Here is a 144,179-nt window from a genome sequence, read left to right on the forward strand (position 1 = left end):
CAGAGCAGTTTCAAGCCTCTCGCCTTCCCCCTGGGGATCGAGCAGGAAGCCGCTGCTCCTGTCCCCACCAGGTGGGGCTGGTGAGCGAGGAGCAGTTTCACCAGGCGTCTCCTGGGACCAGTGCATCCTGCCTGGGGTCAGCTGGACAGCAGGAAACCGGGTCCCTTTGTGTCCCATCGCCCAAAATATAAACTCGCAGGCAAATGTCTCAGAAGTTTTAAGCCTTTTGCCCCTCCCCTAGGGATCCAGCTGAGCTGGAAGCACAAAGGCGCGGCCGCCGATTGTCCCCTCCAGGTCAAGCTGGCGAGCAGGAAGCAGTTTCTCCGGGGTCGACTGGGATGAGTGCGTCCCACCTAGGGTCAGCTGGAGAGCAGGAAACTGGATCCGTCTGTGTCCCGAGCAGGTTTTCCTCTTCTCCAGCGACAGGGACAGTGTCTTGAGCAGTTTTGGCCACTCTTTTTGCCCCCTAGACTCACTGCGGTTCCCCACAGAGGGGGATCCCCCCCTCCCTCTGGGTCTCCTGTCCCAGCCGGTTTTTATCTTCCCCAGTTTGCACTCACGCTATAAAGTTTTCTCAGCGGACTCTGTCTCCTTTTCTTCTCAAACTCCTGGATTCTGTAAGGGTTCCTATGGCTTCAGGCCTTCTCTGTGTGAGATATGGGGGCAAGTGAAATTTATGGAGCTCCCTACTTCTCCGCCATCTTGCCCTCAAAAGTGCAGATTTAAATCTAAGATGGGTGACTTCACCTATATTTTGGAAACAAAGCTAGTACTATTTTTGTGCCAAGTGTTTCAAAGTAGATCTCATTTAATCCTTACAACATACCTCAGGGGAAGGCATTATACTTAGAACCAAGAAAATAGTGGCTCACAGAGATGAAGAAGCTTTCTCAAGCTGTATATTTCATAAGAAGTGTGTTGTGACTCCAATATGGAGCCACCAGACTCCAGAAACCATCCTCTGTTGTATGGAGTTCAGCCTTACATAGCTCCCTACAAGCCCTTGTCTCCTTATCTGCACATCGATGACCTAGATTTCACTGTTTGGGTGAAATTATATGAAATATCACAGGCGAAATTATATAAATAATTTTAAGTCCACTTTTTCCTTTAAAAAATTTTTAATGTTTATTTATTTTGAAAGACAGAGCATGAGCAGGGTAGGGGTAGAGAGAGGGAGACACTGAATCTGAAGCAAGCTCCAGGTTCTGAGCTGTCAGCAGAGAGCTAGATGTGGGGATTGAACCCACAAGCCATGAGATCATGATCTGGATTGAAGTTGGACACTTAACCGACTGAGCCACACAGGTGCCCCATTTTTTTTTTTCATTTTTACAATAAATAACCTGTGGCTTCATACTTTAAGTTTAATAGTAAGTCCCAAGCAAGCCCTACTTGGGGGCCTGGACTTCCCATGCCTTCCTTTGTTGGCCACTGTGCCTATTCTGTTGAGTTATCCTACCTGATGTGCCATCTAACTTGTTGTCCTCTTATCTCCAACCTGACCCCAATGGGGCTGTCTTTGGACGCCTAAGGGGACAGATTCTTCTGTTTCTGCAGAGGATGACTCAGTCAGGTCCAGGTTAAGGGCTCCTACTCTAGAGTGTGTTGGATATAAAGCCCAACAGCGTCCAGACTCTTCAGTGGTATTTACAGTCTTCAGTGAGAAACACTGAGTTCTGTCTTCTAAGATCATGTTCATATCCTAGGATCTCAAAGTAAATGTTACAAAGATCTTCCCTTACCCCTTCACCTCCTTCAGAGCAGCAGCATCTGAAAGCCTGGGGCGAAGAGACTTTGAGCCCCAACCCTCAGTCATGGGCAGGGTGTGCATGCAGTCTGCTCTGCGAGGTTTCTACCACGTCTGCTTCAACCCATGTGGCTGGTGCAGAAGAAGCCCAGGGATGTGGCCAAAGGGCTCCTGTCTATCACTGGGTTTGTTCACTGATGTCATTGTTATAAAAAAGGAAGGGTGCCCATGGAAGACCAGTTCTTTCACACGGTAGGGCAGTGAGTACCAGGGGATTTTTTTTTTCTACCACCTACAGAGACCAGTGGGAATAGCACATGTGAGGTGATGCCCAGCGTGGAAGAATGGCTGGCCAAGGATCTCAAGCACTATTGTCCCAGATCCCAGACAAACTGCTTGGGCACCCACGGCACCAGCCCAGGGACAGATGTCTTCCCAGAGCAGCCCTGGTTGAGGCTGTCTCTCATTTATCCCTTTCTTTTTGTGGCCTACCCTCTCTCTTGAAAAGCCTGTGGATGTTGTCTCTACCCACCTTTGCCCTTCTCATTAACAGGAGCTTGAGGGCCACCTGGTGGAAGGTTTTATTTACAAGGAAAAAGACAGTGACAACATGTTGTGGGGTGCCTTGGCTGGCTCAGTCAGTTAAGCGTCTGTCTCTTGACTTGGGCTCAGGTCATGATCTCATGGTTTATAAGATCGATCCCCATGTTGGGTTCTGTGCTGACAGCATAAGCCTGCTTGGGACTGACTCTCTCTCTCTCTCTCTCTCAGTCTCTGCCCTTCCACATGCTGGCATGCTCGCTCTCTCAGAAGTAAATGAATAAACATTTTTTAAAAAATAAAGGAACTGATTGTGTGTGGGGAAGCAGCCAGACGGCAACTCTACCCCCTCCCCCTCCCCCTCCCCGGGTCTAGGGAAGTCTAGGCTTCACTGGGATGTAAGACAGGTATACTTAGCAACTGCTTAACATTCTCTGCTGCAGCCTGCATGAAACAGGCTGAGATACTTACTTGCTCACAGGCACTGGGGCTGAATGGTGGCTGTTTACAGGGACTCAGGGACATTAGCTGGTAAGTCTCTGGAGATATATGGCTATCACTGGAGCGGTAGGGGTAAAGAGCCAAGAAAACTGCCAGAGTAAACAGGCTGCTTGCAGTGTACAGGTTTGGAGCCAAGTCTTGAGGGAAAGGTGTGGGGTTTCCTCTTCAGATTTCAAGTGGGAAAGCTTCAGCCACTTTGAATGGATCCAGTGTTCTGCCAGGCCTCTGCGGCTATCACAAGGGGCCTGAGTCCTTTACCAAAAGCTGCCCAGATGGGACCAAGTATGACTTAGTCACACTGGGAAAGTCCCTTCTCCTAGGTGGACTTAAGTTTTCTCATTTAAAAAATGACCCATCCATGCAGTGCCTGGGTGGCTCAGTTGGTTGATTGGCCAACTTTAGCTCAAGTTATGATCTCACAGTTCTTGAATTCAAGCCCCACATTGAGTTTACTGCTGTCAGCTTAGAGCCCTCTTCGGATCCTCTGTCTCCCTTTCTCTCTACACCTCCTTCACTCATGCTCTCTATCTCAAAAATAAATAAACATTTAAAAAATAAATACAAATGAAAATTGACCCATCCAGGGATCCCCAGTAATGGCCTGTTGTTGTTTTTTAACCACTTGGTTAGAAAGTAAAGCTCCATAAAATCATTTTATTGATGGGACTGGTGGAAGATCGAAGACAAAGCGTCGCCTTCCCCAAGGTCAGCAGGCAGTGGGTGGAACCAGCTCCCCAGAGAGTTGGTGGGAATCCCCAGACCTCCTCAGGGATTTGGTTTCCCCCTTCTACAATTCCAGAATGTATGGGGGTTTCCAGTAGAAAATTAAACCTTGTTGCACAACGTATTCCTAAGTAGTTGTGCGTTGAGTAAAATGTAAGAAAAATATCCATGTTATACTATTTAAAATATATATTTTAAATATATATTTAAAGGAGTACCTCCACAATTAGGTAGACATCAAGGGTTCCATCTTAGTAACTTGAACCAGATTTCACTTCCCTTTCAAGACATTTCACATGGAAAAGGAGGAACTAACCTTCTTCACGGACATGCCAGTGCCAAATGCTATCCTGTAGCCCTTGGTCTGGGTCACCCAAGCAGAAAGACTCTCCCCAGTTTCCTGGTGTGAGCCAGAGCTCTAATAAGACTGGAAGCTAGGAAACTCTAGTTAATATCTGAAATTATAACCTCACACATAATATGTATAAAGTTAACCATTCAGAAATCTTAACATGACTGTAAAGCTTCCAGATTAGCAGAAAGGAAACAAATACCCACATGCACTGCAAAATAATCCCTAAAGAAAAGATAAAAAGAGGAAAGAATTAAAATCTGAAAATAAGAGAGAATTTCGAACAAATATAAGTGTTATACCGATAAATACGAATGGAATAAACTTACTTATTATAAAAGAAGCCTTCTAGACAAGATGGAGTAAATGCTCTTCTTCCTATTCTGCCCACTAAGTATAGTTAAAAGCCCTGGATATTAAACACCAAGCAAGCATTAGAAGACACTGAAAGGTGGAGAAAAGAAGGCAAACTGGCTAGAGACTTCAGGGAAAACACAGTGGTGACTTCCTTGGGTTTTCCTTCTATCTCATAAATCCAGGACTGAGTGCTGGAGAAGCTAGCAAATCATAAATAATCATAAATGTCGATGGGGGACAGACAGCCCTCCCCAAACCCCATTCCCTCCGGCCAAGAGACTAGGAAAGGGGGCTTAGCAACATTGAACAGTGACAATAACTTCTCTACCCTAACACTATGGGGAAAACTATGCTTTACCCCTACTTCTGTCAGAAAAGATCAGTGGAGAAGTCTAGACTTTCAGTAGCTATAACAAGGCATACTACCCCCCCCCACACACACACACACTACACACACACACTGGGCTGGTGTCAGAGAAGCCAGAGTGAGCTGGGACTTTCACTACCCTCCATCAATAAGGAGAACCCACCTTGTTCTGCAGTGTCAGTGAAAGCCAGGTGGGGAAGCAATGATGCATCCCTACCTGCCAGGGTGGTATCAGTGTATCAGCCTATGTCTGGTAGGGAGCCTGAGAAAAAAGAGCAAACAAACAAACAAAAACATGGGGCACCTGAGTGGCTCAGTCGGTTGAGCGGCCGACTTTGGCTCGAGTCATCATCTCATGGTTCATGAGTTTGAGCCCTGTGTCAGGCTCTGTGCTAACAGCTAGCTCAGAGCTTGGAGCTTGTCTTCAGATTCTGTGACTCCCTCTCTCTCTGACCCTCCCCTCCCCTATCTCTCTCTCAAAAAAAAAAAAACCCATCAAAAACAAAATAAACAGTAAAAACAAACAAACAAAAACATGAAAGTAGCCTCAGGGACCTGTGGAAGTGTAATGAAAGAGCTAATATGTGTGTCATTGGACTCCCAGATGAGAAAGGGGGGGAAAAAGAGAGGGGCTGGAAAACTCTTCAAATAATGACTGAAAATTTTTTTCATTCAGTTAAAGACATAAGCCTATAGATTTAAGAAGCTGAGCAAACACAATATAGGATAGACCCAAACAAATTCATATCAACATGTGTCATAATCAAACTTTTAAAAACTAAAGACAAAACTTAAGGCAATAAGAGACACATGGCATCTATCAATAAGGAATAAACATTTCAATTTTCAGCGATTTCTCATCAGAGACCATAAAAGCCAGAAGGAAGTGACAACATTTTTCAAATGCTGACAGAAAATAACTATAATTATGTAGTTATTTATTCTATAATTCTATACCCAGCAAAAATATCCTTCAGGAATGAAGGGAAAATCAGAACATCCTTAGCTAAAGGAAGCAAGAAATTATCAGCACCTATTCTAAAAAAATGTCTAAAGAGAATTTTCAAGACAGAAAGACATGATAAAAGAAGGAAACTTAGAATACCAGAAAGGAAGAGAACACAATAGAATGAGTAACAGTATGAGGGAATATAACAGATCCCTTCTCTGTTCAACTTTTTTTAAACTAATTTTTTAAAGTTTATTTATTTATTTTGAGAGAGACAAAAAGCAGAGGAGGAACAGAGAGAAGGAGAGAAAGAGTCCAAGGCATGTACAAGAACATTATGTGCATCATGTACATTTATTATTTTACCTCATTATTATTTTTTAAATTTTATTTATTTGATAGAGACAGAGATAGCATGAGTGGATAAGGGGAAGAGAGAGAGGGAGAGAGAATCCCAAGCAGGCTCCACGCTGCCAGCACAGAGCCCTTTGCTGGGGTGGGACTCAGGAAACCATGAGATCATGGCTGGAGTCAAAACTGAGTCAGAAGCTTAATCGACTGAGCCACCCAGGACCCCCTCATTTTAACAACTATTAAAAATATTAAAATATACCTACAGAAAAGTGTACTAATCATAAGTATACAGTTTGATGATTTATCACAAACTGAACACACTCCTGTAAGCCCTATCCAGGTCAAGAAGCAGAAAGTCCTTGGCACCTAAAGCCCACTCTGACTCAATCCAGGCACAGATTTGCTCTTCTCCCCAAAGGTAACCACCATCCTGACATTTTCTTTTTTTAAGCATAAGGGAGGGAGGGGCAGAGCTAGAGGGAAAGAGAGAATCCCAAGCAGACTCTGCGCTGCCAGCACAGAACCCAATGCGGGGCTGAACTCACCAAACCACGAGATCATGACCTGAGCTGAAACCAAGAGTTGGACGTTTAACCAACTGAGCCATCCAGGTGCCCCCTGACTTTTCCATTAAAGATTGGTTTTGTCTGTTTTTGAACTTTATGAAAAAATGGAAACATAAATTATATATTCATTTTCCATTAGATTCTTTTGAAAAAGAGATAGGAAGATGAAGCTACATTGTTGTAAATCCCAGTTGATTTCCATTGCTATATCACATCCCATAATATAAATACAGGAAAACCTTGGATTGCCAATAACATGTTCTGTGAGTGTTCCACAGGACTACTAAACATTTCTAATAAAATTTAACTTGATAAATGAGTGATGTCTTGCAATACAAGTAGTATTGATGCTGAATACCACATGATCACAACTGAGCCAATGGTTCCTCTCTCTCTTCTTTCTCTCTCTCTCTCTGAGATTGTGAGTGATCATGTCCCATGCTCTGATGCTTGGTATCAGGCTGAGGTGTTTGGCAGAAGTCAGTGACTTTTCAGAACTTTGGAAAGTGCCCACAACTGGCACTAGTGTATTTTTTGACACTGAAGCACCTGTAGACAGTCCTTTGCTTTTCCATACAAGAGTAAGCTTAGGAATGCTTTGCTTCATTCTAGGTCAGCCTGCCTGCAGATATGGACCATTTCCTCTGCTGCTTTATTGCCAGTTACATTAAATACAGCATATGACAAGAGTTTATTAATACGGCACTGTAGTCAACATCCATGCGAGCATATACAATGGCCCCCAGGCAGGAAAAGTTTGAAAAGAAAGGCAGTAAGAAGAAGGAGATGATTACAGTGGAAGTTAAGAAGAAATCATCAAGGAGTATGAACGAGGTATGCAACTGGCCAAAATCGCAAGATTTTATAGGAAGTCTACATCTGTATCTTGTCTGCAGAGGAGGAGGAGAAAAAGGCAGAAGAATTCCTCACTTCAAATGAGAATTGGGAGATGTGTAGTGTGGACAACAGTGCAAAATTTTGTAGAAAAGCATCACCAAATAAGGCTGTAGCAGTGTGAGCAATGAATCTGTTTGGTGACAATGCAGTGTCACATTTTTGTGAAATCCTCAAAAGGAGGCAAAAGCAAGTATCATTGGCTAGGTTCCTTGTTAAAGTTGCACAAAAAGGAAAAGATTTCAATGAGCCAATAGATATCAGTGATTCCATTAGTAATAGTGAAAGTCATAATAACCCTCCTCTCTCTTGTCTCCCTCACACCAGTGAAGGTTTTCAAAAGGAAGCGCAGGTTAATTTATTTTTCTTTATAGCCAGAAAGCTAACTAAAATGACGAAACGAAAGACCTCTCCTCCAAAGAAACTCCAAGAAGAAATGACAGCTAATGAACTGCTCAAAACAGATATCAGCAGCATCACTGAACAAGATTTTAGAATAATAATGGTAAAATTAATAGCTGGGCTTGAAAAAAACATAGGGGACATCAAAGAANTATTTTTCTTTATATTTTGTATTTTCTTTAGTATTTTGTATTATGTTACGGTATTGTAATAATTTGTATATGAATATTTTTGGGTTGTGGAATGAAACATCTGAGTTTTCATTATTTGTTATGAGGACATTCGTTTTGATATACAATTGCTTTTGATTGCAAGCATGTTTTTGAAACAAATTATGCTCATAAGCCAAGGTTTTACTGTATACCACTGTTTACTTATCTATTCTACTCTTGACAGGTACTTGCAAATGACTTGCTTAGGCTATCATGAACATTGCTGATAAGAACATGCATGTGCATTCTTTTGAGGTTCACGTGCCTTTTAGATACACACCTAGGAGTAAAGCTGCTGGATTGTAATATGTGTATATATCCAATTTTAGGAAATGATGACAAACGTTTTCAATGTGGCTGTAATGATACTCTTCAGGAGTGTGTGAGTTCTGATTGTCCTGCGAGATCGCTGCTTAGTACTAGCAGCCTTCCTAATGATTAATGAAGTTGAGCACCTTTTCATACGCTTATTGAACTGCTATGGTATTCTGTAAAGCATCTGGTTAAGTGCCTTGCTAATTTTTTTTAAATTGGGTTGTCAGATTTTATTTGCAGGCGTTCTTTATATGTGTTGGATATTAGCCCGTTGTCAGTTTCAGGTATTGCAGATATATTTTCTCCTGCTCTATGGCTTGCCTTTTTTGCTCTCTTCATGGTGTTTATTGAGAAATAGAACTTCTTTATTATTATTTACTCTGATAATTTAATGTTTTCCTTTAGGCATAATGCTTTATTTTTTTTAAGTTTTATTTATTTTGAGATAGAGAGAGAGTGCAAGTGGGGGAAGTGTGGAGAGAGAGGGAGAGACTGATACCAAGTAGTGTCTGCAGTGTCAGCACAGAGCCTGATGTGGGGCTTGAACTCACAAACCATGAGATCATGACCTGAGTCAAAGTCAGATGCCTTAACCAACTGTGCCACCCAGGAGCCCCATAATGCTTTATGTTTTAAGAACCCTTTGCTTATCTTAAGGTCATAAAGATGAATGTTCTCTTATGTGTCTCTATGGAAGTTTTTTCACATTAAGACCTACAAAAACACCTAGTATTTATTTTGTATATGGTGTTAGGTAAGGATTAAGTTTAAATTTTTATCCTTAAAGACAGCCAACTGTGCATATATGCATGAGTTTGTTCCTGACCTTTAGAATTTTATTATTCTATTTCTCTATCTTCATACCAATTTCACGCTCTCTTACTACCTTTTTGTAATAAGACCTGGTATTTAGTAAAATGAGTTCTCTTGCTTTGTTCTTTTAACTGTTGTCTTGGCCAATCTCATTCTTTCAAATGTATTGACATAAAGTTGCTCATAACAGTCTCCTGTCTGTTGAATGTCTAACTTGCTCTACAGTCACAGCAAAAATGTAGTCAAGAAAGTTCCTTTAGGATCAGTCCCCTTTCTTAACACTTCAACATTGCCTTGTGCCACAGGACCCAGATGCCACGACTCAGGTTTGACTCCAGCCCACAGCCGTCTGTCTGTCCACACTGTGTACAGCCAAGAGGCTCACCCCCATCAGGCCTGACCCGTTTTCTCTTGTCTGGCATCTGATACCCCAAAACCAGCAGCCCTAATGTCGTAACTTGGCTCTACCCTTCTCCAAGTTCCTTCTGATTCCCGGAAGAGCATTTCCCTCCTGTAAGTCATCATTGTTACGATAACATTGGTGGCACAGTGGACTGCATTTTTATAAAGTCATCTGGCAGTGTGTGAGCCTTTGTTTCTGGTAGGAAGAGAGGTGACCTTTAAAATTGACCACAAAAGCCATAGAGGATATTACAGAAATGCGTATCTCCCTTTTCGAAGGTAGCTTAGGGCTTCCAGCGGTATCAGAGATCACTGAAGTTGGGATATCAAGTTTACCTTCCATATTTAAATAAGAAAAAAAAAGAACTGGAGGCTAGAGCAGCCAATAAACATGTTTTTACCTTAAGCAAGAAGATAATGTGGTACAGAGACAAGACTAAAATAATTCAAGGGAAAAAAACAAGTCTGTTAACCAGAAACGTAAAACATGATGTCTCAATATCTCAATAGGATTTTTCTTCCACCAATAATAATAACAATAACAATAATATATTAATAATAATTAACAGTTACATCCTAAAATGAGTGGAGGCATTTGAGATTTATAATATAACATTGTACATGCGACGCCTATGTCATTGTACTCATAAAAGCAAATAACAGGCAGAGAAAACTTGACATAGGTTTTTCCGTTGTCCTACTGATTTCTCAAGAAGACATCTTGACGAGGAAAGAATTCTGATGGGTTTTGGGGTTTTGTTTTTGTTTAACCTGAAGGTTTTTAAAACATCTTTTTATTAAAAAACAAACAACGTGGACCCCCTGCTGGGCCGTGCCCCTTCTGCTCCAGCAGCAGCAGCCCACATGAGAGGGGCCCCGTGTGGATGCTTTACCAGCCCCCACAGCCTTAGCTCCCACTTGGCTTTGTAATACAGGCCCTAAGCAAACAGGATAAAAGTGCAAAATGTGGCCCCCAAAATATGAGAGATTGGTGCGTGTGTGTGTGTGTGTGTGTGTGGAGGGGTGTTTGCGTGTTCTGCTCAGTCTCTTCCTCTACAAGGCTCTGTGCTCAGGGCTCAGATGTGCCCCTGAGGGGGCCGCCAGCAGGCTCCTGACCTGCCAGCCCCTTATTGGTATCTGTATTCCCCGAGTGGTCTGTAGCCCCAGGAGCTGCCATTGACTCTAACATTTGTCCTTGGACATTTCTCAGGGGGTATTTTCCAGCCTTTTGTTTCGTTCTGTCTTTTGTGCAGTCTGATTGGGTTGGGTAGCAGAGATGAGACTGTGACATCCTTTTTCTGTTTCTAAGCTTTCAGTTAGGTCAACCCCTCACAGGCATGTCGTGCCCCAAAGGCTCAGGTTTTCTGAGAAATAATGGCTCCATGAGCAGCCTGCCCTGGGGGCTGGGGCTTACTCCCTAGGACAAGCCCTCAGAGGGATCTTACTGCTGGCTGGGCAGCTCCGACAGCCTGAAGGAGGGGCTCATAGCAGAGTGAGAGGTCGGTGAAAGACGAGAAGGAATTTTGGGCCCCGGCTCCCTCCCCTTAGCCAGAGGATCTAGGGGTAGAGAATTTGGGGGAATTTGAGAATCACCCCTGGGTAGCTAACAGTTACCCAATATCATGGAAACAGCCTTCTGGATTTTTGCATTTCTGGGTATCTCCAGACACTTTTAAACTAAATTTTTTAAGATTGTGCCTTTTGTTCAGGTCCACTCAGTGCGAAGTTTAGCCAGGTTTCTGTCTCCCAAACAGAGTTGGAATCATACTGGAAAACAGGGTCAGGGAATAGTCACATTGCAGTTGACAGACATTTTCACTTCTGTTGTTATCTCATTTGATCCTTACTCCCAACTCTGTGAGGCAGGCGAGGCAAATATTTTAATTCCCATTGGACACCAAGGCTTGGAAGGTTTAAAAAACTGCCCACAGCAGAAAGTGGCCAGTGAGCCCTGGAAGCCTGGTTGCCTTGTTTGGCCCTTCTGCCACTACTGCATTGTGTCCTCTAGATCATTTGGGGGTGGGGGTAGGGGATGAGTTGCTGTCTGTGGCTGCACACACTTGAAAAAGTGGGCTTCCCTAGCACCTCTCAGGTCATCCTGAGAGTGAGCAAGGTGGCAAGGTGGAAAGTGCTATGGGAAGTAAGTGAGCTCCTGGGAAAACCACATGTCTCACATATATGAATGAACACAACTTAACTGAAACGGTTCTCTGGAGAAATGCTTGAAATCTTTGACCAGTCTGAGTCCTAACTGCAGTAAAATCCATAGGGATTCTATATTTAGCATTTCAACAGAAGTTAACATTTTGTTAAATACATCTTGGGGGAGAGGAAGGTAGTGTTTGAAAGGAGGGAAATTGAAAGGGCAGAATTTGGGGTCCTTGTGGCTCCTTCCTGTAGGTCAGAGCTGTGGAGGAGAAAGCAACTTTGGCTTCCAACAGCCCTCATAGGACATCATGCCCCAGGAGCTGTGTGGGCCTCAGGCTAACGGCCATGTTGACCGTTGGGAATGAGGTGCCTGTTGGCCCCAAGGCCATTCTTCAAACAGTCTCTCTCTTTGTCTTTGGTGGCTTCTTCCTCCTCCTCCTCCTCTTCCTCGTCCTCTTCATACCCATCCTCATTATCACTCCGCACATCCTTGGAGTCCTAGAGAAAGAAAGGAATGGGATGTGGGTGACAACCTTCAAGAAAGAGACTTGAGTGAATAAGAAAACCCAAATCCCAAATCCAGAAAAAAAATGCAAAGTTCAAAAACCAAAAGTTCAAGGTAGAACATATCATGGGTCACAAAATAAATCTCAAAAAACTTGAAGAATTGAAATTATGTAAGTATATTTCAGTCTATAATGGAATTAATCTAGAAATCAATACAAAAAATAGGAAAATCTCAAAACAGTTGAAATTTAAACAATACTCACTTGACAATGGATCAAAGAGTAAGTTACAATGGATATTAGAAAATATTTAGTATTAAAATGAAACTATGGCATTTCAAAATTTGTCAACTGTAGCTAAAATAGTACTTATCAGGAAACTTATAGAATTAAATGTTTATATTAGAAGACAAGCCTCAAATAATTTGCACTTCTACTTTAAGAAATTAGAAAAAAGAAGCACAAAATAAGCCAATGCAAGCAAGAGAAAGGAAATAATAAAGAAATCAATGAAACTGAAAACAGAAAAAACAATAGATAACAGCAATAAACCAAAAGCTTGTTCTTTGACAAGATCCATAAAATTGATAAATCACTAGCAAAATTGACAAAGAAAAAGAGAGGGAAGGCACAATTTGTCAGAAAATAAAAAGAGGATTCAACTATGGATACTACAGATATCATGAAAATAACAGAATACAATAAGTAATATTATGTATATATATTTGACAACTTAGATGAAATGGATGAATTCCTCAAAAGCCACAAACTACCAAAATTCACCCAAGATTGCAGAGGTAAACTAAAAGTCATATAACTATAAAACAAATTAAGTCAGTTACAGATCTTCTGGAAAAGAATATCATCAGGCCCAGAAGTTTTCACTGGCAAATTCTATGAAATATATCAAGAAGAAATAACAGCAAAGTTCAACAATCTCTTCCATTAAATAGGACAGGGAATACTTCCTAATTTATTTTATGAGGCTGTAAGTACCCATGGCCAGAAAAAGACAGTATAAAAAAAAAAAAACAACTTCAGACCAATATCTCTAATGAGTATACACATAAAATACCTCAACACAATAGTCCAAATCAAAACCAGCAATGTGTGAAAATAATAATACATCACAATGAAGTGGGATTAGTCCTAGTAATGCAAGGCTCTTTCAATATTTAAAAATCAATGAATGTAAAGGAAAAAAAAAAGAAATCAATGAATGTAATCCAACCTAGCAATAATCTAAAGAAAGAAGAAATATATAATCATATCGGTTGATGGAGAAAAGTCATATGACAAAATTCTCATGATCACACACACACACAAAATCAGCAAATAAGAAATAGAAGCTAACATCATACTTAATGAAGAATGACTGAATGCTTTCCTCCTAAGATTAGGAACAAGGCAGGAATATCTACTTTCACCACTCCTATACAACATTGTATTGGAAGTCCTAGTCAATGTAATAAGGTAAGAAAAAGAAACAAAAATCAAACAGATTGGAAAGAAAGAAGTAAAAGTGTCCCTATTTGAAGATGACATGATTATCTATGTCATCTTTAGAAAATCCCAAAGAATCTATGTCATCATTAGAAAATCCCAAAGAATCTACTGAAAGCTCCTAAAATTCATTGCAGGATACAGGTTAACACACAAAATCACTCACTCACACACACACACACAGACACACACACACTGATTTCTATATACTTTTTAATGTTTATTTTATTGTTTGAAAGAGAGACAAAGTATGAGCAGGGGAGGGGCAGTGCTGAGCTGTCAGCACAGAGCCCAATGTGGGGCTCAAACTCACAACTGCGAGACCATGACCTGAGCTGAAGTCGGACGCTTAACTGACTGAGCCACCCAGGTGCCCCTCATTTCTAAACACTAATGTAGTAGGCTGAAAAATGTCCTCAAATATATTAGGTCCTAAACCTAAAAACCTGTGACTGTTACCTAATAAGGTAAAATTTTTGCAGATTTGATTAAGTTTAGGATTTTGAGAAGGTTATCCTGAATAATCCAGGTATGCCCTAAGGCCATCCCAAGTGTATAAGAGAGGCAAAGGGGATTCAACACAGAGAAGAGGCAATGTGAAGATGGAGGTAGAGACTGGAGTGATGTGGTTACAAGAAAGGAATACTGGCAGCCACCAGAAGTTGGAAGAGACAAAAAGCAGATTCTCCTACAGCTTCTGGAGGGAACACAGCCCTGCCACACCTTGATTTCAGCTCAAAACTGATTATAGATTTCTGGCCTCCGAAACTGTGAGAGAATAAATTTGTTGTTTTCAGCCATCAAGTTGTGGTATTTTGTTACAGCAGTGACATGAAACTTACATGACTAGCAATGTCTGACTAAAAACTGAAATTTAAAAATCTGTAACATTTATAAAAGTTTACAAAAAATAAAATACTTAGGTATAAATCTAACAAAACATATATAGGATCTGTATGTAAAATCTACAAAACTCAGATGAGAGAAATCTAAATAATTGGAGCGATATACTATACTCATGGATTAGAAGATTAAACATAGTAAAAATGTTAATTATCCCTAAATTGATCTACAGATCCCACACAATACCAATTAAAATCTCAGCAAGATTTCTTGTACATATGGACAAGCTGATTCTAAAATTTATATGGAAAGGCAAAGAAACTAGAATAGCTAAAGTAATTCTGAAAAAGAATAATAAAACTGGAGGACTCAAACCACCCAAATTTAAAACTTACTATAAAGTTATAGTAATCAAAGCTGGGTGGTATTAGCAAACGGATAAGCACAGAGATCAATGGAACAGAATAAAGAATCTAGAAATAGATGCACACAAATCCCAATTGAGTTCTGACACAGGTGCAAAAGCAATTCAATGGAGAAGGTATAGCAGTTCCAACAAACAGTGTTGGAACAGTTAGAAATCCATAGGCAAAATTAACTAAACTTTGACCTAACATGTCTTACACAAAAGCCAACCCAAAACGGATCATAGATCTAAATGTAGAATACAAGACTATAAAACTTTTAGAGAAAACCCATGACCTTGGGTTGGATGAGGGGTTCCAAGATGTGGAACAACAACAACAACAACAAAATCCATTGAAAAAACCTGATAATCTGGACTTCATCAAAATGTAACTTTTGCACTACAAGACACTATTTAGAGAATAAAAAGACAAGTTGCAAACTGGGAGATACTATTTGCCAACCTCACAGCTGACTTGTATGCATAATAAAGAATTCTCAAAACTCAACAATAAGAAAAAAGCAAACCACCTAAAAAATGGGCAAAATATGCAAAAAGAATCATTTCTTTAAAAAGGATGTCAAACAAGTATATGAAAGGATGTTCAACATCATTAACCATTAGAAAAATGCAAATTGAAACCACTATGAGATACAACTATAAAACCCATTAAAATAGCTAAAATTAAAAATACTGACAATACCAAGTGCTGACAAGGACGCAGAGTGACTGAAAGGAACTCTTACACATTACTGATGGAAATACAAAACGGTACAGGCACTTTGGAAAATAGCTTGACAGTTACTTATAAAGTAACTTTATACATTTACTTTATGTATTTACATAACTTTATAAATACATTTACTATTCATGGCAGCAATCCTATTTCTGAGTATTCACCCCGGAGAAATGAGCATTATGTTCACATAAAAACAAACGTTTATAATGCCTCTATTCATACCCGCTAAAACTGGAAGCAACCCAAATTTTTCTTCAATCAGTAAATGGATAAATGGTGGTGCGTCTGTACAATGAGATACTACTTACCAATGAAAAGGAACCAAGTGTTGACATTTATAAGAAGCTGGGGGAATCTCAGAGGCATTATGCTGAGTGAAAATAAATTAGTTTCAAAAGAATACCTACCATATGACATACTAATGTTATTTACATTCTCTTTAAAAAAATGATGCATTTCTCTTAAAGTTTATTTATTTATTTTGAGAGAGAAAGAGCAAGGGAAGGGGAGAGAGAGAAAGAATCCCAAGCAGGGTCTGCAATGACAGTGCGAGTGCACACTGACACTGACATAGGGCTCGAACTCACGAACAGTGAGATCATATTTACATACTCTTCTTGAAATGACCACCTATCCAGATGCAGAATGGATGCCAGGAACGAGTGGTCTGGGGTGATGGAATGATCCCATATCCTGATTATGGTGATGGCTACACAAATCTATACCTGGGTTAAACTTCATAGAATTTTATATAGATGGGAAAAAGTCAATTTTCCCGATGATGTTTAAAAATTAAACGTATTTCTTTTCAGATAGCAAATACTATGGTTTTCCCAATATGCATTTGCTAAGTAAAGTATTACTTATGTAGGCCTTTTGGTTGTTGAGATGCTCTTACTGTCAGGAATTAGGGTGTGTTCTATTTTCTTTATGCAGGGTCTCTTTCAAGGGCAGTTCTTAACGACAGGGTATAGCCCCCGCCCCTCCCCAGGCATTCTCAGAGAAATTCTGGGAGGAAGACACTCAGAAGAATGACATTGCTACAGATCAGGCTTCATTGCAAAGAGCAAAGTTGGTATGGATTATTAGAACAGTACTGGGAACTCAGTCTCTGGGCAAGGCCCGTGTTGGACATGACCCCACATCCCTCTAAACCAGTTCACAAACATCTCTATTAAACTTAGACCAGAAAAGAAAAAAAAACATGGGGGCATCTGGGTGGCTTAGTGGTTGAGCATCCGACTTCGGTTCAGGTCATAATCTCCTGGCTTTTGAGTTCGAACCCCTGATCAGGCTCTCTGCTGTCAGCACAGAGCCTACTTCAGATCCTCCGTCTCCCTATTTCTCTGCCACTCCCCCCCCCATCAAAAATGAACAGACATTTAAAAAAAGAAAAAAAACCATGGAAGATGAAACCTGGTTCCTGACACCCCATTTTTCGAGATGCCATCCATACCCATATGAGCTACTTTTTCCTTTTGTGACCTCCAGACTAAACCTGACCACCTCTGGGTCTACGTAACCAAATACCTCCCCCTGTGTTCAATCTTCTACAAGCACGGCTTTTGAAAAACCCAACATACCCACATTCTACTGCCTTAATCACAGAAATGTCACATCATGGGCTCTTCTCGGTACGATCCGTTCTTTTCCACAACACAGAAAGGGTCTCAAAATAAACAAGGCTCACTGTAAACATGGAGGCATAAACTTGGTGTTTTGTCTGTTAGATACAATGAAGAAAGGCAACCTTTCTATGATATGCTGGGAGCAGGGATCAGAAGTGCTGTTCCCCCCTTCGCCCCCCCCGCAGATGGGGTCCTTCAAGGAAGGGTCGTGCTTGGCTGACGATTGCTTTCATGGACCATGCCCCTTGGGTCTCCTTCTTCAAGAGTTTTGTAAGGAACAAGAGGAAATTTGAATCAGAATAAAGAAACAAATTTCTCTCCAGAAAAGCAGACTTGCATCTACTGTCCCATTTCTCCAGGACTTAAGGGGCTGCTTTAGCTGAGATATGAACTGGTTCTAGAAGATGCATCCCATTGCCCCAAGCCACATCTCCAGCACTCTCACCCTTAGGAAGGGTTCTGGACCAGGTGGAGCCTTCTGGAAATTAATGGCATCTAATGGCCACAAAAGTTGGGGTGCATTACTGACTTTCAGTAAGCAGTAGCTAGGGATGCCTGATACCCTACAATGAGCATGACATCCTAGTGTCCTGCCAGACCTCTGTGTAAGTGAAAGCATGTTTGTGATCAGCCAAGCCTAGAACCTAATTCCATTTTACATTCAAGCACAGTAATTCTTGCATGGTTTTAATAAACTCTCCATTCTCCAGGAACACAACTATGTACCTGATTCAAAGGAAGGCTATATTTTGTTTGGTTCAGGGCTTCATAATTTCAGGGAACCATGTCACAGATGACACAACACTACCAGTGGCAGTTGAGTCCCCAGCAAAACATGCCTGTGTCAGTCTGTGCTTACAGCTGCCCCATTCATGGTGAGCAAGCACAGCATCTGTCAACCCCAGGATGCTCTTGACTGTGGTCTTGCATGTATGTTACCCATGAAATGTATATTTTATCAGAAATTCCTTTTGTTATTATTTTTTTTCTATTACAGTTGTGGCATTATATTACTTTTTGAAATTATGATTATAGGTGAGTTATATTACCTGGGTTTGTATTTTAATTTTGGGAGAGAGAGGGAGAGAGAGAGAGAGAGAGAGAGAGGGAGAGAGGGAGAGAGGGAGAGAGGGGGAAAGAGAGAGAATCTTTAGCAGGATTCATGCTCATCATGGAGCCTGATGCGGGGCTCAATTACATGATGTAAGGGACAGTGACCTGAGCTGAAATCAAGAGTTGGATGCTCAACCAACTGAGCCACCCAGGCACCTCATTAACCTGGGAATTTAATTTCAGGCTACTGGAGGGGATATGGGTCCAGTAGGATTGAGAACCATGGCCCTAGATGATGCATCAAGGTCAGAAAGGATTTTCGGATAGCAAGAGTTTGTTAGATAGATGTCCAGGTGGTTGCACATTATGCAAGCTTAAGTAATATAAATTGGAAATGATGGGTATTAAAGTATTGCTAAAAGCTAATGTTATATTCAATTTTGTCTTGTACATGCCATCCATAACAAAAACCACAAAACCATAACAGAAGTGATAACCTCAGAGGGATTGTTTTCCTCTGCTCTAAAAGTCCTCTGTGCTCCACCTATTCATCCTTCCCTCTTTCCCAATCCCTGGTGACCACTGACCTTTCTACTGTCTCATAGTTTTGTCTTTTCCAGAAGGTCACATTGTTGGGATCATAGAGTATGTTGTCTTTTAAGATTGGCTTCTTTCACTTAGTTATGTGCATTAAGGTTCTTTCATGTCTTTTCATGGCTTAATAGTTCCTTTCTTTTTGTTGCTAAAGAATATCCCATTGTCTGGAGGTACCACAGTTTATGTATATATTCACCTACTGGAGAACATCTTGGTTCCTTCTGAGTTTTGCCAATTGTAGATGAGGCTGCTATAGACACTCCTCCTCTAAATGTCCATGTGCTGAGTGCTGGACTAAGCAGCTAGTACGAACAATAACATTCACTCCTCACAGTAATCCTAGGACATAGGGGCCAGTCTCTTTACTTTAGAAGAGAAGAAACCAAGGCTCAGAGGGATTAAGTAACATTTATAAGGCCACACAGCTAAGAAAGGCAGATGGGATGAAAACCCTACTCTAAGCTTAGAAACTGTGAACCACAGCATAACACCCTCAAGGTCCATCCATGTTGCTACACATGGCCAGATTTCATTCTTTCTCATTGCCATGTGGTATTCCATGGTATAGATAAACCACANGTGAACCACAGTGCTCTACAGACCCCTGCTGGAGTCATCTGCACACACACTTGATACAGGGCACCTAGGAGGCAGACACTCAGTTCTGTTTGAAGTCAGGTCTCTGTGTAAGAAAGCTCCTTCTCATCTCCTATCGAGCAGAGCACCAGCTGTCTTGTCATGCCTCCTCATCTTGTTCTGACTCTGCCCTTGGTACCAGCAGAACTGACTGCGCAGCATAAATTGGAAATAATGAAAATCACCCCTAAGTAATTATTTTTACTCTGTGAGACGAACACTGACATGTTTTATTCTGTTCTGTTTCATTGCAAAAATGATGGTTGAGGCCTAGGAAACTGGTGACCCTTTACTGATCTGCCACCCACAGTTTGAAAAAAGCTGACTTTGGGTATGCCAGAGAAAAGAGGCTTTTCTAAGTAGCCACAATCAGAGAATATTAAAATACAAACCATAATGGATGTTCTGCAAAGCACCTTTTCACAACTGCAAATCGTTCCCAGCAATTACAACACTTAACAGAAATCAAAAACAAATCAAGCTTGCTCTAGTGAAACAAGGAATTAAATACTTGCTAAAGGTCAAGCCACAGTGTTTTCTGGAACGCTACCTGTCTGCTTTGACATACTGCCAACACTCTGCTTACACAGCAGCAGTGAGTCTGTCTCTTGGAACCAGCCCATTTCTTTTCCTGCATTGCATTTCCCTACACTGTTGTCTGCACACTTTTAGTTGTCACTGGGCTAGCAGAACTTGACTGGTGCAAATGTTGGCCCGGTACACTCCCATAAATCATTAAAAGCCCAAGAAGATGCATGCATAAAGAAGGACCCAGAACCTTTTTGAAGAATGAACTGAACCTTGGCTTCAGCAGCCAAAGGGTGGTAGTTACTTGGTTCAGTTCTGCCCCAGCATATGGCAGCTCACATACGCCCTGTGATCTGCCCACCTGAACTGTCCCTTAGGGAAGATCTCAGCAGCTGCCATTCCAGAGAGCACATTGCTATCTGATCACTTTAGATAACATTCTTTTGAATTAGCAAAGATATCTATATGCAACTGGACTTTTTCCAGAAATGACCTGGGCCCTCTAGAACACATCATTAACAATATTATTCATTCCATGATTGAAGTGAATGGGCATAATTTTTACAAAGTCTTTTAAGAATCCCCTTCTCATCTGGCAACAATCTTTGGTTGCACAAAACGGTGGTGGAAAGAATGATGGACAAGTTACTTATGTAGGGGAGACCATGTCACTAGCTGTAACAGGGGCTCTGGAGCCCTCATCTCACTAAAAGGCATCAATATTGGCAAATGTCATCTGCCTGGCACTCCAAGAGGGCAGATAAGATATGTGTTCAGAGGATGGGTTGAAATCACATTCACTGTGAAGGGAGATTGGCAGTCAGTGGAAGCATCCCATACACTAAAAGAAATAGAAACCTCTGAAATTGGGGGGCACCTGGGTGGCTCAGTCAGTTAAGCATCCAATTTCAGCTCAGGTCATGATCTCATGATTTGTGGGTTCAAGCTCCGCTCCACATCAGGCTCTGTGCTGACAGCTCAGAGCCTGGAGCCTGATTTGGATTCTGTGTCTCCCTCTCTCTGTCCTTCCCTGCCCCAAAGATCAATAAATGTTAAAAAAAAAAAAAAAAAAAAAAAAAAAAAAAAAAANAAAAAAAAAGAAAGAAAGAAAGCTCTGAAATTGGGATAAAAATGTCCTTCCTCAATTAAAGTCATGCTGAAGTCAAAATACCCCTTTGAAGAGTGGGTTTTAGGAATGGGGCAGAGAGATGAATTGACTCATGTCCAAAGACTCAAGCATCTGATCCCAAAAGCAATAAACACACTTTCAGCTTCTGCTAGTCTTCTCTCCTTTGGAGAGCTCATGAAAAAATGGCTGACCTTGTAATAGTACATGGTAATTACCTTTGATTGGTGTCAAATCTCTTGGACACAGAATACTGGGATCAAGATTACAGCCCCAGCTCTCTATAATCCTGAGTGCAAGTCAAAATAGTACCTAGCCTTTTACGTCTTGTGGAAGTTTGGATCCAAGTCCCTGAAAACATGCCCTGAGATTGGCTTGTCTGTGTACACAGAATGTTTCCTCTTGTGTTTCAGAGCCAGACTCAAAAGTTGCTTTTTAAACTGCCCCAATTTACCGGTGTAAACTAGAGTAAAACCCTTGAACAACACGGGGTTTAGGGGCATTGACCCCTGCACAGTTGAAAATACACATAAAACTTTTGACTCACCAAAAACTCAACTACTAATAGTCTATGGTCAACTGGAAATCTATCAATAACATGAATAGTTGACTAACACATATTTTGTGTGCTACATGTATTATATACTGTATACTTACAATAAAGTGAGCTAAAGGAAAGAAAATATTAAGAAAATCGTAAGGAAGAGAAAATACATTCACAGTACTGCACTGTTCAAACCCATGTTGTACAAAGGTCAAGCGTATATTTATATTTTCCACTGACGGCTTTTTTTATTTCACTTGCTGCTATCAATATCTCTAATTTCCTTAAGGAATGAATTCATTTTGCTAAGGCTTATGGGCTTTAAAAATGAGTTTCTAAGAGAAGAAGTCAGTGTTAGGGGCTAGGTGGATTCTATTCTATTGTCAAACACGCTCATTTTCCAAGTGAAATAAGAGCTACGAGACTCCATCGCACCCAGCTGAGTGACACAGCTTTGTCGCAGCAGAGCCCAGGTCACCCTGTATGACTCTTGATAAAAACCATATTTTTCATTTTTCATATTCTCTGTATTACCTAAAAATTAATTTAAAATGTACCAGCCAATGTGGTAATCATCCACATTGTGACAGATGTGGAAAATGATGTGGTTTCATAAATGTAACTTGTCTGGGGATAAGAACCATTAAAATTAGTGCATTCTCTAAACTGCCACATTTTACATCCTTTTGAAACAGCTTTAGATTCTATGGCCTGGAAATTCAACAACTCTAATAAGTCAGAGATGCAAAAACAATTTTGAAAAAAAAATCACTAGGATTTAGGTAAGCAACGCTTAAGAAATAACCATAGCAAGGCAGAGGATTAAGTACAGAGCCCAGACAATGTGTATCAAAACTGAAATGTTCAAGTTTGTTTCAAACATTAGCATCCAACACAGAACTTCTACACTTCATTAAGAAGGGGAAAAAAAAAAAACCAATGTGACAAGAGAAGCAGGCAGAGGATCTGACAGGTAATTCACAGAAGAGGCAACATTACTAACAAACTATACAAAGTCCTCTATCTTAGTAATCGGGAAGATGTAAATTAAAATGAGATTAAAAAAATCTCATGTTCGGGGCGCCTGGGTGGCTTAGTCGGTTAAGCATCCGACTTTCGCTTAGGTCATGATCTCGCGGTTCGTGGGTTCAGGCCCCGCGTCGGGCTCTGTGCTGACTGCCAGCTCAGAGCCTGGAGCCTGTTTCAGTCTGTGACTCCCTCTCTCTCTGACCCTCCCCTGCTCATGCTGTCTCTGTCTCTCTCCTAGAAAAAAAAAAAAAAAAAATCTCATGTTCATCAAACTGGTAAATACAGAAGTCTGCTAAAAATGAGTGTTGGTGAGGATGTGGGGAAAGATAGACTCTCACACACACACTTGGTTTGAAAGATAGTTTGACAACATGCAGTAAATTTGATGTGGGAATCTTCCTACAGAGAAACTCCCATACATTCCCAAGGAGACAGATACAAGGATGTTTATGGTAGACTTGACTGTAAACAGGAAGCTAAACAGTGTGTGGAGTATCTGATTGGTGGAATACTACACAGGAGTTAAATGAATTGATCTACAGAGTAACATGTATCAATGCAAATGTTGTGGATGAAGAAAACAAGTTGTACACTTATATATACTAGATGTGAAGTTAAAAAATAAGAAAGCAATACTCCATATATGTGACAATATCCAAGTCTAACAAACATATGCAAGCATAGGCAGAAAGACACAACTTCAGTGGTTCTCTTTGTAGAGGTAGAGAGGAGATTGGAGTGAGGTGGGGTATACTAAGATATGTACCATCTTTCTTCCTAGTTTCTCTTAGGTGATTTCATCTAGCATACAGTAGACACTTGGTATCTGTTTGATGAGTGAGTGAGTGAATAAATGAATCTAACACCACAACATAAAACCCCACCTTGACTCCCAAATTTATAACCTAGTGTGGACCTCTCTCCCTGGCTTCAGACTCAAATGATCACAGCTAGACAATGTCTTCTCAGCTGCCTAATGGGCTTATCAAATGCTAGTCAACTCATATACCACCTTTTCTCTGGTCTTTCAGCAAATGGCACTTCCATTCATTCAGTTGTTCCAGGCAAAACCCTCCAGATCATCCTCAGTCCTGCCTTGTATGGGAGACCTTGTTTCCTGACCCATTTCACTCAGTGGGGCTCTTTGATACAGACCTCTGCTTTTGTCTTCAACAATTTCCAAGCCTCATCAAATCTCTGTGGCCAGGATCTAGATTCCGCATCGATGTGGCCCATGGGCTCAGTGAACTGGAACACAGAAGTCAGTGGAGTTGTGCCACACAGGTTTGGGTCCCCAGAGCCCTCTCCTGATCTAGAGTGCTCTTCAGCAGACTCATGACAGCTACTTCAGAGAGTTCTTGTGGGACAGGGCTGTTTCCTTGGCTCAGAAGAGCCCTCATTGTTGGTGAGATTTCTGAATAAGGAAAATTCACGAAGTATCTTACCACTGTCCTTCTCCAATGGTAGACAAAATATGATTTGTTCTTAGACAACCCCAATCCACCAGCCCACATTCAAAATGGAATACATAACGTTATCATGGCCCATAGCTGGGCAACTAGAGCATAGTGGGGCTATAGAGTTTCCTAAAAGGTGTGCCCGGGAAAGGTTAATATGCTGAGACATTGATTCCTTTAGCTCTTGGAGCAGCTACCAGAGCCCCACTCTTCTTATTCTTTGGACAGTAGCATCAATTTTCCCTAGCATGCTGTGCAAGTGTCAGTCTCTCAGTGTCCTGAGGGAAGGAAGGTTGGGAAGCACTATATGGAGCTGAAAGAAAGGTTTTAACAAGTAGCAACCTTGGAAGACTTCCTCCTAAGTGTGGCTGCTTGAACTAGAGATGGGGAGTTGTGTAGCTTATACTTGGATTCTGTGATTCCAGGGGAGGGGAAGGTATATGCAAAGGGCAGGAAGTAAGAATTTGCTGCTTCCAGGACATGAACGGTTCTGCTGCTTAGACCTAACACTCGACAAGCTTAAGAGGTAAAGAAATGACAAGAGAGAAATGGTCACTAAGTGAATGAAAGGGAACCAAGAATGACTGTTTGGTATGGCCAACCCTACCTTGCCCACTATGCCCTTCCCAACTGAAGGAATGGAAAGTTGGTAGTGTTATACATGCATTCATTTTCTACCAGTTCCAACTGAACAATAAGTTACACTCTCATTCTCTCCATTCATCAGAACTTCTCAAATGCAGTTACCTGATTTCAAAAGGAAATGGCTGGCAACCATTTGGAATGATCATCTATGTAATTTTAAACTGCCAATATTGGGGCGCCTGGATGGCTTAGTCGGTTAAGCGTCCGACTTTCGCTTAGGTCATGATCTCGCGGTTCGTGGGTTCGAGCCCCGCATCGGGCTCTGTGCTGACTGCCAGCTCAGAGCCTGGAGCCTGTTTCAGAGTCTGTGACTCCCTCTCTCTCTGACCCTCCCCTGCTCACGCTCTCTCTCTCTCTCCTAGAAATAAATAAAAATAAAAAAATAAACTGCCAATATTTACATCTGAAGAAATGTTACCCAGCTAATTACATGGAGCTTGGCTTCTCAGGAACTAGCGAGTTTTGCTGTTCTGGCATAACTTGCCTTGCCTCTATATAGAATAACACCGGCAGGTGGGAAAGCAAGGAATACTTTAGGAACACCACCAACCACAAAGTGGAATCGACAAAAAGAGATAGAAGTTCATCCATTCATTCCAGGAACCTCAATCTGTGCGCCCTTGACATTGTGAGCCAGGCAATTCTTGGTGTGGGGACTGTTCTACTCATTTAGGATGGTTAGCAGTAAATACTTTTGGTCTCTGTCCACTAGATACAGCTGTGACAATCAGAAATGTCTTCAGAGATTGCCAAATGTCCCTGGGCAAAATCCCCACTGAGAACAACTGGTTCAAAAAATATTTCTTGTTCCCCTGCACATCGTGCAAGGCATCAGGACATAATAGTATCTGTTTTCATTAACTTACAGTCTACTGGAAAAGCCAAACCCTAAGAGCTCAAACACATAACAAATATATAACCACACATTTGTCAGTGTTATGAAGTAGAGAATACCACCATGTATAAATTAGGGATCTCACTTAAAGGGGGTGACATCAGGAAGCAATGCTAAGGAAATGGAACTCAAAGATTGTAACCTGAAGTTTAAGTAGGAGTGGTCGGGAAAGAGTGGGGTAAAGGACATTTCAAGAAGAAACAGTATGTGCAAAGGGCCTGAATTGGGGTAAAATCTTGGCATGCTGAGGGATCAGAAAGGCCAATGCAGCTGAAGCATACTGAGAAAGAAGCGGCATATCCTAAGATAAAGTCAGGGAGTGAGTGTGGACCAGATTAAGTCATGGTCAGAAGGTCTATTTTACTTCTAAGTCCAACCAGAAGCCACTGTGCAGCACCATTTGAGATAGCAGTGACCAAAGCAGACAAGGAGTCTGTACTCAGAAAACCCCTGCTCTAATGGGGGAGCTGGTTGCTATATAACAGCATTACATAAGAAAGAGCAGTGCCCAAGGCCTCCAGTTTTGGAAGGGACATTTAGGCTCATCTAATGCAGTTTCTACTGATGCTGATATGCCCTTTTTAATAACCCAAGTGAAAGACATACACATTCCTGCCTGTACATCTCCAGTAATTACGGTAATTGTCCAGGAGGAGTCTGGTTACTTTATTCAAACATTGGTCAGTTTTTCAAACACTTAAAGACAGTTAATCCTCTTAAAGCTAAATACTCCCATTTCCTCCCACTGGTCCTCATATGACATAACATCAGAACTCCTCCCCACTCTGTGTATCCTAGAGAATATACTCCTATCCGTAGTCATCAATCTGCATTGTGTGTGACACAACCAGCACCACTCAAGTCATACACGACTTACCACTTTCATCTCCACCAAAAAAAAGTGGGGTGTGGGGCATACAATAAATTTAAATCAAACCTCAATAACTACACTTCTGGCTTTACTGTTTCGTATAACTTTTTCTTATATTTTAAGATTCTAGAATATAAGATCTTTATCAATTAATCACAGTTTGCCTGTTAATGAAGGTAACATCTGGCCCTGGTCTGTCTTCCTAAAAACTGATTGCAAGGATTACCAAGCAAAATAAACACGGACAGTGAGGAAAAAATATACTAATGCTAATAAGATAAAATGCTCATTTCAAGTAAATGAATGATCTTTGCCATAGCACTTCCGTACACCTCTGGGAAAGACATCTGCAGCTATGGTTTCAATAAAATTGTAGAGCTGTGTTTTTGAAATGCCTTAAGGAAACTCTGTGCTTGGGAATCTGTGGTTCTACATTAATGTCAAAAGCCCAGGAGGTCATGAATGACTCATAATGTCCCACTGCTTTTTGAATGGCTCCACATCTAAATCCACAGTTGGCAATGAAACAAAGGACAATATAATAAGCATTTTATGCTGTTTTGAAAGCAAACTTTTTGGTTTAACTGTATGAAAAGAAAAGAGGTGCATTCAAAGATTTCAATTTTCTGAACTACTACCCAAATCCATTCCGTTTTGTTATAATAGTTCTTATGATCCAAAACGACAAGGTCACAGAAAAAAACAATTGGGTTTTTCCTTTTTTTTTCCCTCAAAGAAGCTGCATTAAATTTAAATTGGATTCTATCAAATCTAGCTACACAGGGACATTTACTGTTAGTTATCTGGATCTGAAATTTTTAGACCAGTACTTCACAAACTTTAATAGGCATATAAATCACCTAGAGCTCTTGATGAAATACAGGCTCTCATTCATAAGTAGGACCTGAGATACTGCATTTCTGAGGGTTTATTTTTTTAAGTTTTTACTTTTTAATTTTGAGGGAGGAAGGGAAGGGGAGGGGGTAAGAGAGAATCCCAAGCAGACTCCATGATGTCAGCACAGAGCCCAACGTGGGGCTTGATCCCACAAACTGTGGGATGATGACCTGAGCCAAAATCCAGGGTCATATACTTAACCAGCTGAGCCACCCAGGTGCCCCTTGAAATGCTGTGTTTCTAACCAGCTCTAGGTGACACCCAGCCAGAGAGACACCACTGCAGTTAGGCTGTTTCTTAGGCCACAGAACAATCTCTAGATTGCTGCTCTTTGTAAAAAGAAGTTGGTGTGGAGACTCACCTAAGGATCTTTCCAGTTTGAAATGTGATTTCAAATAATCTTTCTTCTTTAGTATCTATATATCATGAGTCTTTTTTTTAAAGTTTAGTTATTTTGAGAGAGACAGAGAAACCATGAGTAGGGAAGGGGCAGAGATAGAGGAAGCAAGAGAGAATCCCAAGCAGGCTCTGCACTGTCAGCACAGAGCCTGACATGGGGCTTGAACTCATAAAACCATAAGATCACAAACTGAACCAAAACCGAGAGTTGGACACTTAACCGACTGAGCCATCCAGGCACCCCATCATGAGTCTTTCTAATCCAGAAAGGCAATATAAAATTACCAGTATGTCTCACTTCTATAATGGATGGCTGTTTAAAAATAATTAGCCACATGGAGGAGGGCATTCATGGGGATGAGCACTGGGTGTTATATGGAAACCAACTTGACAATAAACTATTAAAAAATAAATAAATAAAATGTGACTTTGTAGACAAAAAAATAATTAGCCAATCATATTATAAAATGAGTCACGCCTTTAATTCTGTAGAGAAATGTACTACTTAAAGAATTCTGGGTTTCCACAAAGGAAATAATCTCCAAGTGTTTGTTTCAACAGTCTGACTTTTGTAAGGATTTTTTTAGCATTGAACACCTATGTGACATGAAAGTCTGCTGCTCTTGTTAAAATTTGCAAGATGGGAGTACTGGTTGAGGTCCATAAACTCCACCCATGTGGGGAGAGATGCAGCTATCTTTGCTTTATAGAAAGCAGACACAATACATGGAGAGTCATCCATAGATGCTTGTCCAGAAGTGAAGAAGACACACAGGTTCACACTCATGTGGTCTTCTCTATTTTCTAGTGGCTCTCAGCCTAAGAGGCAGATCAAAATCACTTACATTAGGGGAAGAAGTTTGTCAAAAATTCCAGTGTCCAGGGTCGCCTGGGTAGCTCAGTTGGTTAAGTGTCTGACTCTTGGTTTCAGCTCAGGTCATGATATCACAGTTGGTGAGCTCAAGCCCCACATTGGGCTCTGTGCCAACAGCGCGAAACCTGCTTGGGATTCTCCATCTCCTTCTCTCTCTGCCCCTCACCCACTTGTTCTCTCTCTCTTTCTAAAATAAGTAAATAAACATTAAAAAAAGTATTTAAAAACTCCAATGTCTGGGCCCTGTCTCCATACAATCTGATTTAAATGGTCTGAGTTAGGACCTGGCCATGAGTGTCTTTCTTTAAAGGCTCCACAGGCCAGTCTTGTCAGGTGTAGTCAACATGGCTAATGTGTAACAACTTGATCTAAAATAAAAAGTGGGACTGCTAGGAGACCTTGTCGACGTGAGCAGTATACCTCATTCTATATTTGCCCTAAAGGTGATTGCATTCCTCACCTGATGAAAATATATATCAGGCAAAATAATAATGACTTTTTTCCTGAGCTGGCTTAAGTAGAATACTCCTGAATTCCTATAACAGGCATCTTAGACAAAAGGTCCTCAGGAACAATTAAGTACCCATCAGCAAATGTCATGTTTTCCCATTCTTAATGAAAACGCTCAAATGATAAGGTGATTAAACAAAGTGAAGTTTAATAAGAAGGAATATAACTTCCATCACAAATCATCACCACCACAGGACAGTCCCCAAATGGAGGAAATGTGTCTTGTCCCATGCGAAAAAGACTTAGAGGTTTTAATCAATTTCAAGCTCAGTATGAATTAGCAAAGTAATGTGATTACCAGCAACTCAAAATTAGGCTGCATCAATGGAAGTAGAGTTTTCACAAAACTAGACATCAGACCTGCTTTTGTATTAGTCATATCACTTCTAGAAACTTATGTTCATTTAAAGGAGAATCTGGATAAAATGAAATGAGAGAGGTAGGTGAAAAGGCTCAATAGCATACCTTAGGATAAGGTGTGGTTGAAAGGATTTGAGATGTTTAAAAATTTTTTTAAGTTTATTTATTTATTTTGAGAGAGTGAGAGTGAAAGAGGGAGAGAGAGTGGAGAAGGGGCAGAGAGAGAAGAGAGAGAGAATCCCAAGCTGGCTCCATGCTGTCAGCACAGAGCCTGACACAGGGCTTGATCTCAAGAACTGCAAGATCATGACCTAAGCCAAAATCAAGAGTTGGACACTTAACTGACCAAGCCACCCAGGCACCCTAAAAGAATTGGAGATGTTTAATCCACAGAAGCAGAGCCATACGGGTTGTGGTAGGGCACATGGTTGGTATCTAAGGGTTACCATGCAGTCCTGTTCTGCCAAATGCAGCTTCCATACTGAGACATCATCAAGATTACTTGTGAGAAGTCTATTATTAAAACCATTTTAAGCATCTAAGTGTGCAAATGGTTTATTTGAGGACTTCTGGGCTTAAAGAACACTGGTAGTCTGATTCCACATTTCTCCCTCACTTTCTGAAAGCAAATACAGAATCAAATGCCTTGAATTTTCCTGGGGAAGAGAGAACACTGTTCAGATTATCTATAAGAAGAAGAAAAAATATATGCAAATTCGAAAGAGCTCCCATAGCCCTCTAGCTTGTGGCTGAGGAAGTGGAGCAGGGAAGGGTGGAAGAATGAACAGGGTGGGTGTATTGACCTAGAAGAAGTGCAGACAAAATAACCTCCAGAAAGAGAAAGGGAAAGCATAAATGCACAGGCACTTGGTAATTCATAGCCCTTATGAAAGAGAAGCAGCCCCAGAGTATACCAGACAGGAAGTGTCATTCTCAGAGAAGCAAAGTTTTTTGGGGAGAATCAGGTATGTAAAGAATATGTGATACTTGGAGACAAGCAATGAGGGGAAAAACAAAAACTAAAGATCTTGCAGAAGAGAAAGAGAAGTAAGACAATAGGTTGGGGGGCACCTGGGTAACTCAGTCAATTAAGTGTCCTACTTTGGCTCAGGTTATGATCTCATGGTGTGTGAATTTGAGCCCTGCATCACTTCATATCCCTGGTCCTTCTCTCTATATACCCCTCCCCAGCTCATTCTCTCTCCCTCCCTCTCTCTCTCTCTCAAAAATAAATAAATATTTAAAAAATTATTTTAAAAAAGACAATAGGTTGGCTTTTATCCTCCATTGCTCACAAACTGAAAACTTTTCTTGAGTGGAAAAGGAAGGATAGTGGGTACAGCCAGCATGTCATAATTGAGCGTAACACCAGGGGCCCCATGAGAACGATCACACATTAGAACATATCCCACCATCTGTCTCAGATGCAGGGGAAGAGAAGTACAACTTCTATTCTAGAGCTGGGAGCTACAACATCCAATGTGGTAGCCATTCACCATATGTGGCTTTTGAGCAATTGACTTGTGGTCAGTCCAAATTGAGACATGCTGTAAGTATAAAATCCACACTGGATTTCAAAGACTTAACATGAAAAATAGAATGAAAAAGATCTCATTAATAATTTTTTGTATTGGCTGCTGAATCACACTATTAGCCATAAATATGATTATAATCGTCCCCTGATTAAAATACATACCAGGCAAAATATACCACAGGAAAAATTGAAATAATATTTTGTTTATGTTGTGTTAAATATATTGCTAAAATTAATTTCACCTGTTTCTTATGAGTTTTTAAATGACACTATTACCTGATAACTTAAAAATTATATATGTGGCTCACATTACATTTTTACTGAACAGCATTGGCCTACAGGGAAAGATCAGGAAAAAAAGAAGGAATTACCTGACAGTTATGCTCATTTGAAAATGAAACAGGCTATCTCAGGAAGTGTATAAACTATTGTTATTTAGAAAATAAAATACTGTGACAATACTTCTGGCCAGGATGGTAAAACAGGGATTAGATTATCCTACCATGTTAAACAGTTAGAAAGCTGGATAAAATATTAAAAACAATAGCTTTTAGACACTGTTCAAGAAGTATCTCAGGACCGTGATTCCTGAGAAAAAGGAAAATGGAGGAGGGGAGCTGTTCACCTGTCCCAGCATACCATCTTACCATTTCTAACCTGAAGCACAGTGAAGAAACCAAAGACCTGTGGTGCCAATGAGTTGAGGAAACAGAAACTGGAGTTCACCAAAGCCAGGTTGGTATTTGTGAGATAGAATGCTGGAGAGAAGGGAGATACACAGAGAGAAAACTCCAGAGATCTTCAGTGGAATCCCCTTCAGTCTTTGACTGAGTACTGACTGAATCATGTGTGTCAAGTAACTACCAAAGGCCAGGCAGAGAATCACCAGAAAAAAGTTGGCAAAATAACCTATGGATCTCACACCATTTATTATCTTCTTACCAGCCAGAGTGAAAAGAACTCTTTTAAAAAATTTTTTTAACATTTATTTTTGAGAGACAGAGATGGAACATGAGTGAGGGAGGAACAGAAAGAGAGGGAGACACAAAATCTGAAGGAGGCTCCAGGCTCTGAGTTGTTAGCTCAGAGCCTGACTCGAGGCTCAAACTCACGAACTATGAGGTCATGATCTGAGCCAATGTCAGACACTTAACCAACTGAGCCACCCAGGCATCCCAAGAACTCTTTTAAAAAAATTTTTTTTAATCTCTTTTTTGAGTATTTATTTTTCAGAGAGAAACAGAGACAGAGACAGAGCACAAGCAGGGGAAGGGCAGAGAGAGAAGGAGACACAGAATCCAGAGCAGGTTCCAGGCCCTATGTGGGGCCCACAGAGCCCAATGTGGGGCTCAAACCCACAAACATCAAGATCCTGACCTAAGCCTAAGCTGGATGCTCAACTGGCTGAGCCTCTAGGTGCCCCTTAATTTTTTAAAATTTTTAATTAATTTTTTTTAGAAAGAAAGACAGAGAGGGAGTGTGAGTAGGGAAGAGCAGCAGAGGGGGAGGGAGAGAACAAGAGACAATCCCAAGCTGGTTCCATGCTCAGTGTAGAACCTGATGAGGGGATTGATTCCATGACCCTGGGATCATGACCTGAGCCAAAATCAAGAGTTGGATGCTTAATTGACTGAGCCACCCAGTCAGTTGAGATTAAAAGACTGAAAAGAACTCTTAGTATATGGACATTAAGGAGAATACTGAGAAGGACTAATTAATAGCCATCAACCAATGGTTATTCTGGTCTCACACTAACAAAGCTTTAAAACAAGCCTTGAAAGAAGGAAACTTATTACAAGCACCTTGACTGCATACAAAAACAAAATACACTAGTTGTACTACATACAAAAACACTATTTAAAGGCATACAACAAAATCCAGCATCCAACAATGTAAAATTCAAAATCTCTCGCATCTAATATTAGTATCTATGCTGCTGAAGTGAGCACTGCCTAGCATCTAATGAAAAATTACCAGGCTTGTAAAGAATTTGGAAAATTGGCACATAACCAGGACAAAATTAAATGAATAGAAACAGAACCAAGAATATCAGAGATGATGGAATTTGCAAATAAAGATGTTAAAATAGCTATTATAAATATGCTCCATATATTCAAGGAAGTAGAGAAAAACACAAACATAGTAAGAAAAAGGGAAGATTCAAAAAAAGAACAAAAAATAATTTATAGAGATGAAAAATACGATATCTGAAATTAAAAAACACACTAGATGGGATTAACTGTTGATCAGACACTACAAAAGAAAAACTCAAAGATTGTGAAGACATAGCAATAGTAATCAAAATGAAGCATAGAAGGGAAATAAAAAGACAGAAAATGAATAAAATATCATTTATTTCTGGACCAATGAAGTGGTCACAGAAGTGCCACAAGAATAGGACAGAGAGGAGATAACAGAAGATATTCTGAAACATTTGTTGAAATCCAAGTTTGATGAGATCTGGAAACCCACAAGTTCAAGAAGCTCAATAAACTCCAAGCAGAATAAACATTAAAAAAAAAAATCTTATCAAGATACATCACGATCAAATTACTACAAACTAGTGCTAATGAGAACAATTTTAAAGCAGCCCCCCACCCCCACCCAAAGAGCATATTTGTTTAGAAGAACAAAGATAAAACAGATATCTCATCAGAAAGCATGCAAGGCAGAAGATAATAGCTTCTTTAAAGTAGTAAAAGAAAGAAAAGAAAAAAAGAAAAAGAAAAACAAACCTTGTATCTTAAACCCAGTAAAATTATTAAAAAAATTTTTTTTTAACATTTATTCAGTTTTGAGAGACAGAGAATGAGTAGGGAAGGGGCAGAGAGAGAGGGAGACACAGAATCTGAAACAGGCTCTGAGCCGTCAGCACAGGGCCCGATGTGGGGCTTGAACCCACAAACGGTGAGATCATGACCTGAGCTAAAGTCGGACGCTTAACCGACTGGGCCACCCAGGCGCCCCCCCAGTAAAAATATTTTTTTAAGTGAAGAAAAGTCTTTTTCAGGCAAAAATTTTTTAAAAACTGAGAGAATCAATTGTTAGCATATCTTCACTAAAAGAAATGAGTATCTTCATGGAGCCAACACAAGCACCAAAAAAAGAAAACAGAAAAAAATGATATCTGATGAATTTACACTAAGGAAAGAAGAGAATGGTAGGAATAGTAAGTGGTAAGAATGGTAAAATGGTAAGAATAAAGGGAAATATAAAATAAGTTAAAATTTTTATCACTTTAGAAAATAATTAAATGTTCAAAACAAAAAAATGGCAATATAATATGGCATTTGTAATAATGTGTGATTCATATTTATGTGCAGATATGTATTTTCATATATATAAATGTATGATATTTATTATATAGTATTAAAATGCATGACAACAACAGCACAAAGGACAGGAGTAAATAAATAATGCAATAAAATGAAGCCTTGAAACTTCTATAAATGATACTGTATGCTGGGGAAGAAAACAAGTCACCTCCACAGAGAGGGAAATGGACATATATACCAATAGGTGGTGGTTCTCAAACAGGATTTTTCTCCCCGGGGAACATCTGGCCACATCTGGAGACACTGTGGGTTGTCACAGCTCGGGATGGGATTGCTACCAGCATCCGGCAGGGAGTGGCCAGGGATGCTGCTAACCACCCTACAGTGCTCAGGATGGCCCCCACGACAAAGAATCATCCAGATCCAGGGATCACAAGTGCTACTGTGGAGAAACCCGAGACTGATGCAGGCCTGTCGATTGCAGAGATGCTTCCAGAACACATATCACTCCTGGGGAGGAAGGCAAGTGTGAGTGCCAGGACTGCCTGTAGAAAGTGGGAGCCGAGAGGGCTGCCTTCTCCACAGGTGACTGAGTGCAAGTGGATGGGACACTCAGAGCCACCAGATCTGCCATCTCCAGTGCCTGATGCCTGGCACCTTTCTGAAAGTTCTTGGAAAGGTCCGGCCTGATGCCAAAACGCACGGCGCAGTGTCCAGGGGCTCAGGCTCCTGCAGCCTCCCCACCTTCCATCTCCAGAAACCTGGGAGTGCAGCTTTCTCACCAGACACCTCAGCAAACTGTTTCAGTGCCTCCTGGGTGGCCTAATGCTCGGTGACTATTTTCCACAGCTCAGAAAGGACTTTCACGCAAGAGAAACAAGTGTCTTGCGAGTTGGGGGGTGGGGTGGGGACAGGAAATAACTGGAATTGACTGACTAGGAAACCATGGAATGTTTAGTGCAATGGTTATAATCCAAGATTTCGAGGCCCCTTGAAGTTTAGAGAGCCATCTCATTCACGTCAACATTTTATCCTGTAAAGAAGGTTGTGCGGTTATCACCCCCAATGAGAAAACAGAGGGTAAAATAATAAATAAACGACTTTTCCAAGGCCTCACTTCTAAGTGCTTGGAGCCCATGTTCTCAGATGCCTAGTCTGCCTACAGAGGTCATGCAGTCCTCTTCGTGGGGATTGGAATTAGGTTCGGGATGGGCCAGGCAGAGGTGGGAGGCCCTCAGGACCGTGGCTCTAATCCCCCAGCCCTGGGGGCTCCAGGAATGTCCTTTTCTGGTATTATCCTGGGTTGAAGAGAGCTGCCTTGCCTGGAGTTAAGCTCCCTTCTCATAGGGCAGTCCACATCAGTGACAGGTTAATGTCAGGGGACAGAGGTCCAGCCTCTGCCACAACTGGACATCCCTGGAGGGCCCCCCAGGTCTAGGGTTTTCTCTAGGGTTGGCTGGGGCCTTTGCTGTTCCTTTCAGGGATATATAAAATTCAATTCCATTTTTGTAAAATGGTTTTTTAAATCAAGTACAAGAGCTGTCAGAGTTTCTTTATCTCTTTATACTTGGGTCTTCCCCCATCCCTCACCTCCTTTTCAACATCAGCAAGATATGACCAGTGGCTCAAGGAAACATCCAGGCCCACGTTTACAACAGGGAAAGAAAGGCAGGATTTGATTGCCCACTGCCATCCTCAAAGATGCTTTCGCCAAACAGCTCTTGTTTGAAAAAGTGCCTTCATTTTACCATAGCTTCAGCTGACTTCCTGCCCATCAAATGACCGACTAGTCTGGTACCTCCAAAGAACTAGTATCTTCAAAACCACGGTTAAGAAATGCATAAGACAAGAAATTTAGGAGCAACACAAAGGGAGCTAAGATGTAATAAAGTAAGTATGCAAAATCGTTTGTATAATTAACAATTCACGGGCAATTGTGGGAAAGTGAGATTTGCCATTTTTGAACAGACGCCTAGCAGCTGAAATCTCGAGATCACAGTTCTCATGCGGCCACTGGCATCCAGCCACTTCCCATGCCTGTTTCCAAAGGAACGGAGGATGGATTGAGAGAAAAAACAAAATAAAATCTTGTTTTACTTATTTATAAGTACTAATATCATCTTTTTCCATCAGAGGTATATTTGCCTGGAAGTAAGAGCTGAAAAGACATGCTGTTTTCGTCAGCAACAGAAAAAGGGGTCACGGCACCTGAGTGTGCGATCACATGACTATATCCCAACAGAAAGAAGGGACAATTTGGAATAAAGTAATAGAAGAATTTCCAAACAGCTTGGGAAAAGCTATCAAACAGCCCAGTATGTATATTAAAAAAAATTTCTAGACAATGTTATCCTGCTGTAGAAAAACAGATATTCACTGAAAAGTTCACTGTGGGGGTTCTAGTCCTGATTCACAACAGCCTGAGAAAGCCCCTCTGTCCCACTGAGCCTCCACTTCCCCATTTGGCAGGTGAGCCCCTCTTTCCCATTCTCAAGTTGTGAGTGTGAGGTGGGGGTGTTTTCCCGCGCATTTATCTAGGCGCTGTGCCCTGGGATCTGTTACGAGGCCTCCTAGCCCAGGGCACAGCCATGGGAATTCTGCTGGAGGAAAGGAGTCGGTAAGAGGCAGGTTTGCTGATGGGCCTCTCAAGATACGTTTTCCTTCTGTGATTATCCTAATTATCTACTCTGGCTTCTTTAAACAACTCCATACTTTCATGTTTCTAAAAACTCAGATTTATGGTTGTTTCAAACCACAGAATCCCCTCATGGGGATAGCTTGAGGGACATTTTCTAAAGAGCACCCTCTAGGAAGAGCAGGGATTCATGGATTACTGGCAAGGTGACAATGATAAGGTAAGTGAGCAAAGTCATGATAAGATTATGAAGTTTGTAGTAAAAGAACGTAGAGAAGAGCATGCTGTAACTTCAATTATATAAGGTTTAAGAAAGTTAAAACTAATATATGGGGACAGAAATAAGAACACTGGCTTCTGGGGAACCTGGGGGGCTCAGTCAGTTGAGCGGCCGGCTCTTGATTTTGGCTCGGGTCATGATCCCAGAGTCCTGGGATCGAGCTCTGTGTCCGGCTCCAAGCTAAGCACAGAGCCTGCTTGGGATTCTTCCTCCCTCTCTCTCTCCCTGTCCCCCTCTCCCTCTCTCCCTCCCTCTCTCTCTCAAAACAGTGTCCACCAACGTGGGAATAGGCAATGACCAGAAGTAGGCACTAAAAACTTTATAGGGTCAAGGAAATATTCTACATCTTAAAAGAGTATTGGCTGCATGGTCTATACATTTAGTAAAACTCATTGGACGGTAAACAAAAAGATGACGAAATTTTTGAGGACTGAACATACATTACACTGAACGCACATGCAAAGAAACACATATAAACACACACATTAAATGCGTATCACTCGTGTAGGGAGGACGTACATTCACAAGCACAGAGCTTGTGAGGCAGGAGAGAGAGCACAGCATATGAGCAGCATGGGCTGTGAAGCCTCAAGATTTGCGGGCATGAACCCCACTCCCGTGTTGACCTTGGGTAAGTCATGTAACTTCTTCACTCACCCCTGTCTCTTCCCCTAGGAAACACAGAGCATAGTTTAATGTGCAGGGAGCAGTACACTACAGCACAGTGGGAAGGGCCTGAGGAGGTCATGGTGTCCTGGTGGCCGTGCAGCGGTCTCTCCCAGATCTGCAGATCTATTTCCCTGCCCAGCTGAATGTAGTATGTGAAACAAGATTCAAATTTGAAATTCCTTAAGCCAAGCAACCTTGCACAGTTACTTTTTATAAGTTTATAAATTTTTTAAAAATATTTTTATTTATTTCTAGGAGAGAGAGAAGAGACAGCGTGAGCAGGGGAGGGTCCGAGAGAGAGGGAGACACAGACTCCGAAATAGGCTCCAGGCTCTGAGGTGGCAGTCAGCACAGAGCCCGACGCGGGGCTCGAACCCACAAACCGCGAGATTATGACCTAAGCGAAAGTCGGACGCTTAACCGACTAAGCCACCCAGGAGCCCCTATAAGTTTATAAATTCTACTGTTGCTTTTTCAATAGATTGTTGTGAGGTTTTTACATTTTTTTAAAATGTTTGTTTTATGAGAGAGAGAGAGAGAGAGTGCGGGGGAGGGGCAGAGAGAGAAGGAAAGAGAGAATCCCAAGCAGGCTTCATGCTGTGAGTGCAGAGCCTGATGTGGGGCTTGGACTCGAGAACTGTGAGATCACGCCCTGAGCTAAAGTCGGACACTTAACCAACAGAACCACCCAGGCACCCCCAGTAGATTGCTAAAGTAGTTAACCTAGATAAATATTTGAAAACATGGAAATGTACACTGATAGCATTTTTATAATATGCTATTTTAACTGCCAGCCTTTGTGATATTTTTACTTCTTATTCAGCAAAGGGCACTTTTTACATCCACCACTAACTACCGCAAAAGAGACCTAGAGGTTTCCTAGATGTTACAGATTCTGTATTTCTTTCCCAACATGCTGATATTTCAGTGTGTCAAAAAGGATCATCAAAGTCACCTGGCAGAAGATGGCTTAGCAAACTGCCAAGGGAGCCCTTGGACTGATACTGGCTCAGCTGCCGCATTATCTAAGCAGAAGGGAGGGAGGGGTTGACTGACAGCCAAGTGCCAGGCTATCTGGAAGTCACAGGCACAATGAAGCTGGATTAATAGTAGTAATGGCAATGATCATGGTAGCTGACATTATCATGCCCTTGCTATGTCCCAGATGCTGTTCTAAGGGCTCTATCCCACAAGGCAGGTATTAATATCACCACACCCATTTTGCAGGCAGAGAAACTGAGGCAATCGATGTAAGTAATATCCCTAAGATCACGAAGCCAGCAAACAGAAAAGCAGAGATTTGAATCTACACAAAGCCTACTTTACTAGGAAGCGATCTGAAACTGAAAAAATAAATACAAAACATGTTCTTATGTTTTCAGAAAGTTCAAGCATAAGTTAAAGTATTCATGCTGGGTTTTATTCTATTATCTTGATGACTCAAGTTGTTTTTGAAAAAAAATGTAATTTTTTTACCCCCTACAAGTATTTTAAATCCATTTTCTGGTTATTTCAAAGCAACGATACTTAGAAAAGGGCTAAGTGCTCTGGAAAACAGTATGGAGGTTCCTCAGGAAACTAACAATAGAACTCCCCTATGACCCAGCAATAGCACTGCTAGGAATTTACCCAAGGGATACAGGGGTGCTGATGCATAGGAGCACGTGTACCCCAATGTTCATAGCAGCACTCTCCACAATAGTTAAAACATGGAAAGAGCCTAAGTGCCCATCACCAGACGAATGGTTCAAGATGATGTGGTTTATCTATACCATGGAATACTACATGGCAATGAGAAAGAATGAAATCTGGCCTGTGTANAGGCAAAGTACTACAAGTGAAGTGAAGAGACTCACGTTTTAGTCTCAGCTTTGCCATCAACTTAGTGTGTGACTTTGGTTGGGGCCTCAGTTTACCCTGTTTCTGAGAGGGTTCCTTTCTTTAGCTAAAAGAGTTCAGCGTGCGTCAAGTGTCATCTGTGATCTGAAGAGACGCTGCCTGTCAGAGCAGATGGTGGGGGCAGGTTGCCAGGGGCTAGTGGCTCTGTCCTGGCCGAGATGGCTGCGGGCAGTCGTCTTCCCTTGCATGTTGGCTGTGGCCCAGCCTCAGATGCCAGGGAGGCACGCCCGAGTTGGCCAGCACCCAGGGCGACATTTAGAAAGAAGAAAGTCAAAGCATAGGGATGATCGAATGCTCTGAAGTAGTATTAAACGAAAGCATGCCACCCTCCTTCCGGTTTCCTCTGAAAGCACTTCTCATGTTTGCAAAGAGAATGACCAGATGGGTGTATCAGCCCATCACACTTCCTGATGTGATGTGTGCACTAGGAGTTCCTCACAAATCCCCCTATTTTCGAGGAACCAGTTCGGTTTCAGTGCCGGGTCTTGTTCTCCAGGAGCAAGATGTCCACTAACCATGGTCTGATGCATTAGAGTCCTGAAATTATATGGACGCTGTTATTTTAAGGTATTCAACAACAGGAGCAAATGGTAGAAGGTTTTCATTCATCATATACGTGCCGAGGCCCTCCTAATGTAGGTTGGATCTGTCCGAAATTGCTATTTTTAGGATGTATAATCACTTTTGTCTCCCCAGCCTACCAGGCAAACCCATGGAGGCCATAAAAAGATTAATAAACAATTTTATAACTTTCCACGCCCGTGTGGTTTGTTCCCTTGAATGCTGTATTCATTTGCATATTGAAAACTACTCATTAAGGGCCTCCCAGGCATAAGGAGCTTAAAAAGGCAATTTTCCAATCTCCGTTATAAGGTTTAAAAGACATTTTAATAGGCCTAAGAACTTCTGCAATTCCTTTCTTTAACTATCCAAGAATTAGTCACCTTAGTGACAACTGGAGCGTACATTAGATGCTAACTACATATTAAATAGAGTTGAAGACTGACTGGCTAGCTGTTCCTCTAAGAATATCGACTCCCGCCTTTATCTGTCTCCTCCCCCTTTGCAATGCAACTGTGCCTTCAAATAGCATTCTTTAAAAGGCACTTTATGGCTTTGGAGGAATAAGCTGATTTCACGGCCAGTTTTGCCACTGCTATGGAAAACAGAGAGCGCACGCAAGCCAGCTGAAGTCATAAGAACTTCAGGGATTAGGGCTGCGGGGCCTCCAGTACTGCTGTCAAACTGCAATTGGAAACAGCTTTTCCAAAGTACAGCATGAGAAATCGGGAATTCCTGTCCGCGGCTCCCCAACCCACGGGTTTTTTAATCAGGCCTGGTACAACGCATTAGAGATCAGAAATATGAAAAATTACGCTGAAACCAAACAAGAGTATCTTCTGGTCTCCAAGTTTTGTTCCATCTGGATCCCTTCCAGGACTGTAATTATTGTCACTCACCAGCGATTAAGGGAACCGTTTCTGCCTAGGGACAGGCACTCCAGGAAGGCTTGACTCAGTGGTGGGACCGGCTCAGTTCAGTGGCCCTGCCTTCCTTCCAGCCCCTGGGTGTGCAGATTGTCTAACTGCTCAACTTCTTAACCTTATCTCAGCCCCTTTACCTTTATCAGTCACTCAGAGGTAAAATAAGTTTTGCAGAGGTCAGGAGAAAACTATTTAGGATATTAATAAACTAGACTCTTTGGATGAAGGCTTTTTTTTTTCCCTTGGCATTCCTACTTAAGGGAAAGAGTCCACTCTCAAGAAACCAAGTTCAAGTCAGTAATTTAGTAAAGCAAACAAAAACTACTTTCAGAATCTGGTTTGAGATTAATCCAGATGCAGCCCAATTTCTTATACATCTGTCTAGATCTAGAAGCTAAGAGATGGTAGACAACTCAGAGGTCGATTATCGCAATGTCCATTTCATTTGTCAACTCTTCAATAACCTTTGAGGCACATTTACTAAAATAGGAAAATAAATGAATTGAACAGTTGATCAAAACATGAGCTTATCAGATAAATTGCCAGGGTACTCTTATATACAAGTCATTCACTCTGATGATATGCTGTCATGTTACACATAGATGGTGACACTTGAAAATCGCCCCACTGTAACTTTCCACCTTGAAAGATCCTTAATTAAAACTCCCTTAGAGGTATGATTTCCAGGGACTTTTGGGTTTCTCAATCTGACTCTTGATTTTGGTTCAGGTCATGATCTCATGGTTTGTGAGATCAAGCCCCATATCCAGCTCTGCACAGACAGCACGGAGCCTGCTTGAAATTTTCTCTCTGTCCCTCCCCTGCTCGTGCACTCTCCCTTCCTCAAAATAAATAAACAAACATTAAAGAAAAAAGAAGTATGATTTCCAGACAATGAAGGAACTATGATTTTATTTTATTTTATGTTTTACTTGTCTTAAAGGCTCAAGTCAAATGTCTGTTCGATAAAACTTTCCCTGGTCCCTGCCTTGAATCAACTAGTTTCTGTCTTCCACAATATAAGTAATCACTTGTAGGTAAATGCTGCTGTAATCATGTTTTACTCATTTTTAAAGATTTCCCCACCCCTGTTCTAGGATTAAATCCTAGAACTGAACTCAAAACAAACACAAACTTCTATTGTCTAAAATGTATTATTAATTTGTGATGATATAGAGAAGCTGTTTTCAGAGACAAAACAGCCATATGAGGGACAATATTTCAGACAGTAGAAGAAAGCTCAGAGGGAGAGCATTACGTGCAAATTAGGTGCTCAGTGAAGGTAACCATACAGTTCTGAAATATTATTCAACTTCCACAATAAAGCCTACCCTAAACTAGAGCAAATTTAGACTCATTAGGACATTCTTTAAAAAGCACATGTACCCCAATGATCATAGCAGCACTTTCAACAATAGCCAAATCATGGAAAGAGCCTAAATGTCCATCAACTAATGAATGGATCAAGAAGATGTGGTTTATATATACAATGGAATACTACACGGCAATGAGAAAGAAGGAAATCTGGCCATTTATAGCAATGTGGATGGAACTCGAGGGTGTTATGCTGAGCGAAATAAGTCAGGCAGAGAAGGAGAGATACCATACGTTTTCATTCATAAGTGGAACAAGAGAAACAACAGAGGACCATGGGGGAGGGGAAGGGGGAAAAATAGTTGGGGAGAGGGAGGAAGGCAAACCATGATAGACTCTTGAATACTGAGAACAAACTGAGGGCTGATGCGGGTGGGGGAGAGAGAAGGGGGGTGATGGGCATGGAGGAGGGCACTTGTTGGGATGAGCACTGGGTGTTATATGGAAACCAACTTGACAATAAACTACAAAAGAAAAAAAACTAAAAAATAAATAAAACAGCAATTTAGTAAATTATTCTTTTATAAACAGAATAAAAATATTTATCTTTTCTCCCTATGTGATCCCTCCAGAATTTGAAAACTCTTAGTTTTTTTAGTTTTTTTTTTTAACTTTCATGGCAATAAAACAATTTGCATACATTAAAAAAAAAAAGCAACAATCAAGGGGCACCTGGGTGGCTCAGTCAGTTGAGAGTCCTACTCTTGATTTCTTTTGTTTTTTTTTTTTTAAATAGTTTATTGTCAAGTTGGTTTCCATATAACACCCAGTGCTCATCCCCACAAGTGCCCTCTTCCATTCCCATCAGCCCCCTTCCCCTCTCCGCCACCCCCATCAGCCCTCAGTTTGTTCTCAGCATTCAAGAGTCTCTCATGGTTTGCCATCCTCCCTCTCCCCCACTATTTTCCCCTTCTTCTTTTTTTTATTTTTTTAATGTTTTATTTACTTCTGAGAGAGAGAGAGAGAGAGAGAGCATGAGCAGTGAAGAGTTAGAGGGAGACACAGAATCCGAAACAGGTTCCAGGCTTTGATCTGGCTGTCAGCACAGAGCCTGACGCGGGGCTCGAACCCACAAACCGTGAGATCATGACCTGAGCCGACATCTAATGCTTAGCAGACTGAGCCACCCAGGCACCCCCATTTTTCCCTTCTTCTCCCCCATGGTCTTCTTGATTTCTGCTCAGGTCATAGTCCCAGGGTTGTGGAATCGAGCCTTGCATCGAGATTTTCATCAAGTGTGGACCCTACTTGGAATTCTTTCTCCCTCTCTCTCCCTCTTCCCTCTCTCCTGTTCATGCTTGTGCTCTCTCAAATAAATAAAAATTAAAAAAATTAAGAAGCAACAATCAATATTTGGATGAAAGTTTTATAAAAATTACTGTCCTCTAATAAAAGCAATTTTTAAAAGCACCTCAGAGACCTACTTAATGAAAAATATAGTTTCCTTTTAGATGCATTTTAATCAATACCGATCAAATCAAGGACATATAAAGAATTTTGGTTAACTATAAGTTAACTTGAATGTTCCACCCCCTGGGCCTCACCTTCAATCTGGCAATAAACTCTACTTGTTAAGAACAGTCAGACTCAGCCAGCCCTTACCTTCATGAATATACACCTCTTGAGCATCTTCAGGATGTAGTAACACCAGTAGAGGTGAAGGGCTTGCAGGACCATGAGCTGGAGGTTGAGGAAGATGTATGAAAAGAAAGGCTCAAGGAAGTGCAGGGGAATGATCAGCGTGCAATATAAAATCCTTAAAAAAACCAGAGGAGAGGATTTCATTACAAAAACCCATGTGATTTCAGTGAGAAAACAAATACTTTCCCCCCCAAGGCATACAGCATTTAATTCACTTCTAACTATGTCCAGGAAATTCTCAAGAGAAAACAGTACGATAATATTTCCTTTTATATCATTGGCGAGCCACACATACGAAAATACAGCCTGCCTCTTGGGAGAAATGTTAAAGCAAATGGAATTTTTATTGTCACACGGCCTCCACTCCAAAGTTTCTGTACCTGAGTTTCCTCTTTACAAACAGGAGAGCATACAGAACCCTATTAGCTTCCAGGGATTTGTAGAAAAATAGGATAATGCAGGTTTACATGGGGTTATAATTGCCTTATGACACAATCTCATTTATTTGACAGCAAAGGTGAATGGGGAATTTTGTGAAAGTAAGTTTTCCAATAAAAGAGGCTTTTAAAGAAGCAACAATTCTATTACTTCCACTTTCTGAAATGAACTGCATACTTTGCTGATACAGACTCCTGGACATCACTGTCAATGCCCTTGATGACCCAGAATGCATAGTGCCTTCAGATACTACTAGTGTGAAGGGCTCCCTGCTCCCTTCCCAAACTTCATACACTACCATGATCTTAGAGTTCCTGTATAGGCTGGCTTGTAAGTATAGTATTCTAATTATAAAAATAATCTAGGGGCGCCTGGATGGCTCAGTTGGTTAAGCGTCTGACTTCAGTTCAGGTCATGATCTCATGGTTTGTGAGTTCAAGCTCTCTGCTGACAGCACAGAGCCAGCTTCAGATCCTCTGTCCCCCTCTCTCTCTGCCCCTCTCCCACTCATTCTCTCCGTCTCTCAAAACAAATAAATAAAATTTTAAAAAATATATTCACAGAGTATCTGGTTGGCTAAGTCGGCTAGGTATCCAACTCTTGATTTCAGCTCAGGTCATGATCTCGTGGTTTGTGAGTTTGAGCCTTGCATTGGGCTCCGGGCTGACAGCTCAGAGTTTAGAGCCTGCTTCCGATTCTGTGTCTCTCTCTCTCTGCCCCTCCCCTGCTTGTCCTCTGTCTCTCTCTCTTTCTCAAAAATTAAAAAAAAAACAAACAATTTAAAAAAGTAATTAAAGGAACTCTAAATTCTATATAACAAAGATAATACTCATTTATCCATTTTATGTATGCCAATCATTTTTAGACACTTAGGAATTATAGAAAAATATAAGGAGGCTAAGTAAAAATCATCTAAAATCTCACAACTCACAGGTAACCCAGTACATTTTGGTAAATGTAACTGAAGTAACTGTTCCTAAAAATACATTCTTTAAGTCTTTAAGGTTCTTTCCCTTTTTTCCCTTTCCTCATCATCACATGATTTTATATAACAGAAACACACTATGCACGTGATTTTGTATCTTGCTTTTATGACCCAGTAATATGACACAGGGAGAGTTCCATGTCAATGACTATATCTATATATCAGGGATCAGCAAGCATTTTTGTAAAGGGATGGATAATAAATAATTTAGGCCTCTGGTTTCTGTTGCAACTACTCAACTCTGGCCACTGTACTGTGAAAGCAGACACAGAGGTACATCAACTACTGGGTGTGGCTGTGTGCCAATAAAACTTTATTAACAAAAAAACAGTCAGTGGGCTGGCTTTGGCCTGTAAGCCAGAGTTTGCCAAACCCTACTATATGCCATACTATATGACAGCTGCCACGAAATCTATTTATAGATACCATAATTTATTTATCTAATCCCTTATTGATGGCTATTTGTTTCCAAAGTTTCCTTACATTATAGAGAATACTATAAGAATTACTTGTAAAGACATTTTGATAGAACCATTTGATTATTTTCTTAGAATGGCTAAAATCCTTAGTCAGAAAGTATACTCATTTTACATTTTGTAATGTATTATAGGACTGCTTTCCAGCAAGGCCATACCAGTTTATAGTCTTGCATCCAATGTATGAGAGCCCCTGCTTCCTTAGACCTTGAGCAACATTGTACTCTGTTAGCCTCTATATAAAAGAACATGTAACTGTTTATAGTTACATTTGTATTTCTTGTGAAGTGAATATATGTGTATATATTTATATTTGATTTGGTTATTTTGATTTATGCATTCATGAACTGCTTCTTCATGGCATCTGTCCATTTTTATGTTGGGGTGTTTACTTTTCCTATTGACTCATAAGTGCTCTTTACATATCAAGCACATTATTTTCAAATTATATTAAACATCATCACATAGTCTGATTCTTTCAACCTTGTTTATGTTTTGGGAGGGTGCAAATCAACTTTGAAAATATTTGTGTAGCCAAATGTATCAATTTTCCCCTTTATAGGTAGCTTCCATGTTACATTTTAAAAGGTCTTTCTCACCTCCACCATTATAAACTATATTTTCCCATATGTTCTTAGCATATTGGTTCTAGCACTTAAAATCTTGGTTCTATGTAACCTTGATCCACTTCTCTATGCATTTCCTCAGTTGTAAAATGGAAGCAATGATTATCTACCTAATTCATTCAATAAATATTTATTGAGCACCTACCAAAGTGCTACCTGGCACTTTTTATAGGAGCCAGGAATGCAGCAGTGAATAAAACAGACCCCAATCCCTGAAGTGGTAAGGCTCACATTTAGGGGCCGGAGTTCACAGCGATTCCAGGAAAGAATGTACAGAAAGCCTCCTTGTCATTCTGATTTGCTGAATCTTCAGGCATTGTGTGCCTTTTTCTGTACTCTCTCAGCCTAGAATGTCCTCACCTGTTCCTTTTTTAGTTTTTAATGTTTTTAAATGTTTCATTTATTTTTGAGGGAGAGAGAGTGGGAGAGGGGCAGAGAGAGAGACACACACACACAAAATCTGAAGCGGGCTCCAGGCCCTGAGCTGTCAGCACAGAGCTTGATGTGGGGCTTGAACCGTGAGATCATGACCTGAGCCGAAGTCAGACGCTTAACTGACTGAACCACCCAGGCACTCTGTCCTTCCTGTTTTCAACTGAAACTCTTTTCACCCATCAAAGCATGTGAGCCTCTATAACAAAAGTCTTCATGCTATTCTGATCATCTCTGAATGTATAGGATTCCTCTAGGCTCCCCCACTACCTACTCCTTTAAAGCATTTGGCCTGATTCAACCTGCCTTGTACTAATGGCTGCTTGTATGTCTTCATCTCTGTGCCCTCCCTTCACCTGTTCCAGGGTCTTGCTCCTCACTAGGTCCCCTATTAGGGATTGGTCAATGTCAAAATTAGTAAAAGAAACTACTCAAAAGCATCTACTCTACATATTCTACCAGGGAATGTGAATAATCTCATTATTCATTGTGATCCATGCAAAAGAAAGAAAAAAGGTTCTGACTGACCTACGATTTCCCTATTTCTCTATTTTTAAAGGGAAGACACAGAAAAGAGGGCTCCAGGTGGAAGGAACCAGGGCCCTTGGGTGGGAGGCATCATGGAAAAATCAAAGGCTAAAACAAGACCAATGCAGCTTAAGGGAGAGGACTGGCAGAGAGGGGTGGTGTGAGATGCAGGGGGAGAGGCGCACGGAGCCATCTCGTGTTGGCCTGGCCTGTCATGGCGTCAGGAAGCTTTGCTGGATTTAGAAATGGGAGTGATCCACTAGGACTATACTCATCAGAGCAGGATTCCAGGGCTGAGGCCACTGTTTTCTTGCCTTGTAACCTGCACACATGTCCCTGAACTTCCTGGTCCTGGGATAGGGTGGAAGTCATCCCCGACCCCTGTGCCAGGAAAGGTCCAAGGGGACACACTGCCAGCTTTGCAAACTGTGGAGTCCTAGAAATGGAAGAGACTACTGTTAACATGCCTTTGGAGAGAGCTGCAGAGAGGAGAGAGAAAAGGTGTGGGCTCTGGACCTGCTAGATTAGGATCATGTCTTCCTTGCGGTCTTCAGCAAGTTACAGAGCTACTGTGGGCATGGCTTCGTCTGTAAAATCAGAACACCACCACTCCCCTCTTTAGACTGTCATGAGGGTTAGAGGAGTTGACAAATGGGAAGAGCTTAGCATACAGGAAGCACTCGAAAATGGTAGCTGTGATGCTTCCTGTTGCTGTGGCTGTGATGAGGACAGCTCTTCCAACTACCCCTTCCTACCGCAGGCAGCTTATACCCGGGGGAAAGTGCAGCTGATCAGGCTGGAGCTTCTGCTTAGGGAGAGGAGGATGAAGCCACTCAGGAGAGGGAGAGGAGCTCCCAAGGACTGGGGACCCTGTGCTGCCAGAACATTCTGCGCGGGAGGACAGAGGGGACAGGAGTAGAAAGGAACTCCAAAGGGTGGCTGTTGTGGCCCCTGGGACAGCAGGTTTGGGGGCTGCAGTTACATTTTCAGGACCTCTTTCTTTTGGTCTCAAGTGTCCTCACTAAAGGATGGTCCAGCCTCTCAATTCCAATTTCTTCTCCTCCTTTACTTAGAGAAGAATGGGAAGAAGGGAAAAATAAACACCTCTGTTCTCAATTTTGCCCCAAATGCGTGTGCAGGCACATGACTGAGCGTGCAAACACCCATTTACCTTCCAGGCTACATGGGATTTTTCTTTTCACAGGGGATGCCCAGAGGCTGCTGTGCTCCTGGATTCCTGGAGCCACTCTGTTCTGTCCACTGGCCTTCAATCTGTCCAAATGGATGCACGAATACTGTGCCCTGGGATTGTGAACCTCGGCTTTTCCCTGATTTGGTTCTGTTTCCCCTCTTCACCCTGTAGCAATCAGTGCAGCCTTGATGGCTTGAAAAAAATCACATTGCTGGTATAAATAGTAGTTGGTTTTGCTGGGCAAGATAAGGCAGCCACCACAAGTTGTATTTTCCTAATCCACACTAAAGGTCTTCTCTTGCTAATTGCAGGGGTGAGCACCAAGCCTTTTCAGGATAACAAATACTGGTTCTAATGGTGGGTAATTGTCTACCTTATATTTCAGGGATGTCTTGTATTTCAAAGTGACTGTGTAGTTGAAGAAAACTTAATAAATACTTAGGGAAGGCAAATTATGCCTGCTTTTAGCTGTCCGGTTTAGTCATTTAATTTGAAATGTATCTGTTCTCGGTTTCAAGTGTCCTGTTTCTTGTCTTGGTTCTTTCATAACTAGCTGTGTGAGCCCAGAAGTATCTTAACTCTTCACCTAGAAAATAAATCGGGGGTCTACATGCTTCAATAATGTTGATGACATGAGACACAGGAAGGGTGAGAAACTGTCCCGGGGAATGACAACTGAAGGCAAAATGTGATCCTGGGCCAGGCCCAAGAGGAGGGAACAAAGCAATAAAGACATTATTGGATCAATGGACAAAACTGAAACACAGATGGTAGATTGACTACATTTCCTGAAATTGACAACTATTCCTGTGATTCTTTAAAAGAGTCTCCTTGTTCTTAGGAAATACGCACTGAAGAACTGAAGACTAAAAGGACATGATGCTTGCAACTTTCGAATGATTTAGAAAAAATACATGTATGTGCACGGTGCACGGTTGTGTGTGTGTGCACTGGGAGTGACAGTGCAGGGGGGTGAGAGAAGGAATGAGAAAGCAAACAGGACACAATACTAACTAGTAAATCTGAGTAAAGGGAATACAGTGACGTTCTTTGTAATATACTTGGAATTGTCCTATAAGCCTGGAATTATTTCCAAATACATAAATGACCAAATTCTATATAAGGTCCCTTTTCTGGAAATATTATGATTTGAAGAAGGGTGATTGCTGTAGTTTCCTTTATAAACTTATGAACAACAGAAGTGCTGAGCATGTGGGTGTGAGGCAAGGAGCTCCCGTGAGGGCACGCTATTGAACGAGACGCTGAACAAACAGGAGGTGAACTTCATTGTCTCCTTCACAAGGTGTGTAACTAGAAAGTCTAGTTCTGAGATACTCATCTGCAGTGGTGGCTCAAGGGAGTGGCCCCAGCTTCAGTGGAGCCACTCTCACATTGCACAAGCCCCTCCTTTCCTCTGTTGGTCGGGCGAAGGGCACTGCACCATCTCACGAGGGCATGGCACCATAGCACAATTGGACCCATTCTCCCCCCTTGACTTGTGTCCTTATTCATGTTTCCCTCTGATGCGTGTCTGCTAAGAGCACTGCTGTATGCTTTCAGCTTTGTCTTGTCTCTCTTAAAACTGTCCTCTTTCTGATAACCGTTCCAAGTATTTATATGGTCACATCATCCACCTTTCCACATGAGGTTTCCCAGGGTACCATTTTTCTATGCTAGTGGGGGCCAGATCACCCAAAGCTGAAGGGTGAAGTCCAGTGAGCCAATGGTGGGGAATATAAAGTTACCACAGTGTGTGGACCCTTGGAGGCCAGGATGCTACTTATTTGAATGTTATTCACAGTTGGAAAAATTTTTTTGAACATCCAATAGACAGGTCGCATAATATAATAGTCTTCACATATAGAGATGAGGTGGATGACACAAAAATCTCTTCTACTGTCATTGTGACCTCCTCCTGTGCAGTAGGAACTATGTCTCACTCATCCATGTGTTCCTCACAATGTCTAGCTGTGATGAGTTCCAGAACTGGAGAAGTGCAGTGAGCCAGCACCACCACCTGTAAACTTCCGTTGAGACAGAAGTTCCTTTCCTTCAGCTGGACCAGCCTGGACTAAATTGTTACCTGTTCTTGTTGTTTATGGAGGAAATTGTCAAGAGTCAGGGAGTTGTTTACCTGAACTTAGGGAGGTCTTTCTAGCCTAATGATTCCCTGGAAGTGTCTGTATACTGTTCAAATAGATAGACACATCCAATAATTCAAAAGTTTAGAAGTCATTATTTCAAAACAACAGTTGGGAATAAGTGCAAAAAACATAAGCCTGAGATTTAAATGCCTCTGAATAAAAATGCAAACAAGTGAGGGAAGTAGGCAGTTAGGTTAAAGTAACTTGACCAAGACCAATTGGAATTCCTGCCTAATGTTGAGAGGAACAGTATTTAAAAAAAAACAAAACAATGTAATTACCTCTTGCGGATGCTGATTGAGTGAGAATTGGGTAAATAAGATTCCTGAAAACAGGAGAAGAGAAGGCATAGCTGTACTAATACAAAGAGAAAGTCAACAGACAACAGCAAATATGCTTGAGGCTGGGGGAAATGAAGGGAAAGTAAGAGAAAGGGAAAGGCATGAGGAACGTACAAGCTCTAGTTCTTTACCTCAAAGTTTCCAGATAAATTTCAGAGGGGTCAGCTTTCTCCCCACTCTGCCCTTCATCTTACCACGAACGGTGCAATGAAAGCAGTTGGGAGGCACAGAGCAACCGGATGGCCAGCTGCCTCCCATGGCACCTCCAAAATGTCTGAATCTTGAAATAGGTCTATCATCTACACATTGTTTGGTCCGTAGTAAATTCCCCCCCAAAAACTGAACTAATAAAATATCCTTCAAAAATGAATCTACAGTTACACATTTGAGACAGATGGTTGGAGTCAGATTAACAAGAAGGAACTGACTTTTCCTCTTTGGCACCACAGGATGATTGTGTAACATGTTCAAGCTGATGGGAACACTGTTTAAGCTAGAGTAACACTGCAACTGATTCTTTCAAAACCCATCAAGAACTAATCTCCCAAGCTTCCCATAGCTTGGTGAAGTTTTCCTCAACCTTCCTGTGAGGACCGGTCAACGTCAGTGCAGAAAAATTTTTACCAGCAAAACGGTTTTTACAGTCAAGTCTGTTAATACTGGTTTATTTGCAATCCAACTCCCTGAAGACAGCAAACCGGGATATTGGCTGCCCTCTGCAGTGGGCTGGTGAAGTCAGCGAAGTATCAAGGTCAAGAAAATGCCAAATGCTTGCAACTAATTCTCCTTGAAATGCAGAAATGCTGGCAAGAGAATGACTTCTTAAATCTAGGATTTTTAAAGATGAGGGTATGTGGGAAAGTAACACACCACCTCCACAATCCCTCAACCCCAACACTACGTTTGGTTGTTTTCTGGGCAAGAGTAAGCTTGCTTGTTGATTTAAGACATCATGGAAATGTCTGAGGTTAATGTCCTTCATTGCTAAATCAAAATAAATCAAAAGCCAACCACAGCAGCAATACTTAGAAGCTTCTCAGAGAGTTCCCTGGACTGAGAGCTTCCATGGTGTATGCTTTTAAAATATGCCCACAAATTCTTTGAGACTCCTCCTGTGGATAAATGGAGTCTAATTTTCCTTCCCTCAAATATGAGCTGGGCTTAGTCACCTGGATCCCATGAAGGACAAGAGGTCAGACGTGGTGTGATGTGACTGCCACAGGTGGGTTATTGAAGGAGACACAATGTCTGCCTCGCTCTCTTATGAGCTGCTCACCCTTAAAATCCAGCTGCCATGCTACAGGGCCAACGGAGGGTACTCCAGCTGACAGGCCCAGCTGAGGTCCCACCTACAATCAGCATCAACCAGTTGATCTTACGTGTGTTACTTCAACCACATGAAGCAAGGAAGTCTTCATGAAAAGTCCAAATCTGGCCACATCTGACTGTAACCACATGAAGAAGCTCTAAATGAAAACCACCTAGCTGAGGTGGGTCAGCTCCCAAAACCATAACTCATAATAATAATCAATAAGAGTTGTTGTTTTAAGAGAGAGGTCTGCAAACTGAGGCCTGGTGGTGAAATCTGGCCTGCAACCCGTTTTTCTACAGCCTGTGAGCTCATCTGGGTTTGGTACATTTTTAAAGGGGTGTAAAAGAAACAACACAAAGCAAAGAATAATATGTGACAGAGGCCATATGTAGCCCTTAAAGCCTAAAATAGTTATTCTATGGCCTTTTACAAAAAACGCTTGTGCAACACTGTCTTAGCCACAACATTTTTCAGATGGTTTATTATGTAGCAACAGATAACTGGAATGCGTGGTATCTTTGGAATATAATAAGAGGAATTGATGGACTAATGCTGGATTTATAGCATCATAAAAGTCACACTGAAAAGCCGTAAGTCAACAGTTACCTGAAATTCAATACGTGTCCTATCAATAATTGCTATCATACAATATGATAATTTCACAAACATACTTGCTTGACCAAAGCAAAAGCGAGGATAATGTGATTCTTCAACCAAGGAGAGTATTTTAAAGATGTATCTCACATTTGATTCTAGATGAAACTTCAAATTCTTGGAGTCTTATTAATAACTTTGGCAAACACAGCTGGCATTTGCTGAGTACTTACTATGCTTCAGACATTATTCTGAACTATTTTATACGTATTATTTCATTTAAGCCTTGTGACAGCACTTATATTTTACAGATGAGAAAACTAAGGCACAGGGATATATCTAACATGTCCAAGATTACACAGGTAGTAAGTGTGGAGCCAGAATTTGAATCCATGCCTGACTTGCATTCATGAACTTAACCACCACACTCTGCTGCTCCTCTCCAGAAAATGTCTAAGTAAGATATTGGTCCAGGTTTAAAGATGTAGCTGGCTTCCATCCCTTGACCTCACTGACCAGACTTCTCTGGGGTAGTCAAGGATGCTGTCCCCCCACTAGGAACCAGGGTCTCCATCTCTTTCCCCTGAAACCCAGGATCTTCGATGACACTACTTTGCTGCTGAGAGGATCTGAAACTCCTAGACCAGCCCCAAACTATGGTTGGTTCTTTCTTCCAAATCATCAAAGACTTCCTCACATTTCTCCTCTGGTTCCTGTCAATTGACACATGGAAAATTATGTTTGTCAAAGGGATGAGTGCCAGGGGAGACACAGTATAAGTTCTTCAATCCCTGACCTTGACTAAATAAAATCAACAGGCTGATCAAGAGCCGATCAATATTGAAAAGATATCCAGACCATTGTTAGGACCAGTGATCATGGAGAATGAAATCAGTATCACTTTCCTCATCTGTGAAGTAGGACTTGTAATACCTGTCTTTATGATTTGTTGTATAGACTAGAGGCAAATTATACAAAGGGCCTAATCCAGTATCTGGCATTCAATTAATAGTGACCATAATTGCTGTTATTTTTAACATAGAACATGTCTCTCTTTCAAAGAGCTGAGGACTGGTCAATGACTTTCCACTGAATAACTGGAGAAGCTGTTAATCACAAATATCCATATTCACAAAACAAGACACAGAGTAAGCCCTGCTGCTTACCCATTGGGTTACACATTTCCCACCTCCCTGTGTAATAAGCCTTTTCTGCATTGAAAGGTGTTGTTTTAATTATTTATAAAAATGGCTTTGTCACACTATTTTCTCCAACTGAACTTGGCACAAACAACTGGGCATCAGTGTAAGAAAGAGAAGGCAATGCTCTGACTTCAGCGAAGTGCCAAGGCGACCGCAGCACCATGACTGAAGGCATGGCACAGCGCCTCGTCTACTCACCAGAAGGGAAAGACAATGAGCCGGCTGATGAAAAATATGGCAGAGAAGATGAAAAACAGGATATTACAGGTTTGCTTCCATCCAGCATAAGAAAACATCTTGGCAGACTAAAAACAAAGAAAGCAATTGCATTCAGATAAAGTGATTTAGTATAAAATTATTAAATTAGATATTCACAACTGAAATGATATGATGTCTGGGCTTTGCGTGTGAGGTGCAGGATAGGGATGGGTGGGGAAATAGATGAAACAAGACTGGCCATACTGAAAACTCTTAAAGCTGGATGGGTAGTGGGTCCATTGAGTCTATTATGCTCTTCTCTTCATCTTATGTTTGAGATTTTCCATAATAGAATGTTTGAAAAAAGACATGTTACAACAACTGTAACATTACTTCTGTCTTTTACAAGCAGACAAGGTAGGACAATTAATTTTAGCATGCATTTTATTCAGGCATTTATCTAATTTCTCCACTGAGCTGATTGGAGAGCTAGACTGAAACAAGGCTGAGATCCGAGTGAAGTCCTGGGCTGGGCTGGGCATGTTGCAATAGAGACAGCTGCTTTAAGGCAGATGTGTGGAAGGGGGAGAGTTAGGAGGCCACTCTCAGATCTCTGTCCTGGCTGAAAAAAGTTTCAAGCACTTGATTTTCCCCATTTACTCTATGCTAATCTAGACTTCTCGCATTAACTGTGTTGAATAAAAGGAATTACAGCAAGTGTTGTGTAGGGTGGTATTAGAAGCTTAATTGATGAAGATTCCCTTGTGCATCATCAGTAGAGCCCAAGGTGAAGGGGAAAGTGTCTGGACTTGGGGTGGCAGTTGGATAGGAGCTGCTGAGTGTACCCATCCCTCTAGAAGCATGGCTCAAGCCTGGGTGGTTTCAGAACTGAAATTGCCCTTTCTAGGGCAAGCTTAAGGCCACTCTAAAACAAGAGAGGCAGCATAATTACACTTCAGGAAGGGTTTACATTGCACTTTCCATACTTCGCCATATTTACCATGGAATAAGGATAGAATCATATTGTGGAGTGGCAGGGGTCTAGAAGGGAGCAGCTTCAAATGCTGAGACAGAAGGCTAGTCTTCCAAGTGGTACAAAATGGATATGGGGAGACAGGCCACAAGTTCAGCATGCCTGGAATAGAGTGCCAGTTATTTGAAGAGTCAGAAACCAGGCTAGGTGTGTGTAGACATGAAAAGAGTGTACTTGTGAGAGCAAAGTAGCATTCTTTTGGGTAAATACACACAGAGCATATTTTGGACTCTGTAGGGATGGATATCAGATAGTCATCCCACTCCTTTGCTAAGCATCAGTCCAGATACTGTTAAAGTGTTGGGTCCTGGATCCAAACTTGAACCTGTGGGAAACTAGAGGTCAGGAAGATGCATGAAGAAGATGAAGGCACTTTCTGAGTAAGGGTGATCATAGATATTGGGGCTGTTTTCCCTTGCAAAGAAAAAGCTAAAAAAATGACTCACCAACTGTCTTGAGGAATACGAAAAGATTAATAGGCACCATCTTTAGGGGGGGTCTAAACAGGGGCAAAAGTTGTACCACATCTGGGTTCAATTAGAATTTGCCCAAGAAGACAAACACTAAAACCAACAACTCAAGGAAGCTGTGGAATAGACACCCCTGGGGAAGATAAAAAATGGGCCCCATTCCACTACTTCATGCTGCCTCTTCCCAGCTGGTGGAAGGTACTGGCCTTGCTCATTGAACCTCAAGTTAGGTCATGGCTTGTGAATCAGAAATGATTCACGATCACTAACAACATGAAGCTGTTCTCATAGTTTATTCACGAAGGGACCTCTGAGTTTGATATTTCATTTTTCTTCTTCTTTTTTTTTTTCATCTAAGAACCCCAGAACATTTTCAAACAGTAATGAGCTAAACTTCACAATATACCCTAAGGGGTAGATATGACTTCTCACATTACAGCTGAGGACAGAAAACAAAGCGTTAAGTGATTTGCCCAAACCACCCAGGGAGTTCTATTGTGTCAGTGGCAAGGTGGGGGAGGGTGGCCAGGGACAACCCAGTGTTTATTCCCAATAGCAAACTCTCTTTTAACAACATAGTGAGGCTGTTTTGCAGTGGACATACACCAAAGGCTAGAGGGCTTAGAAGCAACAGTGTAGCATAAAATTCTTAAGTCATGGCCAATATGGTTTTAATTTACAGGAAGGGTTACTGAGATATGATCAGAGAAGGAGGTAATTATAACAGAGATGGCTACATTCAGACAGCGACGCATGGGAAAACTGGCATAATCCTTCTTTTGCTAAGCCATTTGCTGCTCTGAATAATCTTGACCTTTAGAATGGGATTTATATGTCTAACTGCAATTGTATTGAAGTAACAAAATTCTGTACACATCTGATATTTTAACTGCTTTGATATGGCTTCAAATGACTTCTGGTTACATCTAGAAAGGGGTTTAGCAAACTACAGTCCAGCCAATGAGCTATGAAGCTTGTCACCCCTTAAGGATGGGTTTCACTTTTTAAAGGGGTATGAGAAAATAAAAAAACAAACAAAAAAGAATATTGGCAAGAGATCCTATGTTGCCCACATAGCTAGATTTACTATCTGGCCCTTCACCAAGAAGTTTGGTGAACGCTGATCTAGAAGAACAAGATCCTATCAAATTTAATTTCTTCCATATCAACCTATATTCAGGCGATCCTGAACATGAAATGGGTTAACATCATTTTCCTCAGTTTTATTATACGTGAAGGTATTTAAAGGACACACTAAGCGGTTCTGGGAAATGTGACCCCAAGTACAGCAGGAGAGTTGGCTGGAAGAGGACCGTTGGATCACTGCCTCGGGACAAACAGGAACCAATACATAACAGAAACATGTAGAGAAAACAATCCTAATTTTGTTTTGTTTCTCATATCTTGTGTTGTTTGGGATTAGGAAGACTCTTGTTTTAATGTCCCCTGCTCCAAAACATTCTTTCCTTAGAAAAGAAATGTCATTTAAATAAACATCAGCTCTCATTCTTCAAAGCTGGAGGAGGATCGTGTGGGGAAGTGCAAGCATCCAAAGGGTATTCAGCTTTGGCTTAAGGAAATATATGGTTTCATCCAATATTAAGAATCCATAACGCCACAAATCCAAGGTTTCCTTTCCAAAGATTAGAGTTCATTCCTTCTTCAGAGATATCAACATACTTCCTGAGCAGGTATCTGCGTGCAACTTTCTCAAGTGGGATCCCATGAGTTAACCTCTCTCAAGTACCATAGAGAAGGATGGAATCTAAAAACTGAAAGGTTTCCTTTCTTTAAGCCTGAAGGGTCTGAGGACCCAGAGACAACCTCAGACTTTGGATGTTTTCAGGACAAAGAGCCCTGCTATATCACTCACAGGCAATTCTTCCTGAGACGAGGCACAGAAACTTGGGACATGGTATGGTTTTTACTTTTTTTAATGGCAAAAGTTTACCTCCAGCCAAATGTCAGCCACGTCATGCACGATCATCACGAGGGTCCCACTGCGGATATAATTAGCACACCAAGAGAAGCTCATCAAACTAATAGCAGCCAGGTGGTGGATGACATGAGCTAGAAAATCCTATATAACAAGAGGAAAATAGCGGCTATTAAGCAAATGCAGTTATTTCCTAATCACTATATACCTAAAAGTATATAGTGGAAGAGCTAATAACAACAACAACAACAACAATAGTAGTATTTTTTTAAAGTAACTTACATCTGAATGTTTTGAAATTTGTAAAATGCTTTCAGTTTAATTCTTAAACACAATCCTTGCAAGAGAACTAGCACATAATATCCTCATCATTGAAGTCACTGAACTCTGAGGCAGCATTGAAGAGTTGTCATCTAAATCCTAACATCTCCTAACATCTTTCCACTGCCCCACACTAGATATACATACACACCACTTCCCATATACATACACACATGAGTATATTCCTGCTTATATTTACATTTATCATTTCTACTCTGTCTGATTCCAACAACGGAAAAAGATAGATACACAATACAGTAAAACTAAACAACCACTAAAATAAGAGTTACTGCATAGGAAACAAGTAACAAATGAAAGTGTAATAAATACATTAGCAAATCTAGGCTAAAGAACGCTACTACAATTGAACATAAAAACTTAAAAAGCTTTCTGTAAACAAAATATACAAATGGCCAACAAGTACACGAAGATACTCAACTTCATGGGCTGTCAGGAGAACTTAAGTCAAAACCACTTCAGGGGTGCCTGGGTGGCTCAGTTGGTTGAGTGTCCTACTTCAGCTCAGGTTATGATCTCACGGTTTGTAGGTTTGAGCCCCACATCAGGCTCTGTGTTGACAGCTAGCTCAGAGTATGGAGCCTGTCTTCAGATTCTGTGTCTCCCTCTCTCTCTGACCCTCCCCTGCTCAGGCTGTCTCTCTCTCTCTCTCAAAAATAAATAAACATTAAAAAGAATTAAAACAACCCCCCCCCCACTTCATCCCCACTAGGATGGCTATAATAAAAATGAAAAATAGTAAGTGTTGGCAAGGAGGTGGAAAAATTGGCATGCTTATATGTTTATGTACGCTTATATACGTAGGAAGGTAAAATGGTATGGCTACTTTGGCAGCTGCTCAGAAGATTAAATATAAAATTATCATATAACCCAGCAATTCCACTCTTAGGTATATACCCAAGAGAAATAAAAATATGTCCATGCAAAAAACTGGTATATGAATGTTCTTAGTAGCATTATTCCTAATAGCCAAAAAAAAAAAAATCCCAATAGCCATCAAATGATAAACAGATAAAGAAAATGCAGTATTATCTATACAATGGACTATTTTTTAGCAATAAAAAGGAATGAAGTATGGATACATGCTTCAACATGAATGAACCTTGAAAACATTATGTAAAGTGAAAGTGCCAGACATAAAAAATGATTTATTATACAATTCAACTTGTATGAAATATACAGAAGAGGAAAATCCATAGAGACGGTTGCCTAAGGCTAGAGAAGTCAGGAGAAATAGGGAGTGACTGCAAAAAGGTACAAGATTTCTTTTGGGGAGTGACAAAAAATGTTGTAGTATTGACTGTGGTGATGATTAAACAGCTCTGTGGACATACTCAAATCCACCGAACTACATACCTTAGATGAATGGATTGTACAGTGTGCAGATACCTCAATAAAGATGTTTTAAAAATCTTAAAGCTTTCAGTTTCCTTATAGCCAAAGTAGTAAATATGATACTACTAATAATAGCCTAACTTACTGAGCACTTACTATATACCAAGAAGTGCTTTGTATGGGTGAATCTGCTTAATCCTCATAACAACCAGAGGAAACAGGAACTATTTTTAACTCCATTTTACAGATGAGGAAATGAAGATTAGGGGGTGTAGCCAGCTAGCTTGAGATGTTAGTGAGTGGTAAAGCCACGGATTCAAACCCAGGCATTCTGGTTCCAGAGTCTGTGCTTTACCCCCCTCCTGATAGTTGTATGTCTTTTATGTCTCTGAAGATATGTGTTTACAAAATATACGACATATGTTTACATTTAATTTTTGAAAAGGTACCCAATGCACTTGTATGTAATAAAGAAAATTCAACTACTGAAAAATCAAAGGTGGGAGAAATACAGGATCATTAACGATCAACCCACCTTAGTATATCTGTGAAGACGTAAAAAGTGATTATTTTCAATTCTCTCCCTTGAGAAAATGACTCACACCATTTCATCTTGACATATTGTTAGTCCAAACTAAAGTTAATGACAGTTAATCCAGAGCTATTATTGAGTGTATTGAGAATGAGACTGTTTCTATCAGATTTTTTCATAATATGTTCTTATACATAAATTCCAGAAGTTTTCTTTTAGATCTCCAGTTAACTGAAGTTGATTAAACCCCTTAGTGATGGACTGTGTACACCATCACACATCCAAACATCATTCAAGCCAATTGGTCTTATCTCCTTAAAATTGAGTTCAACTTAACTTTATTTATTACACAAATTTTGTTACAAACTGACTTTCTAAGCAGAGTATACCGGGGTATATACAAACAGTATATCATTTATCATTTGATATGTGTCGCTAACATAGATAATGAAATCTTGTGATTGCATTGAGATTCTAACATGGTTTTCTGTACTAGCAAATAGTTCCTAAACAGGTCCCAAAACGTCTCACTTTGTTACATGAGAGGATACATTTAGCATGCCTGTAACTCCATTTCCCTACACATAACACAAAGCTATTCATGCCTGTAGCAAAGTTTCCTCATAAAGATCTTGGATGAATTAAGGACAGCATGTTTTTAAAACCTTTGAGTACATCAAAGAATTACATAAGGTGGGTTATAATCAACTGAAGGCTGTGGCTGCAGAATTAAAACTACTAGGACCTAAATAACATCAAATTCCCAAACCAAAAGAAAGAAACAGATCATATAATGGAGTGTTCTCTTCTCACTGAACACAAGTGGGGGGCTTCCATGTTAGTTTCTCTAACATTTCATTACAAATACCTGCCAAGGCACCAGAGCATAAGCAAGATTTGCATCATTCTATGTGCTATATAAAATGCAAAAAAAGCTATAAACTGAAACTAAACACATGGAAGAATACAATTTATAGATTAGGATTTGGGCTGGGGGAGGTTAAATATTTTTTAAGAAGTAGAATAAGTAGCTTTGTAAATAAGATACTTACCTTCCTCTTGGCATCAGAGCCAAAGCTAAATATCAGAGACCAATAAAAACTCATCTCCAAAATGTAGTACCAGTACTGGGATGGCAGCAAGGGCTGAGAAAAATGAGAGTATTCACCACTTTAGTATCATCAGTAACTCATTGTAAGGCATTAAACTATTGTTTATATCTATTTAGTTCCACAAAATTATGATGCTTTAAGATTTCAACTTCTGAGAAGGAATCAAAGATAATATTTCAAGATATTTTATTTATGAAAGGGTAGACAAGAATTCCAAAATCAAGTTAAATGTTTTGTTTAGAAGTTAATGAAACTATGGAGTTCCTGGGTGGCTCAGTCGGTGAAGCACTCAACTCTTGATTTTGGCTCAGGTCATGATCTCACAAACCACAGGACTGGGCCCTGAGTTGGGTTCTGTGCTGACAGCTTGGAGCCTGCTTGGGATTCTCTCTCTCCCTCTCTCTCTGTCCCTCTCCCACTGACACATGTACGTACATGCTCTCGCTCTCTCTTACTCTCTCAAAGTAAATAAACATTTTTTAAAAAATAAAGAAAGTTAAAACTACAACAGGGGTGATTGCCTTATTTTAGTTGACTGAAAATTAAATTAGGAAAAAAATTAAAAAATCTTTACGTAAAAATATTGGCAAGTCTGTTTTTGCTATTTCCATAGTTTACCTTGTTTTATGTTTCCTGAGTACTATTCAAACTTTGATGTCCAAACCTTGCTACTAATGACAGGCAAGTAATCAGAACTGGCCTATTCTCAAAAAGGGCAGTAATAAAATATATACAATTATTTAAATATCCCAAAAAATGTCTTCTGAAAAAAAAAATAAAATTTCTACATCTAGAATTTTCCTTAATAATGTTATAGTGTGTGTATCTGTGGGGGTGCTTGTTTTAGGTAAGTTGATATATGACTTGGTGTGATGGATTGTTACATTAATGCCTCCAGTGAATTTCACCTTCTGATATCCATGCACTGGTATAGTCTTCACCTACATGACAATGAACTTGATCTTGAGCTTTGGTCAAGGGATCATAAGCAAATACGATGCAAGCAGAGACTACACAAGCACCAGGTAAGAAATCTGAGCTATCCTGCTGATAATAACAAAGTAGAGAATCAAGGTGTCCACTGCCAAAAATATGAATGAGGACACCAGGGACATGAACCATCCCCTAATGAGCCTACCAACTGATTGAAAATGCATGCATGAACTCATTTAACACAATGTGGAACAGATAGAAATGCTCAGCTGAGCCCAGCTCAAATTGTTAACCCAAATCATGAGCAAATAAATGGTTGTTGTATCTTAAAACAATATATCGAGGATGGTTTATAACTGATATATCTGAGAAGTTCAGAGTAAGTTAGAAGTAGGAGAAAAAGACTGGAGTTTGGCCTACATAATGCCTAAGTACCTTATGGTCTAACCTTTGATTCTTTAATACTGAAGCTAGCATATTAAAAGGAATAATTTTCTGGTCAGCTAATCATTCTCAATAAGGCCATAAAAGAATGAGATAGCTTCTGCTTTCTTCTATGTCAGACAAGCACGTATGAGACTAAGTATCCTAGTGAAAATAACTTTAAAAAATCTGGGTAGAATGCATAACAATATCTGAGTGAAGGCATCAAACAGCAACGATGGCATCCCAATCCTGTGAGGGTAAGATTTCAAAGAGAAAAATGCATTAAAGGTGAATCCTTTATTCCAAATGAATCCTTAATTCAAGTACCACAAACTCTAAGCAGGATAAATTAAAAAAAAAAAAAAAACTATACCTGTGTATAAAATTAGTGAGTATTTGTCAGTTTATAAGCAGTATGGAGTCCAGAGACTAAGAAGTAGAAGAAGTTAAACAGGACTTTTGGCAATCTCATAGTGCTAGGATGCAAGTTGGTACTCAGGGCCAGCCAAGCAAGAAGAGAAAGATGAGCATCTATGCTTTTTCATATGCAATACCTATTATTCAATAAAAAGCTATCAAGCACAAGGAGACAAGAATAAGAAAACAGAACAGACCCATAGGTGATGAAGACATTGGATTCATCAGACCAGGACTTTATAAGAACTTTGAAAACTTGGTTAAAATGTGGAAAATTTCAGTAGAGAACTGGGATCCATTAAAAAAAGAATTAAGTGAAAATTTGAGAACCAAAAAACATAGTAACTATAATTTAGAACTCAAAAGATATATTTAACAGCAGTTAGACACTGCTGGCAAAGGCACTAAGAAACTAGAGGACACAAAATAGAATATATCCAGATCTGTGAAGGGTCTGAGATTTTACCCTACTTGCAGGATAGCTGCCACAGTTTCATGGATAATGATTGAAGATATGAAACTCCTGGGTCAGAGATGAAGGATAATGTGTTATTTGCAATAATAGTAGTTGTGAGAGTATCAATATTTGGGCAGTTCTCCCATCTTAATTCATATAGGGCTAAACAAAAAGGGTCGGATGACGTCTGCACATGCAATGGGTTGTGTTACAAGAGAGGAACACTGAGTTCGGAAACCTGAATCTTTTATAATAGATGGTAACATGCCTACCCTTTGCTCCGGAAGGAGACATTTCTATTTCCCCAGAATGTCTGTTATATAAACATCATTGAAAAGTTAGTACAGAACAAAAAGCAGGCAAGTGCTTTGCTTCATTTGACATGCAGAAATGCAAGAAATCTGTGGAGGATTAACTTCCAACAGACTAAAGCTCAGAGAAGCAAGAGGATGGACAATACTGGAAAAAGCAAAAGAGACATCTGGGACTTAGTGTAAAGGCCTAGCATATTAGTACACCTGTAACTGGAATTCCAGAAAGAGAAATGAGAGAAAGGAACTAAAGCAATGGCTAAGAATTTTCTTTTCTTTTTTTTTTTTAGAATGTTTCATTTATTTTTGATAAAGAGAGAGAGAGAGAAGGAAGGGGAAGGGCAAAGAAAGGGAGACAAAGAATCCAGAACAGGCTCCATCCTGACAGCAGAGAGCCCAATGTGGGGCTCAAACTCATAAAGTTTGAGATCATGACCTAAGCCAAAGTTAGATGCTTAACTGAGCCACTCAGGTGCCCCCAAAGGCTGAGAATTTTCTTCAATCTAATGCTCTCCCAACTGAGCTATTTCAGCTGCTGGTAAGGCTGAGAATTTTCTAAAACTGACTGAAGATATCACATCACAGATTCAGGAAGTACTATGGACATTAAAGAGGATAAATTCAAAGAAAACCACATTTACGTATATCAAAATAAAACTTGAAAGACAAAGATCAAATATAGAACTCAGAGAAAAAAAGACATTCTGTTCAAAGAAGCAAAAATGAAAACTGACAGCCAAATTCTTAAAAAAAAAAAAAAAAAAGATGGGATCCAGAAGGCAAAGCACTAAAGGAAAATAATTGCTAACCTAGATTTCTATACCCAGCAAAAATATCCTTTAAAAAATGCAGGCAAAGTGATAACATTTCAGAAAAGCAAACCAGAAGGACTTCTTCAGCCAGAAGGATAATCATCCCAGATGGAAGCATGAAAAATCAGTATATAAGGCATAGCATTGAGGGGGTGATTTAATTGATTTACAAAATAATAATAGCAATGGCTTGTCAGGTTTTAAATTTTTGAAGGAGGAAATAGGAGGAGGATAAATAGGAAGCATTCTAATGATTATTCAGTGACAGGAAAGAGATAAGAGCACTAATTTTTATTATACTCCAATAATTTAAAAATGCACATGGTGATCTCTAGGATAACTAGCAAAAGAATAAAAGATGCATAACTGAAAAGCTACTACAAAGAAAAATGTGGAATAATAATTTTTAAAGAAATCTTGACTGAGCCATAAAAAAGTAAGAAAAGAGTACAATAAAAAGAAATGTATTAGCAACATGCAGAAGAATGAAACTAGATCATTTTCTCACACCATGCACAAAAATAAACTCAAAATGGATAAAGGACCTGAACGTGAGACAGGAAACTATCAACACCCTAGAGGAGAAAGCAGGAAACAGNTATAAAAAAAAGAAAAAAAAAGAAATGTATTAGCTGGTACAAATAGAAAATAAATAGTAAGATAGTAGATTTAAACTCAAATATGTAATTGCATTAACCATAAACGGACATATGTGACAGGTACGTAAGGAATAAGGAGGAGTAAACTCTGGTAGGGAAGGAGCCAAAGAATTGCACAGACATAGACAGAGAGTAGGAAGAGAGCTCAGACTTAACTCACGGACAATTTAACTCATGGCCCAAAGCTGACATAAGGAAAGGATTGTATCACAGGGGACTTACCTGCCTGGGATAGCCATTCCACACCTCCCACAGGTCATATACCCAAGGTTTCTGGAAAAAAAAAAAACAAAACCAAGGAACCAAGAGAGAGAAAATAAGTCTTTGGAGTAAAATGCATATTTCAGCAGAAAACATAAGCTCTTCCTGGTGTCATTGATGGGGGCATACAAGCACGGTAACTGTTGCTCCTACTGAACCTGTCTCTCTCTCTCTCCCTCTGTAGGTATTTATACAGCTTCCCATCCAACATTCCTGTGATTTTCACGACTTCTAGTGAATCTGGGACCACACACCGTGCTGTCTCATGCAGGGAATTATTCAAACAAGTGAAAGCTCTAATATTACTTCTGGACCAGACTGCTCTTTCTGCAGCAATAAAAATATCTTCAGATAAATCTCTACAGGCTGGTTATCTTTTTTTTCTGTGGACTGTCCATCACTTAATGAGGTAATCATTTAATAACTATTTAAGAAGACAATACAAATGTAATATGGTAAGGGAAGATTTCTGATGAGTGAGTACCAAGTCTTGATAGAACAAATGGGATTTGATATGGCAAGGATGGGATTTGGCAGGTAGAGATAGAGGTGGGAAGGGCAAGACATTTCTAGCAGAGGGGATAAAATGTGCTAAAATCCAAAAGTGAGGATATACCAGGTGCATTCAGTGGACTGCTAGTAGCTCAAGGGTAGCTGGCACATGGGTTGTGTGAGTGGAAATAGGGGGAAATTTGGTTTAAGACTTACATTTGCAAAAAAAAAAAATTATGTTTGCAAACTCAAAGCTTAACAAAGGCTCTGAAAGACAGACTGAGGGTTTATGACTTCTCTAGACCTTACTATGAGTTTAAAGGCATAAAAGTTGGTTATCTTACTGAGAATATTATTTCCCAAGGAATTCACAGGCAAGATTTTTTAAAGACAAATTCCAGTCAAAGAATATCAAAGAGACAACTTACATCATAAAGAAATATAATTCCAGCAACAGTCATTATTAAGTAATATGTAAATCGCCAGCTGCCAAAAGAAAGAAAAAATCTTGTGAAGGTGATTGACATCTGAGGAGAAACGCACTTGGTATGACAGTTTGGAAAGAATGCATGGACAAATCTAATGTGACATCCTGACTGCCACTTGTTAGATGGCTGTAACTGTAGGCAAGCTTTAATTTCTTCCCCTATAAAATGGTAATGACAAAACTTACCTCAGACTATAAAAAGAATTAGAGCTAATTTATGAAAAGTAAGCACCTGGTATGAAGTAAGCAATAACAAATGGCTACTATTATTACTGTTAGTATCATGCCTGACACAACAGACCCAGTTCCTGACACACAGTAGACAATGGGTTAACATTAGTATTAATCTAATCGCTTATTTGTACCCTTTTTAGTCCCTAGTGAAAAGGTTTTCATGTGGCCAGATTTTTGTCTTGTTTCTGAAAAACAGATTTTGAAAGAAAATCTTTTTCTCGTGTATGAACACAGGCTTAAAAATACATATCAATCAACTGTAATGTGTGAGTTTTATTAAGACCCCAATTCAAACAAACAGACTGTAAAGAAAATTATGAGTCAATCAAGGAGATCTGAACACTGATTAAATATTTACTGTTATTAAAGTTTTTGTGATGTATGATACTGGTATTGCAATTTTGTTTAAAAAAATAGAATCCTTATCTCTTAGAGATACTACTGAAATATTTACAGTGAAGTCATACAATGTCTGATATTTGTGTCAAAAATAATCTTTAAGGGGCACCTGTGTGGCTCAGTCAGTGAAGCATTTGAGGTTCAGCTCAGGTCATGATCTCAAAGTCCATGGGTTTGAGCCCTGCGTCGGGTTCTGTGCTGACAGCTTGGAGCCGGGAGTTGTTTCAGATTCTATCTCCCTCTCTCTGCCCTTTCCCCACTCACACTCTGTCTATCTCTCTCTCTCTCTCAAAAATAAATAAACATTAACAAAAGTTTTTAAAAAGTAATCTTCAATAATAATCAGATGAAAGTTGTCAAAAGGAACAAACTTTCAGCTCTAAGATAAATAAATACTGGGGATGTGATATACATGATGACAATAGTTGATGCTACTGTATGGCATACTGAAAAGATGCTAAGTGAGTAGATGTGTGCCCTCATCACAAGGAAAAAAACTTTCTTTTTTTCTTTTTTGTTTTTTGTACCTAGATGAGATGACAGACATTAATTAAACTTACTGTGGTAATCATTTCAAAATATATGAAAGTCACACCATCATACTGTATGCTTTAAACTTATACAGTGATGTATGTATGTCAACAATATCTCAATAAAACTGGAAGAAAAAAATTTACTCACAAAAAACAATTTTTGCCAGGATAGAAAAGTAGGCAGGGGACATAGATGGTATAGGATTGCCTTCGGTTGGTAATAATTAAAGTCTGTGATGGGTACATAGTACACATAGTTCATTATACCAACATCTACCGATCTCTTGATTTTGCGCCAAGCACTGTGGTAAGCACATGTGTATTATCACATTTCTATCTTGGTGTTTGTGGACTAGGAACTGTAATTAGCCCCTCATTATGGATACAGGGAAGATAAGGTGGCTACCACTAAAGGACACAGAGGTTGGGAGAGATCACATAGCTCCCTCGAGGCTGTGGAGTGACCATCAGATGCAAGCGCAAAACCCAAGTGTCAACATTTTCCTGGACCAATCTTGTCAGGTTTCATTACACCATCCCAGGGATTTCAAGGTGTGTGGGGGGGGGGGGGGGGGGGGGTTTCCTGGCATTAAAATATTTTCATAATATGACCACCATGTTATTGCCATCTCCGTTCATCCCCTCACAGGCATACAGTGATTTCTGGAGGCTACGTTACGTGGGGCGTCATATTTGCTCTGCGAGCTGATACACTGTGTGCTTGTGTACTCTCATGTTCTATAAATGTCTCAGCTTTCATTTCCGATACAGTAAATATCAGCAGGCATAACACACACAAGCTAATGCTCTTTGTGGTCTTTTATAGTTTCAAACCAAGACATTTGAGACCTGCTGCCCTTTGCTAATTATAAGACAAATAATAAGGTACTGGTCAATGTTGGTTTACTTCTTTCAGATGAAAAGTTGGTAAGACTTCTTTTTTTTTTTTCCAGGAAAGGCAGACACAAATACAAATGTAAGAGGAAAAAATCTCTTGGGGGGAAAAATCTGGAAACTGATTTGTCAGGCCCAGACAGTAAGTACAGTCAGGGGAATTAGACAGAGCAAACTTGAGCAATGGCAACAGAAGCTGGCAAGGCCAGCAACAGGACTCAGGAATAGGCCAGGCCTAGTGGAGCAGGAAGGGACTGGCCTGGGATCAGCTAAGGCAAGATGGCAGCCCACCCAGTCAGAGGAATGCTCCGGGGCTGGGGGAGCTCCCTGCCTATCTACATCAGGTACTGGAAATTACCTGGTATTTTTATAATGAACTTCCCACTGCTAGATGGAAATGCTTATTTTAAAAAGTGATCACCTAGTATGGAATTTGCTTTAAAAATAAAGGAAGTATTGTGGATTAAAATCCTGAATTCTGAGGAATAGGACTTAGGGGTCATCATTTAAAAAAAATTTTTTAATGTTTTATTTATTTCTAGGAGAGAGAGAGAGACAGCGTGAGCAGGGGAGGGTCAGAGAGAGAGGGAGTCACAGACTCTGAAACAGGCTCCAGGCTCTGAGCTGGCAGTCAGCACAGAGCCCGACGCGGGGCTTGAACCCACGAACCGCGAGATCATGACCCAAGAGAAAGTCAGACGCTTAACCTACTAAGCCACCCAGGCGCCCCTGGGGGGAGTCATCATTTTAAAATGTAACCAAGTACAATAGCCGAGATATGGAAGCAACCTAGTGACCATCAAAAGATGACTGGATACAGAAGATGTGATATATACGCATATATACGTATATACGTATATATATATGTATATGTATATGTGTATATATATATGGACACAATGAATGGAATGTGTCCATAAACATATGGAATACACACACACACACACACACACACACACACACACAGAGTGAAATATGTATGAAAATGAAATCTTGCCATTTGTGACAAAGTGGATAGACCTAGAAGGTTTTATGCTAAGTGAAATAAGTCAGAGAAAGACAAATACCATATGATTTCACTTAGATGTAGGATCAAAAAAAACCACAGCAAATGAACAAATAAAACAAAACAGAAACAGACTCACAGATACAAACAACAATCTGGTGGCTGCCAGAGGGGAAGGTATAGGGGAATGGGTGAAATGAAGGAAGGAGATTAAAAGGTACAAACTACCAGTTATTATGTGTATAAAACTTGGGGGTGCAATGTACAGCATAGGGAATGTAGTTAATAATACTGTAACAACTTTATATGGTGGCAGATGGTTGCGAGATTTATCGTAGTGATCACTTTGGAATGTATATAAATGTCAAATCGCTGTGTTGTACAGCTGAAACTAATCTAATATTATATGTCAACTGTAACTCAATTAAAAAAAAGAAAGTAACCAAGGAAACAATATAGTAAACTTAAGGTGTTCATCCTGATATTATAGAGGAGTTTCTGCCTGTTGGAGAGTAGTTTGTAAAAGCTTGGTGTTGGGAAATAAGTTTCCTAAGATTTCCAAAATGCCTGGGGCTAAGTATTTCTTCTATGATTCCCATAGCACATCCCTAGCTGGTCCAATAAAGTGCAATTAAATACCTTGGCATTTTGCTTTAGTCTATTTATTTAGTCTATAATAGCCGTGTTCGTACTTAGAGGAAATCTGTGACATTTCTAAAGAAGAAGGTAAAGCTTAAATTTTATTTGTTGTCCCTCTTCTCCTTCCTGAATACATTGTATAATTCCCTGCTTTGTGTCTTTGCCTTACGTGAAACATGTTACTTTCAAATCCTGATTTCTTTTCTCATGGAAATCCTAACTCATTCTTCTAGGTCTGACCTCCCTTTCTCTAACATATTCAGGCCTACTGACACCATCTCCTGGGAATGCCCACAATGCATCTAAACGTGACCATGGACTACAGGGATACAGGCTTATGCACCATTGGGATGGAATGACTGGATAGATGTTGTGGTTTCCTAAGTGATAGTCTTGTCTCCCTGATTAGCTGTGTAAGGCTAGTGACCAGGCCTTCCACTTTTATTTCCCTCCTAGAATCTAGAACTCCACCCAATGTGGGATAGTGCCACATATGCAGAAGACAGTCAACATAACCCTCTCCTTTGCCTGACTGATGAATAGTTGACAACTGGAAATTCCCTTCTGTGGTCTGAATTCTAAGGCTGACTTTCAGCAGGCTCATTGACAGCCAGATCCCCAAGTGTTAGGCCTTGTTGACCCAAACAGTTAGTTGATATAGTGGGTTTCTGCTTGCAGAGAGGTAAGCATTAGGCGTCAAGGGGCAGGCCCATGGAGCAGAAAGAGCATCAGAAAAGGAGTCAGAAGATACGAGTGCAATAGCCCCGCCAACAGCTAGCTGATCTCAAGCAAGTTCCTTTGAGGAGATAGACCTGTAGTTTCTCATTTCTTTTTTGCCCCCCCCCTCCATTTTTATTGAGATTTCATTGACATAGAGCACTGTGTAAGTTGAAAATATTTTCATTTCTTACACAGGGCTAGCTCCACCTTCCCTGATTGCTTCACACCATTGGTGGGAGGAGGATCAAACATTATTTATAAACTGTAAGGCACTACAATGTATAAGAAACAACCAGAGACTTTCATGGGAGCATGATCTAGCTCAGGAGTAGACAATTAGTTCCTGCCTGGGGACTTTATTTAAAATAAGAATAATTTGCTAGAAAAAAATAAATGAATGACAGTATAACAGGAAGATGTAATATGAGACCAGTGTTACTTTTTAGTGTTTTGCAGAATGGTTTAAAAAGATTGTGTCATGCAAGCTGACATCAGTGGCAACAATATTAATCAATCTCTCAAGAGTTAAAAATCAAAGAGCTAGTTAGAAAACAAACCAGGTCATGCATGTTGAGCTTCCATTGGAAGCCAGTGATGAGAAATCATTGTTTTGAGACACCCTGAAGACTTGGTCTGTACCCCTAAATATCGCCAGCATCACAGCCAGATCATATTACTCAGGAATATCCAGGTAAACTGAAGGAAGCCTCAGACTCTATTTATTTGAGACTCTTACATCAGCTCTCTATTCACTTCACCATTAAAACTATATATATATATATATCTGGTGAAGATCACCAGGCAATAAGAACTGTAAGAAAGAGGCACAAGGAAGGGATGCTACTGGTGTATACAATGTGGAATCAAACACAACCCAATAAATGGGCAATTGTCTGGATATAAAGAAGAGTAAAAAGGGGTGCCTACATGGCTCAGTCAGTTGAGCATCTGACTATTTTTTTAATTAATTTATTTATTTTGAGAGAGACAGAGACAGAGTGAGTGGGGGAAGCGAAGAGAGAGGGAGAAAGAATCCCAAGCAGTCTCTGCACTGTCAGGCTAGAACTCATGAGCCATGAGATCATGACCTGAGCTGAAACCAAGAGTTGGACGCTTAACCGACTGGGCCACACAGGTGCCCCAAGCATCTGACTCTTGATATCTGCTCAGGTCATGATCCCAGGGTTGTGGGATCAGGCCCCTGCATTGGGCCTTGGGCTGGTCATGGGGCCTGCTTGAAATTCTCTCTCTCTCTCTCTCTCTCTCTCTCTTTCTCTCCTCCCTGACCCTCTCCCCCACTCATGAACTCTCTCTCTCTCTCTCAAGGAAAAAAAGAGAAAAAAGATCAAAAAAGAGCAGGAAAAAAGTAAGAGTGATGACCTAGTCTTCCTTTTTTCACATGTGTCAATTTCTGCCACCAAGGAAGTGATCCAAAGTACAATAAAATTCTATAGGAAAGAAAAAACCCCACAGAGCCCAAATGAAACCAAAAATAAGCACAATGCAGCCTCATTGTCTGCAGAGCATATTCAATGTAGCCAGCTCTGGCAAAAATCTTACTTGGTATCCCAGCCCACCCTGACCCCCCACTAAAACCAACTGGGAAACTCAGAGGAATTGGCCGTCCAGTCCACAGGCAAGGGGTGGAGGGGTTGGGGGCAGTGAGCCCAGTGAGACAGAAGAACAGACACCTTCTCATTCTCTGCTCTTATAACGTAATATAGTAATTGGAATGTGCTTGGAAACAGGTGATAAAGTCTTGTGAAGTAGGGCCAACCTCTACCCTACAGAAAGTAAACACCAGTTTAGATGTTTGTATTATTTTTCTGGACCTCAAGGTAAGTACATAATACGTCCTATTCATTTAAGAGAGCTCATAGCTTGCCCCATTTCATAGAGAAGGAAACTGAAGCAGAGGTCGGTGGGTGATTAGCCTAAAACACCCAAATGGTCAGTGACAGAGCCGGGTTCAAACCCTTCAGTGTTCTTTCTGAAATGATCATCCTGCTTCATATAAAATCGTGACATTTCAAAAGCTTGAACTGTCCTACTTACCACGCTTCCTGGAATTTCTTCATCTTGCAAGGCCTCTCTTGATTCCGCCGACTCCTAAACCATCTTTCAACCTGGCGCTCTGTCAAGTTACACTTCTTCGCCAGTCCATAAATATCAGCCTGAAAGGCGATAAAATGAATGAATGAGTGATAAAGAGCAGTCAGATTGGCAGGCAGTCAAGAGACAGTGCAGTTGGGTTACAAGAGCTTGTGTCCTGGAGAGGAGAAGATTCTGTGTTAGATCTAGGGCCAGTGAATTTACCTCTTTTGCTTATGGAATCACACACACACATACACAGCAAAAAAGCGGTCTGTTAGTATCCCAGCACTCTGAGTTACTAAGAACGATGAATTCTCTGTAAGCTGGCAGCAACCCATATATTCAAGCTGCAGATGTGAGCTCACTCAATCAGTTAAGTTTTATTGAGGGCTTCCCAGGTACCAGGTAGAGTAGTATAGCTTAGATGTTGATCAGATCCAACCTCCTTACTTTTCCTATGAGAGGCTGGAACACCAAGGGTTCTAGTAAGTTTTCCAAGACCTAAAATTAATAGTAAAGCAAGGACAAGAACTTAGGCTAATACACTTTGTTCTTTCACACGATTGATGGCTCCAAAAGATAATACAGGAGAAACACAAACAGGTGTTGGCCATCACTTTCACATTTAATCAGATGTAGAGTCTATTTCAAATGAATCCAAAATAATACCAATCATTAAAAAAAAAGACTGCAGAATATAGTAGTGATGATGGCTTCTCTTCTGGGAAGCAGAACTTTCTATTTAAATCTGGAAATAATATGGATGATCGATTATCCCAAAGTTCCTTATAAACTCGAAGTTCTCCTTGGGCCAGACAAGAAACAAACATGATTGAATGAACCATGTCTGTTTCATGGTGGGACTGGAAGTTGTATTCTTTTCATGCAGGCAGGTTTTATACACTAAATCTATGGTGCTTTCAGCTAGCACAAAGAAATTAGCTCTGTAATTTTCTGAAACACCTGCTCTCTTGGTCTTTCATTTTCCAACACAAGTATAAGAAATATTTCCATTTGCTCTTCACTATAAAAAATAAAATTTCATAAAACTGGCCCTCAGTTTTAGTGTCAAGGAAATAAACAGGAGCTACAGATGTGGCCAACACAAAAGCACATGCCTTCCCCCAAGAATGTGGCCATGAGCAAGCTCAGGCTGTGGCTCCCAGAGTCAAAGGGCACACCCATAACTTTTATGTGAAATCACCAGGGTTTTTTAATGTTGGCTGACTAATACCTCAAAGTAAATTTATTATTTATATTTGTATATTTATTTTGACAGAGAGAGAGAGGGAGGGAGAGAGAGAGAGAGAGCAGGGGAGGGGCAGAGAGAGAAAGGGAGAGAGAATCCCAAGCAGACTCTGTACTGTCAGTGCAGAGTCTTATGTGGGGCTTGAATTCACGAACCGTGAGATCATGACCTGAGCCCAAACCAAGAGTCAGATGCTTAACCGACTGAGCCACCAGGTGCCCCTAAAGTAAATTTAAAGCCAATTGTGGGGGTGTCTACGTGGCTCAGTTGGTTAAGTATCCAACTTCAGTTCAGGTCATGATCTTGGGGTTTGTGGGTTTGAGCCCTGCATTGGGCTCTGGGCTGATAGCTCAGAGCCTTGAGCCTGTATCTCCCTCTTTTCTCTGTTCCTCCCCCACTCATGCTCTGTCTCTCAAAAAAATGGAATAAAATTTAAAAATAAAACAAAAGAAGAAAAGAAAACAATTGTGGATCATTATTGCAAGGGCCGAACAAAGCCTCCCCAATGGCAGGTCACCCAACAGTCAGTGGCCAGTCATACAATTTCTGCTATGTTGTTGTGTATAATTCACATAATTGTTCAGGCGCACGGGGTAATAGTAGACAAAATTCGTAAAGAAGCTCTCATGCTAAAGACTGGCAGAAGACTAATTGTAACTTCTACATCCCTACTAAATTGCTACCTATGATTTAATCTGCAAGAAGGAAAGCAAGACAAAACAAACACAAGATACAGCCCATATTATACTCTGGTAAACTCTAATACCTATTCTTTTTTTTTTCAATGTTTTATTTATTTTTGAGAGAGAGATAGAGACAGTGTGATTGGGGGAGGGTCAGAGAGAGGGGGAGACACAGAATCCAAAGACAGTCTCCAGGCTCTGAGCTAGCCGTCAGCAGCCCAACACAAGGCCTGAACCCATGAACCAGAAGATCATGACTTGAGCTGAAGTTGGACACTTAACTGACTGAGCTACCCAGGCACCCAAATACCTATTCTTTTTATAGGCCAAGGGTTCACCTGCTGTTTTTTGTTGTTGTTTTGTCTTTGTGTTCTCAAGGAGACTGAGTTGGCAAAACATCGATGGGTGTCTACTTCTTGCAGGCTTTGTGCTAGTCATTGGAGGTCTACATGAATAACACTGATGTGGGCCTCCCTTTCACAGGGTACAGATTGTCTGGTGAGGACATTAAGAAAATAAAGCAAAAAAATTCTAGTCAAATACCAAGAGTGCTAAGATAGGGGAAGATTAGGATATGATACGACCCAACTCTGTGTAGGCAGTTCCTACAAGTTACACATATGCTGGAGCCTGAAAAATGCCATGAGAAGGAGAGGATAAAGAAGGGAGGGGCCCCAGCAGAGGGTCCAGCTTGTGAGTTCATCTAGAGATGAGAGCGTGGATGAGCAGGGGACACCTGAGGAACAGAAAGAAGTCCGGCAGGAGAGACACATAGGAAGAGGAAGGGAGGGGAAATGGGGCTAGGCTTACATCAAGGGGGGGCTTTGTTGGGGATTTATCTTGGGGGTGACCCGACATTTGCACTGTTAAGTCCCCCTCTTGCCGTGCATACAGAATGGAGGAGCAGGAACACACTGGAGATGGACACCTTGTTCACTTTGCCCTTTTCATCCAAGGCCTTTGCTCTCACGGTGAGGACCTTGTGCTGGACAACTCTGGAGGTATGGACTCCCTACCCCACAAGCCCCATGCGCATCACTCTCCCTCACAGGAAGCAAGAACACAGTATATCCACAGCAGAATATGGCAGGGAACTGAAAGCAGAAGACCCAGTTCTGCTACTTCATCACTGGGTGGCCCGACGCACTGTCCTCTGACCCCCTGTGGAAAATGGGGTGCTAACAGCGAGTGTGCTTGCTTCCTCCATCACAGGGATGGTTACAGGCTCTGGGGGCTCCTGAGGGAAAATGTGCTATGCCAACTGTCATGGGCTACATCAGTGCCAGAGATTATGGGGGAACCCAGAAAGGAGACCATGGGCTGAAGATCATTTAAGAAAAAGCATTCCTTTACCTCTGAAATACTTTGCAAGAATAGATCCCTCGAAGCAGAGGCCATGCTTCAAAGGCTGTGGGTTGGTCCACAGTAGGACATGCACTGCTATGCTGCAGTACTATATTCTATTTGCTCGTAGACTGAGAGTTCTGGGTCTAGTTTGGCTGTTATAAAAGTTTTATATATCCAGTCATTTGAAAATATCTAGCAAGCCCCTATTTACAAGTGCCAGGCACCATTCTAGATGCTGGAGATTCGGCAGTGAGCAAAAGAAAGTCCCAGCCCTCACACTGGAATCTTCTCAGATCTGGGAACAACTCAGTTTTATTATCTCATCATTTCTACAGATATCTGCTTAATAAACTGCATCTAGAAATAGTGCTTGGACATGATTTGAAGCAATTTATTTTCTGTTTTAGAGCACAGATGAATCTGGTTGAATGCCAGTCTAGACAACACTGGCTTCGTACACTTGAATATTATTGGGATAGAATCCTCTTGCAAACAAAAGTCTATGGACGTATTTTGTTTTAAAATGTTTTTAATGTTTATTTATTCTTGAGAGAGAGGGAGAGAGACAGAGACAGAGAGAGAGACAGAATTCAAAGCAGGCTGCAGGCTCTGAGCTGTCAGCACAGAGCCCCAACGTGGGGCTCAAACTCATGAGCTGTGAGATCACGACCTGAGCCGAATTCAGCTCAGTACCTAAAGTGCATAGAAAATTGTGCAAGATGTTATGTTGGTATTTCTTTAACTGTCACATGGCTCTTTTCTCTCTACAGCAGGGAGACTTCATAAAGATCAAACTTTCTACATAATTTTAAATTTCCTAAAAGCTGACTTGAAGGTTTTGCTATGGCAAACATAGCAAGTGATGGGTAGCATAGCATTGCTCCTTATGTGTTATACAAGGTATTACCCACATTAGTTTTTCTCAAACTGAAAGAGAGAAAAATAATAAGGACTCTCTGAAAGAGTCCTAATTTTTCATAAATACAGATAAATAATTTCCCTTTTGAGAAATGTGAAATGATCTGTGGGCCTAATTATCACCAGTGTAACAATAGTACTGAAATGAACCGACAGCAGTCACTTTGAGCAGGTGGAAATAAAGAACATGTGGAAATGGCTTGTCAGACTCTCCTCATTTTAGAAACAAACAAACAAAAAAAGAAGTCCAGGACAGAATCTGAGGGCAGAATAAGTTACAGACAGTGCTGGTTGGCTGTGAACAATTCTGGACATGATGCCTCATACTATGTGGTCAGACTTCCACACGCCTTCTTTGGGTAGGGAGCCCACCAAACCAGTGATAGAAATAATTATCATGAAGCAACTGAATTCACCAAATAAATTCAGCACCTTTAAAAATCTATCTATCCTAGGGGTGCCTGGGTGGCTCACTTGGTTAAGCGACCAACTCTTGACTTCATCTCATGGTCCGTGGGTTCAAGCCCTGCATCAGGCTCTGTACTACAGAGCCGGCTTGGGATTCTCTGTCTGCCCCTCATCTGCTTGCTCTCTCTCTCGCAAAATAAATAAACTTAAAAAAAACTATCTATCCTAAACTGTGTTAGCATACACTCTTGTCTTTTAAAATTACCAGTGATTGCTATCTGTATTCAACATAGAGGGTGTGCCACTTTTGAAACAGTTTTATTTCAACTCTCATTTTAACTACGGTGGGAAAATGAAGCTAGACTTGCCTAAACACTATCTTTTTTACAACCATTACATCAAAACCTTTTTTTTTTTAATGTGATGCACACAAGCAGTGCACTACAACATTTCATTAAGTGCATCTTGTATTGTGAAGAGAATTCTGACTTTCCTAAAAATTCTATATCTGGGGCATGGCCAAGAGCACAGCACATTTCTCAATGTGTTGAGGCCTTGGATAAAAAAAAGTGCCCTCCTGCTCACAAAAGCCACCCCAGTGAAGACTTTCACAATGTGTATAATGTGTATCAATGGGTCATAATCATCAGAAGTGGCAGACAGGAGCTACTCTGCCTTAACAATGGTCTTTAGTGATTAGTATACTTTTGTATAAGTATGCTTTCTGCTTTGTGTGTATATTAGTATACTTGGCATATCTACCCTCCAAAATTTAATTTTGGACTTTGTACCCAAATTATGGCATTGATTATTAAACACTGTAGTTGACACACAATAGTTCAGCTATGAACATTGGTTATTTTATATTATAATATTTATTTGTCATTTTATATTATGTTTGGAATGCATTCCAAGCATATAGCCAGTCAATAGAGGGGAAAAATCCAAATGAATAAATCATTTGATGGTCAACCGGAACAGATATTTTGTACAGATGAGGTAAACCACAGGTGACTGAAACATTAAGAAAGTGGATTTTTTAAAAAATCCCAAAACAAAGAATTTGTACTTACTTGAGATGGTTGCCTTGTGGAACATTTGAAAAAATTCTCTAAGACGGTGTTGGGTGTAACCTTCTTTCTAACTTCCTCTTTAATGCCAAATGCTTTTGCTAGAGGCATAGCAATAAACCTACAAAATATGAAAGAAAGTCAGTCCAAAATCTGAGAATGAACCCACAATGACACCAGAAAACTCAAGCTGTAACTTTAGGTTCCAAATGAAGGATCAGCCATCAGGCCATGTTGTTCTCAGGGTATCTACAACCAACCCCTGCCTGGCAAAGAAGTTCAAGGAGAGCAAATTTTGAGACCCCTTNGAGAGAGAGAACGTGAGCAGGAGAGAGGCAAAGAGAGAGGGAGAGAAAGAATCCCCAAAACAACAAGGAGCCTGACGTGAGGCTCAATCTCATGATCTGTGAGGTCATGACTTGAGCCACCCAGGGGCCTCTTTTCTAGTTTATTAAGGTAGAATGTTAGATTACTGATTTGAGATCTTTTTTTTTTTTTTTTTTTTNGGCGCCCCAAGAGATCTTTCTTATTTTTTAATATAGGTGTTTACAGCTATAAATTTCCTTCTGATCACTTTTTGCTGCATCTCATAAGTCTTGAATTTATATTCTTTGTCATTCACCTCGAAGTATTTTCTAATTTAGCATGATTCCTCCTATAACCCATTGGTTATTTAGAGTATGCTGGTCAATTGACACATATTTCCTAATTTCCCAATTTCTTTCCATTACTGACTTCTAATTTAATTTCTTTGTGATTGGAAAACATACTTGGTATGATTTCCATTTTTTTACATTATCGACACTTGTTTTATGGCCTAACACATGGTCTATCCTAGAGAATGTTCCTTGTGCACATGAGAGGAATGTGTCTTCTATTGTTATTGGTGCTATGTTCTACAGATGTCTTTTTTTTTTTTAAATATTTTTATTTATTTCTAGGAGAGAGAGAGAGAGAGAGACAGCGTGAGCAGGGGAGGGCCAGAGAGAGAGGGAGACACAGACTCTGAAACAGGCTCCAGGCTCTGAGCTGGCAGTCAGCACAGAGCCCAACACGGGGCTCGAACCCACAAACTGCGAGATCATGACCTAAGCCAAAGTCAGACGCTTAACCGACTAAGCCACCCAGGCGCCCCTACAGATGTCTTTTAAGTGTACTTGGTTTATAGTGCTGGTCTTACTTCTATTTCCTTTTTAATCTCTCTCTTAATTCTAATGCAATATTAAAAGTGAGATATAGTGGTGCCTGAGTGGCTTAGTTGGTTAAGGGTTGGACTTCTGCTCAGGTCATGATTTCACAGTTTGTGGGTTCAAGTCCCACACTGAGCTCTCTGATGTCAGTGTGGAACCCCCTTTAGATCCTCTGTCACCCTCTCTTTCTGCCCCTCCCCTACTTCCACTCCCTGTCTCTCTCAAAACAAATAAACAAAAACCTTAAAAAAGTGAGATATAGCTACAGTTATATCTACAGCTATTTGTTGAGCTGTCTATTTCTCCCTTCAATTCTGTCAGTTTTTGCTTCATGTATTTTGAAGCTTTGTTGTTAGGTGCATATATGTTTATAATTATTATGTCACTTGATAGATTTACCCTTTTATATTATAAAATTTCCTTGTCTCCAATAACAATTTAAAAGTCTATGAAAGTCTAAATTGTCTGATATTAGTATAGCCACTCCTGCTCTCTTTTAGTTACTGTTTGCATGGTGTATCTTTTTCTAGTTTTACTTTCAACCTATGTATGTCCTTGAACCTCAAGTGTGTTTCTTCTAGAAAGCATATAGCTGGATCATGTATTTCTATCCATCTCTCCTATCTATGCTTTTTAGTTGTAGTACTTAATTAAATTAAGTACTTACATTAATGCAAAATACATTTAATTACTGATAAAACAGGATTTAAGTCTGTTATTTTGTTACTTGTTTTCTATATATCTTATGTCTGTTATTTCTCTATTCTCCCATAAGCTATCTCCTTTTGTGTTAGATATTTAAGTGTACCTTTTTAATTCTCCCTCTCCCTTAAAATATTCTTCTTTTAAACAATTTTTCCTAGTGGTTAACCTAGGGATTACAATTAACACTTCATTTATAACATCATAGTTCAGACTAATACCAAAATAATTTCAGAAATCTACAAAAGCTTCATTAGTTCCCCTCTCTGTGCTGTTATTATCATATAAACCATACATTTATAAATTGTATTCTAATTAACACAGAGTTATGATTATTGTTTTATGCAGTTGTCTTTTAAATCAGATAGGAGGAAAATGTGTTATAAATAAAAACCGTGTGTACACTTTCTATTTCTTTTTTTTTTTTTAAGTTTACTTATGTTGAGGGCAAGGAGGGGCAGAGGGAGAGGAGAGAGAGAATCCCAAGCACGGTTTGCACTGTCAGCACAGAGCCCAATGAGGGGCTCAAACTCACAGAACAGTGAGATCACGACCCGACCTGAAATCAAGAATTGGACATTTAACCAACCGGGCCACCCAGGGGCCCCATTTTTATTTCTTATGTAGGTGAATTTACTGGAAGTGCTTTTTATTTCTTCATATGGATTCAAGTTACTGTCTTCTGTCCTCTAATTTCAGTCTGAAGGATTTCCTTTAATATATCTTGTAGGATGGCTTTAGAAGCAACAAATTCTTCCAGTTTCTTTCATCAGAGAATGTCTTAATTTCTCTTTCATTTTGAAAGTTAGTTTTGTTCAGATGACAGGTTTTTTTTTTCTTTCAGTGTCTAGCTGTGGATCTCTTTAAGTTTACCCTACTTGGAATTTGTTGAGCTTCTTGGATGTGTATATTAATGTTTGTTGTCAAATTTGTGGAAATTTGGGGCTATGCATTTCTTCAAAAATTTTGTATCCTATTCCTTTTCTCCCCTTCTTCTGGAACTCCCATTACGCATATGTTGTTATGCTTCCTGGTATCCCACATCTCTCTGAGGTTCTTTGTTTTCTTTCATTCTTTTATTTCCTTTCTCTTCTTAGACTGATGACTCTTCTACCTGGTCATATATGCTGTTGGACTCCTCTAGTGAGTTTTTCATGAGTTTGTACTTTTCAATTCCAAAATTTCTATTTAGTTTCTTTTATAATTTCTAATTATAATCTTTTTATTGATATTCTTGATTTGGTGAGACATTGTTCTCATTCTCTCCTTTAGTTCTCAAGCTTGGTTTTCTCTCCTCCTTTGAACATGTTTAAAATAACTGACTTACAGTTTTTGTCTAGTAAGTCCAACATCTAGGCTTTGTAAGGAAGGGACATTTTCTATTGATTACTATTTTTTTCCTGTGTATGAACCATTCTTTCTTGTTTCTTTACATGTCTTATAAGTTTTGCTGAAAATCACACATGTAAATAATATAATGTGGCAACTCTGGAAACCAAATTGTCCCTCTCCTCAGAGTTTGTTTTGCTGTTTGTTATCATTGTCCATTTGTTTATTTAGTTCCTTTTTTGAACTGATCTGTGAAGTCTGTATTCTTTGTCATGTTTGGGCAGTGGAGTCTCTATTAGATTAGCTTAGGTATCATTTCATGATTAGACATAGATTTCTTTAAATGCCTGGAACCAATAAATCTCTTAGTCTTCACCAAGGAGCTCTGTGTACATTTTGGAACACACCTTCAACACTCAGCTAGGCGGCTTCCAACTTTGCCTTAGCCTTCACTTTCTCTTTGCACAGAGCCTCACGATCATCCAGAAGTGAGAGGTAAGGGCCTTCTCAGATCCTTCCTGGGCATGTGGATAGCCATGGGCATATTCAAAGCTCTACAACTTCAAGTGGGCTTCTGACAGAGCTTCTCAAAGCCCTCTACGGATATCTCATTTTCCATATTATTTTGTTTTATTTTATTTTATTTTAGACAGAAAGAGAGAGCAGGGGAGGAGCAATGGGAGAGGGAGAGAGAGAATCTTAAGTACCTCCACATCCAGTGGGAGCCCTGATGCAGGGTTCAGTCTCACAACTGGGATATCTTGACCTGAGCCTAATCAAGAGTTGGATGCTTAACTGAGCCACCCAAGAACCTTTCCAATTTTTCTTTTTAAGTTTTTTGGTTAGTCTATTGTTTGTCCCAATTGTTATCTACCACCTCAGGCAGTTCCAAAGTTAAACAATTGCCTCTACTTGTTTTAGACAAGCACCCTCAAGGAAAAGATTTTTCTGAGTCAGATCCAGTAGAACAGCCTTATAAGTACTATATTCCAGGGAACCACAAGACAGGTCAGGTAAGGATAATTCTCTGGTAATGATGCTTTGAAGGAGCTCTAACTCTGTTCTGCTCCCTTCAATGGCTGCCAGGTTGCCGGTTTCCACTGAAATTATAGGTTGTTGGTTTTTCAAGGCTATCACAAAAGCGGAAAGGCAGGATAGGAATAAGGAAGTTAATATGCCAGCCACAAAGCTTGCTATTCTTTCCAAGAGCCAGCTGTTTTTCTTAAATAACAATCCTGGATTGCTGCTAGCCTTTGGTTAATTCTGAATTCTGAAAACTTTATTTTGACAATTTTTGCTAGTTTTCTGATTGCTTTTAGGGAAGACAGAATTTTTAGAGGAACTTATTCTGAAATTTTTGTTAATTTCCAGGGTATAGTGGTTTTAATTTGCATTTTCCTAATGATATTGGACACCTCTTCATGTGTTTACTTGCCATTTGTATATTTTTGGTGAATTATCTATTCAAGCCTTCTGCCATTTTAAAAATCAAGTAATTTTTTTTATTATTTACTTATAAGAGTTCTTTATATATTCTGAATTTAAGTCCCTCATTAGATATATGTTTTGCATATATTTTCTCCCAGTCTGTGGCTTGTCTTTTCATTTTATTTACATTTTTAAAAATAGTTACAAAGGTGGGGTGCCTGGGTGGCTCAATTGGTTGAGCGGCCGACTTCGGCTCAGGTCATGATCTCATGGTTCATGAGTTTGAGCCCCGCTTCAGGCTCTGTGCTGACAGCTCAGAGCCTGGATACTGCTTCAGATTCTGTGTCTCCTTCTCTCTCCGCCCCTTCCCCACTCACACTCTGTCTCTCTCTCAAAAATAAATAAACATTAAAAAAATAATAACCACTAAGGCATTTCTGCATATCATATAATTCACCTTTCTCAAATATACTATTCAGTGTTTAAGTAAATTTACCAAGTTGTAGAATCATCACCACAAACCAGTTTTAGAAGATTTTCATCATCTCAGTCTAATCCCTTATGCATATTTACTGTTAATCCTGTTCCTTCTCACCCCTGTCCCAGGCAATCACTAATCTATTTTCTGTCTTTTTTGGATATTTAAGGTCATGGAATTATAAAATATTATGTGGTTACTTGTATCTGGCTCCTTTCACTGAGTTTAATGTTTTTGAGGTCCATTCATATTTTGGAATATATTTGGAGTAGATTTCTTTTTATTAATGAATAATAATCCATTGCATGTATGTATATAAATATATTAACAATGTCTTTTCAAAAAGCAAACACTTTAGCAGTTTACCAAGGGAAATAAAAACATGTGCCCTTATAAATTCTTGTATTCAAATATACACAACACCTTTATTTGTAATAGCTAAAAACTGTAAACACTCCAAATTTCCAACAATTAGTTAAAGGATAAATAAATTGAGTGTATCAGTATGTTGAAAGACTACCCAGCAGTGACAAGGAATCACTGATACACACAACAACACGAAAACAATCTCCAGTGCATTATGTTAAATAAAAGAAGCCAGACACAAAAGACTATGATCTGCATGGTTACATTTATAGTAATAGAAAAGGCAAATTATGCTGACAGAAAACATACCAGTGATGGCCAGGAGCTCGTAGAAAGAGGGAAGATAAACCAGACAGGGTACAAGAAAGTCCATCTAATGATGGAAATCTTCTTATCATAATTGTGATGATGATTACATGACTGTAGAGTTGTCAAAATGCATCACATTTTGGATGAACTTTATTATATGGAAATCATATCTCAACAAAGCTGATTTTAAGAAATAACGATATGTCCCTATTCTTTCTTCAGTTCTAACAAAGGCTCTATCTTCTGCCAGGTCAGTCTATTTTAGTACTTATTTAGAGGTTTCTGTGTTTAATTAAATGCCAGAAATTTTGGTTATGAATGATCATTGAGCTCTTCAATTTACTTTTTTATGAGCATGGGAGTTGAATAAATTTTTTTCTAAAATAATTTGATAAAATATATAAGCCAATCCAACTTCCACATGGACCGAGTCTCCTGGAAATGGCCCATACATTTCAGCGACATATGAAAACAAACTAAGTATGCACCAGATGTACATAGAGCAGTGTGGATAAATCATAAAACAGAGGGCTGCATTTTAACAAAGAAGAAACAAAATGAGGTCTTATCATCATAGCATTTACGTCAACTAACGATAACATGCACTTTATGTTTATGCACATGTTTTACTGGGTCACACAAACAAAAAGACATCAAATACATTAGAACCCAGAAGGCAGGAGTGGGACTAGGAAACAAGGATGAAAGGTAATTAATGAAAAAAGTAATTCAAATCAATCAGTCAAAAGAGGTCTTACACAGACCAAAGAGAGCATGCTATGATTTGAGGACTATGATTAATTAATTTTCCTTTCGCATAAAATGTCCAAATCAAACAAAAACTAAGAGTCCTTGAAACTAACAAAGTTTCAAAATAAATATTTGACAAGGTTTTGGATAAATAATGGGATTGTTTCATTTGTCTAACTTACTGGTTGAAAAAAAATTTTTTTCATGTTTTTTATTTATTTCTAGGAGAGAGAGAGAGAGACAGTGTGAGCAGGGGAGGGTCAGAGAGAGAGGGAGTCACAGACTGAAACAGGCTCCAGGCTCTGAGCTGGCAGTCAGCACAGAGCCCGACGCGGGGCTCGAACCCACGAACCGCGAGATCATGACCTAAGCGAAAGTCGGACGCTTAACCGACTAAGCCACCCTGGCACCCCGTACTGGTTGAAAATTTTTATTGGGAGGTAAACATTCATTGTTTTTACTAATAGAATAACACAAATATACAATATTTTAAATATGGTAATGTTCTCAGTCAGAGTCACTCAATGCTCTCTCAAATGTTAGAAACAAAGAAATTAGGAAAAATTTTAAAAGCAAAGCAGAATTGAGCCAAAAAAGTTTTTATGCAGTAAAGGAATACAACCAACCTCAAAGCCAAATAAAGTATAACATTCCCCTCTAGAGGGTCATGTGGGAGATTAGTATATGGATGAATATATACAATGGATAAATATACACATCCATAACATACTTGCTGATCTGAGGAATATGCTTATATTAAAATTATTAATTTAACCAAAAAAGAGAAATAATGGTCTTGTTTTTTTAAGACGCCCGGGCTTCAAGGACAGAAACAACATTTTTGATGAAACACAGGAAATATATAAATATAGTTTTCTATTTTAGCATTATCTTTCCTTTTCAAATAAATCTGGAAAAATCAATCACTTCATCTGATGTAAGTGTAAATAATTATGAAGAGGAACTTCATTTAAAACTCTGTTTTGAAAAAGGAGAAAAAAATGGAGTATAAAAAATATTTGATAAACTGAACTAAAAAGAGAAGGGAGACAGGTCTTAACTCGAGAAATACTTTAGGGATTAACTTGCCTGAACTTTCATTTTATGGATTATGGAATATAAAAAAAAAGTCCAAGAGGAAGAAAAAAGAAGGCGAACTTCTGCTCCCATATAAATGGTTCAAAGTTAGGTTAATTACCAAAGAATGAGTCTCTCAGGTTTGCTACTCTTGCAGAATTGAGCCTTCAGATGGCCCCATTCAGACACCCAGACAGCCCCCTCTTCATCTAGCACTTCATCAGTTGCCTGTGAGCCAAAAGCCTAGCAATTCGAGATCCTCCTTCCCTGCTTTCAATATTCTTTTATAGAATAAAAGGAAGGCAGCCCTAGGCAGATATTAAGCACGTGAAGTTTAAATACTGTTCCTTAACAGCAGGGCGCCTGGGTGGCTCAGTAAGCATCCAACTACAGATCAGGTCATGATTTCACAGTTTGTGAGTTTGAGCCCCACATAGGGCTCTGTGCTGACCGCTGACCGCTCAGAGCGGGGAGCCTGCTTCAGATTCTGTGTCTCCGTCTCTCTCTGCCCCTCCTCTCTCTCTTTCTCTCTCTCCCCCACCAAAATAAAAATTTTTTAAATACTTGTCCTAAACAGAAACAATAGCTCACTGGCATAAGATTGATTCCCAGTTCCTAAGAATTCAAAGGTTCTTTGAACAGAGTTTAAGCCGGGGGGTTTATATGAGAGAACAAACTATCTGGAGCACTGTAAGTCTCTGATAACATTTGAGTCTAATGTGCATATTTTGAGACTATTTGAATTTAGGACAGTTAATAACAATCCTTTTTCAACTCTTGGAAATTGCTACAGATGGGTCATTCCACCTTTCCTTCTTTGAAGAATGAGGACATATTATCCCAACATGAGCTTATGCTGCTCGGTAGAAATGGTAGGAATGGGGAGTGTATTCATTGCACAATTAAATGAAAGAAAAAAGATACCCTTTTGACTTTACCACTTCCATCCTTGCCTTGACCCTTCTGAGACCACAATTAACTCTGGTATAATGTGTTTATTCTACAAGTATTTAAGTTTTAGTGGCTCAGATCCCCCTTTAAATCACATTTCAGACACATAAAGGAATGCTTAGAAGAGTCTGGATAAACTGGTTAGAAAATACTGTGCTAGACTCCCCACTCCCCTCCCAGAAACAACAACATGCACATACAGATATGCCACAAGCTAAACCTTATAAGGAAAAGGAGTCCTAAATACAAAGCAAATGTCAATCCCTTTCAAATGATCTACTTCTTTGTTCTTTATCAATTCTATCTCTCTGTTCTTGATTTTCTAGGAAGGGACATCACCTCCTGATCTTAAATACATCCTGGCTAGCACTAAGGGATTAAAATGAACCAGCCAAATCACAACTACTGGTCACTTCATGGAATGAGTAGGTGTAATATAAATACAGCCTAGGACAAAAGAAGACAGCTTTTGTGTGATAAATACATTATAGGAGATGTTGAAACACAGTATCAAATTTACATGAATTTTTAAGATAGTTCGGAAAATTTCACGTTTGCTAGCTAATGTTTTCTGTAATTTCAAGAGATATTAACTAACTCTTGTCTGCCATCAGGAGTATTTCACTGTGGAAGTCCAAGAAGTACTGGTATAATGGGAAAATAAATACCCAACAGTCCTGAACTTGGTGTCATAACATGTCAGTTCAAGTCCCAAATCTACCCCTTGAACACTGTGTGATCCTGGCCAGGTTACTTACTTCTTATTTATTTGATGGAGATCATATCCCTGGTGATTTTATGTACTTGTTAAACTATAAGTTTCTACTCATATGCAAGGGGTAAGTAATATTTTATTTATGACATATGTGGTTTAATGTAAATGATATGGTAACCTTGAAAAAGATACAAATGCATGCTTCAAAAGGCATAATCTCGCCTCTAAGTTAAATTTTCCTTACTTCTATTGCATTCAAACAGAGGTGTGAGGCTAGTGGACCAACACATCATTTTCATAGTGAATGAAAAAAGCTAAGGGTGAGTTATTGGGAGTTAAACTAGATGAGGAGATTGGAAAAATGACATAGACTATACTTAATCCCTCGAGAAGAAGCAAGAATGGCCCGAGGAATTAGAAGAGGATTGGATTCCTTCCTGATTGTTGTTGGAGCAGCCTAGGCTAAGACAGAACAACTTGGTCCTCCACAGCTGTGCTGCTTTGGCAACCAAAAGAGTTTTCTAGTTCACCGTCCTGATCAAAACGTAAAAAAAAAAAAAAAAAAAACAGAACGNAAAAAAAAAAAAAAAAATGGAGCTGTCCACAGAGAAGTGAGAAATCTGTGGTGCAAATAAGGAGAAGACCTGGATGCCAAATTCAAAGATCACCACATACTCTGCAAGAGAAGCAAGGATTTCAGGACAGTAGAAAAGTAATTTGCTAAATTGGACAGGCAGCGGCAAATTCTACTTTATTTATGCATTCTTTGACAAACCCAAGCATGTGAGTAAAAAGTGGAATTAATGGTCAAAAAGGAAGAACATTTGCGAATGTTCCCAGCTCGAGTTTAAGTGGTACCCAGGGGCTTCCTCTCCCTCTCAATAGCAATAGCATATTGTTGGCTCAAGTTAAGTGGTTATTTGCACAAAAACCTTTTGGAGAGTCTATGAAACAGAGTTGGTCAAACCAACTCTTGAGATAAGGACCCTGCAAATGGTTATAAACATATGATCTGCATTACAGTTAGTCTTGGACTAAATGATCTTTATCAAGTTTTGTCTTAAGTTTTTCCAACTTTGACATTCAAATATTCTTTTTGTTCCAAAAAAGTTAATGTGCTAATAACAGTTTTTTGAAATAGAGACAACCACAGAGATTTTAGATGAACATTTATCTCCTGTTATCATAACACGAGTACAGTTTTAATAAAATGGTTGGAAGTAGTATCTATTTAAATTAAATTAAGAAAAAGAAAAGTTTACTTTTTTTGAGAAAGCAAATTGATATTTTTTCTTTGATTTCCTTATACTTTGGAATGAAGGGCTGCTATTAAAATTTTCAATAAACCTTTAAAATTATGCTCTAAAGCAAATATTAAGTTTAGTCTTTTTTTTTTTTAATGTTTTATTTATTTCTAGGAGAGAGAGACAGAGACAGCACGAGCAGGGGAGGGTCAGAGAGAGAGGGAGTCACAGATTGAAACAGGCTCCAGGCTCCGAGCCAGCAGCCAGCACAGAGCCCGACGCAGGGCTCGAACCCACGAACCGCGAGATCATGACCTAAGCGAAAGTCGGACACTTAACCGACTAAGCCACCCAGGCGCCCCTAAGTTTAGTCTTTAATGAGCCATTTTAGCTCTTTTATTCTAAAGTGACACAGACTCTTCTAACACTGCCTTTCTGGGAACCCATATCCTTTGTCAGACAGCATAGGACGTGGAAGATGAAGTGGGTCCCCACACTGTCACTGACATTCATAAGTCCTATGATCCTTAACCTTTCTTGATCTCAGTTTTCTTCACTGTGAAACTAACACACTTGAGGAGATTGTGTTCCAAATTTTAATTGTTCAGCTTCTAGATAATGTTTGGTGCACATACGATTTGATGAACTCTCTCAGGAATCTGTAGCCCATTAATGGCCACCTCTGAACAACAGATTATTTAAAGTTCTTACAAAGATTCCTGTATTCCAGAGTTGGGGCAAAGAAGAGGAATGGGAAGGAAAGACACACAAATACTACTTACTTTTCAAAGAAATGTCTGATAATCAGCAAGCCAAAAGCATATGGAATTGTCATGTACAAATGAGAGGGTTTTACAAAGACGAGTCCATCATGATCTTCAAGATCTGACCACTTTATTGTTGGTGGAAGCCAGAACCGTTCCTTCCAAAACCATTCTTTAAATGTCTGAAACATTCTAGAAAGATGGAAAAAGAATATGTTAAGAATTGTAAAACAAATGCTTAAAATTGAAATAATATTGAACACCACTACTCAAAATACCTACACCAGAGAGTTTTGAAAACAAGGCAAAATGGAATCCTATTATTCAATGTGCTTCATGACCGTACATTGCATTAAACAAGAATTACTCTGCTGATACTCTCAGAACAATTTTGGCTGTGACATGGCAAACTTACACGGCAAGTTTAATATACCGCTGTTCATACTTTTGGCACGGCATGTATTAATATTATGGGTATGTTTCTTCCTCTTCTATGAGTCTATGGTTTGAAAAATTATTTAACAGTAATCTGTCTCTACAACTTCAACATGCCCAAGGTCAATCTCATGAAAACTCCAAGTATGTATAAATCTATATTAGTATCCTGAGAACTTCTTTAGGAAATAAAGAACAAGCATATTTAACTTCATAGTACAGTAAGGAGCTCAAATTTGTTCATGTCAACAAATATTTATTGAGATTCTATTATTTGTCAACCACTGTGCTAGCCACTGAAAATATAAAAATTAAAAAGATAACATTCTTGCCTTGAGGACCTTACAGTCTTATGGGCAAGGCAGGCCTGAATATTTAGATGACTTTGACGTGTCTTTTTTAGGTACAAAAAAAAATGTCACAGGGTGTTGTGGGAACAAGATGATGGGCACTGAGCCCAGCCAGGAAGTGTCAGAGAAAGATCACTGGAACAGATGATCCTTGAGATGTCCTGAACAATAAGTAGGAGATAAACCAGGAAAGGAAGGAAATGGGGAGGGGGAGATAGAAGTTTTAAGGAGGAAAAGTGCTATGATCAAATAACCAGAAACATAGAAGAAAACAGAATTAGATATATCCTAATATCATTGTTTAAGCTATGAACACTTTTAGTCTTGACATTTTGACCTTGAGGATGTTTTGATTTCATCCTTTAATAGTTGATCAGAGAAAGGAATCAAAATGTCTTCAGATTAGTAACAAGGTGGTCAAAATAACTATCAAAACGTCTTGATTTGTAAATATCACAGTGCCCATTGACCATGACCAGCAGTTTGGTACAACTACAGTGTAAGAATCCAAGGTGTGGGATGGCTAACACTGTACCCAGAGTCTAAGTTTATTGTCCTGGCATGCTTCTTAATAGTTCCCCTTTACTTTCAGAAGTGCTCCAGTTTGGCCATATGGTCACTCTCATCTAAAGGCTGGTGAGTCAAGTAGGTCAGATATTTTCCAAAGGCCATTTTGGCAGCCAGGTCCTCTGTGAGCCCATATGGTCTCTTTGTGCCGACAAGAGGATGGCAATCCCTCTGGGCAGATGCAGCCCTTCTACCCAGTGGGCTGAGAGCTGGATTTCAAGCTCTGCGAGCCCCCTGGCCAAGCACACACGTGGCTGGTTGGTTGGCAGTGGTATGAAGTCCATTTGAGGAGACAGGAAGACTGGAGAACAATTAGGAGTTTCCAGTGCTGGATACAGTCAGAGATGGGAAGGTTTACACCACAGCGGTGGCATCAGGCACTGAATATGCTGATAATAACATCGTACACGAGACTATGCATGAGATCCAGACTAGGCAGAGAATAAATAATTAAGAGAGAAGTGAGGTTGAAGGGGGAAATAGAAGAGGTCAGAGCTCAAGTATGATGGGAGGGACTAAGCACCCCAGAGAGCAGGAAGTTTCAATCAGAGGTGAGGATCAGAGGGTGGAGTCCTGATGTTACAGATTTCCAACTTCAGGTGAGGAAGAATTCCAGAGTGTGGACCCTGACATCCTTCAGAAAAATCCACACCCCAAGCAACAGCTGAAGCCTGATGAGATAATTCTGTGCTTCATTTAGTCTCTCATCTGATGTTAAGAGATGTGCTCATGGGAAGTAGTGCTAACTTGTCACACCCACAGCTGCAAGGCTTGTGTGCGGAGACAGAAGCACTGCCTTCTTTTTCATGTGTTAATCATTTCGCTCTAATTTCTACTCTGGGGGAGGATGAGTCCCATGAATACAGCTCCAACTGTGCAAATATGGAATGAAGATAATAAAAAAAGACTTGTTGATATTTCCTCCCTATCAGGCTGTGGGGCTACAGAAAGGAAGGGGATAATCCTGGACTCAGGGAGCATATAACTGAGCAGGATCTGGACTCAGAGGGTGGCAGTGAGAACTGGGGAAAGAGTAGTCAGGAAGGGGAAGTCAAACACTTTGGGAAGGAAACTGGGGATTGAAGCTCGGTTGCCCGGGCCATCTGACAAAACTGACCAAAAGAAGGCATGAAGAACGGTGATCTGTTTTGAATGCACAGCCAGATACAGCTCAGTAAAAGAACAGGCGCAAGACTTGAGTCAAACTTCAGCTGAAATTCAAACATCCTACAGATCTCAGAAACCAACTCTGGCCATGGGAGGCTGTGTGTAATGAGCAAATCTTGTGCCAGGCCTTGACCTTCACCACATCAGATGAGTTACACCTGCAAGGGCAGAGATACTTTTTTCCCTAAAAGTTTGCCTCAGTATGTTCAACACTTGGTTGGTTCTAAATTTAATAGTCTAGAGGTGCCTGGGTGGCGCAGCCAGTTAAGCTTCGGACTTTGGCTCAAGTCACAATCTCATGGTTGGTGGGTTCGAGCCCCACGTCGGGCTCTGTGCAGGTAGCTCAAAACCTGGAGCTTGCTTCGGATTCTGTGTCTCCCTCTCTCTCTCTGCCCCTCCCCCGCTCACACGCTGTCTCTGTCTCTCAAAAAATAAAAATAAATGTTAAAAAAATTGTTTTTAAATTTAATAGTCTAGGGCTCAGGGAACTAACAGCAATGGTGATGAGTTAGTTTTTCTTTTGCTATTGTTACAGTAATTGTAACACAAAATAGTTTGCTCCCTCCTAGAATGCAACTCCAGGCAGCACAGATTATTTTGCCCAGAGTGAAATACAATTAAATAAATAGTTTACAATGGCTATTTAGGAGTTGCCACTCTAAATAATGCCCTTGTATATCATACGCAAGCAGTGAACCAAGATGTTGAAATTCCTAGTAATGCTAATATCTCACAGATTAAAACATTTAAAGGGAAATAGAAAGAATACAAAAGTTGAGGGTGGCCCCTTGGAAAATGTGGCTCATACTGTGAAAAAAATAAATCTAATTATTTCATTCATTCTTTTTTATGCGCTGCCACCAAACATTAATTATTGCTGCCTCAAACAGTTAAGTATCTCGTATTCACACCATACATAAAGTTTAACTCAACATGAAGCACAAATCTTAATTTTAGCCCTGTAAGAGCTAGAATTATAACACTCTTAGAAGACTAGAGAGGACTATACAGTCATAACCTTGGGTTAGGCAAAGCCTCCATACATATCATATCAAAAGCACAAATGCCAAAATTTAAAAAACTGATAAATTGGACTTTATCAAAATTAAAACCTTTTGTGCACCAAGGAACACCATCAGGAAGTAAAAAAGACAAGCCACAGGATGGGAGAAAATACCTGAAAATCACATGTCTGAACAGGGATTTGTGTTTAGAATATATAAAGAACTCTTGCAACTCAATAATAAAAGGACAAATAATTCAACTTAAAAATGGGCAAAGAATCTGAACCTGAATATTTCACCAAAGAAGATACACACATGGCCACTAAGCTCATGGAAAAAAAATGCCCAACCTCATTACCCATGAAGCAAATGCAAATGGAAACCACCTTGGGGGGTACTGTTCACACCCAGTAGGATGGTTATCATCTTAAAGATAACAGGTATTGGCAAAGACGCGGAGGACATGGCTGGTGGGAAGTGAAATGGTACAGGTGCTGTGGAAGGCAGTCTGGCAGTTCCTTGAAATGTTAAACATGGAGTTACCATATGACCCAGCAATTTTACATGTAGGCATTCAAAAGAGTGTTCAAGAGAATTGAAAGGCTTTATGCTACAACATGGATGGCTCCTGAAAACATGCTAAGTAAAAGGAGCCAGACACAAAAGGCCATGTAATGTGCAATTCCATTTACATGAAATGTCCAGAAGAGGTAAATCCATAGGGACAGAATGTGGGTTACTAGTTCTTTAGGGTGTATGAATAATACTGATAATGGGTACAGGGGTTTTTTTGGGGATATGATGAAAATGTTCAAAGATTGAATGTGGTGTTGGCTGCACAACTGTAAACATACTAAAAAACATTAAACTGCACACGTTAGATGGGTGGATTGTGTGGTATGTGAATTATATCACAAAAAGGAAAAAAGAAACAAACATTAAAGAAGCCTCCTCCACAGGGCGACCGGGTGGCTCTGTCAGTTAAGAGTCTGACTCTTGGTTTAGGGTTAGGTCATGATCTCACAGTTTGTGAGTTAGAGCCCAGAATTGGGCTCCTTGCTAACAGTGTGGAGCCTACTTGGGATTCTCTCCCTGCCCCTCCCCTGCTCACTCTCTCTGTCTCTCTCTCAAAATAAATAAACTGAAAAAAAGAAGCTGCCTCTGCTTCAATCCTTTTAACCCAGAGTTCATCCTGAGGTTCATGCTAAACCTTCCCATTATTTCATTTATGGGGCTTAAGTTCTACCTCCCAAATTCACTTGTGTCAAGCTTGTGTCCATGAACCAAGAAAAGTGATTAAATGAAGGAAAGACTATATCCAGGTTCAGATTTCAGCATAATTTAAAGCTCATGATTTTCTAGGGGAAAGAAATAGCATGCGTTAAAAAACAAACAGACTAACTGCCCTGAAGGAGAAGTGACTGTCCTAGGTGATTGCCCCCCGGGTGTAAGGGTGTTGGGTAGACATCCACAAACCCACATTTGAGCTCTAGCAGTGGGCTTTAAAAACTCAGGCGATGCCTCCAGCTAGCCTCTCTACTATCCTGTTATTTCTCTCGGGATGAGATCAGAAGCTAAACACAGAGAAAAGAGCTGAAGAAAACTGGGGCCAGCAGTCTCCAATCCTCTGAAACAGGTCACGGTCCCTCGGCTCCTAAGGCCACAGCCTGTGCCAGTACCTCTGGCCTCCTTTATCGCCCCCTGTCCCTGACCTTAGTGCACCGGACATGCCATTTGGGAGGTAGCCCAGCATCCGGCTCTCTGAGCAGCAGGGGAATCACCACCGTGGGGGGATAGTGCACTGCCCTTCCCAGTGAGAGAGCCGGCGTGGACCGTTCTCCATCTGCTGACAGTTGGCTGGGAAGGCCTCGGCTTGGCCAGTTGGATGCTTTTCTCAGGACTTTGAGTCTGGAGCAGATAGCAATGTCCAGCGGCAGCAGATGGCATTCCGCCTAGGCCACTGCTGTTGAAAAGATAGTTGTCATCTCTCAGCTTTTTGGCCTTCCTGATCGCCCCTGTTTTTTGGTTTCCACTGTCATCCAAGTCTGGTCCACCAGCCTTCCTTCAGGGCTGTGGGCTGCTTCCAATGAAGTCCTTTGTTTAAGATAGTAAAAGAGAGGTGGATTGTGTTGCCTCTATCCAGAAGGCTTACAGGGAACCAAGGGGCAGGCAGCCTGTAGCATTTGTCAGTTCCTCACTCTGATCTCATCTTGCTGACAACGGGCACTCATTCACCCCCTTTCCTCTCTCCCTCCTCCATTTTGGCTCTTGCACTGCCTGAGTTTCAAATCTGGCACTGGCATTGTTAATTGTCATCATGTAAGGTATTTTTTTGGTTCAGTATAAAAGAGGCTCCTGGCCTCTCACACAGCCATAAAACGATGTGCGGTGGATGACAAGATATATTACCTGTACAGCGAGTGGAGTGATACCTTTATGCTGTCTAAGTATGGCAATATTTCAATAATAACCAGGTAGAAAGAAAATTAGAAAATACTGACATGGGGAAATACTTACATTTTTTTTTAACTTGAGAGAGAGAGAGAGCTCACATTTGAAGAGGGGCAGAGGGACAGAGAGAGAGAGAGGCTTAAGCAGCCTCCACACTCAGCACAGAGCCCAATGAGGCACGACCTTGGGATCATGACTTGGGATCATGACCTGAGCCGAAATCAAGAGTCCAGACGCTCAACCAATTGAATCACTCGGGCTCCCCGGGAAACACCTGCATTTTTAAAAGCCCACAGGTGACTGCTATAAGCACAATCCTTAGTATTTGCAACAGTGAATCTGTACTTGTCGCAGTTGTCTATGCCGGTGGCCTCTTCACTTTGTGGACAGTCTGGGAAGCCCCCTGACTCCCACGGAAAACTTGCAGCCCACCTCTCATCTTCATTCATTTAGCTCAACTCTGAGCCTTTCTGGCAACTGAAATATTGTCAGCTCTGCTGGCAACTCTTCAAGCAAATGTATTCTACTTGTTGGCCACTCCTAGTGCCTTTTTATCTCTCATCAGCTACTCAAAAGTCCCCCTTTCCCATCCACTGTCCATTCTCTGAGTACTACAACTCCTATTTATATAAAACTATCTGAAGGAACTGTAGTATTTACATTAAAAATATCTGAAGCTCTTTTTTAAAGTAAGAAATATTTGCAAGGAAAACACCTGCAGTTATTTCCGGTTACTTTGAGGAAGTATCGGTATTGGAGGTAACATCACGATACAGCTGTGTTTTCCCACCTGCCAATACTGTGCAAGTTTCAAACTCTATTTTCAGCTCCAGCTGCCTAGTTTGCAGGAAGACAATCTAACTAATGTAGGTTTTTATGACTCATGATTTTCTGACCTCATGGATACAGAACCCCAACAGGGTGAAAGAAGCCTGTTGAGCCACTTTCTCAGAGGGACACCATTAAATTTGACCTTAGGACTGAAGAAATAAAACCATCTGGACCACAACTTTATCACTATTTGAAGCAACATTTTTGCAAAGTACTGAAAAATGTGGCACTCAAACCCTTGCTGAGGTGAGAACTCCCAAGTGAGGCTGAAGTTTTGGGCAAATTATCAAATTCTGGTCATTATCCCTACTGCCAATTATCCATGCAGTACCTACTGTGAATAAGCGCATCACCTTAGAAGATAACACTACAGAACATATGTCTTGGACAGAGGGGAGTGACAAGAGAGGGTCTCTACAGAACAGAACATGTCTTTCGGGGCCAGTGACAAAGAATGGGAAACAAGGCAGACAACTCTAATTGAACTTACGGTGTATTTCCGAGCAATAAAATGAGGGAAAGACATGTTTCAATCAACGTTCACTCTCTCAGAGTATTATTAGCGTTGGAGGATGTGACAGTTGGTGAGAGCTTTGGAGACTGGGTGACTGACTAGATTACAGGGGAACCCAGGGTCCTCTGATAACAAGAAAGATAGCTCCAAAAGACCAAAACCTTGCCTGGATTGTTCACTACAGTACACCCGAGGCTTGCCATACAGTACATGCTAAGTAAGCACTTGTTGAATGAATGGACAGAAAGCTTACTGAGGCTGGAATGGACTTTTGAACAATCAAGGAGTGACGCCAGAGCCAAAAATGATATCTAATTTAATTATCTACAAACGATCACATTTTTACTAGTTGCAAAATAATTTTTAAAATTTGGTGCAAGGGATCAGGTAAACATGTTTATCTACATTTCATCTGTTTGTGTTTTCTTTGGAATGATTTCTACTAACTCAGCCAAAAAAACTGGTTAAGCCTTCAAGATAAAACACAAAGGAAAACATTAGCAGCTACTTGCTTCCTTTAATAGTCTAAGGACTGAGCCAACTGTAAATTCCAATTCTAAAAGCATTTTAAGGGGTGCCTGCGTGGCTCAGTTATAAGCATCTGACTCTTGATTTCAGCTCAGGTCATAATCTCACAGTTCATGAGATAGAGCCCGTGTAGGGTTCTGCACTAACAGTGCCGAACCTGCTTGGGATTCTTTCTCTGCCCCTCTCCCACTCTCTCTCGTGTGTGCATTCTCTCTCAAAATAAATAAATAAAAACTTAAAAATGAATAAATAAATAAAATAAAAACATTTTAAACTGTGCCATTTCAAATGAATAAGACAATGCAAATGATAGACTAACTTACCTCCGAGGAATATTTATTGTGATTAAATTAGTGCACTAAAAGCCTTTAAATGCTTGGGTTTATAGTGAGAAAGCTGAAGAGAAAAACAAACAAATAAATAAACAAATCCTATACTTTGTGTAGAGAAGTAGTTAACAAGAAGATAAAGAAATCTCTCATTTTAATTTCATCATTGTATATTTTAAAGCCTTGAAGAAACTCAAGACAAACCTATAGATTAAAAAAAGAAAAATACAGAGTATTTGCAAACACAACCAGGGTATCACCTCAAAGATGTCATTGAGGGGCAGGATATCCTGAGTATTCAATCATTCTTTGTTTTGGTTACAGTCCCTATACACCCTTGTCTCCAGGTTTTCCCTGGGCATGTAGCTGCCTTGCCAGGTGAGACACTACCCAACCTCCCCTGTGGCACAAAGTGGCCATGCGTGACTGTGTCCAGGTGAATGACACAGCAGTGGAATTGATCTGAGTAATCTCCCTAGATACCAGGCTGCATGTGTGTCTTTGTTTTTTTCTTTGTTCCTTCCTAATAACTGAAAATAGGGATGACAGGATAGAGGCAATCTTTGAGGCCAATTAGCCCAATGTCCTGACCTGCCATGTGTCTGGACAGTTACATACAAGATAAAGAAACTCCTGTCATCTAGAAGTCATGGAATTTTGAGTCCTTTTTGTCTTAACAGCTCAGACCATAACTCGAATATATGTAGAAAAATATGAAGGAGAAGTAAATAAGAACTACATTGCCATATTGTGTTACATTGTTTCCAGGTAGATTATAAAATCTGGAGACATCTGCTCAACAACAACAAAATATCACTTAGAGAATAAAAAGGAAGCCTATAGACTGGGAGAAAATATTTGCGATATTTGCAATAGGAAAGTATTGTATCTAGGATATAAAAAGAGTTCCTGCAATTCAATAATTTTAAAAATCTGGAACATGTCTTCATTAATAAGTCAGCTGGGGACATGTATTTCCATTAGCATTCTGCCTACTGGGGGGGTATCCTCAGGATTTGCTCTGCCTTCAGGACGTCTTTATGGAGCTGATGCCAATTATCAATTTATTGCCTCTCAGTTGCAAATCCACCATTTTTGCTTATTCTGTGAAGTGGTCTGCTTCCTTTCCTATTTTCCCTTTGCCAGCTGGCCCTGGAGCTCTATCAGTAGAGGATAGTGGAGGGATGTTGCATGATGAAAGGGTTTTACTTCCTGACTCTAGTGCACTCCCAGCGAAAGGCTCCAGAAGCCCCCAACAGCCAGCAAATTCTACTGGCACCTCCCTGGAGAGTTTTGTACCCAAGCATTGGTAGTGAGACACTTTCCAGTGACTAGCTCTCTCCAGCATTCCAGAGGGCAAGTTCCTGGCAAGTTCCAGGAGGCTGCTTTCCAGTCTATTCTGCTGGTACCATGGATAACTCCTCTGTGCCCTCCCCAACAGGTCTGCCCCTTGGGGGGTACAGGGCTGCATTTCCTTGCATGCTCTAGCTCAGTCCCAGGGGTCATGAGGGTTTCCTACAGCAGTGATCCCTGCATTCTATCGAGTTCTTCCTACTGTGGCCAATCCTTCATTTTCTCCAATCTCGACTGGGCCCAGACTGCCTTGATGGAAAAGTCCAACTTTATGTGTTTAATCCAATATGAATTAACAGGCGGTAAAGTTATTCTAAACAAAGAAATCAGAAAGTCAAAAAAGCTTCTGAAGTTCTAAGTAGAAGGGAGAGCCTTCTCATTTTTCCCTTCTAACACCATGTGTAGAGTTTGTTAGAGATGAAATGATACCTGGAAATTACAGAAAGATGTGTCCCTGCTCTGCTCCTTTCTCCATTCTAAAGCTTGGGTTAACGTCCCCATGAGCAGTCATCACTTTCCACTAGGGAAATAATTTCTCCCTGTTAGTAAACATAATTGAGATATTTTCCCAGCAAAACTCATAAACTCCTAAAATGCCAACTAGGCACTTGGCATCTGTATGGGGTCAAGCTCTCTTTGAAGCCAGGGCTATTCCCTGGTGCTATTCTCTTCAGGCCATGTTTCTCTTGGCTCTGTAATAAAATTTCACAATACGCCTTGATCTAGGTTCCTAACTTAAATAGCCCCTTCCTAACTTAAATATTGAGCCAACAAAGCTTAGTTCCTAGAAAATCACAAGTTACTATTTGCTGTTGTGTGTAGAAAACCCCCACTTGGGGTTGGCTCTGCCAGGAGCTTAGGGTCCTAGCGGCCTTTGTTTGAAGGCAGCTCCTCACGGCCCGCCCCACCTCTGCGCAGTCTCCTGGAGATGACCCTGGGCCACTGGGCCCCTGTCTGCTTTTCCAAGCTGACTTGTGCCTCCCTTGCTCCTCACTTTGACGTCCTGCAAGTCAGGTCTGTTTTCGGACTCTTGAGAAAAAAAGACAAAGTTCTTTCCTGCCTCCCAGAATGTGCATTGACTGTTCCTTCTGCCAGGACTTCTTTCACCCATCTTCACCCAACTCTCTCCTCTTAATCCCTCAAGCCTCAACTTAAGCCTCCCTAAGATTTCCAGCAAGGATTTCCATGACCCCTGTCCCCTCCCAATGCTCCAAATCTAAACTAAATATTGCAATCGCCCCCTCTTCTTTTCCTTCACAACCTGTATTAAATTTGTAATTACATGTTTGTACGTTGATTGGATTCTGGCCCCCTCTTCAGACTTCAAGATGCACGAGGGTAGGCAGGACACCTGTTTTGCTCACAACAGCATCCCCTAAGTCGGCATATGGTAAGTATACAAACAGTAAGTGCTCAATAGATATTAGGGGAGTCAGTATACAGCACAGGGGTCAAGCACGTGGATTTTGGAGTCAGACTGCCTGGGTTTAAGACCTGGTTCTGACACTTGTCTAACTATGTGCCTTCAGACAGCTAACTTAATGTCAGTTTCTCCGTCTACAAAACAGAGGTGGTAACTGTACTCCCTGAGTGAGGAGATGTTTGTAAATCACATTATCACATGCTTGTTAAAGAATAAATTGGACTCAAGCTGTTCAATATCAATTGCCCTTCTAAAGAGAGGAGCTAAAATGAACTTTCAGATCCTCAAATTCTTTAACTGACACCTCTTAAATTATTTAAAAATAATATACAGTTCTGTGATACAGTTAAAACTATTACATTAAAAAAACAATGAATGATACCACCCTTTAGACTAATAAGTTTTAGGAGTCACTAAAAAAGTCCAAGCCTGGACAAAAAATATGTTTAGGCTATAGTTAATAAATACTGCTTCAGTGTTCATAATAATGATTTTTTAAAATCTGGAGGTTTAAGTACATTTCGAAATGTTAGCTCTATGCAATAACATTCAGCTAAGACTAAAAATTGTGATATTTACCAACATGAGAAGTGTTTAGACTTGTAAAAAAAAACCCAAATTCAAAATTTTATCTATACTATAATTGTATGATAGTATACCATCTCATTATTATACTATATATATATATACATCTCAGTGTGTGTGTGTGTGTGTGTGTGTGTGTGTGTGTGTGTGTAAAGGCAAACTAGAAGGAAACATGAAAAAATGGTGAAATTCTTGGTGTTGAAAATGGTAAATTATTGTTACTGTTGACAATTTGTTAACGCTGATCCAATATTAGGACAATTTGTAACCAATTTCTGATTAATGACTCAAACCAACAAAGGTAAATTTTGTCCTAAAAATCATACTATGATCCAGTCCAGCCCTATACATATGAAGAAACTGAGTCCCAGGGAAATACAGTTGCACTGTCCAAGTAAACCCAGGAAAGTCAGTTTTTCCCAATACACACACAGTTTCCCATTACTAAAAGGTGTTATTAAGGCGATTTATTTCACATTAACATTTTAAGACAATCATTTTTTTCATGTAAATGTTTCACATACAAATGCTAATAGCTGATTTGAAGTAAGGTAACTTTATTACCTACATAAAACTTCTCACAGCCTTCTTATACATGCAAAAGCTAACTATGAGAATATCTTTTGGACTCTAACAATTTCAGAGAAAATAAAGAGTGCTTCCAGAGTCAGTGGAAAGATCTATCTGTATAAACTGACTTGAGATGCCAAAGGTAATAAAGATAAGACAGAAAATACAGTTTAAGGAGGCAGTATTCACCAAAATGTGATTCTTCCAGATGCCTCTTCACCTTTATCACATTTCTGCTTTATCTCTGTTCCGGTCATTAATTGACAGAGATTGCCAAAGTCCAGCTCAAGGCCAAGAAAGAGGCCCTGATCAAAGATGTTTACTGAGACCAGTAACATGGCTAGGAACTTGCAGAAAAGCAGGTATGACTGAAATCAGAAGGATGTGAAGCCAAGTTACAGAATAGATAAGTCTTAGAAGAATGTAAATCCTAGGGTTCAAAGAAAATGGGCCCAGAGATGATTGGGATGGAATCTATGAGAAAGTTACATAGTATGGATTGTTCATAATTCTGTCTTCAAAGGTAGAATTCCTCCCTCCCCCCATTTTTTTAAGTTAACTTTAGAAGTCTAAAATGTAAATTAATAGGTAATTTACATTTGGGTAAATGGGTAAGTAGGCAATGCTGTTGCAATGTAAAGAAATTTTAACCCAATTAGCATCACATCACTATTTCCTTTCCAATTGCTATGAAATATTTTGCTCCTCTCCACCAAGTCCTTCCTTGCAAGCTCTCTTCCCAGGCCTGGTGAGTCACCCGTCTTGTTACACAAATTACCCTGTTATTAGTCATAGGCACAAGTGAGTGATGTAGGCAAGAGAAAGATGGCTGGGAAGTTCACTGATGGTGACTCACAGAAGAGCCTGACAGGAGGCCCTGATTCTGTCCAGTTCTCCCATTTGAGAAACCAGAGGATTGGGCTCGTGTCTGCAAAGCCCTCCTGGGTGGTGCAGAAGGGTGCTGCAAGAGCTTCCCTGCTATGTAGTCAGAGGAGTCCGTAAGACTGCCCTATAAACTGCAGGCCCGAACTGATAAATATAATCAAAAATGAAAAACAAACAAACAAATGAAAGAAGGCAGTGTTTCACACATCAGCTCAAGTAGCTCGTTGGCTTTCAAACAGTCGAAAAATTTGAGAAAGAACTATGGCTTCAGCATCGGAAAGCCCGGGTTCAAGCACCAGCCCTGCCTCCTAAAACTAAGTGAACTTGAACAACTCAGTCTCTCTGAATCTTTGTTTGCGCATCTGCTCAATGGTGCCAGTTCTGCCTTCCACAAAGACCTAGTGTAGATGAAGAGTGTTTCGGGATGTAGAAATGCCTGAACGCAGCAAAATGTTAGATCTGTGTTACGGAGTCTTATTATCTTATTATCTTAACTCTTACTAGGTCTGGCCAAGATTCCAATGTCAGGCTGGTTTAAACAGTAGGATTAAATGCTAAGTTTAAAAAGAGTAATGGGAGAGTAACGGGACACCCCTGCCCCTTGACAACTATGTCCTTCCTATAACCTCCACATCGCTCACTGCTGGGAAAAGATAACTGGGTCCATTTCTCACTTTCAGTGAGGGAAGGCTGCATAATGGACATGAACTTCGCCAAACAGAAAACCTGGGGACAGTCCTGGAGAGGCGGTACTACACAGTGACATTTAGTTCAGACATTTCCGATTATCAGACTCTCATAGGGTGGTACCCAGACCACTCCCCCAACAACATACTGTGGTAGAATTTCTGGGATGGGACATGTGGGAACCTGAGGCCTATTGGAATAGGGGTTTGGGACTCTGAATGCCCATCTTCACCCTTTCCCGATACCTCAGCTAGGAGAGTGCATGACTTCTAAGCCTTGAATTTCTCATCTGCAAAAGAGGCACAATATTTTTTACTTCTCTACGGTCTAGGTCTGGATCAAATAAGGTCATGTGTCTACATCACTTTGTATAACTTGGGGCTTCCAGGAAGTGCCCAATAAGCTGTAGGTGTCAGGAATGTCACTATTTACATTTCCTCATCAATGGTGCCACAGACCCAGGTGGCCCAATAGTCAGCCATCATTCACTGATTTCCTGCAATACCCTCGTCAGTGTTAATGCTGCCTGGACCAAGCGTTGGCAAGGAAGCAGCTTTCCTGAGGGATGAGTGTCACTTGATGTGGTAATTCATTTCCTCAGTGACAGAGGGACTTCTTACCTCACTGGAACCTGTCTTGGGCAGGGTCACCAAAGGAATCATTTTACGAAAGAGAGTAAAACGTAAAGGAGGGTGTGGGGTCTCATCTTGATCAACAAAGAATCTGAAACATTCCTCTCACAGATGAGGAGGATGCCTAGTTACTTTTAGGGAAGGACATGGGGTTACTAAGGCACACTGATGAAGCAAGCCCAAATTTTAATGATTTTAAAATATATGCTTACGTAATAAAAGGCAGGGTTTCCTGTCACACAGCCTGCCACCCCCGCAGAATGAAGCACTCTTTGGAAAAGAACAAGATGACAAAGGTTCTAGAAATCTTCAGAGGAGGGTGAGGTGTGGTGGGCACAGAAGCTTACAGTATAGGGCCGGGAGGTAGTGAAGGAGTGCAGGAACAAAATCTCAACTGCATGTTCTCAACTGCCTTCTTCTTTGACTCCAAAATCACACACACAAAAAAATGTTAGAACAATAAAGGGCACCAGGCTGGCTCGGTTGGTTAAGCATCCAACTCTTGATTTCGGCTTGGGTCATGATCTCACAGTTTGTGAGTTCGAGTCCTCAGTTGGGCTCTGCACTATATCAGCATGGAGCCTACTTGGGATCCTCTCTTTTTTTCTCTCTCTCTCTCTCTCTGAGGCCCTCCCCCCATGTTCTCTCTTTCTCTCAAAATAAATAAATAAATGTAAAAAAATAGCACAATAAAAGGCAAGATTTCCCTATGGCAAGAACTGCTGGCTGGCATGGGGCTGGGAGATTGGCACCTTCTGGAATAGTTATTGTTCTCTCCCTTGAGTAAATAGGATCATCTCCCTTCCTTGTCCAGGAAGCTGCTTCCTCCATCAATGGCCACCAGCCGTTGCTGTTTATTGACCTGAAGCAAGTAATACATAAGATCTCAAAACTGAATAGAACTAGTCATTCCTGTCCAGCCTCTTACCTACTGCGAGAAGCCCCCTTGAAGAAAAGGCATGTAAAACACTCCATTTTAAGCAGAGAGGGGGAGAGACAGAGACAGGGAGACAACAGAGATCAAGAGAGACAGAGACAGAGACTTAGGCAGGACATGTGCCAAGTCTAGAACATGGGGAAAAATATTCCATTTATTCATTGTACAGCTTTTGATTAATGATTAAATCTGTGGCTTCAATTAGGTCAATTTTGCCTGCAAAAGTGTCTGGAAGGAAAAACATCCTGCATATATTGTATGAAAATGTAACATATTATTTAAAAATAAAAATTTCCATAGGTTTCCAGACTTCTAAATTTTTAAAATTTTCTTTTTATTTTTTAGAGACAGACTGAGAGCGTGAGCAGGGGAGAGGGGCAGAGGGAAAGAGAGAGAATCCCAAGCAAGCTCCATGCCCAGCACAAAGCCCAATACGGGGCTCGATCCCATGACCCCGAGGTCATGACCAAGCTGAAATCAATAGTCGGACGCTGAACCGACTGAGCCACCCAGGCACCCCAGACTTTTCCAACATACATTCTTTCTGAAAGGATATCCCTCAACTTTCTCTCCAAAACACTTTTATATAATTTTCATGTCAATCTCTGATTTCTATTAAAGCAAATCTATGCTACAAACAAAAGAAAACACTGTACTGACATACATAGAACTCCCTACCTCAAGGCCACATCGTGCACCCAGTCAATTCCCTTTTCCCTGGAGGACATAGGTCGAACATGTGCCAATGTGATTTGTGGCTACTCCTCTATTGATCCTGATTTGGGGTTTATGGGTTCCTAAGCCTTCCTTTTTAAATTTTTTTTTAAATATTTTTATTTATTTCTAGGAGAGAGAGAGAGAGACAGCATGAGCAGGGGAGGGTCAGAGAGAGAGGGAGACGCAGACTCTGAAACAGGCTCCAGGCTCTGAGCTGGCAGTCACCACAGAGCCCGACGCGGGGCTCGAACCCACGAACCGCGAGATCATGACCCAAGCGAAAGTCAGTCACTTAACCGACTAAGCCACCCAGGCGCCCCATAAGCCTTCCTTTTTAAAGATCGTTTCCTTTAGGCTAAGCTTTTTTTCTGCCAAGAAATATAGTTTGCCAAATTGCCACTGGGGGTGACTAATCTGAATTTTGTGAAGTAGGGCAACATGTGAACCTAGGGGAAGAGACAGGGTGGAATTGGGATAGACATGACCCACAGGGCAGGTTGCCAGCTCCATATGCTGGACAGAGGGGTTCAGAGTTCTCTGGGTCATTCATGGTAGTGAAATTTAAATACGATGTCCTTAAGGTCAATGTGAAAGACAGCAGTGCTCTGAAGGAGGGTGAATGAGAGGATCGCATGATATTCAACAGCAAATATCCCAAGTGCAAGTAGTATATGAAATATAAGTAAAAAGAGACACTACACTAGGGGTGCCTAGGTGGCTTAGTTGGTTAAACGTTCAACTCTGGCTCAGGTCATGATCTTGTGGTTCACGAGTTCCAGCCCCAAACTGGGCTGTCTGCTGTCAGCACAGAACCTGCTTCACATCCTCTGTCCCTCCCACCCCCTCTCTGCCCCTTCCCTGCTTGTCCTCTCTCTCTCTTTCTCTCTCTCTCTCTCTCCCTCTCTCTTTCAAAAATATATAAACATTAAAAAAAGAGAGAGAGAGACACTAAACTTGTGTGGAGTCTCTTAAAATATACCAAGAGATCCCTATTGGAGCCTCAGTGAAATCCTTCTGTTCAAGTGCAGGAGAGCCCTGGATGCTTCTCAGCATCCAGTAAGGCTGTTTCTCAGGAAATTTTTCTTCCTGCTGGTTTATGAGGAATGTTACTCAGCCGCCACCTTATGAAGCAATTTCAACCTTTGCCATGCTGTTAGGTGGATGTTTACAGGGTGTGGTGATAGGAGTCACATTTACATAGTCCATGGTAATTCTGAAATCGCTCAGTCTTTGTCACACTGTCATGCATCAATCAGTGACATCATTAAGCACCAACTGTGTACCAAGGGCCGTAAGCTTCATGCCCAGGAGCAGCCCCTCCCTTACACCCTAGCCTTATTTTAAAGGCCCCATTCTGGCATTCCTCTGGCCATACCTCTCTTCCACTGGGTGAGGAGTCCAGAAACTGAAGGCTACATGCCCACCTGCACACCATAGCCCCTTTCTAGACTTGCTAGGGCTGCCTAGGACCCTAGAATTCCATGTCTAAACACTTCTAAGTCCACTTCCAAGGCCTTCATGGACCCTTCTCCAGGCGTATCCTTCAAAAAAGTGACAGCACACTATACCCCTAGGCCTAGGGATGGCCAGAAGGAGACTTGGGGAGGAGACAAGGAGCTCACACTTGGATGCATAATACTGGGGCATCTACACTTATGTGTCCTGGGCTTCTAGCCCAGCAGGACCTGGGGATGGGAAGGCGTATAGGACCAGGCTGAGGGCCACCTAATTCCACACGCACTCTTGCCGTGGGCCCCTCCAATGTTAGGGGTGGGCCTGTCCACAGGGCTTCAGGATAGGTCTGCAACTCTAGAAAGTCCCAGGAATTCTGGAAACCAAAGATCTACCCAGACTGTGTGGTCACCAGAGGAGACAGAAATCCTCATGTAATTTCTGTCAGCTGAACCACTCCTCCCCAGAGAAAACAGAAAGTAGTTTATTCACCCCAGCTTCCCCATGCATCCCTGGCTTCCCCACCAGCAAGTTACCGCTTCACTATTGACTGTCCCCACACTAGAAGGGAGGCAGGGGAAACACATTCGTGATCAATGGGGTCTGTGTTTAGTAAAACTTTTGGTAAGAAGGTGTAGAAAAGTATAGGCTAAAAGGCAGGGGTGGGGGTGTGTCTCAGTCATGAATCCCTTCTGCATTCTCTACCGACCTACTGGGAATTGGTTAGGTGGGATGTGGGGTGAAGGTCCCTGCAGCTGAGGTCTGTGGGCTCAGGCGACAGGGTGAGAGATGTGATTTAGATGCCCAGTGGCTCTGATATCTGCTTTTGCACCTGTAAACTGGGAATAGCACCATTATCTTTTCACGGACCGTTACAGAAGTTCAATGAGGGGCACCTGGCAGGCTCAGTTGGCTGAGGGTCCAACTTCAGCTCAGGTCATGATCTTGCCACTTGAGATCGAGCCTTGCATCCAGCTCCATGCTGTCAGCTCGGAGCCTGCTTGGGATCCTCTGTTCCCTTCTCTCTCTCTGCCCCTCCTCTCTTTCTCTCTCTCAAAAATGAATAAACATTAAAAAAAAAAGGTCAGTGAGATAATCACAATTATAACGACCATAACACACATCACAATTTGCAAAAGTTCCTTGAACCTCAGCATTCCACTTGTTGTATCCACAGAAAACAACAGTTACTAATGCCCTCAATTTACAGATGCAAAGTGAAGGTTACGGGGATAAAGTGACTTGCTCAGTGTGACCCAGAGTCAGAGTTAAACTCAGAGGGTGAAAAGACTATTTCTCTTGGCTTTGCCTTTCTTCCAGTCAATATCTGGGAACCTGCCCTGTGAATAACTCTTCCCCATACGAATCATCAGTTCTGATTGTCACTTGAGATGACTTTGAAGAAATGTGCTTTTGAAAGTCCTTCTCTCACAGGGGAGAGACTGGAAGCTGGAAAGTGCAGGAAAGACAGAGTTAACCCTTCCTTCCGATTAGAAGGGGGGCTTGGGGAAATGGGAAGGAGAGGGTGGGGGCCAGAGCAGAGCACAGACGGCACATCCTTCTAAGCTTGTGGAGCCCTTCACTGCCTGGTACTGTCAAAGGAAACTTTCCACCTCTCTCCTCTCAAAGAGAATAGAATATGGATCTACAGTATTTCATAGAGAAGAACATGGCACTTGCCTTGCCCAGACATCTCTCCTCCCCAGAACACATAAAGCAATATCATATAATAATAAAGCTTTGGGTCACAGATGTAGTTTTTCAAGATCACAGCTAAGAAAACGCAGCAGAGATAAAATAAAACAAGACGGAAAATAAATTAAACATCAAATGTAAAAATAAAATGAACAGTAAGTACCTTGAGTATATATGAGAGCTTTCTGCGAAGGAATTCACGTCCTATATGTGTATGCGTGTGTTTGTATATATATATAAAAGCTTCACCTTCACTTTCACAGCATCCCTGCAGAAGCAGAAAAGGGAAATATAATTAACAGTCTATACAATTATACCCATAAGTTTGCTTCTAGCTCTAACACTTTAAGTCAGAATTACAAACCAGTGGCAGATATTGGTATAGGCCGAATTGGACCTCCCAATCAGTTTTGTTTGACCTCCATAGTGCTTTAAAACAATTTGAGCCAACGTTTCAAATTTAGGAATTTTCACATAAAACTCCAGATCTCCAGCTTCATTTGAAAAGACCAGAAGATCTGGAAATAATCACAGGAGCTGCAGGCCTTAAGGGAGGCACAAGCTTAATCACGAGTCCCACTGCTGATTTCAGTTACCTGCCTGGCTTTCTAAGGCATTTAACTTTGTGATTCCTTACGTCTCTAAGATTTATCAATGTGAATTATGTCTTCAATGTCAGTGCAGGCTAAGTAAAGATAATATGGCCTAGCACAGCCTTGTTTAATGATTATAGTTGTATCAGCGCATGGTTTTTGAAAGAGCCAGTTTTGACCCATTAGCATACTGGCTCTCAACTATGGCTCTCTATGGGAATTATCTGGAACATATTTTTAAGCCATGCACTCCCCTTAGTCAGAGCACATAAATCAGGATCTCTGAAGGTGCCATCATGTCATCCGGATTATTGTTATTGTTGCTTAACAAACAGATTTATTAAACCACAGTGTACTGGTGGTAAAGTAACAAATCACAAAAGTAAACACACCTGTGTTAGAACCAGCAGCCAGACCAAGAAACAGGATGTTACCAGCATCCCAGACCCCTCATTTGTGTCCCTTCCCAGTCACGACCCCACTTTCCCCAACTATCCTAGCCTAACTTCTAATAGCATGGATTAATGTTGCCTATTCTTGAACTTACATGAACAGAATCCCACTGAATGCATTCTTTTGCATCTAGAATCTCCCTCAACATTTATGACCGAGATACATCCAGGCTGATGCATGTAACAGTGATTGACTCATTTTCACTGGTGTTTAGTATTCCATGATATGACTATATCACAATCTATTTTTTTTTAATAGTTTATTGTCAAATTAGTTTCCACATAACACTCAGTGCTCATCCCCNTCTATTTTTTTTTATTCTCTTGTTGAAGGAAATGTGGGTTGTTTCAGGGGCTGTAATGAATAATGCTACTATTTGTGAACATTCTCAAACATACCTTTGGTAAACATATATGCATTTCTGTAGGGCATATCATTACATAGTTTTCTAAAGCTGTTGTGCCAATTTATACTCCCACATGTGTGTATGAGAGTTCTAGCTGCCCCACATTCTCACCAACACCTCTGTTGTCTGTCTTTTAAATTTGAGCCTCTCTGGTGGGTGTGTAGTGGTACTTTACTGTGGTTTTAATTTGCATTCCCCTAATGGTTAATAAGGTGAAGTACCCTTTTCTGTACTTTTAAGCATGTTTCGTGTTTCTTGGCCATTTGGATACGCTCTTTTGTAAAGTATCTGTTCAAATCTCTTGCTCAGGGACCCCTGGTTGGCTCAGTTGGTTAAACATCTGACTCCTGATTTTGGCTCAGGTCATGATCTCATGGTTCGTGAGTCTGAGCCCCACGTTGGGCTCTGTGCTGACTGCACAGAGCCTGTTTGGGATTCTACCTTTGTCTCTCTCTCTATCCCTCTCCTGCCCTCTCTCTCACTCTCTCTGTCTCTCTCAAAAATAAACATTAAGGGGCGCCTGGGTGGCTTAGTCGGTTAAGCGTCCGACTTTTGCTTAGGTCATGATCTCGCGGTTCGTGGGTTCGTGCCCCGCGTCGGGGTCTGTGCTAACTGCCAGCTCAGAGCCTGGAGCCTGTTTCAGAGTCTGTGTCTCCCTCTCTCTCTGACCCTCCCCTGCTCACGCTGTCTCTCTCTCTCTCTCAGAAATAAATAAAAAATATTAAAAAAAAACATTAAAACTATCTCTTGCCCTATTTTCTATTGTTTTAGTTTACCTTTTTTAATGGACTTGTTTATTGATTCTGAACTTGACTCTGTATTGTTTATATGTATGGCAAACGTCTCCTTCCCCTGTGCAGCTTGTCTTCTACTCTTTTAATGGTAAGCTTTGATAGAAAGAAGTTATTAGTTTTAGGAGAGTCCAATTTATAGATCTTTTTTTGTTGTGCTAGTACTTTTTGTGTCTTGTTTAAAAAAATTACTGCCTATCCCGAGGTCATTAATATATTCTATTTTGTCATCGAGAATGATGCTGTCCAATAGAAAAATAGTGGGAGCCAAATATATAATTTAAAGTTTTCTCCTAGTCACATTTAAGAAAGTAAGAAAAAAAGTGAAATTAATTGTAATATTGTATTTTATTTAACACAATATATCCCAAATACTATCATTTCAACATATAAACAATATAAAAATTGTTAATAAGACATCATAAATTTTTTATCTACAGTAAATTTTTGAAATCTGATGTGCATTTTGCACTTAGAACCTATCTCTATTGGATGAGCCATGTTTCAGGGACTCAACAGCAATAAGTGGCTAGCAGCTATCATACCAGAATAATGCAGATCTAGAAATTATAGTTTTACCTGCCACATCTAAATTAACACTCAGATGTGTATAAATTTTGAGGCTAAAATCAGGATTCTAGGTTTTTTCCCCTATCTGTATATTCAAACAACTATCTCTTCTGCATAGTATCAACATTATCATAAATCAAGGGTCCAAAGAATGGAGGCTTACTTCTAGAATCTCTAGTTGATTTCATCAGTCCACTGTGCCTTTGGCTTTAGTTTTTTTCATTTTTTTAAGTTCCCTAGTTGATTCTTATATTCCACAGTTTTGCGAATCACTATAAGTAGGTCACAAAATTTATTAGCAGCTATGACCAGAAATTTCATAGAGTGGAATGGAATGGAATAGAAGAGAAAACATCAATATGTACCAAGTATTGTTTTGTGAAATTTTTATTTCAGTTAGTGTGTGTGTGTGTGTGTGTTTAAATTGAGATCTAAAAGCATTTCTTACCATCAGTGATGGTCCAAAAAAAAAAAAAAAGGTTTGAAATCCAATACAATAGTGTAATCTGTGAAGCAATAACTTGGGAAAATCCAGCTTGCATGTTATCTTGTAGTCATCATGTAGAAATGCTCTGAAGTTTTACTCTTATACCATTGGTTATAGACCAGAATTCTATACAAAGCAGATTTCCATTAGAAACAAATCAGAGAAAGGGAGGAGCTCATTATAAAACCCTGCAACTTTGACCCAAAGTGGAATAAGATAATGAGTCCGTGATGTGAACATTACAAATGAAAATTGCTAATCTGCACAATTTGAGATTTGTTCAGCATTAGCATATTTTATGGTTTTCAAGTTTTAATTGGATGTCAAACAAGAAAACAAAATTTGAGGGGAAAAAATTGAAGCCAATTTAGCTATTAAATGATGTTAAGAAACCTTTGTTATTGAAGAAAATGCTCATAGAATTTTTGCTTGAATCTTGAAAGGATTATTTTATTGTTCAGCTTGTGTCAGGATCAATCTAATCAAGAACTATTTATTGACCATCCACTAAAATATGTCTGGCAAAGGAATCAAAATAAGAGAAAAAGACTTTGTTCTTGCATACAAGTACTCTGTAGAGAACAAACAGATTGTGGCATATGATTTTCCCTAAATACTTCATTTTAGAATATGGATATAGTAAATAAAAATCTTTTCAAGCCCCTTAATGTAATATTTTATCTCTTCATATAACCTAAATACATGCCTTAGCTGTGAATTTCACAAGTTTCCCATTAAAAGAGAAAGGAAGGATATATTTGGTGGTCATTTCACAAGAGATACAAATGTTGAATTATTATGCCATATGCCTGAAACTACTACCGTGTTCTATATCAATTAGACCTCAAGAAAATTAAGAAGCTGGAGACCTGTTTTCATTTCTCACTTCTCCAGCCATAGTGACCACATGTCACATGTTTCAGAAGGCCCAGCTACAGAGATGGGAGAACCATCTATGACAGGAGGGGAAGTAATCCATGGTTGCACAAACACACAATATGTATGTATCTTTTGGTTTTATTTTTATATTATGCACCTGCACGTGAACGTATGTGTGCAAGAGAGAAACTGTGGTGTGTGTGTGTGTGTGTGTATGTGTGTGTGTGCGCACGCACGTGTGTGCCAATCTTAAACAGAGAGATTTGGAGATTTTCATTAAATATCTCCATTTCTTGCTATTTCCTAAAGATAAATAAAAAGGATGTTTTCCACTGAATTGAAACCTCCATAAACCAAATACCAGCTATATGTTAGGCCTCTGGTCTGTTCAGTTTACTCTCCTTAAGAATGCAGTATGAACCCTCTTCACAAAATTTACAGTGACCAGGATGGCAAAAAGAAAATAAAAAAAAGAGAAAAAAATGAAAATAAATGGTTATTAAAATGAATCAAACCCCTTTGACTTTACATTTATTTACAATTGAGAGGAATATAGACACTCACAGCTTAAGAACTTTTAAATTCTCATACTTAGGAAAGGTGAAGTTTGTGTCAAGGTCACCTAAGTTAAATCCCCTTCTCTTTAGAGCCACCATCTATTTGTTAGTGGGCTTTCTCAGACTTTAAGGTATAATAATAATGAAATTTGAAAATAACTGTCTTTAAAACACAGTGATTACTAATGTCTACTTATAAGCAAACATCTGTCTTCCATCAACAGAAAATCCTGTGAAGAATTTTGGCTGTCACAGTATTGTACAAGGTCAAAAATTCTTAATATCTCCATTTACTGGCCATTTTAGGGCTTTTTACCTAAGTCCTAATTTATTTTAATTAGGTTTTTAGCTTGGTTTCTGTTTTCATCATTAAAAAAAACCCACTGTAAGATGCCATCTTAAGGCAATGTATATAATATGACCCATAAAATGAAGAGATGGATGGCTGCATAGGACTTAGGAAAATAAAAATAAGTCTTACTACTTTAGAATGTCTTCTTTCATAGTGACAATGGTCTGGACTGTCTAGGTCTGTCACAAAACATTTCTTCAATCATTCTGCGTCTACCAAATAAACAAAACAACAAACTTGGGCTGTGTAGGACCAATCAAGTTAGTGTATTTGTTGTGCAGGTGTTTCTAAGAGAAGGGAGACCTGCATTTGACTCCAAAGGGAGCTCCCCCGTGTTCTTCTATCTCTCTGTAGGGAGAGATTGCCAAAACATTACTCTTGATGCCAGCTAGCCCATTTGGTGAACGTGACTATAGGCATTTAGCCAGTAAATAAGTCAAACACTCTTGTTCAAATTCATCTTTATAAAGGTATATTATCTCCAGTTCAGTCTTCGGACTACATCCCTAAATTCACATTGGGGAGGCCTTAGAAAGCCCAACGCTATTGTACGGATGGACTGGAGCCCAACGGAAATGAATGGTTCCACACTACACTCTGTGTTTTATGAGACCTTGGAGCCAGACCCTCCTCCCATGCACAGCCTGTGGGCAATGTCTTGGGGGTCTAAGAAAACTTAGATGAATTGTGTGCGTGTGCGTGTGCGTGTGTGTGTGTGTGTGAAGGTGTGCATAAAAATATATTTTTCCTTTAACTCTGCAATGATTAGCACAACAAACCCATACTTGCAAAAGAGGTATCAGATGCTTTTGCTTTTTGCCTGATTTTACTATGCTGCGGGGGACTCTTAGCACAGGATGTTTACTATTATGCCTCATAGGCTGTGTCAAAGCCAGATCAACTCCATCGTGGAAGATCTCCATAACCACCAACCAATTTTCAAAGAAAGTCAGTGACACAATGTAAACACCACCAGTCAGCTCCGTGAGGGCGGAGTCTTGTCTCTGTTGGTCACTGCCAATACCCCTGAGCCCAGAGCAAGATCCAGCATGCTGTAAACATCAGCAAATAACTGCAGAAATGAATACTATTTATTGAAGGCCTATCATTGTCAGTCGCGTAAAAGGCACTTTGCATACCTCATCTTTCTACCTCTTATAACAAATAACCTTGTGGAATGGACATTATAATAATTATCATATAAATAAGGAAACTGAGGTTTGAAGGATTTCACAGGCTTGCCTAGGTCACATCCATAGTAACCATAAAGCAGGGATTCAAATCTAGATCTGTCTGCCTTTCTAGCCCATGTTCTTTTTCCCAGCAGAAACAAAGTATAGGTCTTTTGCTATCAGATAACCAGGTTAGCACATTTACATATTATCATGGCTTCAGTAACCCCTCCATGGGCTGACGGAACAGGATAGGAATAGAGAAGGCTCCAACCACATATTTCTGTAAGCAACAGAGTTTGGGCTTTCTCACTTCCCTGCTCTGCTACTATACCTCTCACTAAGCTGAAATGTCCTCATTGGAAAACTGCAGAACATGAGTTCTAGCTCACTGAATTAAATGAGCAATACATTTATGCACAGCAAGGATTCAATAAATGTAGTTTATTACTAACCCAGAAATTTTTTTTAAAGTTTATTCATTTTTGAGAGAGACAGCACGAGCGGGGGAGGAACAGAGAGAGAGGGAGACACAGACTCTGAAGCAGGCTCCAGGCTCTGAGCTGTCAGCACAGAGCACGATGCGGGGTTTGAACCCACGGACTGAGATCATGACCTGAGTTGAAGTCAGCTGCTCAACTGACTGAGCCACACAGGCACTCTTACTAACCCAGAATTAAGTAGGTTATTACTGACCCAGAATTATCTCCAAAGTACGTCAATTAATTTGATTGCTTTTGGAATAAGCAGAAGTATTTTTAAAGGGAAGATTATGTAACTATTGTCTATTTTCCCCCCTTAAAGAATTTGCCCCTTTGTCCAGCAAAATCTGATGAAATGTTTAAGTGGCAACCCCTTAAGAAAAAAAAGCTTATAGGGGAAAAGGCATGAAAAGGTGCTGTTTAAAGTCAGAACCCTCACTTGTGATTGAGAAGGCACTTGAATATTGCAGATTAACACATAAATTAATATTCACCATCTGGTGAGTCCCAAAGGTTTCTTTCCCATGCTCTGTGTAAGGCTTTTCAGGAAACAAAAATGTTTAAAAGAATATCCTCACTATGGGGTGCCTGGGTGACTCAGTCGGTTAAGCAGCTGACTTCGGCTCAGGTCGTGATCTCACGGTCGTGGGTTCGAGCCCCGTGTCGGGCTCTGTGCTGACAGCTCAGAGCCTGTTTCAGATTCTGTGTCTCCCTCTCTCTCTGACCCTCCCCAGCTCATGATCTGTCTCTCTTTGTCTCAAAAAGAAATAAACGTTAAAGAAAAATTTCACAGAATTCTAAAAGAAAAAAAAGAATATCCTCACTAAACATGTACTTGAGTTAGAAAAAAGGAAAATTTTATTATGTTTCTCTAACCAAGGCTGGCAATTTTGGGAACTGATCAGCTAATGCCCTCTGGGCACACACGGCATGGAGTCTGTCTTGTCCAAGACAGCACTAGCTTAGAGAAGTTTGCTGCTGTGAGGTGAGCAAGTCCTGCCTTGTTCAACTTACAACATGCCAAAATGGTCTGAGATGGCTTTGGCCATGTCACCTGGAGGTCCGTGGTCACCCTTTCCATTTCTCCTTCCGAATACCCCAAGCTGTGCTGACTGAGGGCTCAGCCTCATGTGATTCCACTCCCTGAATGATTCTTCCTATCCTTACAATGAATCTGTTTACACTTGCCAGAGAGCAAGTGATACAGGTCATGAGGAGAAGTCTGGACTCAACATTTGCTCTCCATTACTGAATATTTCTGAAGTAAAACTCATCAAGCAATGGGCTTCAAATCGCCGGGCCAAAAATGAGCATTTTGATCATCTCTCTCTCTCTCCCTCTCTCCCTCTCTCTCTCTGTCTCTCTCTCTCTCTCACACACACACACACACACACACACACACACACACACACACACAGAGTCAAGGCCAACGCAGTTTGAAAGTTCTCAAATGGCCACAGCATCAGCAAAATGGTGCCTACCTTTTCTGAAACCTCGGCCCACAAAAGCTGCCCCTTGCTGGTGAGGAAGAGAGGCAGATTTCCAGCGTTCCAGTCAGCTTCGTTCTCATCAGAGAGCAACACACCCCATCTCTGTGTAAGCTCTGAAATTCTTTCAGGGACCCACCCTCTAAAGTTGCAAGTCAAGATTTCTGACTGAGGGCGATCAGTGACGTGAGACAAAGTTACTGGATGGCACCTTCAGCTTCCTCCTGACGGGAGGATGCTTCCTGTTTCACCACTTGGGAGAGGAGAGGACTAGAACTCAGTCAGACATGGGATGACAAATGCAGGATTGCCTCATTGTTGTTGGTTTTGGTGCTCACTGTCATTGGCCAACTACTGAACGAGATGGTCTTGCTGTTTGCGTGAAAAGGAAGGGGTTTATGTGACCGAGAGAAGGCTGAAACAGTGTTGACAACCCTACACTATTCCCCAAGTGCGTCTGACAGCAGCTATATCACTTTCTAGAAGTCTGGGAGCTTTGGGCTAACTAAATCTCCACCACAACCACCACCAGCATGCCATCCATCCACAGAAAGGCAACTACTTCTCTGCCTGTTTCCTCGCAACTCGGGGGAAAATATCACTTTTTTAGAACCACGTAATAACCAAAAAATAAAAGTCTGGCCACCCTTCCTTTCAGAAAGTCAGAGGTAATTCACTTTGTTTTTATTCGTGTAAATGAATAAAATGAAATAATAAAAGACAAACCTGTTAGTAGCAGGATACAAAGGCTGTCTGTCTGCTTGAGGCGCTCCAATTTCAAAGTCAAGTGTGCCTACATGTACAGTGTTTATTTGAGATGTTAGACCTTTTGGGGCCGTTTTCACTTTCTCTTGCCTGAAGATGAAACAATTCTGGGCGTGGATTATTTAAAGGTGCTATGATGAGTAAGGAAGTTCCACAAGTTGGTACTTGTACCCCCTTCTAGCCAAACCTCACCTCCTGGGCGGTGCAGGGAATGCCGCCTACTCTGAGGGCCTGATTCAAGGCCCTTCCCATCGGCTGACTTCAGCTGCTGAGAGACACCTTTCCTCTCCTGTCAACTAATCAATGACAGCAAGTTAAAAATTAACTAGAGACGGAGAAGGGGAAAGGCCAGTTTTAGACTCCACAGTTTCTCGAGTTTCAGTAATGAAATTCAGTTCAGAGATGGAGGATTGGTAAAGGCCCTTTCACTGGACCCTCATTCAGTGAATTCTTCCTGCCCTGTTTTTCTCTTCCCAGACTTTTCTAAGAAAAAATTTTTGATGTTTATTTCTTTTAGAGAGAGAGAGAGAACACGCACAAATGGGGGAGGGGCAGAGAGAGAGGGAGACACAGAACCTGAAGCAGGCTCCAGGCTCTGAGCTGTCAACACAGAGCCTGAAGTGGGGCTCGAACCACAAACTGTGAGATCATGACCTGAGCTGAAGTCAAACACTCAACCAACTGAGTCACCCAGGCGCCCCTCTTCCCAGACTTTCTTTGGGTTATTACAGGATTCAGGAATTTTAAAGCTCACCTGGCAGGGGGGCTGAGCTCCCAGCAGAGTGGTCACTAAGTGCAGCAGGTTGTGGTTCAGATCCTGGTCACGTCTTGCTAGGTGACTCGGTAGAATTGCCAGTTCTTCCTGACCTCAGACTACTGTCCCTTTCTAGTCCATCATTCTCCAACTGCCACCAAGCTCATGTTCCTAATTTAACTTTCTTTATCCTGCCTCTCTTCCCTTCTGTTAAAGCTCTACCAGCTACCTTCTCCCTAGAAGCTTTCTTAGCATGGGTGACAGCCTGGTTCCTGGTTGCAAGTGCTGTAGCTCACTATCTCCTCCATAATCCAAAGAATCCCATTATCATACGCTGTACTGAATCGCTGTCAAGGTGTAGTCCCTTCTTCCTTCAGGAACAAAGGTAAAATCTAGCCCATTGCACAATCTATGCAACGGGGTGCCTCCAGAGGGACTGAAGTGGGGGGTTCTGATGTTTGTGAGTTGTGACTTGGGAGGAGCCGTGTACGTATACATAAGCCTAGTGTGTCTTTGCATGACTCCTCTGAGGAAGACAAATAAATACAAGTATGGTTCTTTCAAAGACTCCTGAGGTAATGCCTTTCCTTTTCCCTTCCTCCCTTGGGCCTCATGATAAATGCATCAGTTCGCTGCTAACAGAAGAGAGAGAACCCCAAGAAGCATGATGGAGCAAGAGGCGTGTGTGGGAGTCACTTCCCCGGGTAACACTTAACTGTCTCATTTTATGAGAAAAGTTTAGAAGCCAGTTAAAACATTAAATCTGTTGTACATTTCAAAATCCTCATAAACAGATGTTGTTTATTAAATCTTAATGATTCACTTTTTAAAAGTGAATCTCACACCTCTGACAATTAAACGTGGTCAGTTAAGCCTGGTATTAGTGGGCAAGGTTTCATGGGGAGCAGCCAGGGGCTGCATTCCAAAATGGATGGGTTTTTTACACGCAGAGCAAGCTTGTTACTCATCGGTACTGAAGCAAGTAAGTGTGTAAAACACCTACTGGGTATATTTCAAAGAGCAAAATAGGGTATATTTCAAAGAGCAAAATAGGAGAGGGGGATAAGATAAGAGCCGTGAAGACCCCCGGTAAACCCAGTCAGGATTCTGAAGGGCCACATAGGAACTTGCAAGAAAAACGTAGCATTAAGCAGGACACAGGAAAATGGGCTCTGGGCCGCAGCAGGAAAGCACAGAACTAGAAATTGTGTCCAAATCTCTGCTAGCCAGGAGCAGAGGGTGCACGGGATATAGACATAGATGAAAGGGATGTGGGGCAACTTCTGATATTTAAATTGCATGTCACATTGCAAACCAGTTCTGAGCCTAATTTTCTAGAGAAGGAAATGGAAGTTTGTTTACCTCGAAGGAGAGAAACGCTTCCAAGAAACTTAAGGAGTACAGTTTGGGCCATAAGGAGTACAGTTTGGGCCATAATGATCTTAACCTAACCAGTCCAATTTTCTGGGCTTTTAGGAACAGAAACACTGTTTCCTTGTAATGTTTCATCTTATTTTCACAGACTTTCCAAATGCAAAGGTTTTTTTTTTCTGATAGACAGATATGTTAAGTCAAAATGCTACCAAACTGTATTCTTTAAATAGGTTCATGGGAAAACTCCTATGGAACAAGACGATGTCTTCACAAATGCCTAGAGCAATACCTACACCAACTCAATTTGAACACTTGTCTTCTTGACGTAAAAAGTTCCCTGGATAATGTGCCTAAATCCCCACAATGGACTATGGATTACAGACACACCTCAGAAATATTGCAGGTTTGGTTTCCTGACCACTGCAATAAAGTGAACATCTCAATAAAACTAGTCGAGGAAATTTTTTGGCTTCTCAGTGCGTATAAAAGTTACCTTTACACTATACTGTAGTTTAGTAAATGTATGATAGCATTATATCTAAAAAATGTATATGTCTTAATTCCAATGCTTTCTTGCTAAAAATATAGTATCACCTGAGCTTTCAACCAGTCCTAATCTTTTAGGGTCTTGCCTCGATGTTGATGGCTGCTGGCTGATCAGGGTGGAGGTGGCTAAAGGACAGGGTGGCTGGGGGCAATTTCTTAAAATGAGATGACAGTGAAGTTTGTTGCATCAATTGACACTTCCTTTCATGAAATTTTCTCTGTAGCTTGCGATGCTGTTTGATAGCATTTTACTCACAGTAGAACTTCTTTCAAAATTGGAGTCAATCCTCTCAAACCCTGCCATCGCTTGACCAACTAAGTTGATGTAATATTTGAAAACCTTTGTTGTCATTTCAAAAATCTTCACAGCATCCTCACCAGGAGTAGATTCCATCTCAAAAAAGCACTTTCTTTGCTTATCCTTAAGAAGCAACTCTTCATCCATTTATGTTTGGTCACAAGATGGCAGGGGCTCCTGGGCAGCTCAGTCAGTGAATTGTCTGACTCTTGGTTTCAGCTCAGGGCATGATCTCACAGTTCATGGATTCAAGCCCTGCATCAGGTTCTGTGCTGACAGTGCAGAGGCTGCTTGGGATTCTCTCTCTCTCTCTCTCTCTCTTTCTCTCTCTCTCCTTACCCTTCCCCCACTCGCTATCTCTTTCTCTCAAAATAAATAAATAAACTTAAAAAAAAAAGGAGATAGCAGCAATTCAGTCCCATCTTCAGACTCCACTTCTAATCTACTTCTCTTGCTGTTTCCACCACATCCTCAGTCCTCTACCCCTCTGAGGTCTTGAACCCTCGAAGTCACCAACGAGGGCTGGAATCAACTTGTTCCAAACTCTTGTTCATGTTGATATGTTGACCTCTTTCCATGAATCACAAATGTTCTAGAAGGCACGTGGAAAGATGAATCCTTTCTGGAAGGTTTGCAGTTGACTTTGCCCAGATCCAGTAGAGGAATCACCATCTATGGCAGCTGTAGCCTTATGAAATGTAGTTCTTACACAACAAGACTTGCAACTTGAAATGACCCTTTGATCCACTGGCTGCAGAATGGATGTTGTGTTAACAGGCAGGAAAACAACATTAATCTCACTGTACACCTCCATCAGAGCTCTTGGGTAACCAGGTGCATTGTCAGTAAGCAGTCATATTTTGAAAGGAATCTTTTTACTAAGCCACTAATGTCAACAGTAGGCCTAAAAATAGTGTTTAAATCATGTTGTAAACAGATGTGCTGTCATCCAGGCTTTGTTGTTCCCTTTATTGAGGGCAGGATGAGTAGATTCAGCTTCATTCTTAAGGGTCCTAGGATTTTCACAATGGCAAGTGAGCACTGACTTCAAGTTAAAGTCACCAGCTGCATTAGCCCCTAAAAAGAGTTGGCCTGTTTTTTGAAGCTTTGAAGCCAGGCAGTGACTTCTCTCTAGCTCTGAAAATCTTGAATGGCATCTTCTTCCAAGAGCAGGCTGGTTCATCTACACTGAAATTCTGTTGTTAGGTGTATTCACCTTCATCATTTCAGCTAGATCTCCTGGAGAACTTGTGGAAGCTTCTACATCAGCACTTGCTGTTTCACCTTGCACTTTTATGTTATGGAGACAGCTTTCTTCCTTAAACCTCATGAACCAACTTCGGCAAGCATCAAACTTTCTATCCGCAGCTTTCTCCTCTCTCTGAGCCTTAACAGAATTGGAGAGAGTGAGGGCCTAGCTCTGGATTAGGCTTTGGATTCAGGGAATGTGTGGCTGGTTTGATCTTCTATCCAGACCACTAAAAGTTTCTCTGTATCAGCAAGGCTGTTTCACTTTCTTATCATTTTTGTGTTCAATGGAGGAGCACTTTTCATTTCCTTCAAGAACTTTCCCTTTGCATTCACAGCTTGGCTAACTATTGGGCATCCCAGGCCCAATGCTGGCTTTCGAAATACTTTCCTCCTAAGCTTACTCATTTCTAGATTTTGATTTAAAGTAAGAGACCCATGGCTCTTCCTGTTACTTGAACACGTAGAGGCCATTGTTGAATTTTTAGTTGGCCTAATTTCAGTATTGTTATATATTAGGGAACAGGAAGCCCTGAAGAGAGGGAGAGAGATTGGGGAACATCTGGTTGGGAGGGGGGCAGTCAGAGCACACACATTTACTGGTCAAGTTTGCTGTCTTATAATTATAAGAATAACATCAAATATCACTGATCACAGATCACCATAACAAATACAATTATAATGAAAAAGTTTGAACTGTTGTGAGAATTACCAAAATGTGACAGAGACACCAAGTGAGCAAATGCTGTTGGAAAATGGTGCCTGCCGATAGACTTGTTCGACGCAAGGTTGCCACAAAGCTCCAGTTTGTAAAAAAATGCATGATCTGGGAACCACTATAAAATAAAACACAAAAATACAGGTATGTCCACATAGGACCTGAACTGAGTCTCCCTTACCCCCACTCACCAGGTTCCACACTCCCCCCGGCCCAGGGTTAGAAGATTCCCTGGCAGATAATTTGAGAGGAAGTGAGAAAACGAAAGAGAAGATCATCAGAACTGATGGTTCTCATACATTCATACTTTAGTACCCCCACCCCAAGCTCCTTCTCTCTCTTGCTTTATGTCTACTCATATCACACTCATCACCATCTAACACATGTGACCTCTTACTTATGGACTCGTTTATGACCCATCTCCTCCATTAGAATGTTAGCTCCACGAGGGCTGGGATTTCTGTCTGCCTTGCTCACTGCTGAGTCCTCCCCAAGGACGATTCTTGGTACAGAGTCCACACTCAGCGCTGAGTGGACACATTTAGTTTGGTTACTTATGGCTGAGTTGCTTCGTATCTACCACAACACAGTTACTTTTTTCAAAGGTAGTCCATTGGTCTTTCTCAAAAGTTACAGGTGAGTACTGGGTATCATGAAGATGGCCAGTTCCATGTTGAGTTTGTTGGGAGAGAGGGAGATTTTTCCCTCAAAGACTTAGGTCTGTCTCATTCTGAGTACTTAAAGCAAAGGGTTTTTAGAATCCATCTGGCGCATACTCTGGGAAGGCCACGGAGCTGTCTGCCAGCCAGATTATACATTGTCGTATGAGCTGCCTGCCTCTCGGTCCACAGCCCTCACTGAGCGATGGCCGAAAGGTCTGTGCATATGGCCCCTGGCCACAAGTGTGGCTGTGGGTGACCAGGCAGCCCTCATCTCAACTAGCCTCTTTCAGAACGTTTTTGTGGCTACACCTGGTTCCACTTTGTGCTAAGTATGTGATCTTATGCTTTTTAGCTGTGTGACTCCAGGCAAGTCACCTAACCTCTCAGCCCATTGGGTTTCTCACATGCAAAATGAGGAAAATAACAGTAATACCTCAGAGCTGTAAAAATGGTGAATGAGGTAATGTACATAGGAAAGTACCTGGAATATAGTAAGACCTCTGTTAACATTAGCTGTGATGCTAATTATAATTGCTGTTACTAATTTATTTCATCTATAAGCTTTATTTGTATGTTACTTTGTAATAGACTTCATTTCATGCATATAGACATAGCTTCTCCAATTAAATCTTGAGTAGAAGATTCCAAGTAGCACCCATTACCATTCTCTGAACATACATATTTATTCATTAACTCATTGATTATTTCATTGGGTTTGTACTATGTGCCAGGCACATCATATCTTTTGTAGGAGCTAAGGATCTCAAGAATAAAAAATACAGCATGATGGCCCAAACTGATGCAGACACACCCTCATATAGATAAGCACAAGTGTTCACAAACCTATTGTACAGAGTACAGAGAGAAACCTACATATGTGTATGCAGTGTGGGTATTTATATGCTCTGCATTGGTACAAATTGGAACCGCAGAGTCTATGGACTCTCAAACATGTACTATTTTATATCCTACATGCATGTAAGCATAAACTGTGGATTTTAAATGAGGAGCTAAGACTGTATAATATAGCATCAGGATGCAGACAGAAGGGTAAATAAAGTTTTCATCTTCAAAACAACCAATCCCCTGACTGTCTCAGTCTGTGAAGGTACAGCTTAGTAGCTTTGACATCTATGCTCTCTTTATCCAGCATCATGTTGGGCATCAAAGTAAATAATCCATGTGCTTTGAATAGACTTACATGAGTTGCATCAACAATAGGTAGGAAGCAACAGGAGGAAAGAGGGAGATGAGTGAGTGTCTCAATAAAAACCTGGCTGTCAATAGCACGTTATGTGTGATAAGATAATGGGAAACAAAATGCCCCTGACCCAACCAGCCATCACTCATTCAACACATGTACTATATAAGGTGCTTGACATACAAAGATGGAGACAATATCCCTGACCTCAAGGAGACTACCATCTTTCTTTGCCCCCTCTGTTCTCCCTCCAACCCCATACCCTACATGCTACCTGCCAACAAGGAACCAGGAGAAGATGTGCTTGGCTAGCCTGAGACACCCCAAAATGGGCACACCTCTTCAGCTTGTGAATTCTTGCAAATTTTTTAAAAAGCCAGACTAGGTTTCATGAAGTCAGTCAACTAAGACTTAGTCCTACAAACAAGACACTCACCCATCTGCCTGCTTATGAACAAAGACTGGTTATTCCATGGGGCACTAGAAACAAAGCCCAGGCTTGAGGTTAAGAGTGTTGACCACCTGTGGGATAGGGACTACCAGACCACCTCGGTTACTCTTTGGTCATTTCCAGACTTCCTATGGTGGAGTTCTAAAACAGATACATTTCCTTCCATCAGCTGCTTTTGTGCCACCAAAGCACCCACAGTGACCAAAACATCTCAGTGCAACCAAGAATGGTACTGAGATTCCAACCCTGGAGAGCTGTTTCCCTTTTCCTTTCTGGTTCCTGAGGTAGACCCAACCTCCTGCATGTTGCTACCAAGTAATCTCAAAACACGGCCTTTATCAACTTACTTCTTTGCTCTAGAATCTACGCCTTCTTTACGCTGGTTACATTCAACCTAAATTTCTATCATGGCTGATTCCCTAAACCCCCTCTGAAATGGGACTGAATGTAGCCCAGCCTCCTGGCCTCCCCACCGTATACCAGTACAGTCCCTGGGCTGAGCCGTGGCTATGCTCACTCTGATGTTTGCTTGTGCCCCACCTGTGATCAATCCCTCCTCTTCCAAGACCTCTGTTTCCATTTCCTCTGGGAAATTCTGCCTCTCACTTCAACCTGAGTCACCCTTTCTCTTCCTCGAACCTTTACACTTACCCAAATCATACCACGAGTCCCATTTTTTACCAGTATAGAACAAAATCCTTCCATCGAACAACTTCATGAGTGTGTGTGTATGCATGCACACACATGCAGGCATGTGCCTTGTCTCCACTAGGATGCAAACACCCTATGGGCCCAGATAGCCCAGAAACACTGCCAGGTTCATAGGAGACCCTCAATAAATATTAGTCTAGGATCTGATAACACTCTTTACCCCTATGTTTTAAGCTATTGTACCTTCTGCTGCTGCTCTTCCTCCTTCCATGGTAATTTCATTCCTTCAACATTTATTTATTGAGTACCTCCTATGTGCCCGGAAATAGGGAAATCACAGTGAACAAGGCAGCTATGGTCCCTGCTCTCTAGTGACTTAGTCTCAAGCTCTGGCTAAGGCTGGAAAGGCAGGCACATTCCTTCAGTGTCAGCACCCATTTGTTCTCCCTGTTTGGGAGGCTATCCACAGGACAATGGTGCTATGAAGCCAGTGCTGGAGTCTAACACTTTGGAAGAAACTAAAAGGATAGGAGCAAAATACTACATACACTAAGTTGATTACAAAGTGTCCTTCACTGCCTTCTACTGAGACCTCACATCAGGAAAAAGAAACCGTCATGACCTCTTTTACTTAGACTGGTTTTGAATTAGAAATTCAGATGTTGCATAACTTATTTCACTACTGGGTGCTGCCACAAAATGTCCAATAAGATAGGATGATTTCTGTTCACTTATCCAGCAGATGTCTCACATCTTTCCTGAAATAAACCCATCAAATACTGGTTCTTCTTTCTTTCTTTCTTTTTAAATGTTTACTTATTTTGAAAGATAGAGAGCGGCAGGGAGACAAAGAGAATCCCAAGCAGGCTCCCCACTATCAGCACAGAGCCCAACACAGAGCTCAATATCAGGTCTTGATCATGACCTGAGCTGAGATCAAGAGTCAGATGTTTAACTGACTGAGTCACCCAGGCTCCCCTAGTTCCTCTTTAAAGAAACCAGGTATAAAAATTAAGTTTTACTAAAAACTAATAATATGTATCACTGAATGTTTACCTGAATAATTTATAATGTTCACTCATTTATACATGAATGGAGTTATGCATACTACATCATACTAGATACTATATATATACTACACCACAGCAGTTATGACAACTGTAAGTATGGTTACAATAAAAATAGTTTGTTTGATCATATATTAAACTGTCTGCAAGGCCCATTTACAAAACAGAATACTAGCCATTTATAAGTAAATGTCTGGCCTAAACTTTTTTAAAAGCCAGACTAAGTTTCATGAAGTCAGCCAACTAAGACTTAGTCCCATGAACAAGACACTCACCCATCTGCCTGCTTATGAACAAAAGACTGGTTATTCCACAGGGCACTAGAAACAAATCCCAGGCTTGAGGTTAAGAGTGTTGACCACCTGTGGGATAGTGGTTACCGGATCCCCTCGGTCACTCTTTGGTCATTTCCAGACTCCCTATGGTGGAGTTCTAAACCAGATACATTTCCTTCCACCAATTGCTTTTGTGCAATTGTACACAGGGAAATTACCCCCAACAACTCTAGTCCAAACTTTTCATTATTTGAATCCTTAAAATCAAAATCAACCAACCAATCATTCGATAAACAAATGCAAATACAAAATATGAAAATGATTATTATAATGAGCACCAAGGTCTTCAGATTTTAGTTAAATTTTTAAGAAATCTTTTTTCAAAGCTGAGAAGACCACCCGACTGTCAACAGCAAAACTTTGGCCTCAGATATGCTCTGTATCAAGGTCCTAAGTTTTCCAAGATGGTAACGTAATAACCAGAACAGACAGACAACTCTTGGACTGTTACTACAGGTCATTACTGGGTTTGAGCAGGACGATGTAAAGCAAAGATCTTCAAATAGTCACACAATAGGAACAGAGGTATGTGTAAATCATGCATAATTTCACAGTGACAATGATGGCTTATCACTCTCATAATTTCTAATCACCAGTGGCTGATCTCATACAGTAAACCAATTCTGCCATTCCATTCCTTACATATCAGTAACGATCTATACTGAATGTGACGGATCAGATACCCAGATACATACCATCCTAATACATGCAAAGTAAATGTAAAACACGGAGCTAATGAGGACAGAAATACCATTTGATTCTTCCATAGTTCCAATCATGTAAACAATTGTTATTAAGATAGGTTATCACTACTGCAAGTGTACTTTCTGTATAGGTAACTTATTTCTCCGGTCTAAACTAGTAACTTAATTTTTTAAATGTAATCCACAATACATACCTTTTATATCATGACCTAGTACAAATATACCTACAAATATATACAACTGAAACCAAAGTTTCACAATACTTACCCATATTATTTGTGATTTATTCTATTGTCTATTCTAGTCTAATATTGACACTTTTAAAAATGCTGGTCTAGACCTAATATACTGACCCATTATGGATGATAGAACATAATTTATAGGGCCCAAAACTACCTAAATGGATTGCTTTACCCTTTCTGTAATTCCACATACTACTTACATTTTTTCTCATTTCAGTTAATTTAAAGACATTTTATTTGGATAAGCCTCAAATTTCAGAGGGTAATTTTGGTCTCCAAACTATGACTACAAGGAAGAGAATCCTACTATTGAGTCGAAGCACATGCTGAACCCTTGATATATTTTCGCGAATTTTAGAGTAAATAAAGGTGTATTTTCAGTATTGTTTTGAAAGTAGGTATAGTAACTTTTACCTGACCAAAACAAAGTCCACTCAAAGAGGCTTCCCGGCCAGAGGTACAAAGGCCATAGGCTTGTGGGATCAAGTCTAGGCTCTCAAGTTCATTTCTGGGCAATGTTGGCAGTTCCCTGCTGAGGCCCCTACCACAGAAAACAGCAGTGACCTGGGCCAGATCTATTCACCTGGGTGGGGTTAATACCCAGAAGAGATGGAGCCAACCTAGCGATTCACAAAAACCCACAAAGCCAAAGACAAAGATGAGAAAAACCTTGGCACTCCAGCCCTGGGATGCGCCTAACCGACTTTGCAAGGCCAGTACCAGTGGGCTGCAGGAAGATGGGGAGGCGACTCAGCCCGGGACATAGCCTGGGCCTGCGCGGGTACAGGGGCAGGGCCTCGGCCTGCGTGGAGATACGGACTGGGGACAAGGCCTGGGCGGAGACAGGGACTAAGGGAACGGCCTCGGACCCGAGAGGGGACAGGGACACAGGGCACGTCCTCGGCCTGCGAGGGGAAATGGACAGGGCCTCGGCCTGCGCGGGGACAGGGACCCAGGACATGGCCTCGGCCTGCGTGGGGACAGGGGCCCGGCTCAGCCTGTGCAGCATCTGCTCTGGCAGGGACGTCAGCCGGCCCCGCGTACGCCCCCACTCTCAGGGCCCCGGAGACACATCCTTCCCTTCGCACCTTTCTCCTCTGCTCAGAGGTCGGGACTCCAGTGCGCAGAGCCAGGGGCCAGGGGTCAGCACAGCGGTGCATCCTGGGATGAGGGCCTCTCCAGGCCTGGGGGCGTCGTGGCTGGGGGCGGGAGCCAGGGTGGGGGTGGGGAGCCCCAACAGGCCGTCAGAATACTGCAGAGGGAATGACAATCGCTTCCAACAACAGCTTCCTGTGTGGGCACCAGGTTTACGGCAGGTACTGTCCCTGGGCTGGACTTCTGTTAATGGGCACAACGACCTGGTAACACAGACCTGTACCATGGGCTGAGTGACTTGCCCAAGCTGTCCGGCTGGTACGTAGCTCAGCTGGGGTTCTAATCTGGGTTTCTAATAATTCCAAACCCGGGGCCCTTGTTACTCCACTACACAACCTCCCCAGAAGGTAACACTGCAACTGGTCTACAAGACTGTTCACAACTTCTAGGTGCAGGGAGAGGAAGCTGGAAGCAGTTCTAGAATAATTCTGTAAGCCCAGGTAGGCAGTGATCTCTCATTACAAGGTTGAATTAACAGAGATCAACAAATAGCATATAGATAAAATGGAGCAATGAAAAATGTCCAGTAAAAGAGAAGGAATATTATATCTTTGAATATTTGATTAAAATATAAACCTGTGAAAATAATTTATACAGGAGATAGTGTAGTAGTTAGAAAAAAAAGCTTTGGAGCCAGGCAGCCCTGGGTTCAACTTCTGACTCTGCAATTTACTAACTTTGGGATATGTGACCTCAGGGTTTTAAATGCTTTTTTATAGCCTTTTAAAATGCAGATTTCCTCATGAGTAAAATGAGGGTAGTAATTCCTCCTTGCAGGGTGTCCTAAGAATCATATGATAAAAAGTCAATAAAGTATTTAGCATAATATCTGGTAAAAATTGAGTGCTCAGAAAATGATAGCTGCTTTTGCTATTTTAAGTACACAAAAACTTTTAGAAAATGTATGTTCTTAATAATAAGTAACTTAATTATTAAGTTTTGTTAGGTCTTAGTATGTTTTCCATGAAATACAAATAAAGAGACATCAAGGAGAGCTTGGGGTGAGATAAAATGGCAAGCAAGGAGTTGGGATACAGGCAATATATGTATAGAGATGGATGAAAGATTTCAAGGAAGTGGAAAAGTAATCACAGATTTAACACCTGCTTTGGAGATGATAAGGAGTTGAACTGACATTGGAGAAAATAAAATCAGGTACAAAGAAGTAAAAATTTAGATGTTTTCTTCAGAATATGCAGAAGAACAAAGATCAAGGTGCTAAGAGAGGAAGATAAATATGGAGATAAGAAAGCAGAAACTCAACCTACAAATGTTGACGTAAAGAATCTCTAGGATGTTATATAAGACGCATGTTCTAGGCAAGAGAACTCAAAAGAGAACCAGATCTAGACAGAATTTCAGGAAATTTTTACATTTTGAGGACAAGAAATTGTTTGGGATGCACCCATTCAAAAATCACAGTTAACCCAGTTAAAACAACCAGTTGAGGATGGTCTCACCTTTCTGTGCCAGAACAACTAAGGATAGAAAATGAAGCAAAATGGCAACAGTTTGAGAAAAGTTGCAACACAAAAAACTATTCCCAGCTAAGTCATTTAGGTCAACAAAAGGAATGGCAACCAAAAGACACAGTCTAATATGCAAGGTCTCAGAAAATATACTCATCTTCCTAGGAAAGTTGCTGAAAGGCAACGCCAGTCATCTTTCTTGGAAACTACCTGGAGAGGAATCAAAATCAAGATTAGCTCATTGGACACACTGTGACAGAAGAGGAAAGGAGAATGAAGATTAAGTGATAAATATAAAAATAGTAATAAACATAGTAATGATAATAAAGTGGAATTAAAAAGCATAAGTAAAATTTGGAGAAGATACATAGGGTACAAATTTATTGGGACTAGCCACCTGGTTTATGAGTTCAAATGACATTAGCAATGGCCAGAGAGGTGAGGGGGCAGGGAAGTGAAAGTGAACGAAATGTTACACAGAATGGAGTCTATGCTTATCACTTTGGTCTTGGCTTTGATGACTAGAAAAAGGAATTTTCAAACATCCTTTCTGAAAGCATAAAGAGATAATGATTTGTATAGTTAAAAATAGTAGGTATGTTTTCTAGGTAACTATAAGACATAAATACAAATTATTTGAATAAATAAATACAAATTACTAACAACCCATATGCAACCCAAGAAAAGACAAAGAAAACATCAAGGAGGAATAAACTGAAATGGCAAAGATGTAATTTACGACAAGAAAAATCATCTGGAAGGTTAAAACTATGTATGTTATACTTCAATAAAAAGGAATAACTTTTTGATTATTAAAAAGGAAAAACTTTTTGATTGTGTTTATAAAATGGATTTATCTGCTGCTTATATGGTTGACTCTTGAAAAATCTGGGGGTTTGAGATGCTGACTCTTGTGCAGTAGAAAAATCCATGTATAACTTTTGACTCCCCCAAAACTTTGTTCGTATTCTACTCTTGACTGGATACCTTCCTGATACCATAAACAGTCAATTAACACATATTTGTATGTCATATGTCTTATATACTGTATTCTTATAATAAAGTGGGCTAGGGAAAGGAAAATGTTAAGAAAATTTTAAGGATGGGGAAATACATTCACAGTACTGTACTATATATTTTTTTTAATTCCAAATAGAAGTGGTCCTCTGCAGTTCAAACCTGTATTGTTCAAGAGTCAACTGTACATGGTCAGACCAAATAAATCATTCCAAAAAGTTTAACTGTCAAGGTCACATAATAGAGGTGCGGAACCTCAACCCCTGGTCTTGGATGATCCCAATGCACTTTTCTTTAGATACTACAGTGGTTTTTCTCACCGGCTGTTTCCCAGCTCAATTTGTAGGGTCCAGGTAGACAATGTACACTGCACATGGGTTCCAGAGTCATCTGTTCTACATAATCACTATTTCAAATGCCATGTCACCGTGTTTGTGAGTCCAGCCTCCCACTGTAGATATGTCATCACTGACCTATAACAATTGCAATGACACATCTTCACTGGAGATGGGCCTTTGGCATCCCCCGCAACAGACCATTAAAGAACAAAATAAGCAGTGCAGTTCGTTTACTTTTTGCAATGCTATTAAAAGAAATGCTTCTGATGGAATACCAATGGCTTCTTCTTTCCATGCCAAACTAGGACGTGCAGAGCACTGTTCAAGATCCATTTCCAAGTCTCCATCTGAAGATGTGCTGACGTTCTTTTTTTTTTTTTTTTGATGTTTTATTTATTTCTGAATGAGAGAGAGAGAGAGAGGGGCAGCGTGGGCAGGGGAGGGTCAGAGAGAGAGGGAGACACAGAATCAGAAGCGTCCTCCAGGCTCGGAGCTAGCTGTCAGCACAGAGCCCGACGCGGGGCTCAAACCCACGAACCATGAGATCATGACCTGAGCCGAAGTCAGCCCGCTTAGCCGACTGAGCCACCGAGGTGCCCCCTGACGTTCTTTTCTTGTCCATGCCGACAATGGAGATAATTGGGCTCTTTGTGAATACTCTCAAATGTTACTTTGATTCTATTATTAGTTTGTAATGAGACTCACCCATATGGTAGAAAAACTGTTGCCAATTAATCTCATTTTCAAGTTACCAGTTTTCTTCCCTTCCATGTAATCATCAAATCACTCCTTATACATATCAAAACTGACACACAGGAGGGCATATGCCATATTCAAGCAAAAGATGCCACATGACATCAAAAGTAATTTGTCAACAATCTAGAGAGTAAGGGAAATATCTTTATTGTAGAAAGAGGGCAAAATCAGAAAGAATTTTGTAACTTACAAGAGAATTGACAGTCAAAATTCCAATTCTATTTTATGCAAGAAAGCTATATTATTCTTTTATTTTGTTTTATTTGTTCAGAAATGAACAAACAAAAACACCTAGCAATTTAGAGATAGAAAATATACTTTTCTCTTCTTAGCAAATAAACATAGTTTAGCTCCTGGGAAACCTGCCAGTCCTTATTACAATTTACTGAATACCTTTAAAAAACAAAGTCATAAGGAATCATAAATGTGCTGCTGGTGAGTTCATCTTATGGAACTCAAGGGAGAAATATGCCTGACAGAAGATGTAGAGCACTTACAAAAACACAAGTGCTGTCATGAAGCCACAGACAATCTCGAGCACCAGTCCTAGAAGATATCTTTAATGTAGATACATGTTTTAAATGCTACGGCTTTCAATGACTAGGTATACTCTTGTCTGAAACCAGACTAAAAATACCTGAACTTTTCTCACCAGGAAGGAAATCATACACTGATCACATCCCATTTCTCAGTCCTTCTAAATATATATATATATAAAACAACTGTACCCTCTTTGCAGACAAAGCTAAAGTTCCAAACAGAAAAGTGCAAGCAATATTGGCGGTACATAAACATGTATTTTACCCAGTGTGTGAAGTAACTATACTACAGTTTGGTTCAAACTACTTGGTATATAGCTCACTATCAATGGGAAACTTAGAGAGGGATCACTGTTTTTCCCAGATCTTAAAAAACACATTCTAGTGAGTTTTGTAATTAGGACGGGATACATGGCGTTTTTAAGGCCTTTGATCCATGTTGTTCAGCTCCATAATCAAGAAAAACTTAGACTTGGTTTATTAGTCTGGGCTATGATGATATATGCAGGAAAGGCATTTTATCAACCCGTTTTAAAATAGACATTTAAATAGAGCAAGACAACTTTGTATTGTCATCAATGACAAGACCCATTAAAGTTCAGTATTTAGATCAAGTTTCCCAACACCTGGGAGTCCGAGTCGGCTGCAGTCAAAAAGAGGTAGGAGGAGCAGCAGGTCAGACCTGAGCCTGAGGAGATGCTTGGTAACAAGAACACTGCCTCTGGGGACGGTGTTCAAATTCTTGTTAACTCAGAAACTTGGCTTTTCAGCCTTTGTACCACTTCAAAGATGCCACCAAAAATTTCAACTACTGAGATGGTACAAATGTGTTGAAAACCACTGTCCTTGAGGTTTCTCCTTCGTCCTCTCCTGTGCATACTTGGCCCAACCAAATCCCTCTCTCTGACTTCACCAACAGCCTCCTAATGGTCAAAGTGCCCATTGGCTTCTTCTCAGTGATACTCAGCACCATATGCATGTTCTTTCTCAAAGCTCTGCCTAAAACCTCAGAGTATTTCTCACTCTCCTGTCCTTGGACTTTCACTTTTCTTCTTCTATCAGGCTTTTTCTCCAGCCTCACTCGAGTCTCAGGGCAATCACACTTTTTGCCCTGTGATTTTAATCAGACCTGTATGCAACTGTCTTCCATGTCTGCCTGAGTGGCATCCTAATGTTCAACGTGGGACTTTGTCTGCTGGACATCAACACATGTGGGTGACAGTGTCTGAAGTTGCTCAGGGGAAACTGAATTTGTTTCCTCCCTCACAAGACTTTCTACTTCCTTATTTCCATGAACAGCAGCATCTTCACCCACGCAAATGAAAAAATGGCACTTGTCTCTGGTTGGTCCGTCTCCCCTTTAAATTTTGATTTTTTTCTTCTCAGGTATATATGCAAATATTGTTTCAAGACATGTCTTTTAGTTCTGAGATATTTTCTTGAATTTCTTTAGTACTGTCTCCCTCTTTCTGGAACTTCCATTACCCAGTTGTTGAAACTTAAGGACCTCAAGTTTTCTTAACAGTTTTGTTTTCCATTTTCTTTGTTGTGTTGCTATACTTTCTAGATTTCCTCAAATTAATTTAACTACATTTCTGTTGAGTTTGTCATTTCTGCTATCATATTAAACATTTTTTTATTTATTCTGAGACAGAGTAAGTGGGGAGTGGCAGAGAGAGAGGGAGAGAATCCCAGCAGGCTCCATGCTGTCAGCACAGAGCCTGATGCAGGGCTTGAACCCATGAACTGTAACATGACCTGAACTGAAATCAAGAATCAGGAGCTTAAGCAACTGGGCCACCCAGGCACCCCTCATTTCTATCATTATTATTCATTTGTATGAAAAAATTTTCTAATGTAGTATCTTTTTATAACCATTTATCTCTGAGGGTATTCACAGATTAACTTCCTCCTGGCTTAATCTGTCTAGTTTGTTTTGGCCTCTCTTACACATTAGAGACTTTGCCCAAATGCCTGATGATCCTTGGCTGTTCACTCATACTTGAGAGTTGGACATTTAAATGCCCATCAGAAGGTCTATGCATATGGATGAGGTTTGTGACTGTGGGCTTCAGAGGGTGACTTGATAAGAAATTTCTTTGGGGAACCATCCAATACAGCTTTAGATCTTTTTATTGGGTTGATCAGGAAAGTGACATCTGGTCTCCTCGGGGAGAAGGCTGGGAACCACAGTGGTTCTCAACATGCAGTATGTGTCCACTTAATCCATTTTCAGGGTGACATGCCTATCCTCAGCTGTGCCTGGCATTCCCTAGTCCAAAGACCCTGTTTCACTCTCTCTGGGAAATAAGGCCCTTATATACATGAGTCAGACAGAGCACAATGGTTTAGCGACACAAAATTGGGCAGAGAATCTAGAGGAAATTCTCAAATAGACTTTCGATCGACCATCCCTTGGTACACAGTGTAGTGCTTGATACTCCTGTCTTCAGGGGGATGTACCCGGTAATCAGGATGTCAACTTTCTCCATTGCAGCCAAGAATTTGGTTTCTTTAGGTTTGCTGAGTCAGTCCTTGTATCTCATTGCCTTTACTCTTGTAGTGGGTCTCTGGAAGGAGAGAGCTGGAAGTAGGCATTCAGCCAGCACTTGCTGCCTCATTTCCATTTCCACTGCCCTTGACTCCAGGGGGACTCCCGCAGGACTTTCTAATCTTGCTGCCTGTCTGCCCAGCTACTATATTGCTATGGAAGTCACTTTTTTTTTTTTTCAAACACACAACCAGTCATTTACTCAAAAACCTCATTAGCTATCCATTGCCTATAAAACAGTCAAAACTCCTTAGCATAGCCCCGAAGGTCCTGGATGATCTGACCCCAATATCTCTTTCAAGCATGAGATCATGGAGAACAGCATGAGAGGATGTTGGAACCAAACTGCCTCAATCCATTCTCTGGGCTCTGCCACTTTACTAGTTGGGTAATCTTGGCCAAGTTACTTCAGCTCATCAGCAACACAGGGATTATAATAGTACCTTGCCCTTCAACATAATGGCGAGGATTATTAGAGCCCTTAAAATAGTGGCTGGCATACAGGAAGTGCCATGGGTTAAATATAAGCCTCTGCACACCTGTCTCCTCCAGGAGATTATCAAGTCCTTGGAGAGGGCTCTATCCCATTCTGTCAGTGTTTGTGGGTCATTATAATGGCACAGACATGATGCTATCCACAAGGGACTCTGTAAAAAGAGCTCAGCAAATGAGACTAAGGATTAACATATAATGGGACAAATCCTACAATACAGGAAAGAGCACAGTGAAGAGGATATGAAGCATTTTGAGATCTAATGGTTCAGAACAGGAGGGGAAGGCTTCACAGCCCTGACATTTAAGATGGGGCTTGATGAACGAATATATACGATGAAAGGTTGTGCTACTAAGACAGTGGGTGGGGGGAGACCTGACAGGTGAGGCTGGAGAGGCAGGTTGGGGCCAGTTGCACAAGGGCCTGCATAACCTGTTTTGAGTCTGTACTTTGTTTCAACTAGTTTGTCAATTTCACCATCCTAGCATGCTGGGAATGCCAAGATGATTTTGGTGTTAAAAGTATTTTGTTACTAATAATAGCTGAAAGGTGATTCATTGGCAATTATTTAAAAAACAAATTTGAACACCTTCCCAAATAATGTTCAAGAAGCCAGACATAGAACAACACATACTTTATGATTCCATTTATATAAAAGACAAAACTGTCCAAATTAGTCTATGTTGTCCCAATTAGGGATGGTTTTACAAGTGGATAGTGACCAGAAGGGGATTTTGTGCTTACTTGGATACGCATATGTGTTCACTTGAAGAAGAGGCGGAGCTACGGGCTGGGAACTCACCATGCAATTATCACTAGTCTGGTGTTCTTTTATGGACTAACTCAGAAGAGCTACTGGATACTCTGAACAGCCAAGGATAGCCAACATCAGTCACCCTGACCACTAATAAAACTTCACAAGTGTGTGGCAAATTGACTTACACCCAGAGGTCAGAGACTGAAATACCAACACTCAGCATACGTATAAGACGGCCTTTTACCTCATTTTAGATCTAACAAGGGGCTGATGGTTCCTTATTAACTCTATAGAGAAACAAAGGTAGCTCAAAACCACAACAGTGTAAGCATGACTTTTAAGGCATTCAACATGTATGTACCCTTAGGAGCATAAAGATTTTGGTTTGTTTTCTTGCTTTCTTAAAAAAAAGTTACTTTCACTAAAAAACCCACAAACACAAAAACAAACCTATGTACCCAGTTAAAAACAAAGAGTAAAAAAAGATAAACAATGAGAAGTCAAATCTCCTTTAGATCGGTTTCGCACAGCAACCACTTAGGACTCTCTTATATATTCTTTTTTTAAAAAAATTTTTAATGTTTTATTTATTTTTAAGAGAGAGGCAGCATGAGCAGGGGAGGGGCAGAGAGCGAGGGAGACAAAGAATCCGAAGCAGGCTCATCAGCACAGAGCCCAATGCGGGGCTCGAACCCACGAGTCGTGAGCCGAAGTCGGACGCTTCACCGACTGAGCCAACCAGGCACCCCAGGACTCTCTTATATATTCTTATATAAATATTTCATAAACACACAAAAGCATATATAAATGTATAAGTGTATTACTTCTATAGGCTTCTTTTCTTAAACAGATGGGAGCCCCATATATTCACTTGATTTTTCCTGCAGATACTTCATCTCTGTTAACATGGATACAGCCCACTCTGCACAAGTATAAAGTATTCTGTAGAGTATATATATTAATTAGCCAGGTATTTCTGCTTTTTTCTTTTACAAACAATGGGCATTGAACATCTCTGAATATACACTCTTTAATGTGCTTCTTAAATTATGTAAAAACTGCCCTAATGTATACCAATGGTTAGCAAACTTTTTGACCTCTGCATTTCTTTCCTCTTTTTAAAAATTTATTTATTTTGAGAGAGAGGGTGCAAGCAGGGTAGGGGCAGAGAGAGAGGGAGAGAATCCTAAGCAGGCTCCACAAAGACAGCGTGGGGCCCGAAATGTGGCTCAAATCCATGAACCATGAGATCATGACCTGGGGTGAAACCAAGTCAGTTGCTTAACCGACTGAGCCACCTTGGCACCCCTTGACCTCTGCATTCTATCTGATTAACATTAGCATCTCACTGCTGTCTCACTTAGCAATCCTCTATTTAGTCTCACTGATCTTTCCATTTCCACCTGAATGAGTACTAAGCCTGAGATGGGGCTCGATCTCATGACTGTGAGATCATGATCTGAGCTAAAATCGAGTTGGACGCTTAGCCAACTGAGGCACCCAGGTGCACCTCACAACAATTTTAAATAGGAATATTATCTAGTGATCGAAAAATCTGTTTTAAAGAGATTTCATTTTCACAGAACAGACTACAGACCTACACATACACAGAGATAATCACTGAGATTGTAAGGTTTTATACATCACATTACATGTAAATACCTCGGAGGGAAATGGTAAATAATACTGGATTAAATAGTGTCAATTCCAAAAGTCACATCTACTCAGAACCTGTGGGTGTGACCTTATTTGGAAAAAGGGTCTTTGCTGATGTAGTAAGTTAAGATGAGCTCATACTAGATGACAGGGGACCCTAATCCAATGACTGGTGTCCTTATAAGAGGGAGACTGGTACAGACACATAGAAGGCAAACCTCATGTGACAACAGGGGAAGAGACTGGAGGGACACAGTTCCAGGCTGAAGAACACCACAGACCGCCAGTAATCGCCAGAACACAGGAAGGGGCGTGGAAGGCTTCCCTAGAGCTTTGAGGGAAAGCATGGCCTTGTTGAGTCCTTGATAATAGACTTCTGGTCTCCAGAACTATCTGAGAGAATAGATTTCTGTCGTTTGGACCACCAAGTTTTGTGGCACTTTGTTACAGCAGCCCTAGCAAACTAATAGAATAACCATCCCAAATTCAAACCCTGTAAATTTCAAGTGATGTACAACTGTAGCAGGTAACTTGTCATCTGATGTATATTTGTCAGTCACTAGGTTACTTCGAAAGGTCAAAAAGAACAGGCTTGATGTAGAGAATGCCTGTGAGGGTGTTTTGCTTGTTTGTTGTTTTTTTACTATCCTCTCATTAAGGCACAATTTATATTAGGGAGAAACAGCTCCTGGAAATAAAATGCTACCGTTTTAGAAAGCGTTCAAACTCTCATTATATATTGCCTCGGTACCTTTTAACAACTTTAAAAGTGCTGTGGGATTATATGGGAAAAGATTTTTCTTCTGCAAGCGGTCAATGGCACCTTGCAGCTCTTCAAAGCACTTCAGTGTTCTGTAACACATGCCCACTTCACAGACGTTATTTGGGGCTGTATCACAATCAATGGAGGAGGGAGTATTAGATTGTTTGGGAACCAGAGGTTTTGACTCAGGCTCCAGGCTCAGTTCTGTTTTATTCCCACTTGTTCCAACAGTGTCCTGAAATTTCTTCATTGCTTCTTGGTGTAAAGATACTTCTTTACTGTTTGCTGAATGCTGGTCTGTGTCTTCTACCTCAGAATCCTCAGAGCTCTCATAATCTACCAGACTTCCAGAAGCTTGTGGGGGAGGTGGGCTATCAGCCTGGAGCATAGCCATGGTCTCCTTGGACATCATAAGCTGGTTCAGAGGTTTGGAAGAGGCATCGGAAGCCCAGGAGGTGGAAGCACGAGCATTTCTGTGACTACCAAGAGCAGCCAAAGGGCTCAGTTCTGCCTGCCTGCTGCTTCTGTCCTGGACAAGTGAGGGGCTACACACATAAATATTTATGTTTTCTTTAGATTCGGATACATCAAAATACTTGCAGATCGTGAAAAAGTTAGTCCAGTCTTTCTGTAGTAATTTTAAATATCTAACAAAATACTCAAGGAAACAGGTTTCCGAAGAAATCAAAAAGTCAAGAAGAACTGAAGGATCAAATCCTATATTTTTCAGTAAGAATAAGAAAATGCAGTGTGGGTTATAGCCATATTCATGTGTGTGATGGCTCCACATTTCTTTTTCTTGGGTCAAGCTTTCAGTAGCTTTACATTCTCTGAAAATATAGGTAATGGAGACCTCAGATTAATGGCTTTTTACAAAAATAAGTTTTAACAGATATAATTCACACACCACAAATTTGCCCATCAGATTATCTCTTAATCTAGGCATAATCTTAAAAAAAAAAAAACAAAAAACAATCTCTTCCTCTACAAACTCTAAATAATAACCCAACTCGACAAAATGAATAAAATCCAGGGACATTGGTAGTACTAGTCATTGTCTGCCAAACAAAGTCCTCTCTTTCTGTCTCTTTTCTTTAAAATTTTTTTTAATGTTTTATTTACTTCTGAGAGAGAGACAGTGTGAGCAGGGGAGGGTCAGAGAGAGAGGGAGACACAGAATCTGAAACAGGCTCCAGGCTCTGAGCTAGCTGTCAGCACAGAGCTCGACATAGGGCTCGAACCCACAAACTGTGAGATCAGGACCTAAGCTGAAGCCAGAAGCTTAACCGACTGAGCCACCCAGGGGTCCATGTCTTCCTGTCTCTTGACATCAGAGTTCCTCATGCCTACCGGTAACTACTTGCATGGAGTAAGGCAGGGGCTGGAGACTGACCTTCCAGGCTCTCCTCAATAGGGGTGGGTACATGACCTAGACCACCAGCAGAGTGCCTCATGCTCCTGGCTACAGTGACTGCTTCCTTACATGAATCTGTGCCCCATGCAGGATAATCAGATCACCCCCTCCCCACACTGGGACTTTTGCTAGAGCCATTAAAGATGTTAACTGTAAGGCTGGTATAAGCTGGACTGCTGGCAGCCCTGCCCGAGAATGAACGCAGAGAAAAAGAGCAATGATCAATGACGTGATTGAATCCCCGTATACACAGTGATGTCTGATGCCAACATGACCCCTTGGAATTTCTGAGCTAATAAATTCCTTTTTTTTTTTTGCTTAGACCAGTTTCTGTTTTTGTGTTGGTCCTTTTACAGCCAAACAATCTTAACTAATACAAAGACATTAGAAAAACTACATAGGCCATGAGCACATGCCTCTCCGGACATTACTGAAGAAAGTTAGAAATTTAATTCAGAGGTTTCCTCTTTCCTTAGGAGGAAGAAGTCAGCTTTGAGTACAACTAAGATCTACTCTAATAGGCATGTGCATTTTCAGACTGAATTTGTGTCTCACCGTTTTGGAGCCTAACTCAAATCACATGCAGGAATTCTGTGTTCTTGATTAGAACCTTTTGAAAACTGGCCCCAAACACTTACAGTCTGAAGGCAGCCACCGCCAGCGGTGCCATAATGCACGTCAGAACTGGCGGCAGAACACGGCACCGCTGGTCATTAGTAAGAAATCCCTTTCTCTGAAGCCAAGAAAGAAATGGAAATAAAGCAAATACTTTAGGGCTTTAATAAAGTGGAGCAGAAATAGTGTAAAAGGTCATCAGTTATTAACTTCATAACCAATTACAGATATTTGCCACAGGATGACATGACCCATGTAGAGCTGCTCAAACAAAGCAGGAACACCAACAGCCTAGCCTGTCCTCAGGAACCAACCTTCGTGACCAATTTCAGACATCCGCGTCGAGCTGGTATCAGCCCCAGGTCCGCAGTATACGGAAATGAAAAATTCTGAGCTGCTGCTGTGGTTACTTACAGGTCTGTACTTAGGTTTAAAAAGGTGAAAGTCATAGAACTTTCTCCTTATGGGAAAGTTCATCTTGGGGGCGAAAAGCGTTTTTGATTAAATTAAGGTTCGGACAATGGCACTGACTTACTCCTGATCGCACAGGTGAAACTGAGGAAGCTTAACCAGAACCTGTGTTTTCCAGGACCCTGGGCTGGTTCTACTACTCTAGCTCTGCCTACCCGGCCAAGTTTTCATAATGAGAACTCAAATGTAATCTCATTTTCATGCAGGGCAGGGTTAAAGAAAGGAATTGGAACTTATAAGGAAACCACAAGATTGTTAGGGTTTTTTTTTCCCCCCTTAATGATGGAAAGTAAACAGTATGTCCAGCACATTATTAAAAATGTTTTCTGCTTTCCTGGCATGTAGTTACTACAATTACTTTAAAATATACTAACCCGATCAACTTTAGGTAGATGCCCAACGATGCTCTGGCAGCCTCCAGCATGTCGTCATCTTGTTCTATGAAGACCCTGGAGATCCACTCACATGGATTGTGTGGGTGAAGGGAGGGCTGAAGGTGAGGCTTTAAGAAGGTCAGTAAGTCAGCCATGAAATTCTGTAAATCAACTTCAAAAAAATGCAAATTTCAGAGTAGGCAACAGCTTAAGAATGCATTTGTATCTTGCTTACATATAAAATTATAACATTTCACGTATTCCAGCATGCATGATCATCAAAATTCACATTTTTCAAAATTCCTGTGAGGGATGATCTCTCTTTTGCAAATTAGGAAACTGAACATCAGAGAAAAAAAGTGATTCATTCAAGAAGACACAATTAAAATGTACAACCAGATCATTTACTTGCTGCAAGAGCCAAATAATGGATTCTCTCTGAGAAGCAAGAGTTACGTGAACTCTTGCTAAAAACATACAAATGAAGGAGCAGTAGACAAAAGGAACCACTTCACTGGAAGCCACATCTGTTACTAGACGCAATAATGCAACCAAGCAAAAATCACTTTGCCTTCAAAATAACAGGAAAAAATGCTTAAATGTTTAAAGTATTAAAAGAAAGACTACTATTAAGCACAGAAACTAAAAAAGTTTTAGAGTTGTAACTGCAATTTAACTCTGAATTGTAGAACATATGCCACCTAGTGTTGTAAATTATAACTGCACAGAATGATATCTAATTACAAGGTAAATGGTATCCATTCAAAGCAATACAGGAAAGTCACTGCTTACAATTCAAACCTTTCACTAAAACTGTATGCTACTTGTTTAGAGACGTCTACTATTCTTTTTTATCACATGAAATGGAGGACATGTCTTCCCTAAATTAAATATTCTACATAAGCAGAAGTCTTTGGGCTGAGTTAAGATCCTGAATATTATATGCAACAATTTCTTAATCAATGTAACTCCTCACATGTTAGTTTTAATTCATT

At 40.6% G+C, this 144,179-nt stretch overlaps 2 protein-coding genes across 5 annotated transcripts in view; both read right to left on the bottom strand.

Annotated features, from left to right (window-relative positions):
* Positions 1–9,924: 9,924 nt before the first annotated feature.
* Positions 9,925–117,911, bottom strand: CERS3 (ceramide synthase 3). Its single transcript, XM_077762349.1, has 12 exons — positions 117,795–117,911; positions 109,735–109,839; positions 90,478–90,651; positions 79,160–79,277; positions 73,443–73,561; positions 66,904–66,961; positions 65,945–65,995; positions 61,648–61,740; positions 58,405–58,533; positions 54,951–55,057; positions 44,444–44,597; positions 9,925–12,143 (listed from the first exon to the last, which is right to left on the bottom strand). The coding sequence occupies exons 3-12, from the start codon at positions 90,648–90,650 to the stop codon at positions 11,982–11,984; spliced, it is 1,164 nt and encodes a 387-aa protein (XP_077618475.1). The 5' UTR covers position 90,651; positions 109,735–109,839; positions 117,795–117,911; the 3' UTR covers positions 9,925–11,981.
* A 20,544-nt stretch (positions 117,912–138,455) lies between these two features.
* LINS1 (lines homolog 1) overlaps positions 138,456–144,179 on the bottom strand; it is a 24,493-nt gene continuing 18,769 nt past the window's right edge. For all 4 annotated transcript variants that reach the window (XM_077762392.1, XM_077762390.1, XM_077762391.1 and 1 more), the window contains 2 exons: positions 143,185–143,356; positions 138,456–141,140 (listed from right to left, as the gene is read on the bottom strand). In XM_077762392.1, coding sequence (XP_077618518.1) covers positions 140,258–141,140; positions 143,185–143,356 — 1,055 coding nt within the window. In that variant the 3' untranslated portion in view covers positions 138,456–140,257. The remainder of the gene's footprint in view (positions 141,141–143,184; positions 143,357–144,179) is intronic.

This window comes from Crocuta crocuta, unplaced genomic scaffold (genome assembly GCF_008692635.1).
Source record: "Crocuta crocuta isolate KB4526 unplaced genomic scaffold, BGI_CrCroc_1.0 scaffold93, whole genome shotgun sequence".
NCBI lineage: Eukaryota > Metazoa > Chordata > Mammalia > Carnivora > Hyaenidae > Crocuta > Crocuta crocuta.

Coding starts and splice junctions, on each gene's coding strand:
- CERS3 (XM_077762349.1), bottom strand. CDS start 90,650: ATGTTTCAGACATTTAAAGAATGGTTTTGGAAGGAACGGTTCTGGCTT. Junction 73,562..79,159: donor CCACAAGGCAACCATCTCAA/GTAAGTACAAAT, acceptor ATCGCCTTTCAG/GCTGATATTTATGGACTGGC. Junction 55,058..58,404: donor TGGCTGACATTTGGCTGGAG/GTAAACTTTTGC, acceptor CTTTGTTTTTAG/TCTGCCAAGATGTTTTCTTA.